Source organism: Pongo abelii, chromosome 20 (assembly GCF_028885655.2).
Source record: "Pongo abelii isolate AG06213 chromosome 20, NHGRI_mPonAbe1-v2.0_pri, whole genome shotgun sequence".
Lineage (NCBI taxonomy): Eukaryota > Metazoa > Chordata > Mammalia > Primates > Hominidae > Pongo > Pongo abelii.
Genome location: NC_072005.2, coordinates 40,197,702 through 40,340,689, shown reverse-complemented (window position 1 = coordinate 40,340,689; position 142,988 = coordinate 40,197,702). Strand labels below are relative to the sequence as shown.

At 42.8% G+C, this 142,988-nt stretch overlaps 2 protein-coding genes and 3 long non-coding RNA genes across 7 annotated transcripts; 2 read left to right on the top strand and 3 right to left on the bottom strand.

The window, feature by feature from the left end:
• Nucleotides 1-16,690: 16,690 nt before the first annotated feature.
• Nucleotides 16,691-19,646, bottom strand: LOC103888582 (uncharacterized). The gene is made up of 2 exons (XR_653022.4): nt 18,654-19,646; nt 16,691-17,440 (listed from the first exon to the last, which is right to left on the bottom strand). It is a non-coding gene; the product is annotated as an uncharacterized LOC103888582 (long non-coding RNA).
• Nucleotides 19,647-19,690: 44 nt separating this feature from the next.
• On the top strand, nt 19,691-44,081 carry LOC103888581 (uncharacterized). Of its 3 annotated transcripts, none has more exons than XR_010138485.1 (6): nt 19,691-19,916; nt 20,128-20,221; nt 21,783-21,901; nt 25,857-26,025; nt 31,385-31,461; nt 32,481-44,081. It is a non-coding gene; the product is annotated as an uncharacterized LOC103888581 (long non-coding RNA). The 3 variants fall into 3 exon arrangements; XR_008516237.2 differs by having other exon boundaries at nt 20,128-20,729; nt 31,349-31,461; XR_008516236.2 differs by having other exon boundaries at nt 19,707-19,916; nt 31,349-31,461.
• A 35,805-nt stretch (nt 44,082-79,886) lies between these two features.
• On the bottom strand, nt 79,887-96,112 carry LOC129051769 (putative uncharacterized protein encoded by LINC00269). The gene is made up of 4 exons (XM_063719445.1): nt 95,728-96,112; nt 93,365-93,487; nt 86,080-86,246; nt 79,887-84,517 (listed from the first exon to the last, which is right to left on the bottom strand). The coding sequence occupies exon 4, from the start codon at nt 83,055-83,057 to the stop codon at nt 82,569-82,571; it is 489 nt and encodes a 162-aa protein (XP_063575515.1). The 5' UTR covers nt 83,058-84,517; nt 86,080-86,246; nt 93,365-93,487; nt 95,728-96,112; the 3' UTR covers nt 79,887-82,568.
• A 13,306-nt stretch (nt 96,113-109,418) lies between these two features.
• LOC129051820 (zinc finger protein 396-like) lies at nt 109,419-111,122 on the bottom strand. Its single transcript, XM_054539243.2, has 2 exons — nt 111,094-111,122; nt 109,419-109,977 (listed from the first exon to the last, which is right to left on the bottom strand). The coding sequence occupies exons 1-2, from the start codon at nt 111,120-111,122 to the stop codon at nt 109,419-109,421; spliced, it is 588 nt and encodes a 195-aa protein (XP_054395218.2).
• Nucleotides 111,123-128,175: 17,053 nt separating this feature from the next.
• On the top strand, nt 128,176-138,461 carry LOC129051768 (uncharacterized). The gene is made up of 3 exons (XR_008516235.2): nt 128,176-128,263; nt 129,435-129,473; nt 138,164-138,461. It is a non-coding gene; the product is annotated as an uncharacterized LOC129051768 (long non-coding RNA).
• The last annotated feature ends 4,527 nt before the right edge of the window (nt 138,462-142,988 follow it).

The window sequence follows — 142,988 nt, the reverse complement described above, 5'->3', positions numbered from 1 at the left end:
TGAAAACTAGGTGTTTGAAATTATCTTTCCGTACCGTTTGCTTTTCGCTACAGAAATGCTATTATTTAACAGAACATTAATAGGATTAATAGTGGCAATTAGACTAATAAATCACGTGTGAGAAAAATATATTTCTGTCCTCTCACACGGGAATTTTAAGTTTCTATTAAATATTTAAATTTTGTGAGTTCTATCTAAGATGCTAAATGTAAGACTTTTTAAAAGGAGAATGTAAATAAGACTAATCAAACAGATATTAACTATATGTAAAAGGCATTTATCTTTCTGTCCCATCATACGTTTAGGAGATATTTACTCTTTCTGGTTCCTTTTCCAGTAATACTTCTCTGTATTATCTGCCTGTAGCCTTTATGGCATTCTTCTTTTGGTTTATGTAATGCTAAAACTGAATACAGGCAAACGTGAAATTCACCTTGACTGTCAGCTTCGCTTTTTGTTTGTTTTGTTTTGAGACAGGGTCTCCCTCTGTCGCTCAGACCGGAATGCAGTGGCGTGATCTCGGCTCACTGTAACCTCTGCCTCCCAGGTTCAAGTGATTCTCCCACCTCGGCCTCCAGAGTAGCTGGGACTACAGGCGCGCGCCACTACACCTAGTTAATTTTTGTACATTTTTTGTAGAGATGGGGTTTTGCCATCTTGCCCAGGCTAGTCTCGAACTCCTGGGCTCAAGCGATCCACCCGCCTCAGCCTCCCAAAGTGCTGGGATGACAGGGTGAGTCACCGCGGCCAGCCGAGCTCTGTTCTTATTAAGCCCACATTACAGTGATTCCTGGAGTCAGTTCAGGGTGATGACATCGATAAGGAGGTGGGGAAGGGGAGTGCTGGGGAGGGAAGGGCGGGGTCCCTTTAAATGATATGGAAGCGCGGAAGGGAAGTGCTGGGTACAGGAGGGTGTGGTCACTGACCTAGGTGAGGGCAGGCATTTCTGTTTTCCTGCCCAAATATTGCATTTCCCAAGACCACCCTGGCCTGCCACGCCCCCATCCTGTTCCCGACCGCATCCTGTCCCTGTAAATACTCTGAGACCCTAGCAAGCAGGCACGCAAGCCGCTGGACATCCAGAGGAACATGTTGGCGGAAGAAGACATGACAGACGCTGGCACGCGGGGAGGCCACCCACTAGAAGGACGCGGAGTTTGGCTGGGGCAGTCCAAGGAGAGCCGGTGCTGCGGAGCAGCCGGACTCCAGGGTAAAACCATCTTCCTTCTGGCTCCCCCAACTGTTGAGAGCTACTTCCACTCAAAACCCTGCAGTCATCCTCCAAGCCCATGTGTGATCTGATTCTTCTGGTACACCAAGACAGGAACCCCGGGATACAGAAAGCCCTCTGTCCTTGCGATAAGGCAGGGATCTAATTGAATTGACTAACATAAGCCGCCCGAGGACGGCTAAACTAAAAGAGCACCCTGTAACACGCCCACTGGGGCTTCAACTGTAAAGATTCACCCCTAGACACTGCCATGGGGTCGGAGCCCCACAGCCCGCCTGTCTGTATACTCCCTTGGAGGTATGAGCAGCGGGACACTGAAGAAGCGAGCCACACCCCCATGGCACGCCCTGCCTGGGGAACAAGGGAACTTTTCCCTTATCAACATCAACCTAAATAGCCTCGCATCAAAAGCATTCGACTGTCAATTGTTAGGATTTTCCCTACCAGCAGTAGCAAGTTCTTAGCCTTATTATTAGTTTCCAGCTCTGCAAAAATGTTCATCCGCTTTGTAACTCCAGGCTTTTTTGGTAGAGCAGCTGTTTGTTGACCAGTCGCTTCGCCTCCTCTGTAAGTTCACCATATAGGCTATTCATGTCTAAAATGTTCATTTTCAAGCCCTCTGAAACTCATTGGATATCTATCATAATGTCTGAAGACAAATATTTCATTAACAAATAAGAAGGTGATAGACCTGGAGTGAGAATCCACCCAATTCATGTCAATCGGAGACAAATTTGCAAGATCCTGTGATTCCTGAACCAGCTGTGGTCACTGATCACTTCCGTCCTGGAGGAACTAGAGACATTCAAGACAAATAAGGACTCATCTATTCCCCTGATTAAAGGACTTTTCATAGAGGCTCCATTAGGGGCCAAATTATGTACAATGTGCTCTCTGAGACGGGAATGTGTAAATAGCTGTCAAAATGTCATCTGGGCAGAAATTTGTTTGTGAGGATAAATTTATGTTTGGGGTGAGAGGTGAATACAATAGAAATTTGTATTTTGCAGAGGGAAATGTAGGTGGAAATACAATAGATTAGTAGAATACTTAGAATCTCAAAGAAATTTTTAAATCACTGGGGTTTTTTTTGAGAAAATTTTTGAAATGATTTTGAAATGATTTATTCAAAAAGTGCCCCTCAAACACCAAGTGATCACTCCATAGATGACAGCTAAGGATCACAATCTTACTACTATGCCCTTGTGTTTTGAGTGAAGACTTGTGTGACTATAGTGAGGTTCTAGGTGTTTAATTGTCGGGGGTAAATTGGAGATTTCAGATGAGGCTGTCTCATGGAAGAGGGAGGAAGGATACTCACAAACCCTACAGCTGGAATCTGAGCATCCAGTGGAAAATGACAGTCCCTGATCTCTCAGGAAACTAGGAAACTTTCTCTGGCCTCTGTCAGTGATGTTCTAATCCAGGAGAGCAGAACTTCCCCCCCCCCCATAATGTTTCTGACTGCATTTCCAGAAATATATTTCATCTAAGTTCCATACGTTTATCTGAAAAGAATAGCCACTTACCAAATTGTGTTTCCAACTAGGATAGTGGCCGCAGTTGTATTATCTTGTGCGTTTGTCAAGAGAGGTCATCCGAACGCTGAGATAAAGGCTTCGGATTCCATTGTCTCATCTCTTTCTGGGAGTGATTTTCCTCTCATCTGGAAGTGCAGAGACAGAGTCTTACCTCCAAAAAACATTTGTGAAGTGAGTGATTCCCAGAAGGCTGTTAATGTTGATTAATGAAATTATACAAAAAGAATCATAAGATAGCTGGAGAAGAAAATTATCTGTGATGTCTGGAAAAGATAAGTCCCAGTGGGAGGTAAGTACGGAATACTGAGTTCTGAGATGTGAGGAAATTTAGTTGAGGTAATGGTTCTACTAGAATTGTGGCTACCATTACATTTTTATTTCTTCAAATTACGATTTATTTCTCTTCCTGATAACATTGAACAATCATAAATGTGGAGAGAAAGGAATCGTTGAGGGTAGATTTAGAGAGAGTAAACAGGTGCAAAGCCATGGTTCCCGTGTGTTTTAACAAATACTAACTGAGCACCTGCCCTGTTGCAGATGCATTTCTAGATGTGTGAACAAAGAAATTTATCTACCTTAATTTGAATTGAGAGAAGCAGACAATAAATAATAAAGGAAATGTTATGTTACATAGTGACTTATAAGGTGTTATAAGCTATGTAACCTATGTTACATATATGTAACTTATGCTATATGTTATAAGTTATGTTATATACAAGTATATATTATATACAATATAACATATTATATACAATATAACATAACAACTTATGTTATGTTATATATGTTATGTTATAACTTATGTTATAAGTTACATAGTGACTTATAAGGTGAAAAGTGCAATAGGAAAGGAAACATGAGGAGCAGAACCCAGTGATGAGAAGCCTGTGGAGTAGGAGGGACTCCAGTAGGGAATGGAGGGGGTAGGGTTGCTCTCACAGGGAAAATGATACTTGAGCAAATATTTAAAGGAGGAGAGGGAATAAGTGATTTGTATCGGGGGAAATTCAGCCCCCGATATTTCATGTAGGTTCTTTCTATTTTCCCTAAGTGTCGGCCGGTCTGAGAAATAAAGGGAAAGAGTACAAAAGAGAGAAATTTTAAAGCTGGTTGTGGGTGTTTCTCATCGGGTGGGACAAGAGACTGAGAAAAGAAAGAGACACAGAGACAAAGTATAGAGAAAGAAAAGTGGGCCCAGGGTACTGGCGCTCAGCATATGGAGGACCCCTGCCGGCACCAGTCTCTGAGTTCCTTCAGTATTTATTGATCATTATCTCTACCATCTCGAAGAGGGGGATGTGGCAGGACAATAGGGTAATAGTAGGGAGAGGGTCAGCAGGAAAACTGAACAAATGTCTCTGTGTCATAAACAAGGTTAGAAAAGGTGCTGTGCTTTAATGTGCACATGCATAAACATATCTGGTGCATTAAAGAGCAGTATTGCTGCCAGCATGTCTCATCTCCAGCCTTAAGGCGGTTTTCTCCTATCTCAGTAGATGGAACATACAATTGGGTTTTACACTGAGACATTCCATTGCCCAGGGACGAGCAGGAGACAGGTGCCTTCCTCTTAACTGCAAAGAGGCCTTCCTCTTTTACTAATCCTCCTCAGCACAGACCCTTTAAGGGTGTCGGGCTGGGGAATGGTCAGGTCTTTCCCTTCCCACAGGGCCATATCTCAGACTATCACATGGGGAGAAACCTTGGACAATACCTGGCTTTCCTAGGCAGAGGTTCCTGTGGCCTTCGGCAGTGTATTGTGTCCCTGGGTGCTTGAGATTAGAGAGTGGTGATGACTTTTAACAAGCGTACTGCCTTCAGGCACTTGTTTAACAAAGCACATCCTGCATAGCCCTAAATCCGTTAAACCTTGAGTCAACACAGCACATGTCTCTGCAAGCACAGGGTTGGGGCTAGGGTTACAGATTAACAGAATCTCAAGGCAGAAGGATTTTTCTTAGTACAGAACAAAATGGAGTCTCTTATGTCCACTTCTTTCTACGTAGACACAGTAACAGTCTGATCTCCCTTTCTTTTCCCCACAATTTGGAGACACAGGAAGATGTTCCATGAAGAAGTGGTCAGAACAATGCCCTTTTGGCAGGAGGATGCCCACATTCATTGACTAGTTAATGTGAGAGCATAAAACCTAGGTTCCCTCCCAACTTGGGACCACATTGAAGGTCTTTTACAGATCCAGAGCTTCCTGTGGGATTGGTTGAGGCCATTGTTGTGAATGCATAACATGTCTACTCCTGCTGCCCAATCCTGTTTACTTCCTACACCTTCCCCAGGTACTGAGGCCAAGAGCCATTCCAAATAATTGTCCTGTATGATAACCTCCATCTCAATGTCTGCTTGCCTGCAAACCCAACCTGTGATAGAGTTAAATTAATTTGATGTTATCAAATATTCAGTTGAATTGTTAAAGCAAGCAATCTATATATGCTAGTAAAGAAAGTATCAGTATAGGAAGAGGCTGTCAGAAATAGAGATAGCAGAACATCTTTTGTACTGCAGATTCAGAGGAAGACCAAGAAGCTATGTTTTGAAGCATTGATCTAACAGCCTGGGTGACAGAGTGAGACCCTATCTCAAGAAAAAATAATTATAATAAAAGGGTCAATTTAGACTAGGAGAATTCTGAGATCTCTTGGGCTTTTTCAGATGGTGGACTGAGGGCTGCAACTGGAGTCAGGTGGCCCATCTAACTGCATATTTCCACGTGCAACTTCTATTTGGTGGAAATCAGAAGAGTTTAAAAAGCTAATAGGGGAATACAAGGACACAGGGGGTTTATCCATGAAAACATTTTAGATCTGGAGAGCCAATTTCTAAAACCACTAGCCTGGCATTGGTGCCATTCACAGTTTCCAAGTGGAAGTGGACAAGCATTTTAAAGGTATAGGGAGGGAGTTTTCTCCAGCTCATATTGTGACAGCAAATTATGTGTAAGCATGACAACTAGAAATCATATTTTGTCCCAAACCAACATATACATTTTCTGTCAGTGCAGGTGTCCCCTGAAGAGAAGATACAACAATAGGATTAGACTTACAAGGGAATTGTTGGGGCAAAGCACCTTCAAAGGATAAAGGGAAGCTATAAGTGCAGAGAGAGCTTTGAGAACCCTGGCTGGGTGTGGTGGCTCATGCCTGTAATCCCAGCATTTTGGGAGTCCGAGACAGGCAGATCACCTGAGGTCAGGAGTTCAAGACCAGCCTGGCCAACATGGTGAAACCCCATCCCTACTAAAAATACAAAATTATCCAGGCATGGTGGCACATGCCTGTAATCCCAGCTACTTGGGAGGCTGAGGCAGGAGAATTGCTTGAACCTGGGAGGCGGAGGTTGCAGTGAGCCGAGATCACACCACTGTACTCCAGCCTGGACGACAAGAGTGAAACTCTGTCCCCCCAAAAAAATAAAGAACTCAGTACCTGTGGGATTCCTGTTGTGTTATTTTATATATATATATATATTCACCTGATCGGTTCTTCCTGCCCACTGCACAGAAAAAAATCAATCCACTGAGGCCATGGCTTTGCAGTAAAGAAAAAGTTTGATGAGAGGCTGGCCATGCCACGAGGGAGATGGAGTTATTACTCATCAATCTCCCTGAAATTTGGAGGCTGGGGTTTTTCAAAGATATTTTGGTGGGCAGGGGACTAGGGAATGGGTGCTGCTGATTGGTTGGGGAATGCAATCATAGGGATGAGGAAAATGGTCCTCATGCACTGAGTCTGCTTCTGGGTGGGGGCAACAGGACTGCTTGGGTCACAGGTTGGGTGGGGCCATCTGATTGTCAGAAATGCAAAAGCCTGAAAAAATATCTCAAAAGGCCTGTCTTAGATTCCACAATAGTGATGTTAATTACCATTAACATAGTAATTAACATAGGAGGAGCTGGAGAAGTTGCAGATCTTGGGACCTCTGGAATAATGGCTGGTAATTGTTTAACTGCACCTACATTTTAGTAGAATTCAGGCCCCTCTGATTTTCCTAACCTGGTAGCCTTTCATTAGTTTTACAAGGGTGGTTTCGTTTTTGGGAAGAGCTATTGTCTCCCAAAGTTAGTCTGACTTATGCCCAGGAATGACCAAGGGCAGTTTGGAGGTTAAAAGCAAGATGGAGTTGGTCAGAATTTTCTCTTACAATTTTTGCAAAGGCAGTTTTATATATATTGGTTTTCATCCACGGCTCCCAGCTCATAACTCTCGTAGCTCTTGTTACAGTCTTTTGTTATAATGTTGGGTGTGTTGGGCCCCAAGGGCAGGCCTCAGGAAACAGAATCTCTCTCCCTCCCTCATTTCACCTGCCCCAGGGCATGACTGTAATCTTTCTGTGAAAAGTAAAGTAGAGGTTTCTCTTCAAAGACTTTCTTCCCCATCTAATTAGGAATAAATAGTAACTTCTCTTAAAAGCAAAATTTATTCAAAGACCTGTGCTAACATTCTTAAATATCTGCTAACCATAATAAAGAAATCAATGTACTTTATGTTCTTAGCTCCCACAATTTAGCGTAAATATTTGCCCTGGCATGCTTATGCTGGTCCAAGCAAGCATTAGGTCATAGCCTGTTCCTCTTCCTTATTTGAAGGTGTTTTTACCTTTCTCCGCATTCCACAAGTTACATCCTCCTTCCTTTGTTCTCATCTGCCTTTGCCTCTTTTAAAAAGTTCTAAGTTGCTAGCCAATCAGGACAAATACAGAATGTGAGGTCCCATTCCAGCCAATGGAAACCGGACACAGCAGTAGGGTGGACGCATCAGGTTATAAATGACCCTGTCTCCTTTGTTTGGTGTACTCTCATGGCAGAACTTCTGGCAAGTGTACCCTTTCTGCAGAAAGCATAAAAATGGCCTTGCTGAGAAAATTAAATTTACATTCAAGTACTATTTCTTTATGGCACCAGGAAACAAGCATTTCAAACATTCCCCTGCCTTTCTGATTGTGGGTCTTAAGACCCTCCCTTGAGAAGGTCCTGCCTCATACACTGGGGGAAGGAATGCTTCAATAAGAACCCAAGAGGATTGGCTTTGGTGAGCTTTCAGATAGCTGAACACATGGGGGTTCCTGGAGGATGGTGTGCATGGGGAGGGCATGGCAGCTCTGTGCTCCGTCCCCCATACCATCTCTTCATCTGTGTCCTTTGTAATGCCCTTTATAATAAAGTATAATAGTAAATGTAAATAAGTGCTTCCCTGAGTTCTGTGAGCTGCTCCAGCAAATTAATCAAACCCAGAGAGGGGGCTGTGGGAACTGTAACTTGAAGTCTGTTGGTCAGAAGTTTTGGAGGACTGGACTTGTGATTGGTGTCTAAGGGTATGGAGGGGGCAGTCTTGGGGACTGAGCCCACCACCTGTGGGATATGGAGCTATCTCCAGGTAAGTAGTGTTGGAATTGAATTGGAAGACACCCAACTGATGTCCACTTCCTGGTGTGTGGGGAAAGCTCCCACATTTGGTCACAGAAGTCTTATTCTGTGTTGATGATTGTGGTAGTGGTGTGAGTGCAGAGGAAAAACATGGTTGGAGAGAGTTTTTCCTCCACCTGTGAAAGCAGTGAAAGAAGGAAGAACTAGGTAGCATATGAGTCACATCTCAGCACACTTCTGATAAGTTTTTGACCAGACCAGTGGGGAGTCCTGGAGCCACACAAACCCTGTAGAGGATTATCCCATTGGGCAGGAAAGGCCAGATTCTTGTACCTTTGTTGTACATGGTCATTAGATGGGAGGAGCCTAGGGGAAGGGAGGCCTGGAATAAACACTGTGATGGATCTAAAGCACAGCTCCTGGAAGCTGTCCATCAGCTGTGCCTGCGCCCCAACAGGTCTCATGAAGGGAGTTCCAAGGGAGCACTTCCATGGCCACCACAGTCCACCCCTGATGCTGCACAGAGCCACTTGCCTGGGCACGTTCATGGAGCAGCTCTTCCAAAGTCCCCAGGGGGAGCAGCCATGACTGCTAACTAGTTCAAAAGGATCCTGCTGTGTCCCAGTCAACAGTGGCCTCTTTTGGAATTAGGACCACTAACCCAGCAGATCCTAAAGGTATGGGTACTCCAAGCAAATGTCTCATTTCTAGCATCTGGGCTTCTATGACATGATATATAGAAGTAGTCTATTTGTAGTTTGCTTATGAAAGTGAAAATATTTCTCAATATTTTAGAGGAAGTTTCTGATCATGGCAGGGTGTCGGTAAATATTCTTCTTACCTCCAAGGACATTCCTTGTGGTGAGTCCTGCTAAAATGGCAGGGCACATGGCCAGTCCTTGAAGTGCTCCTAGAAGTAGACTTTGGGAACAACCAATGGAGCTCACATAGCACCTTTCAGCTGCGAAGATACAAACTTGGAGTCAGCCTGTTCTATTCCCTGAAGACCCTTGCAGGCACCCGTGCTCACTAGGCTTCTTAGAGACTGCTCTGGCCAGCTCTTCCCCACACAACTAGTCAGGCTGGAGGTTCTGCTGCTTTCTATGAAGGTCAGCCGCTTGTTCTTTCCCTTCTGGAACATGTTAGCACCAACTTCACAATGCTCTCTTTCCCTGTTCTGAAGAACACACTTCAAAGGGTCCCCAGAGAGCATGGTGGGATACGTCTCCATATCTGAGGACAGGATCCTCAGAATCACCCCAAGAGGTGCTAAAGTAGCCCAGAACACAGTGTGGAGGGGCGCTTCCCCTGCACGCCTCTGCAGAGTGGCCAGTTCTCTACAGGGATGCCATTTCCTTTTTTTCTCCATCCATTTCCTTTTCTCAAAATAACACATTTCCCCTCCCTCCCTCCCTCTCTCTCTTTTTCTTTCTTTCCCTTTCTTCCTTCTTTCCTTTCTTCCTTCCTTTCCCTTCCTTCCTTCTTTTCTTTTTTCTTTTCTTCTCTTTTCTTTTGTCTTGCTTTGTTGCCCAGGCTGCAGTGCAGTGGTGCGATCTCAGCTGACTGCAACCTCAGCCTCCCAGGTTCAAATGATTCTCCTGCCTCAGCCTCCTGAGTAGCTGGGACTGCAAGTGCCCACCACCACATGTAGCTATTTTTTTGTATTTTTAGTAGATATGGGGTTTCGCCATGTTGTCAGGCTGGTCTTGAGCTCCTGACCTCAAGTAACCTGCCCACCTCAGCCTTCCAAAGTGCTGGGATTACAGGGGTAAGCCACCACACCCAGCTTCATCTTTTTGTCTTGGCCTTCTGTCTCTTCATTTTTCTGTCTACATTATCTGTGATTTCAGTTTTATTTTTATTTTTAGAAGTTGGTCAGTAGATATGAATAAGGAGAGGGATTGTTTGCAAGTTGACATATACTCTCTGAAATGTAGGATGAATGTATTTTCCCAAACTGAGTGTTGATATACATATAAGAAAAATCTCACAAAACAGGATGCAAATGAAATCAAATGATGGATCAAAAAACAGTACCACAGAGGCCATGCAGGATTTCTGTGTCCTTAAATGATGCCCAGCTTATTAACTGATAAATCTTTTATTTTAATTTTATTATTATTATCATTATTATTTTTTTTTTTGAGATAGAGTTTCAGTCTTGTTGTCCAGGCTGGAGTCCAGTGGTGTGATTACAGTTCACTGGGCTCAAATGACCCTCCCACCTCTGCCTTCCAAGTAGCTGGGACTATAGGCATGTGCCACCATGCGTGGCTAGACCTTTTAATATTTTTATACTTATAAGATTGTTTATTTATTTAGAGATGGGGTCTCACTCTGTTGCCTAGGCTGGAGTGCAGTAGTGCGATCACAGCTCACTGCAGCCTCTATCTGTTGGGCTCAAGCGATCCTCCCGCCTCAGCCTCCTGAGTAGCTAATACCACAGGTATGTGCCACCACACCTGGCTAATTTTTAATTTTTTTTTGTAGAGACAGAGTCTCACTGTATTGCCCAGGCTGGTTTCGAACTCCTGGGGCTCAAGCAGTCTGCCTACCTCAGCCTCTCAAAGTGCTGGGATTACAGGCATGAATGCCTGGCCCTATAAGATTATTTAAACAATCAATCTAAATTTTATATTTTCTTTAATAATAAAACATTGCTTTATTATTAAATGTTTAAAAATATTAACAATAAAATGCTTAATGTTTTTTCTACTTTAAAAATATTATGCAACCCCTTGTTCTGTCAAGGCTAATTCATTATTCTTCAAGGTTGTTGTGACCTTCCTGCTCCTGATTATCGTGTGCAACCCAGGGAGCAGATTCATTCCTCCTATTCTTGGTGTCTTTCATCCATATCTGAAACTCTTTAGTGTACTCAAATTCTTAGTATATCTTTTGTTTGTTACTGACACAGAAAGGGAAGGATACACATTTCTATGTAAAAAATGGTCATATAAAAAACCCAGGATATATATACATATATGTTGTGTGTGTGTGTGTGTGTGTGTATGTTTTTCTCCTAGATGAAATGGACAAGTCTTGGAAACACACGAGCTACCAAAACTGACTCAAGAAGAAATAGAAAATCTGAATAAACTTTAAGAGACTGAGTCAGTTTTCAAAAACCCCACACAAAGAAAAGCCCAGACTGGATGGCTTCTCTGATGAACTCTAAGCACAGCAACATGAACCTAGTGGGAGCAGCAGATGGAAAGGAAATAGAGACAGGCCAGAGGTAATGTTCCATCACTATTGCCAAATCTGAGCCATCACTGTCCCTTGCCCTGACCACAGTGTTAGCCTCTTGGTGTTCTCCTGGCTTCCATGCTCCTGCCCAGCTACAGAACAATGCTGTCAGAATGGCTATTATTAAAAAGTCAACAGATGCTAGTGGGGTTGCAGAGAAACAGGAATATTTTACACGGTTTGTGGGCATCTAAATTAGTTCAACCATTGTGGAAGATGGTGTGGCGATTCTTCAAAGATCTAGAACCAGAAATACCATTTGACCCAGCAATTATATATGCAAAGGAATATAAATCATCCTGTTACAAAGATACACACATGTGTATGTTCACTGAAGCACTATTCACATTAGCAAAGACATGGAATCAACCCAAATGCCCATCAGTGGTAGACTGGATAAAGAAAATGTGGTATATATATACCATGGAATACTATGCAGCCATAAAAAGGAATGAGAACATGTCCTTTTCAGGGACATGGATGGAGCTGGAAGCCATTATCCCCTGCAAACTAACTCAGGAACACCACATGTTCTCACTTATAAGTGGGAGCTGAACAATGAGAACATATGAATATATGGAGGGGAACAACACACACTGGGGCTTGTTGGGGATCGGGGTGGGGGAGGGAGAGCATTAGGAAAAATAGGTAATGCGTGCTGGGCTTAACACCTAGGTGATGGGTTGACAGGTGCAGCAAACCACCATGGCACATGTTTACCTATGTAACAAACCTGCACATGTACCCGGAACTTAGAATAAAAATTAAAAATAAAAAAAAAAACCTAAGTCGGCCAGGCCATCCTCCAATCATTCCCATCTCTAAGTTAAAGGCCCCTTTCTTATGACCTCTAACAAGGCCTTCATAGACTGTGCCCTGTCCTCTGCTCTCTCATCTTGCTCTCATGCTTGACTCCATGCTGTCTCCATTGGCTTTAATATCTACTCCCTGGGACCCCGGGCAGCCCTCCTCTGGACGTTTGCAGTGGCTATTCCCACTCTCTGGGTTGTTCTTCCCTCAGATACCTGCATGGTTCCCTCAACTGCCAGCTTCTTGATTTTGCTTAAATTTCACCTTCCTAGTGGGGCCCATCCTGTCCATCCTGTGTAAAAACAGAAACCCATGATTCTCCCTACTCCCAAATTTAGTTTCCCACAGACTGCTTTATCCTCTATAGCACTCATTAACTAGCTAATCTACAAAATAATGCACATTTTTTTATGTGTGTTGTTCATGTTCTCCCCCCACCCCCCATTAAGATAGAGGCACCAATAAGGCAGGAATTTACCTTTTTTGCAATTGATGCTACTTGAAATTGTCCCAAGTACATCCTTGATACTCAATAAGTATGGTAAATTGATAAAAGAACGAATGGCCTTCTGAGTAGTACCTGGACTTCACAACTAAAAACTGAACTCACTATATGTTTGTCCAAATGAATCATGTCCATTTGTCCAAGCCAGATGGCTAGAATAGCCCTGGCCTTGCTGTCGCCTACTCCACTTTCTCTTCTGTTGCCTCCTCACCATCCCCACTGTCAGGTCCTCACCTTTGCTTTAGTCACAGCTTTAGCCATTGTCTCACTTTGCTTTAGTCATGGCAAGGAGTCCCTTAGCCCCCTCACCCCTGGAGTGACACCCATCTAATCTCCCTCTCAGGTAGCCACAGTGTATTTCTCAAGTGTACATAGAATTGTGTCACTTTTTTTTTGTTCCCAATCCTTTGGTAACTCCCTATATGCTCAGGATAATGAAAAAATGTCCCATCATTGTATATATATTTGTCAAAATGTGTCCTTGCCAAATGCCGCAGCCACATCTCCCACTTTGGTTTCAGTTTCTATGCATACCTGACTATCTTCCTGGTGTCCCACTGGCTCTCTTTCTTCCCTGCCTCTTCACATGCTATTTTCTTGACCTTGGAAATAGCCCTTCTCCACCTACTTAGCTGTTCTTCCTTCTTTAAGGCACAATTCATGTTTTATCTCCCCCAGACTTAGTTTTATGTCCTCCTTCCTTTCCTGCTCCCTTATCCCTATCACCATTCCTTCCAGTTGCAATTTCTGGTTATTCATTTATCTCCCACACTGCATTGTGGATTCTGCCGGGCTGAAAGATGTCTTCTTCTTCTTTTTTTTTTTTTTTTTTATTTGAGACAGGGTTTGACTCTGTCACCCAAATTGGAGTGCATTGGTGCAATCACAGCTCACTGCAGCCTTGACTTCCTGGTCTCAAGTGATCCTCCTGCTCTAGCCTCTCGAGTGTCTGGGACTACAGGTGCATGCCACCAAGCCCAGTTAATTTTTTTAATTTTGTAGAGATGGGGTCTTACTATGTTTCCCAGGCTAGTCTCCAGCTCCTGGCATCAAGTGATCCTCCTGCCTCAGCCTCCCAAACTGCTGGGGTTATAGGTATGAGTCACTGTGCCCGGCTAAGAGATGTCTTTCAACTCAATATGAGTAAGGCCTGAGAAACACTCTCATGTAGAATCATAACTTTTATAAACTAATATGTAAGGAGCTGAGGAAATGCTTGTATGTGTCACGTTCACTAGCTTCTGATGGTTCTCCTGGCATATGAAAATATTTTACTTCAGCACATAAGTCTAGCAGAGATGAGAACTGCTCTACCATCAGCCAGATCTGGATGAAATTGTAGCACTTGTGGGGTAATATTTTAGGAGTTTAGAGTACAGCCAGACTAGTTAGTTTTCCAAATAGGTCTCATCCGGGCATTTCCCTGAATATATATATATATATATATTTTTTTTTTTTTTTGAGTTGGGAGTCTTGCTTTGTCGCCAGGCTGGAGTGCAGTGACATGATCTCGGCTCACTGCAACCTCCGCCTCCTGGGTTCAAGGGATTCTCCTGCCTCAGCCTCCCAAGTAGCAAGGACTACAGGCATGTGCCACCATGCCAGGCTAATTTTTGTATATTTAGTAGAGACAGGGTTTCACCATGTTGGCCAGTATGGTCTCAATCTCCTGACCTCATGATCTGACCACCTCAGCCTCCCAAAGTGCTGGGATTGCAGGTGTGAGCCACCACGCCCAGCCAAATAACTTTATTTTTTTTTTTAAGCAGCATGCTAACAGCTTCTAAAAACAGGATATTTGTGCATATCTGTCATATATGTGTGTATATACATATTCTCCTAGATGAAATGGAAAAATATGCTCACCTAGGCTTAACATTTTCAGTAATTACAGAGTAGGTATGAGCTTTTAGTTCCTTTGTTTCTACAGGCCCAAGAGCCTGGATACCAAATCCACTCTCTCTGGTTGAAGTTTGAATGTTTGGGATGATTGACCTAGGTCAAAGTGAAAGAGACACTTCAGATGTTTAAGCATTTTTAGTTTTTTCGAGACAGAATCTCATTCTCTCACCCAGTCTGGAGTGCAGTGGTGCAATCTCGGCTCACTGCAACCTCCATCTCTTGGGTTCAAGTGATTCTCCTACCTCAGCCTCCTGAATAGCTGGGACTACAGGCATGCAACACCTCTCCTGGCTGATTTTTAAATTTTTAGTAGAGATGGGGTTTTACCATGTTGGCCGTGCTTGTCTTGAACTCCTGACCTCAGGTGATCCACCCACCTTGGCCTCTGAAAGTGCTGGGATTACAGGTTTGAGCCACCACCCCCCGGCCAGTTAAGCATTTTGAAAGGACAAAATTGTCAAGTGTCATCTAACACATGTCCAGGATATCTGGCCTACATTGAGGTCAGATGGTTGGGGGAGAAGCACAGAGGGAGGAGGAAAGGATAAGTCATCCCATCTTATATATAATCTAAGAAAGAAAGGTGAGGGCCCACCAAGGCAAATGGGTGATGGGAAATGAGACAGCTGCAGGTAGCACTGAGCATCCTTCTAGTTTCAAGACAGGAAAATTGGGCCAGAGGTTAGGTCTGGCAGGCTGACAGTCAAAGCCAGGGATGCATGACGATACCAGAAAACTATTTAGTTTTCTCTACTCCTCACAGTGGAACTGCTTGATACCACTGTGTTGACTTCTGACTGGTCTCATCTGTCTCACAATGTGTGGGCTTCCACCTTGTTTAGCAGGACAGAGAACAGGTTTGGTTTGTTTGACATCTCTAGGTGGGACTGAGCCTCTATCCCAAAGTGTAAGGTCTATTCATGACTGATAGTGGCCTCTCTTTGCTTCTAGAGGAAGCTTTTGCTCCTTAGTTGATGAGATCCTCATTCTTTCACCAAATAAAATAAATCAATTGGTCACCCCAAATCTCTGTCTCCAGTGAGCCCTGAGCATGCAAAAAAAGTGCCCCAAAAGCAAGACTGTTGCTTGCCATGTCCACACCAGAGAGGAAATTGCTCTGACCAAAGCTAGGAACACAAATTCTTCCAAGCACATGTATTTTCTTGATGGTTCTGAAAGGGGGCTGAGCACGGTGGCTCATGTCTGTAATCCCAGCACTTTGGGAGGCTGAGGTGGGCGGATCACCTGAGGTCAGGAGTTCAAGACCAGCCTGGCCAACATGGTGAAACCTTGTTTGTACTAAAAATACAAAAATTAGCCAGGTGTGGTGGTGGGCACCTGTAATACCAGCTACTCGGGAAGCTGAGGCAGGGAGAATTGCTTGAACCTGGGAGGTGGAGGTTGCAGTGAGCCAAGATCATGCCACTGCACTCCAGCCTGGAAAACAGAGCAAGACTCCATCTCAAAAATAAAAAAAGTCAAAGGTGTTACTCTGAATGGATGGACTCTGGGTGTTCTGACTGAAGGCAACAATAGGAGTGGCTCCCTAACATTATATGCTGTTATACCCTCTGATTACAACAAATATGGTCTGGTCAGAACTATCTCAATCATTGTAGAAAGAGACATATATACAAACACAGGTATGGTGTGGTCTGCACCCATTATAGCCCTGTGCTTTGTCCAGGTGAGCCCTTACTGCTCTGATTGGGAGACAGGAATACAGGGACTTTTAAACACACATTTGCACCTGCAACAGATGTGCTACACCCAGTTGAACCCCAGGTACTCTGACTGAGGTCATAAGCTTTGTATTGAAGTCATCTGTCTCCAACCAGAGGTATGGCACTATCCTCTCTGATAGCAATTCAAGAGCACAGTGCTGGCATCTGGTGAAGGCCTTCTTGGTGTGTCATTACATGATGGAGCACATCACATGGCAAGAGCAAGAGCCTGTCAGCTCAGGTGTCTCTTCCTCTTACCAGTCCCATCATAGGGGTCCACCCTGATGACTTTATCTAATCCTCATTACCTCCTAAAGGCCCCCACCTTCAAACGTATTTACATATGAATTTGGGGATTGAGTTTTTAATACACGAAATTTGGTTGACACATTCAAACCATAGCAGATGCCAAAGGTGGACATGGGGGAGTCAAATTTTCAAAAGCTGACTGAGTGGTGCTATCATTGGGTTCCAGGGCTGCAGTGGAGGTTAAGTAGGAAGGATTTTTGGGGGCTGCCAGGTTCTTCAAAGGGAAACAGCTGTTAACATTGCAGGGAGAGACAGGAAGATAACAGACGGGGAAATGGGCATAGTATCCATGTTGATTTCATCAGAGTCAAAGGCAGGCTTGGATGCCAAGTCTGAAGAGGGTCTGCTTACTATAGTGGAGGTGACTGCAGAAGCAGTGGTAGGTGGGCCAGAAAAGGCAGGGCATTGAAGAGAGTGGTTTCCTGTTGAGGCCTGTCAGGAACACTAGATTTCAGCTGACAGGTGTTTCCTGGGTCAAAAGGCAATGTTGGAAATTCAGGTAGGGCTGTTGACCATAAAAGCAGGTGGGCTGGTGGAGACTGTGTTCTTTACAAGGGATATCTGCACCATACTGGGATGGAACTGGTCAAATGGGAGGATACTCATCCTGGATCCTAGGGGAGACCAGGAGATGAAAACCTGTGAAAATGGATTGGTATCCATGTAGTTTATACCAAAGTACAAAGTAGGCTTGAGGTTGAGTCTGCAGATTACTGGCTGTGATAGTGAAAATGCTTGAGGCAACAGTGATGGGCCGGTCTATGAAGATGGGCATGCAGGTGGAAGAGTCTGTAAGAAAAAGGGAGAAAAATCCACAATGACTCAATTCTGATTAGATGACTAGACAGATTCTGATTAGATTACTAAACTGATAGATGACTCAGTTCTGCAGGAGGTAGACTTGAAGCAAAGGCCAAGGGGTTAGGAGATGTGGTGAGGTCAAAAGTAGAGGTCTCGGCCAGGCGTGGTGGCTCACACCTGTAATCTCAGCACTTTGGGAGGCCGAGGCAGGCAGATCACGAGGTCAGGAGATAGAGACTATCCTGGCCAACATGATGAAGCCTCGTCTCTACTAAAAATACAAAAATTAGCTGGGCATGGTGGCACACACCTGCAGTCCCAGCTGCTCTGGAGGCTGAGGCAGGAGAATCACTTGAACCTTGGAGGCGGAGGTTGCAGTGAGCCAAGTTCGCACCACTGCACTCCAGCCTGGTGACAGTGGGATACTCCGTCTCAAAAAAAAAAAAAGTAGAGATCTGGGCTGGGTATGGTGGCTCACATCTGTAATCCCAGCACTTTTGAGAGGCTGATGCAGAAAGATCACCCAAAAGCAGGAGTTCCAGACCAGCCTGGGCAACATAGCAAGACTCCATCTCTAGAAGAAAAAAATGCCTGTGGTCCTAGCTGCTCTGGAAGCCGAAGCGGGAGGATTGCTTGAGCCCAGGAGTTTTAGGCTGCAGTGAACCATGATTGCACCACTACATTCCAACCTGGGCGACAGAGCAGGACCCTGCCCCACCCCCCCCCCCAAAAAAAATCTGCAGATGAGGGACTGAAATGGAAATGGCTTTTATTCCCATAAAGGGGAACTCCCAAAATGATATTGAACCTAAGGGGAGAAACAACAAGAACAGAAAAAAAAAAAAAGGAGAGTTAGGATATGGGCATTTCATTTAATGATCTGTATATGGGGTGAGGACTGATACAGGGGCAGAAGGGACTGGGGGCCTGGAAGACAGAACAGCCAAGTCTTCAGTGGCTGATAACATGGTAGTATCAGCAACCTACAAGGTGAAAATGGTCAAGGGTGGGGTGCCTGCCATCCCTGCAACAAGCCGGAAGAAAGAAGGGGCAGGCTGAGGGGCACTGCACTGCTATCTGAAGGGGCCTTGGCTTTATCTTCTAAGAACATGTGGTTAGACTGGGGCTCTGCTTTCTTCTTCAAGCCTAGATCTTCTCCAATGACTATACAAAAAAGCTTAGGAGAGTTTGGGCAGCTCACCTTGACCTCAAAAAATAGCAGCGGCGGTGACAGCAGCAGGCGCATTGGAACTTTGTTTACAGAGTCTACAACTGGCAGACGTGGGTTGAGAGTTCCTGTTTGAAACGCTTCCTGCATCTTCTCTGTCTTCAGAGAGAACTGAACCTCCAGAGAGGTAGGAATCCCCTAGCAGCACTGCCTGAGCTGGTGATGGCATGGCCTTTGATGAATGAGCTCATACAATACCTCTTCACTTTCTCATCTAAGGCGTCTTCTGGGGGTTGGAGTGGAGGTTTCCCTTCAATGGCCCGGGTAGGATTTCGTTGTCTTGGGGGTAGATCTGATGACTCACTCCCACTGCGATGGGTGGGGGTAAGGGAGCTTCTCTGATCGCGCTGGGGTCACTATTTATACTCATCCTCCACCTTAACTATCCCTGGCTGCTGTCTCCTAGGGTCCTCATCTCAGTCTTCCTGGGCAGGGATCTAGGCAGTATGGATGGGACCGACCTCACAGAGGAGACTGCCTACTCAGATAGCAATAGAGGAGAGTCGGTTTGGGCCCTGGATGATAGATCGTAACTGTCCTGAGTGGCTGGACATCTTAGAGTGAACAGCAGACAGCACTGGCTTCATGTGAGAGTCTCCTGCCTGGACATTGAGGATGGATCCGAGAGAGAAGCTCAGAGCCTGATGGATCAGACACCACCACCCCTTAGCGGCGACGAAACCGAGGGGTAAACGCGCGCTGGATCTTGAGAAGCACTTGTCTAGCTAGGCCAAGGAGAGAGGCGCAGGGAGAGCGAGGTGATCCAGACCAGACAGGGAACCCTGCGGGGCGTGGCGGGTCCGGGGGTGAAGCTTGCAGAGGTAGTTGCCCGTGAAGAGCAGCTTGTGCGCTGTTGGATCCTTCGAGTGGAGTGGGAACTCCGAGGCGAAGCGCACCCTGTTCAGCCCGATGCCGGTGAGCGGCCGTTGGAACGCGTGGCAGAGAAAGCTTGCGCGAGCCCAGGGCGCGAAGAAATACAACAAAGGGCCAACGGGGAGGTCCAACGGTCCGACCCCAGCCGGACTCGAGCTCACTCGGTTGCAGGCGTTAGGCTCCCAGCGGCTCCCCGCCGTTAAGTGGAGATTGTTCGGGACTGTGGAGGCTCGCTCGGCACCTGGCCTGAAGGCGGGAGATTTGGCAACCAGTGCGCGTGGGTGCGCCGGCCCTTGCCGCTAGTGACTCTGGAGGCAGACCTTGCCCAAAGCCAGAGGCGGGAACTCCCCAGATCCTCCCAGGGTAGGGAGCTGGCTCACAGGGAAGGTGCCTGGGGAGGGGCCAGGCGGTGCTGTCTCCTGACTCCGCCCAGGCAGCACCGCCGCTGCAGCCGGCCTGGGCTAAGGTGGGGAGAAGACACCAGCACAGGCAGGGAGCAAGAGCCCCCAGCTGCTTCCTTTCAGGCAGCCGCCACAGAGGACCCAGTTTCCCTTCTTCTCTCTTCTCTATGCAGGTAGCATGGGAGGATGCCGCCTCCTCCAGGAAGCTCTCTAGCGCTTTTCCGTGTCCTGGAGCCAGGCGGGACTTCTCTGTGGTCGCCTAGAAGGGTATGAACTTAGGGCATCCCCATCTGGGCTGTGAAGGTTTCTGACTTGGGGACCAGGTGCTCAGACCTTCCTGGATGCTGCTTTCCACAATATCTCTACCTGGCAGGCAGGTTCTCTTCATTTTGCAAATTTGGTGAAACAGCATTTGTAAAACTTTAGAACCTTCCTTGGCTCACACAGGTGGTAGTGGCCCTGTCAGGATTTGACCCAGGCTCTCGGATTCCAGAGTTCCTGAATTTAACCACCTGTACTGTGATGCCTCCTTATCATGTGTGCATCGTGCATTACTATTTTTTATAGCCCGTAGGGTACTTAGCACCATGCACACCTACAGTGATCACAGGCACTGCCTACTGGAAGGTCTTCTTTGGCTGGGTTCCAGTTTCCTCAGACGATGTAGGGCAGGGAGTTCCACTTGTCAGCATATCCCACAGGGCCTTTCTCTTCAAATGGACCCCAGCAGCCAACCACACAGCTGTCTCAGCAAGCGTAGGAGATGGCACATCAGGTGGGTGCAAGATTCACCCTGGCTTAAAATCCTTGTGCCCCAAGAGACCAGGATCTCCTGTAATAATTCCACAGAACAGATTTCAGAGTTTGGCCAAAATGGAAAACTTAGCAATATTAACTTTTCTAATCCATCTCATGGGATATATCTCCATATATTTTAATCTTTTACATTTTTTTCTCAGCAATGTTTTATACCAAGGGTCAGCAAATTTCAACCCATGGGCTAAATGTGGCCTATAGTCTGTTTTATTTTTATTTTTGAGAGGGAGTCTCACTCTGTCACCCAGGCTGGAGTGCAGTGGCATGATCTTGGCTCACTGCAACCTCCACCCACCCCTGGGTTCAAGCGATTCTCCTGCTTCAGCTTCCTGAGTAGCTGAGATTACAGGCGCCCACCACCACACCCAGCTAATTTTTGTATAAAGCAGAGACGGGTTTCACCATGTTGGTCAGGCTGGTCTCGAACTCCTGACCTCAAATGATCCGCCTGCTTTGGCCTCCCAAAGTGCTGGAATTACGAGTGTGAGCCACCATGCCCCACTCATAGCTTGTTTTCGTAAGGCTGGTTAGCTAAGAATGATGTTAAGGTCTTTAAAAACAACAGAAAATTCCAGAGAATATGTGACAGCGATCATACGTGACCTATAAAACCTATATTATTTACTCCCTGGCCCTTTACAGAGAAAGTTTGCAGCTACTCTTTTGTAGTTTTCTGTGTATAGGTCTTACTCGGCTTTTGCTGATTTATCCCTAAGTATGTTATGGGATTTGCAAATGTTATTTTCAAATAGTTCATTGGTAGAATACAGAAAATGCATTAAATATATATGTATATGTATAGTACTTGTATACACACATACATATATACATACACACCTTATATTATTGGGATCTTGCTAAATTCATTGTTTTTGGTAGTTTTTTTTTTTTTGCAGATTCCTTTGGGTTTTCTACATATATTTTCCATGCATCACGTATGAATAAAGTCAGTTTTACTTCTGTTTCCACCTGCATGACTTTTATTTCTCTTTGTTACCTTCTACGTTTGCAGAGACCAACAATTGTTAGCACAGCAAAACTGGGCGTTTCTTTTCTTACTGAGCTTTGCAGCTACCTACACAGTTGTGTGTGGCATCTCCTCCTGGGGGCAAGGACATGAGATGACATCAGGTGGGTGCAGGATCTATCCTGGCTTAAAAGCCTTATGCCCCATGGACACCAATATCTCTGGTAATAATTTCATAGACAACTTTCCGGGTCCTGGTTGAAATGGATGACTTACCTTTCTTAAATGTCATCTTAAGTGGATGACTTAACTTTTTCCAGTCCACTATCATGGTATGCATTTTGTGTATATGTGTGTGTGTACATATAGATAGACATTTATATATATATATATATGCATGTACTCACATATATGTGTATGTATACATGCACATATATATCTATGTCTATCTATCTATCTATTGGTATGTAGTAGGATACAGCAAAAATAATAGCTTTTTTATATGGCACCTCAGTAAGTTCCTTTCTTATCTCTTGTAGTTTCTTTGTATATCGGGTAGTGTTTTCTACATATACAATTATGTTTTCTATGCATATTCTTTTTAACCTGTATGATTTTATTTTTCTTACCTTTTACAGTTACTGTGATCTCCAGTAAAATGTTTAATACAAGTGGAGACAATAGATAACCTTTTCCAACTCCTGATCGGGGGGGGAAAAGTGCTCAGTGTGCTATTAACTTAAGGCTTTTATAGATGTGCTTTATCATGTAAAGGCTGTTCCCTCCAATTCTTTCTATACTGAAAAATTTTTTCAAAGAGGTGTTAAATTTTTTCAACCCATGTCACAAATCTGCATATGTACTCCCCTAAACCTAAAATAAAAGTTGGAAAGAAAAATAAAACTATTACTTGAAACCCATGTTGTCATAGAAAAGATGTTTTTATAAATTAAGTAATGATTGCTTGTGAACTATTTTGTCTGGAGTCAAAGGTGTATTAAAATTAATCTCAGAACTCTTGCCATAACTACAAAAACAAATGTGCCAGGCCACAAAAAAATACATGTTAAAAAATTTTGTGCATCAAAAGACACTATCTAACAGAGTGAAAAGACAACCCAGGCAATTGGAAAAAATACTTGTAAATCATATATTTGAGAAGGGATTGATATCCAGAATTAAAATTTTTTTCAATTACTTTGTCCAAAGCTATTGAGATAATCATATGACTTTTTGTTTGTTCTCTTAATATGGTGAATTACATTTTAAATTTTGAATGTTAGACCAACCTTACATATCTGGGACAAACTCTACTTGGTCATGCTAGGTCATTCTTTTCTATTTGGTTGAATTTAATTCCCAAAGATGTTGTGAAAGAATTTTATGTCAGCCGGGCGCAGTGGCTCATGCCTGTAATCCCAGCACTTTGGGAGGCTGAGGCGGGCGGATCACCTGAGGTCAGGAGTTTGAGACCAGCCTGACCAACGTGGTGAAACCCTGTCTCTACTAAAAATACAAAAATTAACCGGGCATGGTGGTGCATGCCTGTAGTTCCAGCTACTCGGGAGGCTGAGACAGGAGAATCGCTTGAACCTCCCAGGCAGAGGTTGCAGTAAGCCAAGATTGTGCTACTGCGCTCCAGCCTGGGTGACAGAATGAGAAGAAAAAAAAAAAAAGAATTTTATGTCTATGTTCATGAGGTTTATTAATCTATTGCATCCCTTTCTTGCTAGGTTTTTATATTAGGCTAATGTCAGTTACACAGAATGAGTTAGGAAAAATTGCTTTCTTTATTCTCTGAAAGAGTATGTTTAATGCTGGTAAAACATCTTTCTTAAGTGTTTGATAGAATTCACCATTAAAATCATTTGGACCTGCAGTTTTCTTTTTGGAAAGATATTTTTAGTTCCTTTTTGTACTTTTAATAATCTTTCAGATCTGCATTCATGCCCCATTTTTATTCATGCTATTGGTAATTTTTGTTTTGTTTTTACACTTTATTGAGATATAGTTCACATAGTCATATAATTTACTCATTCAAAGTGTATAATTCGGTGTTTTGTAGTATATTTATAGATATGTACAACCATTACCAGAGTCCGTTTTAGAACCTTTTATCATCTCAAGAAAATCCTCTACTTTTCAGCTACGAGCCTATATCCTTCAATCCTTCGAAGCCACTGATCTGCTTTCTGTTTCTATGGATCCCCTGTTCTGGACATTTCATATAAATGGAACTGTATGATATATGGTCTTTTGTGTCTGGCTTTTTTTGCTTGGCATAATGTTTTCAAGATTCATCCATGTTGTAGCATGGGTGTTTTTATGGCTAAATAATATGTATTTTTATGACCAAATAACATTCTATTATATGGATGTACCACTTTTGTTTACCCATTAATCACCTGGGCATTTGGATTGTTTCTACCTTTTAGCCATTGTGAATAATGCTGCAAACACTCATATACAAGTTTTTGTGTGGGCATGGGTTGCTTTCATTTATCTTGGGTACATGCTTTGAAGTAGAATTACTAGGTAATACAGTAACTCTTTTTGATAGTTTGAGAAACTGACAGATTGTTTTCCAAAGTGGCTACACCATTCAACATTCCCACCAACAGTGTTTGAGGTTCCAGTTTCCAATTTCCCCAGGTTTTTGCCAACACTTTTTGTTATCTGACTTTTTGATTCTAGCCATCCTAGTGGGTATGAAATGGGACATCATTGTGGTTTTGATTTGCATTTCTCTAATGACTAATGTTGCTAACCATCTTTTTGTTTACAAATTGACCATTTGTATGTCTTCTTTGGAGAAATGTCTATTCGTATGCTTTGCTTATTTTTAAATAGGTTTTTATCTTTCATTATTGAGTTGTAAGAGTTATACATTATAAGTACAAGCCTCTTATCACGTATATGATTTGCAAATATTTTTTCCCATTCTGTGGGTTTTACTTTCAATTTCTTGATGCTATCTTTTGAAGCACAAAAGTTATTCATTTTGATGTAACAAAAAATTTATGTAGTTTATCTTTTGCTTGTTATTTGCTGCCACATCTAAGAAACCATTCCCAAAATCAATGTCATGAAGCTTTTTCTATATGTTTTCTTCTAAAAGTTTTATAGTTTTAACTCTTAATTTATGTAGTCAATTCACCTTGAGTTAATTTTTGTATATGGTGCAAGGCAATGGTCCAACTTCATTCTTTTGCATGTGACTATCCAGTTGCCCCAGCACTATTTGTTGAAAGATTACTTTTCCCCCATTGAATGGTCTTAACACCTTTATTAAAAAATCAGTTGACCAAAGATATATGGGTTTTATACTGGTACTAGGTCCAAAATGGTAGAGTAGAAGCAAGCTGGCTTCACTCTCACCACAGAAAACAGAAACAAATATCCAGCACAAAGGTAATCACCAGCAATATCCCAGAACTCAAATGAGAGGGTCTCCTGGGCAGAAACCCCTAGTCAGCCTTCCCACCCTGCCAGGGTAGCCCCTTTGGGACCTCCCTCATTCAGGATGGGCAAAGCTCAAAATGTTCACTAGAGCAAAGACACACCTGGGCTTAAGGTGCCACTTAGCACCATAAAGGAGAGCGTGACCTAGTGAAGAAGATACTCAACAGATAAACTGCAAAGAATCTCTAAGCAAACATATCTAAGAAAAACAAAAACAAACCAGACAGAGAAAGCTGGAATAACTAACTCATCCTTCAATGCAAAGACATAGATGTAGATCCATAAGAAACAACAGCAGACAGGGAATCACAACCTCCCCAAACGGACAAAGTAAGGAGCCAGTGACCAACCCTAGCAAGATGACGATAGGCAAGCTCTATGATCAGGAATTCGAAACAGCAGTTTTAAGGCAACACAGTGATTTCCAAGATAATACCGAAAAGCAATTCAGAAATTTATCAGAGAAATGTAACAAAATGATTGAAATAATTAAAAAATCGAACAGAAGATTTATGGGTTTATTTCATGCAATTGTAGACAATTCTATTTTATTGATCTATATGTCTGTCCTTGTGCCAATACCACACAGTCTTGATTACTATTGCATTGCAATAACTCTTGTTTTCTTTTGTTTTGTTTTTGTTGTTTTTGAGACAGGCTGTGTCATCCAGGCTGGAGTGCAGTGATATGAGCATGGCTCACTGCAGCCTCGACCTCCCAGCTTCAAGCAATGCTCCCACCTTGGCCTCCCAAAGTGCTGGGATTACAGGCATGAGCCACCATGCCTGGCCCATTGCCATTGCAGTAATATTTGAAATCAATAAGTGTGAGTTCTCCTACTTTGTTTTTCTTTTTCTTTCTTTCCTCTTCTTTTTTTGTTTTTTGAGATGGAGTCTCACTCTGTCACCAGGCTGGAGTGCAGTGGCATGATCTCGGCTCACTGCAACCTCTGACTCCCTGGTTCAGCCAATTCTCCTGCCTCAGCCTCTCGAGTAGCTGGGATTATAGGCACGTGCCACCACACCTGCCTAATTTTTATATTTTTAATAGAGACGGGGTTTCACCACGTTGGCCAGGATGGTCTCGATCTCTTGATCTTGTGATCCGCCCGCCTTGGCCTCCCAAAGTGCTGGGATTACAGGCGTGAGCCACCATACCTGGCCTAGTTTTTGTATTTTTAGTAGAGACGGGATTTCACCATGTTGGTCAGGCTGGTCTCGAACTCCTTACCTCAGGTGATCTGCCCGCCTTGGCCTCCCAAAGTGCTAGAATCACAGGAGTGAGCCACCACGCCCGGCTGTTTTTCTTTTTCAAAATGTTTGGCTACTTAGGATTCCTTGCAATTCCATATGAATTTTACAATCACCTTATCACTTTCTACAAAGTGGTCAGCTGGGATTCTGCTAGAGACTGCATTGAATCTGTAGATCAGTTTGGGGAATATTGTCATCTTAAGCAATATCAAGCCTTCTTATTCGTGAATGTGTGTTCTTTTTCCTATTCTGTAGATATTTTTGACTCTCTTTAAACAATGTTTTGTAGTTTTCAGAGTATATGTTGAAAATGTTTTTGTTAAATTTATTCCTAAATGTTTTACTCTTTATGATGTTACTGTAAATGAAATTGTTTACTTAATTTTAGTTTTGGATGATTCATTGCAAGTGTATAGAAATACAATTGATTTTTGTATATCAATTTATATCTTATAATACTGCTGAACTAGTTTATTATTTCTAATAGATTTTTCATTGGATTCTTTTGGACATTCCCCACAAAATAACTCTAATCTGCAAATTTCCCTAGCTAGAGACTCAAGTACAATAATAAATAAAAGTGATGAGAGTAGACATTATAATCTTGTTTTTTGGTTTTGTTTTGTTTGTTTGTTTTTTTGAGACAGAGTTTCACTTTGTCACCCAGGCTGGAATGCAGTGGCATGATTACAGCTTACCACAGCCTTGACCTCCTGGGCTCAGGTGATCCTCCCACCTCAGCCTCCCAAGTAGTTGGGACTACAGGTGCCCACCACCATGTCTGGCTAATTTTTTTGTAATTTTTGTAGAGACAGGGTTTCGCCATGTTACCTAGGCTGGTCTTGAACTCCTGGGCTCAAGCGATCTGCCTGCCTCAACCTCCCAAAGTGGTAGGATTACAAACATGAGCCACTATGCCCAGCCTATAATCTTGTTTGTAAACTTAGAGGGAAAGCATCCAACTTTAATCATTATGATGTTTGCCGTGGGTTTTTTGTACTTGCTCTTATCAGGTTGAGGAAGTTCATTTTTATACTACTTTGTTGAGTTTTTAAAAAATTATCATTATGTTGTTTGCCGTGGGTTTTTTGTACTTGCTCTTATCAGGTTGAGGAAGTTCATTTTTATACTACTTTGTTGAGTTTTTAAAAAATTATTATTATGGCCAGGCATGGTGGCTCACACCTGCAATCCCAGCACTTTGGAAGGCCAAGGCCAGCAGATTGCTTGAGCTCAGCAGTTTGAGAACAGCCTGGGCAACATGGCAAAATTCCATCTCTATATTAAAAAATAAAAATAATTAAAAAAATTATTATTATGAAAAGATGTTGAATTTTGTCATATGTTTCTTCTGCATGTGTTGAAATGACCATATGGTTTGTTTTTTGTTCTACTGATATTATGTATTACAATAGTTTATTTTTGGATGTTAAACCAACCTTGCATTGCTGGCATACATTCTTTTTACGTATTACTGGGCTTTGTTTACTAGTATTCTGTTGAGAGTTTTGCATCCATATTCATAAGAATCATATTGGCCTGTACTTTACTCTTCTTATGATGTCTTTGTCTTGTTTTGGTATCAAGGCAATACTTGCTTCATAAAATAAGTTAACTGTCCATAAAATGAACAGTTCACAAAGAATTGGTATTAATTCTTTGTTAAATGTTTAGCAAAATTCAGCAGTAGAGCCATCTGGACCTGGAATTTTTTTTTTTTTTTTTTAGATGGAGTCTTGCTCTGTTGCCCAGGCCGGAGTGCAGTGCAGTGGAGTGATCTTGGATCACTGCAGCCTCCGCATCCTGGGTTCAAGCGATTCTCCTGCCTCAGACTCCTGAGTAGCTGGGACTACAGGCATGCACCACCAGACCCGGCTAATTTTTTTTTTTTTTTTTTGTATTTTTAGTAGAGATGGGTTTCACCATGCTGGCCAGGTTGGTCTTGAACTCCTGACCTCAAGTGATCTGCGTGGCTTGGCCTCCCACAGTGCTGGGATTACAGGGGTGAGCCACTCTTCCTGGTCTGGACCTGGAATTTTTTGTGGGTGGTTTTTTGATTATGAATTAATTACTCTTCACTTGTTGTATGCCTATTTAGATTATCCTATTTCTTCTCAAGTTAGCTTTCATAGTTTCTATGATTCTAGGGATTTGTTCATTTCACTTAAATTATATAATTTCTAGGTATAAAATTGTTCATAGTATTCCTTTATAGTTCTTTTAATTTCTATAATGTTGGTAGTAATGTTTCCGCTTTCATTTCTGATTTTGGTAATTTGAATCTTTTCTCCTTTTATCTTGGTCAGTATAGCTAAATGTTTGCCAAGTTTTTATTGAATGGACTGATATTTTATTATTGAGTTGTAGCAGTCCTTTGTTAGACACATATTTTGCAAATATTTTTTCTTGTTATGGTTTACCTTTTCATGTTTTGAATTCTGCCTTTTTTGAACAGTATTTTTTTTTTTTTTTTGAGATGGAGTCTCACTCTGTCGCCCAGGCTGGAGTGCAGTGGCACGATCTCCACTCACTGCAACCTCCCCCTCTTAGGTTCAAGCGATTCTCCTGCCTCAGCCTCCCGAGTAGCTGGGACTACAGGCACACACACCACCATGCCCAGCTAATTTTTTTGTACTTTTAGTAGAGACAGGGTTTCACCATGTTGGCCAGGATGGTCTCAATCTTTTGACCTCGTGATCTGCCCGCCTCGGCCTCCCAAAGTGCTGGGATTACAGGCGTGAGCCGTGCCCAGCCTGTTTTGTTTTGAGACAGAGTCTCGCCCTGTCTCCCAGGCTGGAGTGCAATGGCACGATCTCGGCTCACTGCAACCTCTGCCTCCTCCCGGGTTCAAACGATTCTCCTGCCTCAGCCTCCCGAGTAGCTGGGATTACAGGCACCTGCCACCACACCCAGCTAATTTTTGTATTTTTAGTAGAGATGGAGTTTCACCATGTTGGCCAGGATGGTCTCAAACTCCTGACCCCATGGTCTGCCCACCTCGGCCTTCCAAAGTGCTGGAATTACAGGCGTGAGCTACCACGCCCAGGCTGAGTTCTCAGGTTTCTTATGGGTTCTTTAGAATTCTCTATATGTACGATCATGTCATCTGCAAACATGGACAATTTTACATCTTTCTTTCTAATTTGGATGCCTTTTATTTATTTTACTTGCTTAATTGCTCTGGCCAGGACTTCCAGTAGTAAGTTAAATAGAAGTAGTAAGAGCAGGAATCCTTGCCTTGTTCTTAATTTTGAGGAAAAGCTTTCAGTTTTTCACTGTTGACTGTATGTTAGCTATGGCCTTTTCCTATTATCCTTTACTGTGTTGAGATACATTCCATGTAACCTAATTTGTTGAGATATTTTTCCTTATGAAAGGGTGTCAAATTTCATCAAATGCCTTTTCTGCATATTCCAATTTCCAAAAGCTGAGTTGTGGTGCCATTGGGTTTCAGAGCCACATAAAATGATTTTTATGCTTTATTATGTTAATGCAATAAATCACATTAATTGATTTTCATGTATTGATCCATCCTTGCATCTCAGGGATAAATCCCACTTGATTATGGTGTCTGATTATTTTAATGTGCTGTTAAATTCAATTTGCTAATATTTTGCTAAGGATTTTCACACCTATGTTCATCAGGGATATTGGCCAATAGTTTTTTCTTGTGCTGTCTTTGGCATTGGTGTCAGGGTAATGCTGGCCTCATAAAATGAGTTTGGAAGTGTACTCTCCTCTTCAATGTTCAATTTCCACGTATTTGTGAATTTTCCAGTTTTCCTTCTGGTGTTGATTTCTAGTTTCATTCCACTTGGCTCAGAAAAGATACTTGATATGATCTTCTTAAATTTGTTATTTGATCTTTTTCCTTAGCTTCAGCTGGCTCTCCTAAACTGTGAATTTTCTTAGAAAAGACTGTATTTTCAGGAATTAAGTCTAGTGGAGACGTAGCAGGACTGTATAGCCAGCCAGATCTAGATAAAATTATAATTGATCTACATCCGAGAATATTTTATGTGGGCTTGAGAATAATGTGTATTCTGTTGCTATTGGGTGAGATGTTCTGTATATGCCTGTTAGGCCTGTTTGGTCTTCAGTGTTGTTTAAGTCTTGATCTTACTAATTGATCTTCTGTCTGCATGTTCTATTCATATAGAAAGTTAGGAATTGAAGTCTCCTATTACAATTATAAAGTGTCTATTTCTCCCTTTATTCCTGCCAATGTTTGCTTTATATATGTGGGTGTTCTTATGTTTGGTTCATATATATTTATAATTGTTATATTTTCCTGATGAATTAACCCATGTATCATTATATAATGTCCTTCTCTGTCTCTTACGGTAGTTTTTGACTTAAAGTCTATTTTGTCTAATATAAGTGTAGCCACCTGACTCACTTCTGGTTACTATTTGCATGGAATATGTTTTTCCATTCATTCACTTTCAAACAATGTATGTCTTTAAATCTAAAGTGAGTTTCCTGTAAACAGAATATAGTTGGGTAATTCTTTTTATCCATTCAGCTACTCTGTGTCTTTTGATTGAGAAATTTAATCTATTTATATTTAAAGTAATTATCGATAAGGAAGGATTTACTATTTTTTTTATTCATTGTTGTTAGTCTAGTTCTGTTAGTTTCTGAAGAAATGATATTCTTAGTTTTGTGTTCCTACTGCTCCCATATCCCTACTAGTAACCCCTCCAGTTTTACTTTCGATATATTCACCCATCACTCCTACTATATTGTAAATTCCTTTGAGGCAATAGATGCCTTTCAGCTATATGTCACTAGGCTCAAGCACAATGTCTAGTGTAGAATAAACTCTGAATAAGTATTTAGTAAAATAAAATGTCTAAGCTAAGGGAAATGCTTACATTTTTCTTTTTCCCCCAGCTTCAGCTGGTTCTCCTAAACCGTGAATTATCTTAGGAAAGATTGTATTTTCAGGAATTAAGTCTTTTGGAGACACAGCAGGACTCCACAGCCAGCTAGATTTGGATAAAATGGTAAGGACTGTAATATGCTATTTTAGGGTTGTATACTAGAGCCAGACCAATTACTTTTCCAAATAGACCTTATCTAGGTATTTTCTTGAAAAAATGATCTTTTCTGAATTTTCATGGAGCATGAAAACACTTCTATATAATATGTGACATCCTAGTCTTAAAATTTCCAATAATCCCAAAGGAGCCATGAGCTTTTTCTTCCTTTTTTTCTTCTAGACACAAGGGCCTCTATGCCATACCCATCCTCTCTGGTCGAGGTGTGAATATGTGGGGATGATTTTCTTAAGTCTAAACGAAAGAGAAAGACACAAATGAGACATTTAATTATTTTCAACCAAATTTGTTAATTTCGTTTCCCTAACACACTTCGGGGGTGGTCTGGCCTACGACCAAATCAGAGTGATGGAACAGGAGCACAGAGGGAAAAGGCAAGGGAGGGTCACCCATCCCTTCCTCCTTTGAGCTTCCCTTCCTCATGGCTGCTATCCCTTACATCAAAACACAGAGATGTCAGATGTCAGCCTGTGCAGTTTTAAAGTGCGGCTATGCCATATCCTATTTGCTGAGCCATAGAACTTTGAAAAGTTACATTGCCTCAACACAGCACCACTTATAGAAAGAAGTCAATTCTTCTTCCACGGTTGAGTAAAAGAGAAAAGACATGTGAGCAGAGAGGATCATTGAACAAAAGCAAGACATTCTCTCTCTCTCTCTATATATATATACACACACGCGTGATGTATATATGTATATATACACACACATATACATATTACATATATGTGTGTGTGTATATATATGTGTGTGTGTGTGTGTGTGTGTTTATCAATCTAGGAAAGAAAGAAAAGGGCCCATTGAGGCAAGTGGGCTGGACAAAAGGAAGCAGCTACAGGTAGCAGGGGGTCCTGCCGGTGTAGGATGGGAGGAAAAGTGGCCCATAGCTTGGTTTTACCAGACTGAGAAGTTGAAACTGGGTACGGTGTGGTGGATACTTACTGATCTTTTTCTTCTTTCCACAGTAGACCGCCTCAAGGCCAGTGTGTTGACTTCTGACCAGTCTCATCTGAACCCACACGCTTTAACATATATACAAAACACCCTGAAGGGTTGGGCTGCCAGCTTTCTTTAAGATGATAGAGGACAGGTTAAGTTTGCTTGACATAACTAGAAGAGGCGGAGCCTCTTCCTAATGGAGCAAGGTCCATTTTTGGCAAATTGTGGTCCCCCACACCACTATCAGCTACTTCTGGATAGCTTTTGCTTAGAGTTGATGAGGTATTGTTTCTTTCACTAGAAGGAAATGAATGAGTTGGTGATCCCGAACTTCGGTCTCCAAAGGAAGCCTGGGCAGGTGACAAAGGTGTCCTAAGTGAGACTGCTGCTTCCATGCTCATGCTGGAGGTACATTTGCTCTGAAAGATGGAGCAAAAGTGCTGAAGCTTAGCACAGAGGATTAATGAACAAGAACAAGGTTATATTATATTATATTATATTTGTATAGCAATCTGGAAAAGAAAGAACGGGGCTTGTTAAGGCAAATGGGCAAGATAAAACGGGATATGTATAGGCAGCAAGAGGTCCTGCCAGTCTAAGACTAATGGAAAACTGGCCCATAGCCAGGTATTTTCTCAGTGGTGTTCACTACACCAAGTCAAAGGGCTACTTTGTCTAGATAGAGCCCAGGTATTCTGAGTGAGTGCAGGAATAGAAGTGTCTCCCTAAAAGTGTATGTATGATGTTCTCCTATGAGACTGTAACAGATGTGCCCTGAGCAAGACCACGCCAGCAGCTGTGAATGATGGTGGGCATACAAATACCCTGGAGCTCAGAAATGGGGCTGCCTCCGCCCAGTGTATCACCTGTGCTCCAGACTGTGTACCCCAGGTCCTCTGCCAGTAGCATTTCCAGTCACAGGTGAAATGCCAGCCCTTCAAACAGCACAGGTGGGCCCTAGGTGTCTGATGGAAAGAATGAACAGATATATCACGCGGCATGCATTTCTTCTCAGTGGTGCAGGTATCTCTAGCAGGTTTGCTCTGGCCAGGTGGGCCCCAGTACTTAGACCATATGCAGGAAGAGAAGACTCTCCAAAAATAGTTATGATGTTGGCCCCTTCCATTGCAACACATGTGCCCTGGTCAGGTGGGATTCAGGTGTTCTGGCTATAGGTAGGAACATAAAGGCATCTAAGCATAGATGCAGTGCTGGTCCCTTAGACTGCAACAGGTGTACTTTAGTTAGGTGTGCCCCAGGTGGCTTGACTGGGGCAGGAAGAGAAGGATCTCAGCGCAGGTATGGTGCTGGTCCCTTCCACTGGAACACAAGTGCTCTGGCCAAACAGGTCCCAGGTGATCTGAACAAAAGGGGGAACAGCCATGTCTTCTGAAACACTCCTTCTCAGTGATCACAAATCTTCCAGTGGTGGTAGGCGTGTTTTGGCTGGGCTGGCACCAGGTGCTCTAACTACAGGTGGGAAGGAAAGTGTTTCCCAGGACAGATTTGATTTGCTCTCAGCAGTGCCGGCTTCTCCAATTGCAGCAGAGGTGCATCAGGGCTGACAGGACCCTGGTGCTCAGGCCTAAGCCTCCCCCATCATGAGCTATGGCACTGGCTGTCCCCCAGCCATTTTGCTCCAAAGCTAAGCGATCTAGATGCAGTGGTAGACTCTGTGTGGTAGACCCAATGACCCCAAAGCTTTTGCTATCCATAAGGGCTTCAGATCCCACAAATACAAATTGGTCTGGATTGGCATCAGCAAGAAATGAGCAACAGTCCTCAGTGTTGTGCTTTCTGGTAGCATTTAATGGCAAGAGTAAGAGTGGCCACACCAATGGGTAAAACACCCAAGGCACCACCATGGGCTGGCTGAATGCTGACATTGATGCCAAAGTGGACACGGGAGTGTCTAGTTCCCGAAAGCCAACTGAGTTGTGCTGCCATTGGGTTCTAGGGCTGCAGTAGAGGTTAAGTATGAAGGGTTTTCAGGGGCTGGCAGGTTTCTCAAAGGGAAACAGCTGTTAGCATTGCAGGGAGAGATAGGATGATAACAGATGGGGAAATGGGCATGGTACCCATGTTGATTTCCTTAGAGGCAAAGTCAGGCGGAGACACCGAGTCTGAAGACGGGTTGTATACTGGAGTGAAGGTGACTGCAGAATCAGTGGTAGGTGGGCCAGAAAAGACAGGGCATTGGGGAGAGTGGTTCCCTGGCAAGGCCCTGAATCAGGACCCCCAGATTTCAGCTGATAAGTGTTTCCTGAATCAAAAGCAAGCTTAGAAGTTCAAGTAGGGCTGCTGACCATAAAAGCAGGTGGGCTGGTGGGGATGGTGGCCTTTGCATCTGCTCCACACTGGGATGGGCCTGGTCCAATGGGAGGAAGCTCACCCCGGATCTTGAGGGAGACCTGAAGAAGAAAGCTTGGAAGGAAGAGTACTATCCACATCAATTATAACACAGTCCAAGCAGGCTGGGAAGTCCAGTCTGCAGACAGGCTGCCTGGCATGCTAGAAGTGACTGCAGAAGCAGTGATGGGTTGGCTGGTAAAGACAGGGGTACTGGTGCAAGCAACTTGAGGAGGGGTCTGTAAGAAAAGGGGAGGAGAATCCACATGCACAGGTGTATATGACTCCATTCTGCAGAAGGTAAGCTTTAAGGAGAGGGAGAAAGTTCTAGGACGTGTGGGTTAGGCAGAAGTAGAGGATCCTGCAACTGTGACTGAGGAACTGGAATGCAGAGGGCTCCTGTTCTCATTATTAAGTGGAATAGCAAATATAGGTTGGAATCCAAAGTGAGAAATAGCAGGAAGAGCAAAAGGAGAGTCAGGAACTGTGCATCTCATTTCATGATCAGTATCTGATGTGTGTGTAGGTACAGGGGCAGAGAGTATGGGTGGCCTAACAGACCAGCCAAGTCAGCGACTGCTAATTTGGTAGTTTCTGGAATCTGCAAGGAAAAGGTGACCAATGGCAAAGGATCTGTGGCCTCCACAGCAGATAGGGAGAACAGGCAGGCTGAGCTGCTATGCTGTCTGAAGGGGCCTCAGAATTATTCTCCTACCTTGAGGTTCCTTTCGTGTTCAGGGTTCTCCAAGCTTAGGTCTTCTGCAGTAACTATGCAGGGAAGGTAGGAGATGGGGGCAGCTCTCCTCACTCTCACAACAGTGGCAATGGGGGCAGCAATGGCAGCAGCAGGGGCATTGACAATTTCTGTTTACAGAGCCTACAACTGGCAGATGTGAGTGGAGAATTTCTTATTGACAGAGTATCTGAAAGCTTTCCTCTGTGAGTTGTTGTCTTTGACTTCAATGTGGCTGGAGAGCTGAGTTGATAATGGCCTTCATCAAGCTCTTCCTTTCTCTGGCAGCAGGAAGGAGAATGTGGCTGGCCATACAGTGCTGCTGCACCTCCTTCACTGCCATGAAGAGGCAGGAAGCCTCCAGCAGGCAGGACTATCTGGGCTGGTGATGGCATGATCTTTTGTGAATGAACTCATAGAAAACATCTGTAAAATCTAACCTCAGCTGTCTTCTGAGTGATTGGAATAGAGGCTTATCTTCAGGGGTCCAGGACTGCTCCCAAATATGTGATGCTTCTGTTGGTTGCTAGGGACCTAGATGCTGATGGTACTCTCCCACTGCTATAGGGGCCCTTTTTCTCTAACTCTGTCGTCTCCCACACTGAGGATCTTCCTCCTTCAGTATCCATTTCCTTCATGCCCCTGGTATCTTCATCTCGGTCTCCTTTAAGCAAGGATCTGGGGGGAGGTGTGAGTGGCTGTCCCAGGCCTTAGAGATGACTGCCTGATCAGGTGATGAGGGAGGAGAGTCCATTTGTGCCTTGGAGGAGGGATCTTTGTCATTCTGGAGTGGCCACTTTGTGGTACAAGCAGACAGCAATGTCATTTTCAGAGTCCCCTTAGGATCTCCAGAAAGGAACACTGAGGTTTCCTGATGGGACACTGTCCTGTAGGGGTATATGACACCAGGATCCTGGTAGAACTACCAGGGAAAAAGCCAAAGTGGAGTGATCCCAGCCAGAAGCGGGAGCACGCTGGGTCAGGTTGAACGAGTGCATGATAGCATGGCCAGGCATGCGAGCAGGATGGGGGCAAACTTGCTAAGCAAGTTGCCTATGAAGGGCAGTTTGTGCGCTGCCGGGTCCTTGGAGGATATGACATTTGGAGAGGTCTCCTAACTACCTGCTACCTCCATGGCAAACCAGGTACTGTTCAGCTTGATGCATGTGACACATGGGACATGCGACAGAGAAAAAGTGCCCCAGCTAAGGGCATATTGCCAGCAAAATGCATGAGGAAAAGCACCGAAGGGCAAGAGGTCCAGAGGCTGAACCCCAGCAGGACTCTCTAGTACTTCTTGGCATTCCTACCATGGGTTGCAGGTGTTTGGCACCAGACAGTCTCGGTGGCAAGGTGGGACTGTCCAAGACTGAACTCCAGGAGCCTACATAACTGTCACTTCCATGTCTGCAGGCACCACAGTGCCACAGGGCGAATTTACCTCAGCCTGTTCCTTTCAGACAACTGCTGCAGATGACACCAGTTCACCCTCACCACCTATCCCCACTCCTCCAGGCTGGTAGGTCAAGTCTCCAACACCAGCTCCTCCAGGGGCCTCCCTAGCTCTTCTTCAGTTCCAGGAGCTGGGTGCACCTTTTCTGTGGCCACCCAGGACAGGCGAATATCCCAAGCATCTCTGGGGGGCTGCTAGGCTTTCTGAGGTGGCAACGAGGATACCACAACACATTCTTTCCTGGCAGGCAGTTTATCTTCACTTATTTTTACAAATCTAGTAAGACAGCATTTAAGCCATAAAACCTTCCTCATGTCACATGTGTACTAGTGCCCTATATTCCACACTGGGTGGAATTTGAACGCTGGTTGTCTGATTCCAGAGCTCATACATTTAACCACCAGACTATGGTGACTTCCCATCATGTAGACATCACATATTACCAGTTTTGACAGTCTGTAGGGTACTTAGTACAATTACACCTCCATAATGAACACAGGCACTGCCTATGGCTTTTCTCCTTTATTTTCTTAATATGGTGAATTACATTTATTTTTTAAATGTTAAACCAACCTTGCGTTCTGGGAAAAACCCCACCCCAAAGTGGTCATGTTAGATCATACATATTTATAATTGTTATATCTTCTTGATAAGCTGACCCTTTTATCAGTATGTAATGTCTCTCCTTTTAATAGTCTTTTTTTTGAGACAGAGTCTCACTCTGTCGCCAGGCTGGAGTGCAACGGCATGATCTCAGTTCACTGCAACCTCTGACTCCCTAGTTCAAGTGATTCTCGGGCCTCAGCCTCCCGAGTAGCTGGGATTACAGGCACACGCCACCACGCCCAGCTAATTTTTGTATTTTTGGTAGAAACAGGGTTTCACCGTGTTGGCCAAGATGGTCTCTAACTCCTGACCTCATGATCCACCCACCTCAGCCTCCCAAAGTGCTGGGATTACAGGCGTGAGCCACCACGCCTGGTCCTTTTAATAGTTTTTAACTTTAAGTCCAATATTAGTATAGCCACTTCAGCTCTTGTTTGGTCATTATTTTTATTGGATAACCTTTCACTTTCAACCTATATGTGTCTTTGGATCTAAACAAGTCTTGTTTAGACAGCATATCATTGGGTCTTGGTTTTCATCTATTATGCCAATATCCACATGTTTATTGGAGAGTTCATTTACATTTTAAGTAATTACTGATAAGGTAGAACTTCCACCATTTTATTTGTTTTCTGTATATCTTATGCCTTTTTTATTCTTTTCCTTCATTACTGCCTTTTTTGTGTTTAACTGATACTTCATAATAAATGTTTTTGATCCCCTCTTTATGACCTTATATATATTTTAAAAGATACTTCCTTGTGGTTTCCATGGGAATTATATTTAACATCCTATAACAATGTAGTTTGAAATTATTGCAAGTTAACTTAAGTGGCATATAAAGTATCTACTCCTATACAGCTCCTCCCCCTTTATCTTGTCAAAGATTACCTCCTTATGTATTGTGTGTCCAGTAATATACACTTATAATTTTTCTGTACTCATCTCTTAAATTATGTAAGAAAAAGTGGATTTACAAGCCAAAAGCACAGCAACACTGTCTCCTATATTTACTTGTGTAGTTATCATTACCAGACATCTTTGTTTCTTCCTGTGGCCTGTGTTACTGTCTAATGCTCTTTCTCTTCAATTTGAAAGGCCCATTTTAGAGTCTCCTGTAGGGAACAAACTCCTTCAGATTTTGTTTACCTGGGAATATCTTAATTTCTGCCTCATTTTTGAAGGACTGTTTTGCCAGATATAGAATTCTTGGTTGACAGTTCATCTTTTTCTTTTAGCAACCTAATACCTCTGGCTTTTATGGTTTCCAATATGGAACTGGTTGTTGGGTGGGCATGGTGGCCCATGCCTGTAATCCCAGCACTTTGAGAGGCAAAGGCAGGACGACAGCTTGAGTCCAGGAGTTCAAGACCAGCCTGGGCAGCATAGTGAAACTCATCTCTGCAGAAATAATAATAATAATAATTATTATTATTATTATTATTTAAAAATTAGCCAGGCATGGCACCTGTAGTCCCAACTACTCAGGAGGCTGAGGTTGGAGCCCAGGAGGTCGAGGATACAGTGAGTCATGATCATGCCACTGCACTCCAGCCTGGGCAAAAGTGAGATCGAGTATCCTTTGTACATGATAAGTTGCTTCCCTCTTGTTGCTTTTAAGAGAATTTGTGCTTGTCTTTCAACAGTTTGATTGTAATGTATTTCAATGTGTATCTCTTTCAGTTTATTCTATGTGGAGTTTGTTGATTGGTATGTCCCCACCCAAATCTCATCTTGAATTGTAATTCCTGTAATCCCCATGTGTCATGGGAGGAACCCAGTGAGAGGTAATTGAATTATGGGGGCGGTTACCCCTGTGCTGCTGTTCTTAAAACAGTGAGCGAGTTTTCACCAGATCCGATGGTTTTATAAGGGACTTTTTCCCCTTTGCTTGACATTTCTCTCTCCTGCTGCCTTGTGAAGAAGTATGTGTTTGCTTCCCCTTCCGCCATGATTGTAAGTTTCCTGAGGCCTTCCCAGGCAAGAAGAACTGTGAGTCAATTAAACCTCCATCCTTTATAAATTACTCAGTGTTGGGTATTTCTTCATAGCAGCATTGGAATGGACTAATACATTGATCATAGATTCATGTATTTCATCAAATTTGTGAAGCTTTCAGGCATTCTTTCTTCAAATGTTATTTCTTCCTCTTTTTCTCTCTTGCTTCTGGGAATCCCTTACTGCATATGTTAACATGCCTAATGGTGTCCTGCAGGTCTTATGGTTTTTTTTCACTTCATTTTTTTTCCTGCTCCTCAGACTAGATACTTTTCATTGTTTTGTGTTCATGTTCACTGAATCTGTCTTCTGCCTGCTCAAATCTACTGTTGAACCCCAATAGTGAGTTTTTCACTGTAATTATTGTACTTTTCAGCTTCAGAATTTTTTGGTTCCTTTTTGTAATTTCTATCTCTTTATTGATATTCACAACTTATTCAAACATCATTTTTCTGATTTCCTTAATTCTTTGTCCATGTTTTACTTTCACTCTTTGACCATATTTAAAATGGTTGTTTCAAAGTCTTTGTCTCATAAGTCCAATATCTGAGCTTCCTGAGGAATAGTTTCTGTCAATTTATTTTTTCCCTTTGAATGGGCCATTTGAAAGTGACAGTATGATAATTCTGGAAATCATATTTTCACCTTACCCAGGGTTTGTTGATTTATTTTAATTATTGGAAGCTATAGTAGTTCGATTGTTTACTGACTTTTCCCAACTACTTTTGCATAGACTGTTTTGCTTGTTATGTGTCACAACTGAAGTCTCTCTTCCTTAGCTTGTGTTCAGCTACTGTTTTGACCAAGTATTCCTTGAATGCCAGGGGCAAAAAAGAGAGAAAGATAAAGTGTATTAGGTTCTCCAGGGAGACAGAATAAATAGGATATATTGATAGAGATACAGACATATGACAGGGGATTTATTAGGGGGATTGGCTTATGTAATTATAGAAGCTGAGAAGTCCTGAGACAGGGCATCTGCAAGATGGAGACCCGAGGATACTTGTAGCATGGCCCAGTCCAAGTCTAAAGGTCTCAGAACCAGGGAAGCTGATGGTGTAACTCTCAGTTTGAGGCCAAAGGCCTGAGAACCCAGGAATCACTGGTTTAAGTCCTGGAGTCCAAAGGCTGGGGAGGCTAGAGTTGTTGTCCAGGGACAGCAGAGGAAGAGTGTATCCCAGTTCCCACAGATAGATTGACACATTCACCTTTTCTCTGGTTTTGTTCTCTCCAGACCCCAAGCAGATTGGATGGTGCCCACCCACACTGAGGATGAATCTTCCCCACCTAGTCCATTCAGACTCACACGGTAATCTCCTGTGGAAACACCCTCACAGACACACACAAAAAAATGCTTTACCCAATTTCTAGGTATTCCTCAATCCAGCCAGACTGATAGCTGAAATTAACTATCAGAGAGAAAGGCATTGGGGCAGAGCAATAAACAAACAAAGAAACAAAAAACAGATGAGGGAAAAAGAAGCTATCTCTTCCAGTATTTTCAGATTGGCTCTGTGCTATGGCCCTCATCAACACTTAGCAAGGCTTTTATTGAGCCTAGGGACGAGCCCAAGGTGAAAGCTAAGGGTCTGTCTTTTCAGGTCTTTCTGAACATGTGTCTTGCCTTGAACATGCATGGAATTTTCTAAATTTAGCCATATTTAAGGGTGCTTTTAATGCCCTAATTTCCCAGAGCAACTATCTTCCTACTCTTCCTTTCTGGCTTAGGTGGTCTATTATTTCTTTCAACCATAACTTTTGCCCTACACAACTTCAGGTTGTTTTCATTACAATATTTTCAAGCAATGTCTGTCACTTTTCCAGCCTGTGTGACTTGAAGTTAGATTAATTGGAAATGAACACTTTGCATTGGTCCTTCATATGTCCCCTAAGCAGGCTAGCACAGTAATACACAATAGTTTGTGAGTAAGGTCTGCTCTGCTCCTTCTGGAACCAGGGAACAGGATCCTATGGTGGGAATGCGAACTGAAGTCTTCAGAACTGCCACTGAGCTGAAAAGTGTGTGGGGCAAAGGCCAGTAAGAATGCACAAAGATTTCCTACCACTTTAACTTAGCTTTTTCTTGATTCAGCATCTTGGTTGGTGTAAACCTTTGACGGTTTTCCAGAGTTCTAGCAAAGTTGTTCCTAACAATTTCTGCTGGTTTTTGTTTGTCTGTTTGTAGAGATGGGGTCCTGCTATGTTGCCCAGGCTGATCTCAAACACTTGGCCTCAAGCCATCCTCCCAGCTCAGCCTCCCAAAGTGCTGGGATTACAAGCATAAGCCACCATGCCTGGCCCTGCTTTTTATTTATATTTCCATGGGAGGATGAAAGTTTGTAGCTGCCTACTCCACTATTTTGCTGATGTCACTGTTAATTACATTTTATTTTCCTATTTTAGCCTGTCATTTTTAATAGAACAGATGACGTGCAAGACCGTGATTATAACATATTTACTGATTTTGTTAAAATGAAGGCAAGAAAAATAAATTTTGTAGAGTAAATATAGACTAATAAAATAAATTTTTTGTAATGTCAACCCAAATGAGGGACTGAGACAGGGATCACAGTCTAATGAGATTTACTAATTTGGAGCTTGAGAGTGCACATCGGGGAAGCCAGGATTACAGCAGTCCGTAACTGAGTTCCAAAGTCAATGACATAAAGCACAGTATTAACATATATATTTTTTTAATGGGGGATACTGTGGTACAGAGAGTGGGCAGTGAAGTAACCATTACATTCCTGTGATTTTGATCCGTGTTTAGAGAGGTTATACATAAAGTAAAGCAAATGTGTGGTTGAGTGGGTAGGAGATGGAGGCATCTTAGGACCTGGTAGAAGGATAATTGATTTTATCTTGCCTTGTTTTACATCCGATAAACAAGTTTACAACCAGTACCCATCAGTGAAATATTTAACAGACTCTAGGTACACAGGAAGTGGTCAACTTTAGTTTATAGGCCTTGGGATTGAAGCTGACACATGTCTATCTATGGGAGGTTGCAACACATATCTTTGACTAGCATAGCTGCTCTTGCACATACACACATTCCTGAGCTAGTGTTAGTTTACAATAGGCCTGTGTTAGTTTCCCTTTTACTTATTTTCACAATAATGAACCCAAACTTCACCAGCCTATCAAGAGAACACATAGGCATACATAATAACAATAATGAAATTTCCTCATCTTTGATTTTTTTTGGACAACTTCTAGTCCTATAAAATCCATGGATTTTCAAATTTGTTTCTATTTTGTCATTACGAAAAAATATTTATCAAGGTAGGAGGATAAGACATATTTCATTGAATTGTGTTTTTGTTCAATTTATTACTTTTATAATTTAGACCCAGGAATACAGTTCTCCAGTGTACTTTTACCCTCCAGTGTACTTTTACACACAGGAACAGGCATGGTTAGGTCCCTGGCAAATGGAAAACCAGTTATTTTCTGAAAGATTAAGGATCATGGTCTCACAGTTTAAAAAATTACAAAACACATGAGGAAATAAATTATCATGATGGAAATACAACAGAAAACACACATGCCCAGACACACAAAATATACAATCTGACCAGTTTATGAGATCAGAGGGTAGGTCAAGAAGTTCAGTATACATCTGTAAGACTTCCAGCGGAGCTAACCTAAAGATGAGCTAACCTAAAGAACATAATATATTCATGTATGGGAATCTGATACATGACTGAGGAGGCAACACAGATTAGCTGAGAAAAGATGGCCCAATCAATAAAGCATGCTTGAATAATTGATTGGCTATGATACTGAAAAAAATGAAAACAAATCCCTAACTTCAGGTTATATTGAAAATTCAATTAGAATCACTTGAGGCCAGGAGTTCAAGACCAGCCTGGTCAACATGGCAAAACCTGCCTCTACTAAAAATACAAAAATTAGCTGGGCGTGGTGACGCACGCCTGTAATCCCAGCTATTCAGGAGGCTGAGGCAGAATTGCTTGAACTCGGGAAGCAGAGGTTGCAGTGAGCTAAGATCGCATCGCTGCACTCCAGCCTGGGTGACACAGTGAGACTTTGTCTCAAAAAAAGGAAAAGAAAAATTCAATTAAAAGAAAATATAGGAAAATAGTTTATGATTTCAAGGTAAAGAAGAATGTTTAAAGACAATGCAATAAGCATAAGCCCCAAAGGAAAACACAACTAAATTCAAGGACTTTGTTAATCAAAGATGTCACAAAGAGCATGAAAACATACACCCCCAACTGGAAGAAGATATCTGCATCATATGTAACTGAAAAGGACTCATGTAAAGAACACTAGTGATTCAATAAGTAAATTAAACATAGGCCAATAGAAATATGGGGAAATATATGCTATTAGGCATTTCACAGAAAGGAAAACTCAAGTAGCCATTGTATTAGTCCATTTTCATACTGCTATGAAGAAGTACTAGAGACTAGGTAATTTATAAAGAAAGAGAGGTTTAATGGACTCACAGTTCCAACATGGCTGGGGAGGCCTCACAATCATGGCAGAAGTTGAAGGAGGAGCAAAGGCACTTCTTTACGTTGCAGCAGGCAAGAGAGCGAGTGCAGGGGAACTGCCCTTTATAAAACCATGAGATCTCATGAGATTTATTCACTATCACAAGAGAAACATGGGAAAAACCCACCTTCATGATTCAATTACCTCCCACCAGGTCCCTCCCATGATATGTGGGGATTATGGGAGCTACAATTCAAGATGAGATTTGGGTTGGGCACAGCCAAACAACACCAGCCATTAAATATAAAAAGATATCTAACTTTATTATTTAATGCAAGTCAAGCAAATTAAAACCAGAATGAGCTGTTAGTTCATATCCACCAGGCAGCAGAAATTTAAAAGCTGGATAATTCAATCATTTAGCATTGCCTAATAAAGTTGAATATACACATATTGTACAATGAGAAAATTTAACTTATACAATTCTAAACCCTGGAGAAACTGGGTGTCTCCACAATGAGATGCCATCTCACACCAGTCAAAATGGCTGTTATTAAAAAGTCAAAAACTAACAGATGCTAGTGAGGTTGTAGAGAAAAAGGAACGCTTATACACCGTTGGTGAGAGTGTAAATTAGTTCAACCATTTTGGAAGACGGTGTGGAGGTTCCTCAAATACCTAAAGACAGAAATACCATTTGACCCAGCAGTCCCATTACTGGGTATATACCCAAAGGAATGTAAGTTGTCCTACTATAAAGAAAGACACATGCATGTGTATGTTCATTGCATTACTATTCACAATAGCAAAGACATGGAATCAATCCAAATGCCCATCAATGATAGACTGGATAAAGAAAATGTGGTACATATATACCATGGAATACTATGCAGCTGTAAAAAGGAACAAGATCAAGTCTTTGAAGGGACATAGATGGAGCTGGAGGCCATATCTTTAGCAAACTAATGCAGAAACAGAAAACAAAATACTGCATGTTCTCACCTGTAAGTGGGAGCTAAATGATGAGAACACATGGACACATAGAGTAGAACAACACACACTGGGGCCTATTGGAGCTTGGAGGGTGGGTGGAGGGAAAGGACCAGGAAAAATAACTATTGGGTATCACTTAATACCTGGGTGATAAAATAATCTTTACAACAAACCCCAAACCTGTACATCCTGTACATGCATCCCTGAACTTAAAAGTTAAAACATTTTTTAAACAAAATATATTAAAAGTTTTTAAAACTTGGGTGTGTCCAGCAAACAGATCTGTTTATAATGTCAAGAACTTGGGAACAGTACAATGAATAAATAAATTGTAAATACAAAAAAATACTACACAGACATTAAAATGAATAAACTCCAAGTTGACAAATTGATGCATAATGTTGAGCAAAAGAAAAGGTTCCAGGTGAATATATACAGTATGATTCTGCTTATCTTTTTTTTTGAGACGGAGTCTCGCTCTGTTGCCCAGGCTGGAGTGCAGTGGCATGATCTCAGCTCACTGTAACCTCCACCTCCCAGGTTCAAGCGGTTCTCATGCTTCAGACTCCTGAGTAGCTGGAATTACAGGCGTATGCCACCACGCCCAGCTAATTTTTGTATTTTTAGTAGAGACATGGTTTCACCATGTTGCCCAGGCTGGTCTTGAACTCCTGGACTCAAGTGATCCACCCACCTCAGCCTCCCAAAGTGCTGGGAATACCGGTGTGAGCCACCATGCCCTGCCTGATTCTGCTTTTCTAATGGTGAAAAGCAAATAAAAGTAAATTATAGGTGGAGCCATGCAATCATTATTAAACTATTTTGAAAAGCAAGGATGCCTAATAAAAAGTGAAGAATAGAGGCAGGAGGGTGGACCAGGACTGCATGCAGATGAGGAGGGATCCAGGGGGCTCTGCACCGTGAGCTCACCTGCATGGTGGATTCACAGGTGTTCATTGTCTATTATTCCTTAAAGTGTTCATATACGTGAACACCTTCTCTTCTTTGTGTATGTGCCTTATTTAGCAATAAAAACGTTTTTAAAATAGAGAGATATACTTCAGATATGAATAGATCTTTGTGGAAACCCAACCATAACACTGTTTTCATGTGAAAGGAGCTTGTGAATTAAAAAAAAAACCAGCAGCAGCTCCAGTGCAACAGTAAATTGAGACAGACACACAGCCATACACATTCATATAAAAAGGGTCTATTGATAAGTCTTTAATGTATGAAGCCCTTTATTTTATTTTTGCCTGGTGGTAGGCATAAATAACCCAGTAAGGATATCTACCCAAAGGGATATAAATCATTCTACCATAAAGACACATGCACACATGTATTCATTGTAGCACTCCACAGTAGTAAAGAAATGGAATCAACCTAAATGTCCATCAATGGCAGACTGGTTAAATAAAAAGTGATACATATGATGGAAAATACGGGATATCATGCAGTCATCAAAAAAGAATAAGATCATGTCCTTTATGGGAACATGGATGGAGCTGGAGGCCATTATCCTTAGCAAACTAATGCAGGAACAGAAAACCAAATACCGCATGCTCTTACTTATAAGTGGTAGCTAAATGATGAGAACACATGGACACAAAGAGGGGAATAACACACACTGGGGCCTATTGGAAGGTGGAGGGTGGGAGGAGGGAGAGGATTAGAAAAAGTAACAATTGGGTACGAGGCTTGGTACCTGGGTGACAAAATAATCTGTACAACAGACCCCCGTGACACGAGTTTACGTATGTAACAAACCTGCATATGTACCCATGAACCTAAAATAAAAGTAAAAAAAACATTACCTAGGAATTTTCATCTCATTTTTGTTTTGACATATGCTGTGTATTCCCTGAGAACCCTAAAGATGAAAGTATTAACTAGTAAAAAAAGGAAAACTTGCTGATCTGATAAAGAAGTGTCCACAAATACAAATGAATTCTATCTATAATCACTTTCAGGAGGAAACATAATTAGAAAATGAGGAAAAGAAATTGTAAAAATTCTGGCAAGCTGGCATGGAGCCCAGGGGAAAGAGACACATGCTCTCTCCAGAAGCCGTCAGAGTTGTGCATCTTCTCAAAGCTCTTAATTGTTCAGGACCTGTGAGGTTTAGTGTAAGGCAAAGAGTTTCCACAGCACGCTGTGTCACAGTTCTGTGGAGACCAGGGGAAGCACGAAGCACAAAATCCTATTGAATTAATTTGGTTTTTAAATCTTTTTATTTTTTTTTTGAGATGGAGTCTTGCTCTGTCGCCCAGGCTGGAGTGCAGTGGCGCGATCTCGGCTCACTGCAAGCTCCGCCTCCCGGGTTCAAGCCATTCTCCTGCCTCAGCCTCCCGAGTAACTGGGACTACAGGCAGGTGCTCGCCACCACACCCGGCCATTTTTTTGTATTTTTAGTAGAGACGGGGTTTCACCGTGTCAGCCAGGATGGTCTCGATCTCCTGACCTTGTGATCCTCCCGCCTCGGCCTCCCAAAGTGCTGAGATTACAGGCATGAGTCACCGCGCCGGGCCTATTTGGTTTAAATTGTTAACTGTCATTTGTTCTTGTGCGCCAAACCCAAGGACTGCCTTTTTCTCTTTCTTGTTCAATATCTTACATATATTGTTATGATATGTCACTAGCAGAAGATTAAAACAGAAGAAAATATACTAGGACATTCTCACAGATGAACATTTGATTAGAATGGAATTCTAGTTAAATAAACCTGGTAATTAACGTCAAACAGAAAATGCCTGGTGTCTGCATAAAAATGGATTACTGATTTTTTTCCCTCCCACTGTCTTGCCAGTGGTCTTTTTTTCTCCCCACCCCCTTTTTCTTTTCAAACTGTAAGAGTAACACAAGCTCAATTAAAAACTGAGAAAATACAAAAAGGTTAAAAAAAAAAGGAAAACAACAATTTTCCAGAATCCCACTACCATAGATGATCTCACAGTTTCCTTTCATCTGTTTTATTTACCTTTGTCAATACATATGTATTCTAATTTTTAAATTAAAATAAATTTTAAATTTCATACGTTGTCTTTTACATTTTATGTTTATTTTACATTAGCATGTTTCACATCTTTAAATGGTCTTCAAAAGCATTATTTTCAATGACTACAAATACGTCCCACCATTCTTATTATTTCACTTTTAAGTAGGTTTCTTTTAATTTTGCTATGTTTATTTTCTTAGGATTTATTTATGAGATAATTTTTAAAATGATGTATTTATCAAATAACTATTTAATCATAAGGTAAAAACTTTCTTTTCTTTTTTCTTTCTTTTTTTTTTTTTTTGAGACGGAGTCTCGCTCTGTCCCCCAGGCGGGAGTGCAGTGGCGCGATCTCAGCTCACTGCAAGCTCCGCCTCCCGGGTTCACGCCAGTCTCCTGCTTCAGCCTCCTGAGTAGCTGGGACTACAGGCACCCGCCACCATGCCCGGCTATTTTTTTTTTTTTTTTTTGTATTTTTAGTAGAGATGGGGTTTCGCCATATTAGCCAGGATAGTCTCAATCTCCTGACCTCGTGATCCGCCCGTCTTGGCCTCCCAAAGTGCTGGGATTACAGGCGTGAGCCACCGCGTCCAGCCAAAACTTTCTTAAAGTTTAATATTCCTTTAAATGATGACATCTATTTTCATCCCCACAACAGTATGTGAGTGTGGAGATATACGTACTCTTCTTTATGAAATTATGTGCTCAGAATATATTTTTATTTTTCAAATTTCACAGGTAAAAACTGTGTTGCTTGTTTCTTTAATATTTATTATACCTTATTAGGGTTGCCAAATAATAGATATTTTCATCTACTCCTGATTTCCTCATCATTCTGGATGTGTCCCTTTCTAATCCACACAACCTTTGAATTCTTCCTCATGTAAATCCCAGCACTAAATTTTCTTGACTGATTTCAAGCATTTATTCTTTTGGATAAACTTGATTAATTTCTGTTGAAACAAAGATGAGCTGGGAAGAGTTAACATCCCTACAAGGTGGACTCCTGCCATACAAGAGCACAATTTAGTTCTTCATCTGTTCAAATTTCATGTTGTACTTCTCAGTAAAATGCTGTACCTTTCAGTATGATACGTACATCTAATGTTAAGTCTAGAAGAGTGCCCAGCACTTGGTAGATGTAAAATCAAGGTTTAAAATGAGCAAACAAATGAAGCACAATGCCCGGGTTTGTCCAGCAGGTCAGACGAGGGCCAGAACTGAAGCCTCAGGCCTCTTAGCCCCAAGTCCCAAGTTTAACTCTCTGCATGTGACCTAATTATGCCAGCCAGACTCAGACAAATAGAGACATTACTTATTTTCCCACTTTTTTGTGGGCCGTACTCACAGGAGCCTGGCACTGCTCTACTCTCTGTAAAAGTGCAGGTGAAACCTGGTTTCTGTCTTTCAGTTACACACAACTCACCTAACCTATTCTCTACACCTTAGCCCCATGACTGGCCTGCTGGGAGATAAAGTGGCCCTGTTCGATGCATTCGGAAGTAGGCTCAGTGGCATCTTGTAACTTGCCCCAGGTGGCAGATCCTGCAAGTACCTGACACCAACATTCCCTCTGCGTTAGCTTCTCCCTCCACTCTCTTTCTCCCTTCCTCCTGGGCCAAGACTAGGTGGGAGTCCTGGTTCCAGTAGCAGAATGCAGAAGCAACCGAAGCCTCTAGGCTCAGCATCTATGGAGAGCGTCTTTGCAGAAATTTCAGCCTCCTCAGGAAAATAGCAGAAAATCACAGACGCTACGAAGAGATTAAATTAAAAGGGCTTGTGATGAGTTCATGCAGGTCATCTCTAGAGTCACTTCTCAACCACTGGAGTGGCCTTCCAGGGCCTACAGACTCCACAGCTCCAATAAAGGCAGAGCCAGAGAAAGGCTGTCTATGGCTGTTGACGTCATTGTAACCTCCCAAGGCTGATGAATCCTGGGGTGACATTTATGTTATTTAACTGGATCCTCATTTTACAAATGAGGACAGAGCTTCAGAAAGATAAAACGGCTTACTCGTGATCCTATAGCTAGTCAGCGGCAGGGCCTAGACCTATCCTGGCTCTGCCTGATTCCAGTCCACATGTTCTCAATGGCCTCATGTGTCACAACCCCTCACCATGTCCCAAGATCTCCTGCTGGGCCTCCCATGCACCACACACAGGACACCGTCCCTGGGCTCTGAGAGTTGCGCTGCAGTTGTTTTATTAGAATCAGCCTGGTAAAAACTAAATCAGAAAGTCTGACTAGGAGGACCAAAGGCGCTCCTGCGACAGTCCTGGGCCCACAGCAGTCTTCCCGTACCCCAGGATCACCCACTCCTCATCTGCAGGGATAAAATCTCCTCGGTCATTCCGTGCAGACCTCGGTGAGAACCAGCCCACAGTGTGGAGATGGGACTAATGTCAGACAGATTAGGATGAGGATGGCTCCCTCATGACCCAGTAACAGGAGAATGAGCGCCTGCCTGGGCTGGGGCAGGAAGGAGATGCGAGGTGCTTGAGGGCATGCTGGGGCTGAACCCAGAGAGGGGCAGCATCTGAGTTTGGGTTTCTGTGAAGAAACCTCCTCGTCCTGTGAATTGTCGGTCAGCTCCATTCTAGAAACATTAAAATTGTTATGTTTTCCCAGCCCCAACTGCCACTTTTGCATCCTGGTCACATCCTTCTCCCACCTGTACTAACTTCCAATGCAAGACTCACCCAAAATGTGGAGCTAAAAGTCAGTGGGGAGGCAAGGACAGGTGTACACCACAACAGGCCGGTCAGAGAAAACTGGCTTTGGCCTTAGTTTGAGTCCTGGAGGAAAGTATGGGGGATGTGGGCCTGACCAGGGCCCCCTGAACATCTTACCACCTGCATCCTCCGCATCAGGCCTCAAGGCCAGGTGGAGGCTATCTTTTGGCCTCTGAGCCCATGACTGCCAGGGAAGTTCCAGGACTTGCAGCCATACTGGTTGACTCCAAGGCTGGTCATGCTCCATTCTACCTACTACAATTCAGTTATCAAATTCTGCCAGCAACTTTCTGCTCACTCTTAAGGGGACACATTCTTGGGAGTTCTTGATTCCTAAGGGAGCCAGTCTCATCCCTTCTGGCAGTCTCGCCTTTTTCCATTGGTGAACGTGACCCTAAGTGGGCTTGAGCTTTAGAGGCTGTCCAGAAATGCCAGTGAACGGAGTGTCTGTGACTCACGACCTGCACCGGAGGCTCTGAGGGACCCCCTGTGATCAGCTGCCCTCCCCCGCCTCACTTCCCAGAGGTCACTACGGGACCTGAGGGCCTACAGACCAGAAACTTGGCTCTGTTGAAACTCTCTCAAGAGTGGAACTTTACCTTCTACCCTAGGAGAGGAGTGTGATGGCACAGACAAGATAGAATAACAGCTTCCAGCTTCATCCATGTCCCTGAAAACTCTGACAGGTGCACTTGTAATCCCAGCACTTTGGGAGGCCGAGGCAGGTGGATTGCTTGAGCCCAGGAGTTTGAGACCAGCCTGGGCAACACGGCGAAACTCCGTCTCTACAAAATAATACAAAAATTAACTTGGTGTAGTGATGTGCACCTGTAGTCCCAGCTACTTGGGAGGCTATGCGAGAGAATCGCTTGAACCCAGGAGGCGGAGGTTGCAGCGAGCAAGATCATGCCACTGCACTCCAGCCTGGGCAACAAAGTGAGACCCTGTCTCAAACAAAGCAAAACAAAAACCTTCTGACAGAAAGAAATCTTCTTTGAAGAGCTCCTAATGGCCAAAACTGGAATGATATGCACACTAAAATAACCCAAAGTTATTGGATTAATATCCAAAGTTTAAAATAAGACACATAAGTTCATAACAATATAAATAAATAAATGAATAAGTAAACAAGAAAGAAGGGACACATTTTTTTCTTTTTTTTGAGACAGTCTCTGCCACCCAGGCTGGAGTGCAATGGCGCGATCTCAGCTCACTGCAAACTCCACCTCCTGGGTTCAAACGATTCTCATGCCTCAGCTTCCTGAGTAGCTGGGATTACAGGTGCAAGCCACCACACCTGGCTAATTTTTGTATTTTTAGTAGAAACGGGATTTCACCATGTTGGCCAGGCTGGTCTTAAACTCCTGGACTCAAGTGATCCACCTGCCTTGGCCTCCCAAAGTGCTGGATTTACAGGCCTGAGCCACCACACTCAGCCAAGAAGAGACAAATATATCTTTTTAAAAATAATTATTTTATTTATTTTTTAAGTTCTGGGGTACATGTGCAGGATGTGGAGGTTTGTTACATAAGTAAACATGTGCCAGGGTGGTTTGTTGCACCTATCAACCCATCATCCAGGTATTAAGCCCAGCATGCATTAGCTCTTTTCCCTAATGCTCTCCCCTCACACCCTCCCCTGACAGGCCCCAGTGTGTGTTAATCCCCTCCCCGTGTCCGTATGTTCTCATTGTTCAGCTCCTACTTATAAGTGAGAATATGCAGTGTTTGGTTTTCTGTTCCTGCCTTAGTTTGCTGAGAATAATGGCTTCCAGCTTCATCCATGTCCCTGCAAAGGACACGATCTCATTCCTTTCTATGGCTGCATAGTATTCCATGGTATATATGTACCACATTTTCTTTATCCAGTCTATTATCGATGAGCATTTAGATTGATTCTATGTCTTTGCTATTGTGAATAGTGCTGCAATGAACATACACATACATGTATCTTTACAATAGAATGATTTATATTCCTTTGGGTATATAGGCAGTAATGGGATTGCTGGGTCAAATGGTATTTCTGGTCCTAAATCTTAGAGGGATTGCCACACTGTCTTCCACAATGGTTGAACTAATTTACATTCCCACCAATGGGGTAAAAGCATTCCTATTTCTCTGCAACCTCTCCAGCATTTGTTGTTTCTTGACTTTAATAATCGCTATTCTGACTAGCGTGAGATGGTATCTCATTGTGGTTTTGATTTGCAATTCTCTAACGATAGTGATGTTGATCTCTTTTTCATATGTTTGTAGGCCATATGTATGTCTTTTTTTGAGAAGTGTCTGTTCATATCCTTTGCCCACTTTTTAATGGGGTAGACAAGCCTATCTTATAGACAAATTGCAAATAATACATATGGATGCTCCTTATTCCAGGAGGTGGAGACTAAATATTCTCCGTCTTTAAGGGTGGGCTGACTTGGTGACTCCTTTCCAAAGACTACAGTAGAGGGAGGAACGCATAGCAACTTTACAGTGGATAAAAAACCGTGAGACTACATTATTCAAATGATCAAGTTTTACATCACCAGAGATAAGAGATATTGATACCATGTACCCCGATGCAATGTGACAAGAAAGATACTTAACTTCTGAGGTGTCTTTCCAAAAACCTCAAAACTCCAAAACCCCAGTCTCATGGTAAGGAAGCACCAGACAAACTCAGACTAGGGGGCATTCCACCTGGCCAGGCCTCTTGAAGACTACCAAGACCATGAAAAACAAGGAAAGCATCAGTCCAAACTGCATTATTTTGTAAGTCCCTGCCATTTCACAGACCTTGGTCAAAGTGAAACATTCCACAGGGGTTCAGGCTGTGAGAAACATTCTGCCCAACCACCTGACTTTCTTTCTTTCTTTTTTTTTTTTGAGACAGAGTCTCGCTCTGTCGCCCTGCTGTGGGATAATTAAGGAATTAGGCCGAGGGGTTGAGGAGGAATTATTTAATTATTTAGGTGCACCGACCTAGTTGGATTAACATCCAAAGGACTGAGCCCTGAACAAAGAGTTAAGCTACCTTTTAAGCATTTCATGGGGTGGGGGGAGATCTGTGCAGGGGGAAGCATATTACAGAAGCCAGAAACAAAGACAGTTATTTAATTGAGACATGCATTACATTATTTCCTACTGTTCAAGGAACAACATGTTTTAAGACTTGAGATTATCTGTCTAGTGACCTTGCAGCTGCAAGCTAGAGAAACATGGTCTTCACAATACCTGGGAAAGGGAGAGATAAGGCTCACTAGCCACAGAAGGAAAAACAGGCAGTTAATTTTGAAGGACTCCGGCTCTTTCTCTTCCTCAGGGGGAACTGGGTTTTTTCTTTTAACATACAACTGAGTTTTTGCTTACACATTCTTTAATTTCTTTTAATTCCTGTTCCAGCAATGGCTGGAGGGCAGTGGTGCAATCTCAGCTCACTGCAAGCTCCGCCTCCCGGGTTCACGCCATTCTCCTGCCTCAGCCTCCCGAGTAGCTGAGACTACAGGCACCTGCCACCACGCCTGGCTGACTTTTTGTATTTTTAGTAGAGACGGGGTCTCACCATGTTAGCCAGGATGATCTCGATCTCCTGACCTCGTGATCCAGCCGCCTTGGCCTCCCAAAGTGCTGGGATTACAGGCCTGACCCACTGCACCCAGCCCCAACAACCTGACTTTCTTATCACATCTTGCTGGGAAAAAAGTCCGAGGGACCTCATTATCACATCCTGCCAGGAAAAGGGCCAAACCGCTTCATCATGGGAACATCTTATCAACATCTATCTGGGTAGTAAACTGTACCTCCCCAGACCCCTACCCAGGTGTATAATTGCACCAGCTATAAGCAGCAGCGGGCCCTGGCATTAAGCTGGCCCCCATCTCCAAATAAAACCTGCATTGCAGTAGAGCTGCCATCTCTCTCTCTCTCTGTCTTTCTTTCTTTTCTTTCTTTTTTTTTTTTTTTTTTTTTTTTGAGATGGAGTCTCGCTGTGTTGCCCAGGCTGGAGTGCAGTGGCACAATCTTGGCTCACTGCAGCCTCCATCTCTCAGGTTCAAGCGATTCTCCTGCCTCAGCCTCCCAAGTAGCTGGAACTACAGGCACGTGCCACCACGTCCTGATAATTTTTGTATTTTTAGTAGAGACGGGGTTTCACCATATTGGTCAGACTGGTCTTGAACTCCTCACCTCGTGATCGGCTCGCCTCGGCCTCCCAAAGTGCTGGCATTACAGACGTGAGCCAGTGCACCCGGCCTCTCTGTCTTTCTTTAACTCTTTCCTTCCCTTCAAAACCTAACAGAAAGATGGACAAACTGTTTGTCCTGTTTTGTTCAAAAGAAAACAAGATAAGAAAATGCTGGATTTCAGATACCTGCCATGTAGGGTTTCAGGCCCTTGCTGAAGGACAGTGAACAAATTTTTTAAGAGGCAAGTTTTTGTAACAATTTGAATCAATTCTTATTTGCATCTAGAAATATATATATATATTTTTTAAAGAGCTGGCAAGTCCTTATAAATTAATAAATTGATCAATGGAGGTGGCATGGAGTCCATCAGTGGTGCGGGGGAGAGTGAGGGAGACCTGCTTTGCTCCTGGTGGACAGCTGGCAATGTTTTGGGATAAACAAGAACTTCAGTGCCAGGAAAGAGGGTTTTATTTGGCATCACGTCCTTCTGCACACTAAAGGGCCTTTCAGCTTTTACAAGGACTCTAAAAAGAGGAAGTAATATGATTTAGAGCTGAAGACCTTTGTGCATCAGTTTGGCCAAGGGCAGAGGCAGGCCCTTGTGTGACTGTCACAGGACGCAGGAGACTGTGTCTGGGAGGCTCTTCCTTGTTCTGGAATAGATCTCATCTCTGATTCCTTATATGCCAGGATGGGCTGAGACCACATGCTGCATCCACCCTGAAGGAAGTTGGGAATGCACATGAAGAAGCTCAAGGTGGTGGCAACTCAGGAACTTAAGCCTGAGTACAGAAGTCAGGCCTGCCTAAATGTGTTTCTTCATTTTGGGAGGCCGAGGCGGGCAAATCATGAGGTCAAGAAATAGAGACCATCCTGGCCAACATGGTGAAACCCCATCTCTACTCAAAATACAAAATTAGATGGGAGTGGTGGTGTGTGCCTATAGTCCCAGCTACTTGGGAGGGAGGCTGAGGCAGGAGAATTGCTTGAACCCGGGAGGCAGAGGTTGCAGTAAGCCGAGATCGCACCACTGCACTCCAGCCTGGCAACAGAGCGAGACTCCACCTCAAAAAAAAAAAAAAAAAAAAAATGTGTTTCTTTTTTGTATGAATGTGTGTGTTTGGTGCTGGTGGGAGACTACAGGAGGGGATGGTATTAGGCCTGCCTAAATGTGGGGGTGGCGTGAGGCCTCAGAATTTTTTTCTCAATCAGATAGGAAAAGGAGGCAGAGTTATTTGCTTTCTGTGAAAACTGCTTTTATGATATGGTTTGGATGTGTGTTCCCTCCAAATTTCATGTTGCAATGTGGCCCCCAATGTTGGAACTGGGCCTGGTGGGAGGGTTTGTGTCATGAGGGCAGATCTTTTATGAATGGCTTGGTGCCTAGTGCCCTCTGCATCACAATGAATGAGTTCTCACTTTGGTAGTTCACATGGGAGCTGGTTGTTTATAAGAGCCTGGGTCTTCCCCCTTCACTCTCTTGCTCCTTCTCTTGCCATGTGACACACCTGCTCCCCTTCTGCCTTCCACCATGATTGGAACTTCCTGAAGCCTCACCAGAAGCACAGCAGATTCTTGTGCCATGCTTGCACAGCCTGCAGAATCATGAGCCAAGTAAATCTCTTTTCTTTATAAAGTACCCAGCCTCAGGTATTTCTTTTCTTTTCTTTTCTTTTTTTTTTTTTGAGACGGAGTCTTGCTCTGTCGCCCAGGCTGGAGTGCAGTGGCGCGATCTCGGCTCACTGCAAGCTCTGCCTCCTGGGTTCACGCCATTCTCCTGCCTCAGCCTCCCCAGTAGCTGGGACTACAGGCACCCACCACCACACCAGACTAATTTTTTTGTATTATTTTTAGTAGAGAAGGGGTTTCACTGTGTTAGCAAGGATGGTCTCAATCTCCTGACCTCGTGATCCACCCGCCTCGGCCTCCCAAAGTGCTGAGATTACAGGCGTGAGCCACTGTGCCCGGCCAGGTATTTCTTTATAGCAACACAAATGGACTAACCCAATTTAGGACACCACACTAGTGGGAGGGGTCAGGCTGTTGGGACATTGCTCCTCTCCAAGCCATTTCTGGATGCCTCATTGATTGGATTTGCATTAAGCAGTCATTCTGCGGCAAGATCGCAAATCTACTTTTCTTTATTTTTTATTTTTTACATTGGAGTCTCATTCTGTTGCCTAGGCTGGAGTGCAGTGGCATAATCTCAGCTCACTGCAACCTCCATCTCCCGGACTCAAGAAATTATCCGGCCTCAGCCTCCTGAGTAGCTGGGATTACAGGTGCCCACAACCACGCCCAGCTAATTTTTGTATTTTTAGTAAAGACAGGGTTTTGCCATGTTGGCCAGGCTGGTCTTGAACTCCTGACCTCAGGTGATCCACCCACCTTGACCTCCATAAGTGCTGGGATTACAGGTGTGAGTCACTGGGCCCAGCCTACTCTTCTTTATTAAGGGGCCTGATTCCTTGCTCTGGAAAAGATCTCATCACTTATCCCTTATCTGTCAGGACAGGCAGAGACCACTCACCTCCTCCACCCTGAAGAGTGTTTTAGGCGAACACAGTGAGAAGCTCAAGGGGGTGAAACTCAAAAACGTGTGCATGAGCTGTGGAATAAGGCCTGCCTAAATGTGTGTATAGGGTGGTGGTTGTGGTATGGGGGTGGTGCTAGGGCTTCCTAAATTTGGGGAGATGATGAGAGGCATTAGCAATTTTTCTTAACCAGATGAAAATAGGTGGAATAATACTCTTTAATGTAAAGCTCATTTTAAATCAGGGTAGCATGACAGGAGGAAGATTAGAGCTGACTGGCAATCACCCCCTCTCTGGTCTCTTTCTGGAAGCTTCCCTCATCAGTCCGCATTTCCTCATTCTTTACCAAGACCACAAACCTCTTGTGCTTTATCATGGTGCACAAACCCAGCAGGTGTTCATCCAACATATACTCCATCAACTTTTTATCCCACATGTACTCAGGGGAGAGGACCTTGGTGGGTTTGTGATTAAGCAGGTACTTGTTAAGTGGCTTGGTCGATCATCATCGCCTGGTGACAGACTGTGGTGAGCCTGTAAACCTCCAGCACTGACCCACCAAATAAGGCCCCTATGTAATAAAAGTCCCCTTTACCCTCAGGAATATGAGCTTGGGACTGAAGCTGGCATTCATAGGCAAAGGTGTCCTGATGGAACCCATAGAAGCCAGGATGGATGGTGGCAAACAGGGAATACAGGATCTCCACACCCACGTGGTCACTGAACTTCATGTCCACATCTGTGCACACAAGGTAATCCACCTCCTAAAGGAAGTACTGCTGGGGAAAGTTGCTGACCACCTCCATGCGGTGCCTGGTGATGTCCTACCAGTGGGCATAGATCCGGACCCGGAGGATGACCATGTGCCATCCCTGTTGGAGCTTGATGTGTGGAACATGACCTGGCTGGTTGGTGAAGATGTAGTAGTTCACCCTATGTCCCCCCATGAAGTGTGTTGTGGGAAGTCAGGGACCCCGAACGGAGGGACCGGCTGAAACCGCGGCAGAGGAACATAAATTGTGAAGATTTCATGGACATTTATCAGTTCTCAAAATTAATACTTTTATAATTTCTTATGCCTGTCTTTACTGCAATCTCTGAACATAAATTGTGAAGATTTCATGGACATTTATCAGTTCCCAAATAATACTCATAATTTCTTATGCCTGTCTTTACTTTAGTCTCTTAATCTTCTTATCTTCGTAAGCTGAGAATGTACATCACCTCAGGACCACTATTGTACAAATTGATTGTAAAACGTGTGTGCTTGAACAATATGAAATCAGTGCACCTTGAAAACGAACAGAATAACAGCGATTTTAGGGAACAAAGGAAGACAACCATAAGGTCTGAGTGCCTGCGGGGTTGGGCAGAATAGAGCCATGTTTTTCTTCTCTCAGAGAACCTATAAATGGATGTGCAAGTAGGAAAGATATCGCTAAATTCTTTTCCTAGCAAGGAATATAATATTAAGACCCTAGGAAAATAATTGCATTCCTGGGGGGAGGTCTATAAACGGCCGCTCTGGGAGTGTCTGTCTTATGCGGTTGAGATAAGGACTGAAATACACCCTGGTCTCCTGCAGTACCCTCAGGCTTATTAGGGTGGGGAAAAAATCCTGCCCTGGTAAATTTGAGGTCAGACCGGTTCTCTACTCTCAAACCCTGTTTTCTGTTGTTTAAGATGGTTATAAAGACAACACGTGCACAGCTGAACATAGACCCTCATCAGTAATTCTAATTTTGCCCTTGGCCTTGTGATCTTTATTGGCCTCAGAAGCATGTGATCTTTGTAACCTACTTCCTGTTCATACACCCCCTCCCCTTTTGAAGTCCTTAATAAAAACCTGCTGGTTTTGTGGCTCAGATGGGCATCACGGACCTACCGATATGTAATGTCACCCCTGGCGGCCCAGCTGTAAAATTCCTCTCTTTGTACTCTTTCTATTTATTTCTCAGACCAGCTGACGCTTAGGGAAAATAGAAAGAACCTACGTTGAAATATTTGGGGTGGGTTTCCCCAATAGTGTGTCTCTGCACTCTCCAGGAACAGCTTCAGGAATAATATGTATTTTTTTTTTATGGCAAACACAGTTTATTCAATGGTGGCATTCTAGCACTGGAACTGCTCATTTAGCAGGTCAGTGTTGAAGGTCCCCTCCCACACAATGGGAGCCAGCCAAGGGGTCACAACAAGGGCATCGTTTCTGGAGGGTGTTAGGGCATCTGGCTGGGTATACACCATCCTTGATAATTTTACAACTTGCTGGCCATGGTGTTCTCTAAGAGCCACGCTTGCCCCAGCTAGTAAGCTTTTCAGGATCTGGCTCTGTGGGTTCAGGTAACAATAGCTAAAAAACGTCAAGAAGAGAGTTATTAGGAGAAGAAAGGTCACACAAAGCAAGCTGCATTTTTGTTTCCCAGCCAGTGTCTGCAGGAGCTGGGTCATGGCTCCACAACCGAAGGATGCTGCCTTTTCTCTCTTCCGCACTGCAAAGTTTTCATATGCAGTGGTCTTCCTGGTCTTCCCAGAGCAAAGTGATGCTGAACCCCTGAACCATGAGGGGTCCACACCCCCTAATCCCTACCCACTACTTCAGAAGCCCAGCCACCCCCCAGGGTCAACTTCTGCCCAAGGGAGCACCTGGGTTTGGGGGAACTCCAGGGCACTCTGCAGTGAAGATGCAGGTCCCAGTGGACCTCAATGAATCCAGTTTGTTTGAGGTTTGTTAATGTAACCAGGTGGCCGCATTGAGTCAACAGACAACTAGACCTCAAGGACCAGCATGTGGGAGAGAAGTCAGGGCTCCTAAAACAGGCTCAGGACGCTGGCTCAAGGGAGGCCACTGAGCAGGTCCAGGACAGGGATTGTGATGAAAACAGAGCTGGGCAGGAGCCACCAGAGGCAGTTGGGGGGCTGGCCTGGTGGGCAGAGGGCTTGTGCTCTGGCCTGCCCTTGACACATAGCTGTAAGAACTGTAGCTAAGTACTGAGTTTCCTGGAAAAAAATCCATAAACTGGAGACCAGAATATCTTCAAGGCAGGCAGACTTTATCCAGAGAGGCTGACAGGGCCGTCCTTCAGGCTTGATGTGAGTGTCATGGTAGAGGGAACAGAAGATCTACAGATCAGATAACTTTATTCTCCTAAAAATCACTTACCATCCACTAACCATTGACTTCTGAGGTATTGGGGCTTACGTTGTGGTTAAGATTAGGCTGCTAAAATTAATGTGCATTACCTTGTTGACTGCTCAGAACCAGGCTAGGTATGGATGACACATAACTCTCATTGTACAGAGGGGGAACAGGCTTAGAGGGGTGTATGACTGGCCCATGGCCACATGGCCAGTGGCAAGTGCTGACACCAACTAAGCTGCCTGACTTCAGGACTGGAATCATGGTGACCCTGTATTCTGACCCTCTGTCTCACCTGTGTATTCCTTGAGGTTCCTTTATCCAGGTTCTTTTCCCAACAAGATTCCCTCTCTTCTCTTCCTTAGACTCCTATGTCAGCTGACCCTCAGATAGAACCCTCAAGACAGTGATGAGAGACTCAGCTGGTGCCCTTTGTTGACACAGGGCTAATCATACTGCCATCGCACACACCTCCTCCTCCTGCTATCCTTGGCAATTCCAAGCATGTACCTCCTGGAAAATGAAGCCTATTACACACACCTGCCCCCCGCCTCACTGTGGGACTAACAGCAGGTGAAAAAGTGTCCCGTGGCAGATAAGGAGCACTGCCACCTGCAACACGAAGCTGGCTGGTGCTCTTGTGCCACCTTGCCCCTGCCTTCACACAGAAGCAGGTAGCTGGAGACACGGGTTGTCCAGGGGTTCTGAAAACATCTCCTGGCAAGCGGGAAGGGAAGAGTGTGCTCTGATGAGTGTCTTCTTTTTTTTTTTTTTTTGAGATGGAGTCTCTCTCTGTTGCCCAAGCTGGAGTGCAGTTGTGCAGTAGTGCAATCTCTGCTCACTGCAACCTCCGCCTCCCAGGTTCAAGTAATCCTCCTGCCTCAGCCTCCCAAGTAGCTGGGATTACAGGCACCTGCCACCACGCACAGCTAATTTTTGTATTTTTAGTAGAGATGGAGTTTTGCCATGTTGGCCAGGCTGGTCTCAAACTCCTAGCCTCAAGTGATCCACTCACCTTGCCCTCCCAAAGTGCTGGGATTACAGGCATGAGCCACCGTGCCCGGCCTGATGAGTGTCTCTTAAGGGATTGTCGTCTCTTTGTGGTCTGGATTTGACATTTCCAGTTATGCATTAGAATGTTGGCGTATTCCTAACGTGCACCCCTGATCAAATGCTAACATAGTGGTAGAACACCGAGATAACTCTGTGATGTTGCAAATGCCAGAAAACTGAAGAACTGCTTTGATGAGAAAAAATGGCAAAGGCTAAAACACATGCAGTCAATGTGCTTTTGGGTCTGGCTGTGTGTCTCTGTGCCTCTGGTGCTTGTCTGGCAATTCTGTTCATCCTAGGGCATTGGATGGAGGACCTCGTTGCCCTGCTTACCCTTCCTTGGGAATTGGAATCTTGGAGCTAAAGAAGCTCACAGAATGAAGAAAGAGGTGGAGAGTCCAAGGCCCATGGTGCAGGGAAGGACCAGGAAGGGAGACTCAGGGCAGTTTGGGACCCCCTGGGCAGGCCCCAACTCCTTAGCTCTGCCAGGCCACTAGCCTGAGAACCTCCATGCTCTGTGGTGTCCATGGAACCTCCTGGGCTCTGGCCTCCCTGACTCCAGCGTCTCCCACACAGGTGCCCGTATCCTCCTCATACCGTTACTACCAGCCACTTCCATTGTCCAGCACCACAAACCCATTACCCCATGGCTTCCTAAAACCCTCAAACCTCCCCAAAATCCTCATTTCCCCTCTTTCCCTGGAAGCCATGGACCATGCTGTGACTCATATGCCAGGGGACAAGGCAGCTTCCATAAGGCACTCCCCTACCCCACTCCCTAGATCTGGGCCACCCCAAAACGAGAATCAGAGTGAATCTTCTCTCAGCTGCTCCCATAGCCAGTGGGGACAAGGCCCTGCTGCACTTACAAGTGCCAGAGAGGGCAGTAGTAGGAAACCAACTCTGATCAATTCATTCCTGGAGGCCTCATCACAGTTCCCACCCTTTCTCAGGTGCCCACAGACCCATTCAGAGCACTGGCAAGGCCTCTGCCACTCTGCCACAGCCTCATTCTATTCTCTCACAGACTGTTCCTCCAAACCCACTGGACCTCTCATATGCCTTACTTTTTGGCAAGTTATTTGATGCACTTAAAACATGGAGAATTTCACATAATGGTTTTCAATGAGAGCAATATTCAAGGTAGCCAGACCATCAATAATACTGAAATCTGAATTCAGAATTCAACACTCCTATGCTTTCTTAAGCACACCTTTGTGAATAATAGCTTTCTCTTCAAAGTCATGTTATTTTCTGGTCTCATCTAGTTGTTAATAATCTAGTAAAAGGTTAATTAGAAGCAGTGATGCCATCACCTTACTTTGTTTTCTAATTTTAAAAGAATTGCTCAGCCAGATGTAGTCACTCATGCCTGCAATCCCAGCACTTCGGGGCGCCAAAGTGGGCAGATCACTTGAGCCCAGGAGTTCGAGACCAGCCTGGGCAACATAGTGAAACCCCATCTCTACAAAAAATACAAAAATTAGCCAGGCATGGTTATTGCACCTGTAGTCCCTGCTTCTGGGAGGCGGAGGTGGGAGGATCACTTGAACCCAGGAGGTTAAGGCTGCAGTGAGCTGTGGTTATGCCACTGCACTCCAGCCTGGGTGACAGAGCAAGACCTTGTATCAAAAAATTAAAACAACGACAAAAAATAACTGATGTAACTTTTACCATCAAGTGTAATATGTGATGCCGCTTTTTAATTTTTAAAGTTTGTTTTCCTGCTTTATTGAGGTATAATTGACAAATAAAGATTGTATATATTTACTGTGTACAACATATTTTGATATATGTGTACACTGCGAAACAATGATCACAATCAAGTTAATATATTCATCACTTCATATACTTACCATTTTTTGTGTGGTGAGAACATTTAAGATCTACCCTTTTAGCAAGTTGTAAGTATACAATATAGCATCATTAACTATAGTCGCTGTGCTGTACATTAGACCTCCACATCCTGCTGCATAACTGAAACATTGTACCTTTTGTTCAGTATCTCCCATTTACCCCAACTGCCCTCAACCCCTCGTAACCACCATTCCACTTTCTGCAACTCTCTACTCTCTGAGTTCAACTTTTTTCAGTTTTCACATACAAGTGAGATTATGCAATATTTGTGTTTCTATGCCTGGCTTATTTCACTTAGCCAATGTCGTCCATGTTCATCTGTGTTGTCACAAGTCACAGGATTTCCTTCTGCTTAAAGATCGACTAATATTCCATTGTATAGGTACACCATATTTTATTTTCCCAATTATTCCTCAATGGACACTTAGATTGTTTGCATATCATGGCTATTGTGTATAATGTTGCAGTGAACACGGAGTGTAACTGTATCCTTGACAAAGGATTTCATTTCCTTTGAATTTATATCTAGTGGGGTTGTTGGATCATATGGCAGTTCTACTTTTAATTTTTTGAGAAACCTCAATACTATTTTCCATAATGTATGCATCAAGTTACATTCCCACCAACAGTGTATAAGGGTTCTCTTTCCCCACGTGCTCACCAACACTTGTTATCACTTGGCTTTTTAATAACAGCCATTCTAAAAAGTGTGAAGTGATACTTCATTGTGGTTTTGATTTGCACTTCACTGATGGCCAGTGATGTTCAGCACCTTTCCATACACCTTTTGGCCATTTTTTGGAGAAGTGTCTCTTCAAGTCCTTTGCCCATATTAAAATCAGGTTATTTGTTTGTTTGTTTGTTTTTGCTATTGAATTGTATGAATGCCTCATATATTTTGGATCTTGACCCCTTATGAGATATAAAGTTTGCAAATATTTTCTCCCATTCCATAGACTACCTTTTCATTTTGTTGATTGTATCCTTTGCTTTGCAGAAACTTTTCAGTTTGCTGTTTAGTTTAGCTCAGTTCAGTTTAGTTTATTGTTTTTGCTCTTGTTGCCTGAGCTTCTGGTATGATGTCCGAAAAATCATTGCCAAGGCCAATGTCAAGAAGTTGTTCCTATGTTTTCTTCTAGGAGTTTTACAATTTTAGGTCTTACACTTAGGTCTTTAATCCATTTTGAAGTGATTTTTATGTATAGTATAAAGGCCCAATTTAATTATTTTGCATGTGGATATCCAGTTTTCCCAGCACCATTTATTGAAGAGACTATCCTTTCTCCATTGTTTCCTCTTGGCACCCTTGTAAAAAATTAGTTGGCTATATATGCTTCAATTTATTTCTGGGCTCTTTATTATGTTCCATTGGTCTTTGTGTTTGTTTTATATGAGTACTATACTCTTGATTACTATGGCTTTGTAATACAATTTGAAATCAGGAAGTCTGATGTCTCCAATTTTTTCCTTCTCATGATTGTATAATCAGAAGAGCTTTGCCTATGAACACCAGCTTCAGTTACAAGCCCATATTCTCACAAATGAGGAGGACTTTTATTACATATGGGCCTTATTAGGTGGGTCAGTGCCAGAGGTTTACAGGCGCACCATGGCCTGTCACCAAGCGGTGATGATCAACCAAGACAACCACATCAAGGACCTGTGGCATGACAAAAGCCAATTAAACAAGTACCTGTTTCACCACAGATACACCAAGGTCCTCTTCCCTGAGTACATGTGTACTCAATGGCTACTGATGGATATGTCCTATCAGGAGCAGACAGGCTTGCCCACCATCATAAAGCACAGGAAATTCATGGTCATGGTAAAGTACAAGGAGGAAATAGACTGATACGGAATGCTTCCATAAAGGGATCAGATTGGGGTTGATGGCCAGGCAGACCTGTCTTCCTCCTGGTATGGTACCCTGATTTAAAATCAGTTTTAATGAAAAGATATAATTCCACCTCTTTTTTCTGTCTGGTTAAGAAAAATTGCTGGTACTTCCCACCATCTCACCAAGTAGCTGGGATTACAGATGGGTACCATCACACCTGGCTAATTTTTGTATTTTTAGTAGAGATGGGATTTCACCACATCGGCTAGGCTGGTCTCGAACTCCTGGCCTCATGTGATCCTTCTGCCTTGGCCTCCCAAAATGATGGGATTAAAGGCATCAGCCACCACACCTAGCCAAGATTTCCCTTTATAAAGGGAAGTTAGTGTTTTACAGAAAAGCGTGTGGAAGCTACAAAGAGTTCCCATAACTATTCTCTTTACCTCACCTGTGACCCCATGCACATCATTTCCCCTTGCATACATGTGGTATGTTTTTTCACAACTGTTGAGCCAACATTGATACATTAACCAAAATCCATAGTTTACAGTAGGCTTTATTCTTTGTGCTGCACATTCTATAGGTTTTGACAAATGAATAATGACATGTATTCACAGTATCATACAGAATAGTTTCACTGACGTAAAAATCCTCTGTGCTCCACCTACATTCATCCCTCCCTCCCTCTTTCAGAAGCCATGGCAACCACTGATATTTTAGTACTTCCATATATTTGCCTTTCTAGCATGTCATATTGTTGGAGTCACACAGTATGTAGCCTTTTCAGTTTGTCTTTTTTAACTTAGTGATATACGTTTAGGCCTCCTTTGTGTGTTTCAGTGGCTTAGTAGCTTATTTCTTTGTGTCACTGAATAACATTCCATTGCATGGATGATGTACCACAGTTTGTTCATACATTCACCTGTTGAAGGACATGTTTATTGCATCCAGAGTTTGGCAATTATGAATATAGCTTCTATAAACATTTGTGTGCAGGACTGCATGTGGACATAAGTTTTCTTTATTTTTTTTATTATACTTTAAGTTCTAGGGTACATGTGCACAATGTGCAGGTTTGTTACATATGTATACATGTGCCATGTTGGTGTGCTGCACCAATTAATTCATCATTTACATTAGGTATATCTCCTAATGCTATCCCTCCCCCCTCCCCTACCCCACGACAGGCCCCGGTGTGTGATGTTCCCCTTCCTGTGTCCAAGTGTTCTCATTGTTCAATTCCCACCTATGAGTGAGAACATGCGGTGTTTGGTTTTTTGTCTTTGCGATAGTTTGCTGAGAATGATGGTTTCTAGCTTCATCCATGTCCCTAAAAAGGACATGAACTCATCAATTTTTATGGCTTCATAGTATTCCATGGTGTATATGTGCCACATTTTCTTAATCCAGTCTATCATTGTTGGACATTTGGGTTGGTTCCAAGTCTTTGCTATTGTGAGTAGTGCCACAATAAACATAAGTGTGCATGTGTCTTTATAGCAGCATGATTTATATTCCTTTGGGTATGTACCCAGTAATGGGATGGCTGGGCCAAACGGTATTTCTAGTTCTCGATCCCTGAGGAATCACCACACTGTCTTCCACAATAGTTGAACTAGTTTACAGTCCCACCAACAGTGTAAAAGTGTTCCTATTTCTCCACATCCTCTCCAGCACCTGTTGTTTCCTGACTTTTTGATGATTGCCATTCTAACTGGTGTGAGATGATATCTCATTGTGGTTTTGATTTGCATTTCTCTGATGGCCAGTGAGGATGAGCATTTTTTCATGTGTCTGTTGGCTGCATGTCTTTTGAGAAGTGTCTGTTCATATCCTTCACCCACTTTTTGATGGGGTTGTTTGTTTTTTTCTTGTAAATTTGTTGGAGTTCATTGTAGATTCTGGATATTAGCCCTTTGTCAGATGAGTAGATTGCAAAATTTTTCTCCCATTCTGTAGGTTGCCTGTTCACTCTGATGGTAGTTTCTTTTGCTGTGCAGAAGAAGCTCTTTAGTTTAATTAGATCCCATTTGTCAATTTTGGCTTTTGTTGCCATTGCTTTTGGTGTTTTAGACATGAAGTCCTTGCCCATGCCTATGTCCTGAATGCTATTGCCTAGGTTTTCTTCTAGGGTTTTTATGGTTTTAGGTCTAACATGTAAGTCTTTAATCCATCTTGAATTAATTTTTGTATAAGGTGTAAGGAAGGGATCCAGTTTCAGCTTTCTACATATGGCTAGCCAGTTTTCCCAGCACCATTTATTAAATAGGGAATCCTTTCCCCATTTCTTGTTTTTCTCAGGTTTGTCAAAGATCAGATAGTTGTAGATGTGTGGTATTATTTCTGAGGGCTCTGTTCTGTTCCATTGATCTATATCTCTGTTTTGGTACCAGTACCATGACGTTTTGGTTACTGTAGCCTTGTAGTATAGTTTGAAATCAGGTAGCGTGATGCCTCCAGCTTTGTTCTTTTGGCTTAGGATTGACTTGGCAATGCGGGCTCTTTTTTGGTTACATATGAACTTCAAAGTAGTTTTTTCCAATTCTGTGAGGAAAGTCATTGATAGCTTCATGGGGATGGCACTGAATCTATAAATTACCTTGGGCAGTATGGCCATTTTCATGATATTGATTCTTCCTATCCATGAGCATGGAATATTCTTCCATTTGTTTGTGTCCTCTTTTATTTCCTTGAGCAGTGGTTTGTAGTTCTCCTTGAAGAGGTCCTTCACATCCCTTGTAAGTTGGATTCCTAGGTGTTTTATTCTCCTTGAAGCAATTGTGAATGGGAGTTCACTCATTATTTGATTCTCTGTTTGTCTGTTATTGGTGTATAAGAATGATTGTGATTTTTGCACATTGACTTTGTATCCTGAGACTGCTGAAGTTGCTTATCAGCTAATGGAGATTTTGGGCTGAGACTATTGGGTTTTCTAGATATACAATCATGTCATCTGCAAACAGGGACAATTTGACTTCCTCTTTTCCTAATTGAATACCCTTTATTTCTTTCTCCTGCCTAATTACCCTGGCCAGAACTTCCAACACTATGTTGAATAGGAGTGGTGAGAGAGGGCATCCCTGTCTTATGCCAGTTTTCAAAGGGAATGCTTCCAGTTTTTGCCCATTCAGTATGATATTGGCTGTGGATTTCTCATAAATAGCTCTTATTATTTTGAGATACGTCCCATCAATACCTAATTTATTGAGAGTTTTTAGCATGAAGGGCTGTTGGATTTTGTCAAAGACCTTTTCTGCATCTATTGAGTTATCATGTGGTTTTTGTCTTCGGTTCTGTTTATATGCTGGATTACATTTACTGATTTGCGCATGTTGAACCAGCCTTGCATCCTAGGGATGAAGCCCACTTGATCACGGTGGATAAGCTTTTTGATGTGCTGCTGGATTCGGTTTACCAGTATTTTATTGAGGATTTTTGCATCAATGTTCATCAGGGATATTGGCCTCAAATTCTTTTTTGTTGTGTCTCTGCCGGGCTTTGGTATCAGGATGATGCTGGCCTCATAAAATGAGTTAGGGAGGATTCCCTCTTTTTCTATTGATTGGAATAGTTTCAGGAGGAACAGTACGAGCTCCTCCTTGTACCTCTGGTAGAATTTGGCTGTGAACCCGTCTGGTCCTGGACTTTTTTTGGTTGGTAAGCTATTAACTATTGCCTCAATTTCAGAGCCTGTTATTGGTCTATTCAGAGATTCAACTTCTTCCTGGTTTAGTCTTGGGAGGGTGTATGTGTCGAGGAATTTATCCATGTCTTCTAGATTTTCAGTTTATTTGCATAGAGGTGTTTATAGTATTCTCTGATGGTAGTTTGTATTTCTGTGGGATCGGTGGTGATATCCCCTTTATCATTTTTTATTGCATCTGTTTGATTCTTCTCTCTTTTCTTCTTTATTAGTCTTGCTAGCAGTCTACCAATTTTGTTGATCTTTTCAAAAAACCAGCTCCTGGATTCATTGATTTTTTGAAGGGCTTTTTGTGTCTCTATCTCCCTCAGTTCTGCTCTGATCTTAGTTATTTCTTGCCTTCTGCTAGCTTTTGAATGTGTTTGCTCTTGCTTCTCTAGTTCTTTTAATTGTGATGTTAGGGTGCCAATTTTAGATCTTTCCTGCTTTCTCTTGTGGGCATTTAGTGCTATAAATTTCCCTCTACACACTGCTTTAAATGTGTCCTAGAGATTCTGGTATGTTGTGTCTTTTTTCTCATTGGTTTCAAAGAACATCTTTATTTCTGCTTTCATTTCGTTATGTACCCATTAGTCATTCAGGAGCAGGTTGTTCAGTTTCCATGTAGTTGAGCGGTTTTGAGTGAGTTTCTTAATCCTGAGTTCTAGTGTGATTGCACTGTGTTCTGAGAGACAGTTTGTTATAATTTCTGTTCTTTTACATTTGCTGAGGAGTGCTTTACCTCCAACAATGTGGTCAATTTTGGAATAGGTGTGGTGTGGTGCTGAGAAGAATGTATATCGTAGATTTGGGGTGGAGAGTTCTGTAGATGTCTATTAGGTCTGCTTGGTGCAGGGCTGAGTTCAATTCCTGGATAGCCTTTTAACTTTCTGTCTCATTGATCTGTCTAACATTGACAGTGGGGTGTTAAAGTCTCCCATTATTATTGTGTGGGAATCTAAGTCTCTTTGTAGGTCTCTATGGACTTGCTTTATGAATCTGGGTGCTCCTGTATTGGGTGCATATATATATTTAGGATAGTTAGCTCTTCTTGTTGAATTGATCCCTTTACCATTATGTAATGGCCTTCTTTGTCTCTTTTGATTTTTGTTGGTTTTAAGTTTGTTTTATCAGAGACTAGAATTGCAACCCTTGCTTTTTTTTTTATTTTCCTTTTGCTTGGTAGATCTTCCTCCATCCCTTTATTTAGAGCCTATATGTGTCTCTGCACCTGAGATGGGTCTCCTGAATACAGCACACTGATGGGTCTTGACTCTTTATCCAATTTGCCAGTCTGTGTCTGTAGCCATTTACATTTAAGGTTAGTATTGTTATGTGTGAATTTGATCCTGTCATTATGATGTTAGCTGGTTATTTTGCTCGTTAGTTGATGCAGTTTCTTCCTAGCATCAATGGTCTTACAATTTGGCATGTTTTTGCAGTGGCTGATACCAGTTGTTCCTTTCCATGTTTAGTGCTTCCTTCAGGAGCTCTTGTAGGGCAGGCCTGCTGGTGAAAAAAATCTCTCAGCATTTGCTTGTGTGTAAACGATTTTATTTCTCCTTCACTTATGAAGCTTAGTTTGGCTGGGTATGAAATTCTGGGTTGAAAATTCTTTTCTTTAAGAATGTCGGAATAGGAACAGCTCTGGTCTACAGCTCCCAGCGTGAGCAACACAGAAGATGGGTGACTTCTGCATTTCCATCTGAGGTACTGTGTTCATCTCACTAGGGAGTGCTAGACAGTGGGTGCAGGTCAGTGGGTGAGCGCACCGTGCGCCAGCCAAAGCAGGGGCAAAGCATTGCCTCACTCGGGAAGCACAAGGGGTCAGGGAGTTCCCTTTCCAGGGGTGACAGATGGCACCTGGAAAATCGGGCCACTCCCACCCAAATACTGTGCTTTTCCGACGGGCTTAGGAAACGGTGCACCAGGAGATTATAGCCCACACTTGGCTAAGAGGGTCCTACACCCACGGAGTCTCGCTGATTGCTAGCACAGCAGTCTGAGATCAAACAGCAAGGTGGCAGCGAGGCTGGGGGAGGGGTGCCCGCCATTGCCCAGGCTCGCTTAGGTAAACAAAGCAGCCGGGAAGCTCAAACTGGGTGGAGCCCACCACAGCTCAAGGAGGCCTGCCTGCCTCTGTAGGCTCCACCTCTGGGGGCAGGGTGCAGACAAACAAAAAGACAGCAGTAACCTCTGCAGACTTAAATGTCCCTGTCTGACAGCTTTGAGGAGAGCAGAGCTTCTCCCAGCACGCAGCTGGAGATCTGAGAACGGGCAGACTGCCTCCTCAAGTGGGTCCCTGACCCCTGACCCCCGAGCAGCCTAACTGGGAGGCACCTCCCAGCAGGGGAAGACTGACACCTCACACGGCCGGCCAGGTACTCCAACAGACCTGCAGCTGAGGGTCCTGTCTGTTAGAAGGAAAACTAACAAACAGAAAGGACATCCACACCAAAAACCCATCTGTACGTCACCATCATCAAAGACCAAAAGTAGATAAAACCACAAAGATGGGGAAAAAACAGAGCAGAAAAACTGGAAACTCTAAAAAGCAGAGTGGCTCTCCTCCTCCAAGGGAACGCACTTCCTCACCAGCAACGGAACAAAGCTGGACGGAGAATGACTTTGACGAGCTGAGAGAAGAAGGCTTCAGACGATCAAATTACTCCGAGCTAGGGGAGGATATTCAAACCAAAGGCAAAGAAGTTGAAAACTTTGAAAAAAATTTAGAAGAATGTATAACTAGAATAACCAATACAGAGAAGTGCTTAAAGGAGCTGATGGAGCTGAAAACCAAGGCTCGAGAACTACGTGAAGAATGCAGAAGCCTCAGGAGCCGATGCGATCAAATGGAAGAAAGGGTATCAGCAATGGAAGATGAAATGAATGAAATGAAGCGAGAAGGGAAGTTTAGAGAAAAAAGAATAAAAAGAAACGAGCAAAGCCTCCAAGAAATGTGGGACTATGTGAGAAGACCAAATCTACGTCTGATTGGTGTACCTGAAAGTGAAGGGGAGAATGGAACCAAGTTGGAAAACACTCTGCAGGATATTATCAAGGAGAACTTCCCCAATCTAGCAAGGCAGGCCAACATTCAGATTCAGGAAATACAGAGAACGCCACAAAGATACTCCTCAAGAAGAGCAACTCCAAGACACATAATTGTCAGATTCACCAAAGTTGAAATGAAGGAAAAAATGTTAAGGGCAGCCAGAGAGAAAGGTCGGGTTACCCTCAAAGGGAAGCCCATCAGACTAACAGCAGATCTCTTGGCAGAAACCCTACAAGCCAGAAGAGAGTGGGGACCAATATTCAACATTCTTAAAGAAAAGAATTTTCAACCCAGAATTTCATATCCAGCCAAACTAAGCTTCATAAGTGAAGGAGAAATAAAATCCTTTACAGACAAGCAAATGCTGAGAGATTTTGTCACCACCAGGCCTGCCCTAAAAGAGGTCCTGAAGGAAGTGCTAAACATGGAAAGGCACAACCGGTACCAGTCGCTGCAAAATCATGCCAAAATGTAAAGACCATTGAGACTAGGAAGAGACTGCATCAACTAACGAGCAAAATAACCAGCTAACATCATAATGACAGGATCAAATCCACACATAACAATATTAACTTTAAATGTAAATGGACTAAATGCTCCAATTAAAAGACACAGACTGGCAAATTGGATAAAGACTCAAGACCCATCAGTGAGCTGTATTCAGGAAACCCATCTCACGTGCAGAGACACACATAGGCTCAAAATAAAAGGATGGAGGAAGATCTACCAAGCAAATGGAAAACAAAAAAACGCAGGGGTTGCAATCCTAGTCTCTGATAAAACAGACTTTAAACCAACAAAGATCAAAAGAGGCAAAGAAGGCCATTACATAATGGTAAAGGGATCAATTCAACAAGAAGAGCTAACTATCCTAAATATATATATGCACCCAATACAGGAGCACCCAGATTCATAAAGCAAGTCCTTAGAGACCTACAAAAGGACTTAGACTCCCACACATTAATAATGGGAGACTTTAACACCCCACTGTCAACATTAGACAGATCAATGAGACAGAAAGTCAACAAGGATACCCAGGAATTGAACTCAGCCCTGCACCAAGCGGACGTAATAGACATCTACAGAACTCTCCACCCCAAATCAACAGAATATACATTTTTTTCAGCACCACACCACACCTATTCCAAAATTGACCAGATACTTGGAAGTAAAGCACTCCTCAGCAAATGTAAAAGAACAGAAATTATAACAAACTATCTCTCAGATCACAGTGCAATCAAGCTAGAACTCAGGATTAAGAATCTCACTCAAAACCACTCATATATGCACCAAATACAGGAGCACCCAGATTCACAAAGCACGTCTTTACAATTTCGCATGTTTTTGCAGTGGCTGGTACCAATTGTTCCTTTCCATTTTTAGTGCTTCCAAAAAAGAGAATTTTAGACCAATATCCTTGATGAACATTGATGCCAAAATCCTCAATAAAATACTGGCAAACTGAATCCAGCAGCACATCACAAAGCTTATCCACCATGATCAAGTGGGCTTCATCCCTGGGATGCAAGGCTGGTTCAATATATGCAAATCAATAAATGTAATCCAGCATATAAACAGAACCGAAGACAAAAACCACATGATTATCTCAATAGATGCAGAAAAGGCCTTTGACAAAATTCAACAACCCTTCATGCTAAAAACTCTCAATAAATTAGGTATTGATGGGACGTATCTCAAAATAATAAGAGCTATCTATGACAAACCCACAGCCAATATCATACTGAATGGGCAAAAACTGGAAGCATTCCCTTTGAAAACTGGCATAAGACAGAGATGCCCTCTCTCACCACTTCTATTCAACATAGTGTTGGAAGTTCTGGCCAGGGCAATTAGGCAGGAGAAGGAAATAAAGGGTATTCAATTAGGAAAAGAGGAAGTCAAATTGTCCCTGTTTACAGACGACATGATTATATATCTAGAAAACCCCATTGTCTCAGCCCAAAATCTCCTTCAGCTGATAAGCAACTTCAGCAAAGTCTCAGGATACAAAATCAATGTACAAAAATCACAAGCATTCTTATACACCAATAACAGACAAACAGAGAGCCAAATCATGAGTGAACTCCCATTCACAATTGCTTCAAAGAGAATAAAATACCTAGGAATCCAACTTACAAGGGATGTGAAGGACCTCTTCAAGGAGAACTACAAACCACTGCTCAAGGAAATAAAAGAGGATACAAACAAATGGAAGAACAGTCCATGCTCATGGGTAGGAAGAATCAATATCGTGAAAATGGCTATACTACCCAAGGTAATTTACAGATTCAATGCCATCCCCATCAAGCTACCAAAGACTTTCTGCACAGAATTGGAAAAAACTACTTTAAAGTTCATATGGAAGCAAAAAAGAGCCCGCATCGCCAAGTCAATCCTAAGCCAAAAGAACAAAGCTGGAGGCATCACACTACCTGACTTCAAACTATACTACAAGGCTACAGTAACCAAAACGTCATGGTACTGGTACCAAAACAGAGATATAGATCAATGGAACAGAGCAGAGCCGTCAGAAATAATGCCACATATCTACAACTATCTGATCTTTGACAAACCTGAGAAAAACAAGAAATGGGGAAAGGATTCCCTATTTAATAAGTGGTGCTGGGAAAACTGGCTAGCCATATGTAGAAAGCTGAAACTGGATCCCTTCCTTACACCTTATACAAAAATCAATTCAAGATGGATTAAAGACTTCAACGTTAGACCTAAACCCATAAAAACCCTAGAAGAAAACCTAGGCATTACCATTCAGGACATAGGCATGGGGAAGGACTTCATGTCTAAAACACCAAAAGCAATGGCAACAAAAGCCAAAATTGACAAATGGGATCTAATTAAACTCAAGAGCTTCTGCACAGCAAAAGAAACTACCATCAGAGTGAACAGGCAACCTACAAAATGGGAGAAAATTTTCACAACCTACTCATCTGACAAAGGGCTAATATCCAGAATCTACAATGAACTCCAACAAATTTACAAGAAGAAAACAAACAACAAAAAGTGGGCAAAGGACATGAACAGATACTTCTCAAAAGAAGACATTTATGCAGCCAAAAAACACATGAAAAAATGCTCACCATCACTGGCCATCAGAGAAATGCAAATCAAAACCACAATGAGATATCATCTCACACCAGTTAGAATGACAATCATTAAAAAGTCAGGAAACAACAGGTGCTGGAGAGGATGTGGAGAAATGGGAACACTTTTACACTGTTTGTGGGACTGTAAACTAGTTCAACCATTGTGGAAGTCAGTGTGGCGATTCCTCAGGGATCTAGAACTAGAAATTCCATTTGACCCAGCCATCCCATTACTGGGTATATACCCAAAGGACTATAAATCATGCTGCTATAAAGACACATGCACACGTATGTTTATTGCGGCATTATTCACAATAGCAAAGACTTGGAACCAACCCAAATGCCCAACAATGATAGACTGGATTAAGAAAATGTGGCACATATACACCATGGAATACTATGCAGCCATAAAAAATGATGAGTTCGTGTCCTTTTTAGGGACGTGGATGAAATTGGAAATCATCATTCTCAGCAAACTATCACAAGAACAAAAAACCAAACACCACATATTCTCACTTATACGTGGGAATTGAACAATGAGAACACATGGACACAGGAAGGGGAACATCACACTTTGGGGACTGTTGTGGGGTGGGGGGACGGGGGAGGGATAGCATTGGGAGATATACCTAATGCTAGATGACGAGTTAGTGGGTGTAGCACACCAGCATGGCACATGTATACATATGTAACTAACTTGCACATTGCGCACATGTACCATAAAACCTAAAGTATAATAATAATAAATAAATAAATTAATAAATTTTAAAAAAAAAAGAATGTCAAATATTTGTCCCCACTCTCTTCTGGCTTGTAGAGTTTCTGCCAAGAGATCTGCTGTTAGTCTTATGGGCTTTCCTTTGTGAGTAACCTGACCTTTCTCTCTGGCTGCCCTTAATATTTTTTCCTTCATTTCAACTTTGGTGAATCTGACAATTACGTGACTTGGAGTTGCTCTTCTTGAGGAGTATCTTTGTGGCATTCTCTGTATTTCCTGAATTTGAATGTTGGCCTGCCTTGCTAGGTTGGGGAAGTTCTCCTTGATAATATCCTGAAGAGTGTTTTCCAACTTGGTTCCATTCTCCCCGTCACTTTCAGGTACACCAATCAGACGTAGATTTGGTCTTTTCACATAGTCCCATATTTCTTGGAGGCTTTGTTCATTTCTTTTTACTCTTTTTTCTCTAAACTTCTCTTCTCGCTGCATTTCATTCATTTGACCTTCAATCACTGACACCCTTTCTTCCAGTTGATCGAATCGGCTACTGAAGCTTGTGCATCCTATCACGTAGTTCTTGTGCCATGGTTTTCAGCTCCATCAGGTCATTTAAGGTCTTCTCTATGCTGTTTATTCTATTTAGCCATTCATCTAATCTTTTTTCAAGGTTTTTAGCTCCTTTGCGATGGGTTCGAACTTCCTCCTTTAGCTCGGAGGAGTTTGTTATTACCGATTGTCTGAAGCCCTCTTCTCTCAACTCATCAAAGTCATTCTCCGTCCAGCTTCATTCCATTGCTGGCAAGGAGCTGCATTACTTTGAAGGAGAAGAAGTGCTCTGATTTTTAGAATTTTCAGCTTTTCTGCTCTGTTTTCTCCCCATCTTTGTGGTTTTATCTACCTTTGGTCTTTGATGATGGTGACATTCAGATGGGCTTTTGGTGTGGATGTCCTTTCTGTTTGTTAGTTTTCCTTCTAACAGTCAGGACCCTCAGCTGCCGGTCTGTTGGAGTTTGCTGGAGGTCCACTCCAGACCCCGTTTGCCTGGGTATCACCAGTGGAGGCTGCAGAACAGCAAATATTGCAGAACGGCAAATGTTGCTGTCTGATCGTTCCTCTGGAAGCTTTGTCTCAGAGGGGCACCGGGCCATATGAGGTGTCAGTCAACCCCTACTGGGAGGTGTCTCCCAGTTAGGGTACTCAGGGGTCAGGGACCCATTTGAGGAGGCAGTCTGTCCATTCTGAGATCTCAAATTCCATGCTGGGAGAACCACTACTGTCTTCAAAGCTCAGTTGGAAATGCAGAAATCACCCGTCTTCTGCATTGCTCACCCTGGGAGCTGTAGACTGGAGCTGTTCCTATTCGGCCATCTTGGAACCCTTCCCAGGTATCCCTTTTATACAGTGATTTCCATTTCTTTAGACAAATATCTAGTAGTGGGATACCTGGCTCATACAGTAATTCTATTTTTATTTTTTTTAGAAACCTCCATACTGTATTCCATAATGGCTGTACTAATTTACATTCCACCAACAGTGTATAAGAGTTTCCTTTTCTCTGGCTGGGCATGGTGGCTCACTCCTGCAATCCCAGCACTTTGGGAGGCCGACTAGGGTAGGTCACTTGAGTTCAGGAGTTCAAGACCAGCCTGGCCAACATGGTGAAACCCCATCTGTATTAAAATACACGCACACAAAAATAGCTGGGTGTGGTGGCAGACACCTGTAATCCCAGCTACTCAGGAGGCTGAGGCAAGATAATCACTTGAACCCAGGAGGCAGGGGTTGCTGTGAGCTGAGTTCACATCACTGTACTCCAGCCTGGGTAATAGAGTGAGACCCCGTCTCAAAAAAAAAAAAGATTTCCCTTTTCTCTGCAGCATCACCAGCATTTATTTTTTCTTTCTTTCAGCCATTCTAACCAGGGTGAGATGACATTTCATTGTGCTTTTGATTTTCATTTCTCTGATGATTAGTGATATTGAGCGTTTTTCATATACCTGTTGTTCATTTGTATATCTTCTTTTCAGAAATATCTATTCAATTTATAGACCACCTTTTAGTTGGATAATTTGAGTTTTTGCTGTTGAGTTGTTTGTGTTCCTTGTATATTCTGGATATGTCTCTTTTCAGATGAATAGTTTGCAAAGATTTTCTCCTATTCTACAGGCTGTCTCCTCACTCTGTTGATTGTTTACTTTTCTGGGCAGGAAGTTTTCAGTTTAATATATTGCCACTTGTCTATATTTTTGTTGCCTGTGCTTTTAAAGTCTTAGCCATGAAATCTTTGCCTAAACTAATGTCCTAAAACGTTTCTCCTATATTTTCTTTTACTAGTTTTCTAGTTTGGGTCTTACAGCCTTTAATCCATTTTTAGTTGATTTTTTGTGTGGTGAGAAATAGGCGTCTGGTTTTATTCTTCTGCATATGGATATTCAGTTTTCCCAGCACCATTTATTGAAGACATTGTCCTTTCCCCAGTGTATGTTCTTGGCACCTTTGTCAAAAATCAGTTGGTTGTAAATATATGGATTTATGTCTGGGTTCTCTATTATATTCCATTAGTCTACGTTTCCCCTTTCATACCAATGCCACTCTGTTTTGGTTTCTATAGCTTTGTTGTATATTTTGAAGTTAGGAAATGTGATGCCTCTACATTTGTCATTTTTGCTCAGCATTGCTTTGGCTATTTGGGATATTTTGGTTCTATATGAATTTTAGAATTCTTTTTCTGTTTCTGTGAAAAATGTCATTGATATTTTGATAGGGATTGCATTGATTCTATAGATTGCTTTGGGTAGTATGCTAATTTTAACATTACTATTCCAATACATGAGCATGGAATGTCTTGACATTTGTTTGTTTCCTTTTCAATTTCTTTCATTGCCTTTTTTTTTTTTTAAAGAGATAGGGTCTTGCTATGTTGCCCAGGCTGGATTTGAACTCCTGGGCTCAAGTGATCCTTTCACCTCTGTATCTGGGACTACAGGTGCACCACCACACCAGGCTCATTGCAAGAGATATAGAGAAATATTTCCCTAGGACCTGAGTATTGTTAGATAAGACTGTAGGTTTTTTAGATTACAAGTTTCTCCATGTCAACACTGAGAACCAGATGACAAGTGACAGAGGTACCCATGTGTCCTTAAAAAATTCTTTTGTGGGTATAGATGTAATATATGGGGCCACTACCAATGCAGTACTACTTTATACAAAATGATTGATAGGGAATTGTTTGGATAATATGATGTCTAACTCCAGAAGGTAGAGACTTTGGTTAAGAATTTCAAGGGAGACATTTCTTTCCTTTTAATCTTTTCCACCAACATCCAAAGCCTCCACAGATATGCCTCTTCATCATTCTTACCAGGCAGGTTTTAGTTTTCCTAATTTACTCAATGAATGTGGTGTCTTTTGGAAATCTCCACTTTGTGTAAGAATTGTCAAGCTAATTAAGCCTTGTGTGCTTGGTTAGCACCCCTATCTTTATTGAAGCACTTATCACAATAGCTAAGATATGGAATCAATCTAAATGTCCACTAACAGATAATGGATAAAGAAAATGGGTTATATATACACAATGGAATACTATTCAGTCGTTAAAAAAATAAAACCATGTCATTTGTGGCAAAGAGCCTGGAGAACATTGTGTTAAGTGAAATAAGTCAGGCACAGAAAGATAAATACCACATGTTCTCCCTCAGATGTGGGAACTAAAAGAAATTAACAAAATGGGCAAAGAAATTAACACAATCTTACATCTTTTAGCAAACTGGGAATTAGAGGATATGTCTTCTGAGTGATTAAGTGCATGTGCCACAAACTTTCACTCAATACCGTGTTGAATACTTTTCCCCTAAGATCAGGGACTGGCAAACTATGTCTACATCTCTACTTTTTCTCAACATTTTACTGGAGGTTATAGCAAATATAAGGGTAAGAAATAAAAATAAAAGGCATACAGGATAAAAAGGAAGAAGCAAAATTCTCTTTATTCATAGAAAACATGACTGTGTACATAGAATATCCTAAGAAATTTACAAAGAAACTACTAAAAGTAAAGAGTGAATTTAGCAAAGTTCCAGCATACAAGGTGAATATATAAAAATCAACTGTATTTTCCAGTAGTGAATACTGAAAACTAAAATGTAAAAGATACCATTTATGATAGCATACAAAAAACTTATAAAACACATAAGGATAAATTAGTAAATACTGTACAACACTTATACACTGAAAATCACAAAAGAGGCAAATTTTTCTGTAAAGGACCAGATAGTAAATATTATAGGCTCTGCAGATTGTATATGGTCTCTGTTGCATATTTTCCTCTGTTTTTCTTCCTTTCTTCCTTTCCTCTTTTCTACAAACTTTGAAAACTCTTATCACCATTCTAAGGTTATTGGCATTACAGAAACAGACTGGAAAGAATTCAGCTCATGAACTGTAATTCATCAACCCCAACCACAAAATAGTCTCTGAGAGAAAATTAAAGCGTTCTAAAGGCCGGGCGCAGTGGCTTACACCTTTGGGAAACCGAGGTAGGTGGATCACCTGAGGTCAGGAGTTCGAGACCAGCCTGACCAACATGGTGAAACCCCGTGACTACTAAAAATACAAAATTAGCTGGGCATAGTGGTGCATGCCTGTAGTGCCAGCTGCTCGAGAGGCTGAGGCAGGATAATCACTTGAACCCGGGAGGTGGATGCTATAGGGAGCTGAGATTGCACTATTGCACTCCAGCCTGGGCAACAAGAGTGAAACTCTGTCAAAAAAAAAAAGAGTTCTAAATATAAGGAACTATTTACCATCCTGATAGAGTGCACTATTTGATATCAGTAAATTGCCAATTTCAGCCAGGATCCTGAAAAGTAGGTCTATGGAATTGTCACAAGAGATGTTGGTGTCCTTGGAGCATAAGGCTCTTAAGACAGAGTGTATCTTGCACCTAAGTGGTCTCCTGTCCTGTACCTGGGAGAAGCTAGTTCACAGACAGCTGTGTGGTTTGTGCAAGACTCATTTAGCAGAGAAATGCCCAATATGGTTGTGCTGACAATTGGTGCTCTCTACCCTGCATCTTCTGATGCAGGCAGTGAACGCTCTCATGACTGGTGTACCATGGTGCTAAGTACCCTAAGGACTATTTAAAAATGTAAATACGTGACACACATGATGAGGCATCACCACTGTCAGGTGATCAATGGATAAACTCTGGAATCAGACAGTCTGAGTCAAATCCTGACTCTCCCTTACGCCCACATGGGTGACCTGAGGAAGGTGCAAAGTCCTAAATGCTGTTTGCAATTTGAAAAATTTGTTAAAGGAGGGAAAATCTGCTTGCCTGGAAGGGATGGTATGGGGTGCAGGACCTGGGAAGATTGGGGTGCCAAGTACCCATCTCAGAAACCATCACAGCCCAGCTGGACTCACACCTCATGCCTATGGACCCACACCTTCCTGGGTGGCCACAGAGAAGATATGCCTGTTCCAGGACTTGAGAGGCCCTAGAGGGATCCCTGGAGGAAACAGTGTGTGGTAACCCTGAGCTACCATATGGGAAGGGGACATTGTGGGGGTAAACTAGTGTCCTCTGCAGAGGTTGTCTGAAAGGAAGAGGTCAGGGCAAATCACACCCCACACTGCTTGGTCTCTCCTCCCCATCAGAGCACGCGTCTTGCAGCTGCAGCCCTGCTGGGCCACCTGGGTGCACCAGTAATGACATAAGACAGAGTTGATCCCTGCTGGCCACACCCCACCTCTCCTACCCTGACTTCCTGCGAGCCAGGGCCCCATCCTGGCAGGATCTAGGGCGCTCTGACCTCTGACCTCCAATAACCCCAGAGAAAAGGGCTAGGAGACTCACAGGCACTAGTTGCTGCCCCTAGGTTAGATGCTGAGGAGCCTGCAGACCTGGCGATCTGGGGGTGACAGTTATGTGGGGTCCTATAATACACAGTCCTGAATGCTTTTCCATGTCATCGGGCACGCCTGGTGCCAAGAACCTGCAAAGAGCATGAGCTGTCTCAAGCTCTCAAAAGTCCTGCTGGGATTCCCCTTTGCCCTTTGGTGCCTTGTCTTCCCTCTCTGCTCTAGCACACCCTTTCTCTGGTGTGTGTTCCAATGACATGTCACAAACATCCAGCATGGTTTGCCTTGGAGGAACATGCAGCTAGGAGACCTCTCCAAATTTCTTACTAGACTCTCAGTGTCAGACAGCACACAAACTGCTCTTCACGGACAACTTCCTCAGTAAGCCTCACCCTGCCTGGCCCCTGGGCCACCATCCTCCTTTTTCTCCCTGCCCTCTCCATTCCTGCTTCTGGCAGGAATCCTCCTGCTGCACCTGTGCATCTTCTGAACACAGTTCCTGGGAGCAATACGGTCACCTTTACCCCCTAGGTTTAGATCACCCCTGAGAGGCCTTATGCAACCCAGCAAGCTCAGTGTTTACATCAGAAGGGGGCCTCCCCTTGGTGTCATGCCAGGGCTCTCAGAAAGACAGCACTGTACGCTTGCACCTCAAAGAAGTGCAGCCACTTAGGAAAAGTACGGCTCCAACCTGCAGGAGGAAACTGACTTCTCTTCCTGTCACTCTCTGAGTGACATCTGCGCTCTTTCAATAGCAGGAGCGCCATATGGGCCATCTGATCACTCCCCCGATCCTTGCTTAAAAGAGACTGAGGGCCGGGCATGGTGTCTCACGCCTGTAATCCCAGCACTTTGGGAGGCTGAGGCGGGCAGATAACCTGAGGTCAGGAGTTCGAGACCAGCCTGGCCAACATGTTGAAACCCCATCTCTACTAAAAATACAAAAATTAGCTGGGCGTGGTTGCGCACACCTGTAGTCCCAGCTACTAGGGAGGCTGAGGCAGGAGAATCACTTGAATCCAGGAGACAGAGGTTTGCTTGAACCCAGGAGACAGAGGTGGAGGCAGGAGAATTGCTTGAACCTGAGAGGTGGAGGCCTGAGGCAGGAGAATGGCATGAACCCTGGAGGCGGAGCTTGCAGTGAGCCAAGATCGCGCCACTGCACTCCAGCCTGGGCGACAGAGCAAGACTCCGTCTCAAAAAAAAAAAAAAAAAAAAAAAAAAGGGGGAATCAAGAGAAAGGGCCACCGCAGCAGTGCCATGCACCATCAATATCTAAGCCCCTTTGGGTAGTGGCAGCTTTGCAGTCATTGTGTCTGTCCCAAACCCTGGCTCCTTGTCAGGGGGCATTGAAATGTGCAGAAGGGCTGAGAACACTCAGAACCACAACTTATTCTAGGAGGGGCTTAGACCTGAGCACCAGGTCCTGCCAGCCTATAGTATCCCTGTTGCAATGAGGGAAGATCAGCTCTACGGAGCAGAAATCTGTTCTGGGAGCCCTTTCCTTCCTGGCTACAGAGTGACTGAGGCCCACCCAGCCAAAGCATACCTATTACTATTGAAGGAGATAGCATCGCTAAGAAGGAGCATGTATCAGAATAAACTTCTGTTCCTCCTTGTGTTCGGATCACCCGGGTCCCATCCTGCTAGAGCACATCAGTTGGATGGGCGTCTCTATAACGGTGCTGGGGATAATTCTGTTGCTGTCTATAGTCAGACCACCTGGGACACACCTGGCCAGAATGCATCGGTAGCCTTGAGGGTTCCGACACCACACTTGTGCTTAGAGGCCCTCTTGTGTCCGCCTACATGCAAAGCACCTGGGCTCCACTTGTTCAGAGCACATGTGTTGCAATGGGAGGGCACATCACAACTGTGACAAAGAGTCCTCTTTCTGCACCTCGTCAGAGCATTTGGGGCCCACCTGGCTAATAAACACATGTTCCTACTTTCTATCAGGCACCCATGGGAGCACATGTGCTACTGTTGGAGGGGCTGACACCACACTTGTGGTTGGAGATGCTACTGTTTATGAATCCAGTTCAGAGCACCACAGACCTTCCAGCCCCGGGCATACATTGGTACAGTGGGAGGGGACACCACCATACCTGTGTTTGGGAACATTTCCATACCCACCATCATTCAGAGAACCTGGGACGCTTATGGCCAGAGCACATCTGTTGTAGTCAGAGGAGGGCAACATCATAAACTTAGAGGAAGACACTTTTAGTCTCCCTTTCAGTCCAAACTCCTGGAGCGTAAGCCAGGGAGTCTACCCCTTTTGACTTTGTAGGAGCCAACATCACTGAGAAAATACTTGTGCTTCAGGTAGAGTAAATGTCCCTCTGTGGTGGGCACAGCAAATGGCAGCCTTGTTTTTGACCCTGCCCCCGCCCCCAAGCCCCCATCACCTGCCCAGGTCTTCACAGAAGATGGAAGTACTGGATTGCCAACCTATTCATTTTTCTCTAGTGAAAGAACCAGGAACTCAGTGCCTAAGAAGCAAAATCTTCTTGTAGAAATGGCAGTGGGTGGCCACTGTCCACCATGAAAGAACCTTACTCTGCTGGAAAGGCTCAACCCATTCTAATTATGTCAGACTCAACCTGCTCTTCCTCCTCCTCTAGCAAGCTTAAGCTGAGCACCTCGAAGGGCTTCTTTTTATGTTGAAAGGCACGGGTTTGGATGGCGGTTCATCAGAGGTCAATACCCCAGTTTGAGAAAGTCCACTGTGGGGAGGAAAGAGAGACTTGTAAGTACCAACTGTGCTCCACTCTGGTTTTGTCTGTAAGCCTGGAAGACCCAAGCTCTGGGACAGTTTCCTTCTAGTCTTGGGACTGGTAGCACCTCTGGCAACTCCCACCCCTCTGCGGGCAAGCTGTTCCTTTTCTTTTAACCTATTTGTCTCCATGGTCCTTTCACTTGCTTTTCCGGATTAAATATCTAAAGCCTCCTTCATGTTAATGAGTCTCTGCTCTGAGGTCTTCACTTTTAGGCCAGTCTAGAAGGAAGGATGCCTTCTATGAATGGTGACAGGTTGAGCCAGACTTGACATTTCAAAATTTTCTGTGGCTCAGCTAATGTGATATGGAAGTAGCACACTCTAGGACTGTTTGTGCTGACTTCTGACGTCTCTGATGAGAGTGTGAGGATATCAGCCCAGGAGGAGGCGAGGTCCAGAGAAAGAGAGACCAGGACATGCCCTTGCCACCTCCCTCTGTGCTTCCCCTACACCATCTGACCTCCCTGAAGGTCAGATCCTCCCTGCTGTGTGACAGGAAACCACACTTTACTGTTTTCATCTTTTAAAAATGTTTGAATATCTTTTCTGTGTCTTTTTTAAAAAATTAGATTGGGGCCAGGCATTCCACCATGAAATACAAATAAAGCCCTGAGGCCGGTTGAGGTGGCTCACGCTTGTAATCCCAGCACTTTGGGAGGCCGAGGTGGGGTGGATCACCTGAGGTCAGGAGTTCAAGACCAGTCTGGCCAACATGGTGAAACCCCATCTCTACAAAAATACAAAAATTAGCCAGGCGTGGTACCATGTGCCTATAATCCCAGCTGCTTGGGAGGCTGAGGCAGAATTGCTTGAACCCTGGAGGCGGAGGTTGCAGTGAGCCAAGATCGTGCCACTGCACTCCAGCCTGGGTGACAGAGCAAGACTCCATCTCAGAAAAATAAACAAACAAATAAATAATACAACCCTGAGCCCTCTGACCGACTGAACAGACCTCTCTTGGCCAAGGTGACCCCCCAAAAACTAAAAACTAAGTTTCCCGGCCATAAGGAGATGGGAAATTGCGCCTCCGTATACCCCTTCCTCACTAACTGTTACCAGGTTTTTTGTTTGTCTGTTTCCTAAATTAAACAGAAGCAAGCCCTGGAAAAACAAAGAATGGAACACCCCTCCTCTGACTTCAACCAACTGCCTGCTGCTGCAGCCTGACTCCCAGTCCTTTTTGTGGTTTTAAGGTGACAAACTGACCAGGCTACAAAGTATCCAACCATGGGCTGGTTCTGGCTGGTTCACCGAGGCTGTATACAAAGTGCCTTCGTGTCCTGTGTTTCACCTTTTAACATACAGAGCCTAATTTTACTGCATTTTAATGTTAAATATCCATTCGAAGGTGAACATGAGATGTATGTAACACATATGTTTGCTTATCAAGCACACATATGACCCCCCTTCATGAACATTCATAGTTCCCCCTGTGACCTGCTGAATATGTCTGTTTAGCCAACCTGTTTGGCATAAAACTCCTATCCCACCCTATCTCCCTCAAAGTACCTGTTTGTGGTCTCAGCTGGAGGTGCCACTTCCCAGCCTGCAGTCTGCAACCCTTCTCAAGAAATAAAGTCCTCTTTTCCAAGTTTACGGGTCTCATATTTTTAGTTGACACCCCCAAGTTGGTGCTTCACATGGAGAGGATAGGTTTGGCATCCAGCCTCTTGGGCCTGCAAGAAGAATGAAAGAAAGAGTTCATGCCACGGGGTAATTACTGAAACATTTTAAGTCTAGGATAAAATATATGACTCAAAAGTTGTTATCATACTCCTTTAAAAAGTCTTACAAAAAATTATTTTCAGGCCGGGCACAGTAGCTCATGCCTGTAATCCCAGCCTTTGGGAGGCCAAGGCGGGTGGATCACCTGAGGTCAGGAGTTTGAGACCAGCCTGGCCAACGTGGTGAAACCCCATCTCTACTAAAAATACAAAAAATTAGCTGGGTGTGGTGGTGGGTGACTGTAATCCCACCTACTCAGGAGTCTGAGGCAGGAGAATTGCTTGAACCCGGGAGGCAGAGGTTGCAGAGAGCCGAGATCGCGCCACCGCACTACAGTCTGGGCAACAAGAGCGAAACTCCCTCTCAAAAAGGAAAAAAAAGAAAGAAAAATAAATATTATTTTCAAGTAAGTACCTGGATTGGGCCTATGTGGGAAAAGATACAGTTTGTCCCTATTTAAACCACTAAAATCTCAAGTTGCAAAAGTTGCCACTCCACCCAACCCATGGCTGATCATAGAGTCAGGCTGAGTCTAAACTAGACTTCATTGTTGAAAATTCTATAATTTCTAAGGCATTTTATAACCCAGGAAAACCACCTTCAGATGGAGGAAAGACGGAAAACCCAAGAATTTCTGCCAGCTTCTTATGTATTATTTTATTAAACATTTACTTAGTGATGAACCTGCTCTAGACACTGTGCTAGTCACTGGTGAGATAGGGTTCAAAGACATTTCTTGACCTACAAGAACTTACAGTCTAGTAGGAGAGACAGATGCATACCAAAAATTTAAACAGGACTTCGTGCTAGGGATCGGAGAGCAGGTAAGAAGGACATAGTATTACATACGGGAGAGAAGGAACTTTAATTGCACCTCAAGAAGCAGGAGGAAGCCTCTAGGTAGAGCGGGGCTATTTTCACATCAAGGAAATATTATGTGAAAAGTCAAGGAAGCCAGAGAGGCTGTGAGCCTGTGGGACACCAGGAAGGTAGTCAGGTGCAGCTGGAGAATGAAGTCAAGCCTGGAGTGTACGGCTGTAATGATCAGCAGGGGCCAGATAACGGACAAATTAATGTATCGTGATAGGCACTTGTCGGTCATCCTGAAAGTATGCAGAGTCACGAAAGGAGTGAAAGCAAAGAAGTGAAATGATGATATGTAGATTTTAGAAACATTCTTTTACTTCCTTGGAAGGAAGAATCCAATGGGTGCTAGAACAGAGGTAAAGGGGCTCCGGGGGTTCTTTGCATGGTCAAAGCAAAGATGAGACAATGAGCTCCCATTCTAGAGGAGCTGAGAGTGGCTGGAGAGGAAGTAGCAGAAGAGGGAAGTGAGATGAGTAACTGCCACACACAACCAGGGCGACTCTAGCCACTTGCCTTAGACAAATGGACATGCATTGTTTTGGTAGGGTGAGTTCAGCTTTCAATAGTGTTCGGTTTTTAATAGTGTGAAACCCTGTGAATGAATCAGTAGTATTCAGAAGGCAGTTGACTCATTTATTTGTCAATTTGCCATATTTATTGAGCGTCTGGGATGAGCTGGGACCTATTATAAGTAACAGCAAAAATGTAAGCAGAGCTTACATTCGAGTCGGGGGGTGGGGGAGAAAATAAACAACAATCGTAATCACATGTAAATGATGTGGCAATTTAGCTGGTAACACATGTTATGAAGAATAAAATTGCCTATGGAGGTTTGACACTTGGAGTAAGGAGAAGCAGAAGTCTCAGTGTGCACGTGGAAGACAGGACAACCTCACTAGGAAGGTGAGTTTTGAGCAAGGTCTAGAAGGGGGCCATCAAGTGACCCACACAGACACGTGAAGGAAGAACACTGGAAATAGCAGAAGTAGCCACTGCAAAGGATCGAAGCGAGGATGCCTGGCATCCTCGTGGGGCAGTCAGTAAGCTGATGGGGCTGTGGTCAGCACGAGAGAGAGTGGGGGCGAGGAGAGCAGAGAGGGATGGGGACACACAAAATGGGGAGGACCTTGTAGGTTGTCATTATAAAGTGATGACATCCTCAGAGATGTGAATGACTGGAGGGCTTAAAGCATAGGACAGCATGATCTGCCGTAGGTTTTAAGCGGGTGATTTTGGTTGCTTGGATGAGCATGGAGGCTGAGAGACCAGTTAGGAGGCTGAGCCCCTAAGGTGGAGGGTAATGATGGCTTGGACACACAATAGCAGTGGGGCGCATGAGAAGTGGATTGTGCACATTCACTTTGGATTGTGTACATGTATCAAAGTATTGTTGTGGAATTGAATGACGGGAGTGTGTGAGAGAGAAAGGGTCCAGGAATTTGCTGTTCTGGGAGGGGGAAATTTTTTCTCATTAATGAATACTTGATCACAGGGACTATGGAAACAAATCACACAGATGGCATCCAAAAATAAGAAGAGAAGTTTGGGCACAGTGGCTCATGCCTGTAATCCCAGCACTTTGGGAGGCCAAGGCGGGTGGATTGCTTGAGCCCAGGAGTTTAAGACCAGTCTGGGAAACATGGCAAAACTCCATCTCTACAAAAAAATACAAAAATTAGCCAGGTGTGGTGGCATGCACACCTATAGTTCCAGCTACTCAGGAGGCTGAGACAGGAGGATCAGTTGAGCCCAGGAGGTGGAAGTTGTAGTGAGCCATGACTGTGCCACTGCACTCCAGCTTGGGTGATAGCAAGACCCTGTCTCGAAAAAAATAAGAAGGGAGAAAACAGAGGAATGATGGACTCCTCCTCCTCTTTCTCCTCCTCAAACATGCGGTTGAGATCTAGGACCATTGGCTGTGTGTATGCGAGAAATGCGACATCTTCACCTCAGACAGTTATGAAAGCAAATTCCAGATGGATTCAAAAAACAAGATTTTCAAAAAATTATAAACGTCTTAGAACAAAATGTAAGAGACCCTGATTAATTCCTTGGGCTACAAAGGAGATTTTAAGAATAGAAAGATTATAAAATAAGATACTGAGAAACGAGATTGCATCAAAAGAAAATTTATTATCTGGAAACTATAAACGAGATTAACAGAAAAACCACAGACTTAAAACTTTTGCCCCAAAAGTATTTAATTCAGAAAATAAATAGGCAAGCCATAAGCTATAAACTGGGAAAATTATTGGCAAAACACATATCTAGCAAAGGACAAGTGTGCAAAATCTATAAAGAACTCCTATAGGTCAACTATAAAATACCCAGCCACATAATAAATGGGCAAAATATTTGAATAATTCTCCTATAAAGAAGCATCATAAAACAAGCACATGTAAAAGTATTCAACATAATTTGTCATTAGAGAAATGAAAATTTAAAACAACGATACACCACTACACAGCCACCGAAATGGATAACGTTTAAAAGGTATCCAACCCAGGTATCCAAATGTTGGCAGGCATATGGAGTACCTGGAACTCTTCTTCATTTCTGGAGAGAATATAAAATTGTAAAACCACTTTGGAAAAAAGTTCATACGGTTTCTCAGAAAACTACACATATATCTAGTCTGACTGAGCAATTTCATTCCTAAGTATTAACCTGAGAGAAATAAAAACACATGGACACAGAATCACTTGCACTAGAAAAGTTCACAGCAGCCTTATTCATAATATGTAAAACCTGGAAGTACCTCAGATGTCCATTTATATAGAAAGCAAAAACAAACCATGGTGCGTTCATACTCAGATATCAAAATGAATGAATTCCTGATAACAGGCAACAACATGGATGGATCACAGAAACATGATGCTGAATGAAAGACATCTTAAGGCCTGAGAACAGTACATAATGTATGCTCCCATTTATATGAAATTATAGAGCAGCCCAAACCTGTAATGAAAACAATTCCTGCAGCATTGAAGAGAGGGATGTCTTCGTTCATTTTTGTGTTGCTATAAAAGAATACCTGAGGCTGGGTAATTTATAAAGAAAAGAGGTTTCTTTGGCTCACAGTCCTGCAGGTTGTATAAGAAGGATGATGCCAGGATCTGCTTCTGGTGAGGGCTTTAGGCTGGCAAAGAGGAGCTGGCACATGCCAAGATCACTTGGCAAGAGAAGAAATGAGAGAGGAGGGGAGGAAGGTGCCAGGCTGTTTTTAACAATCAGCTCTCGCAGGGCTTAATAGAGTGCGAACTCACTCATCACTGTGAGGAAAGCTCCAAGACATCATGGGGGCTCCAACCCCATGACCCAAACACTTCCCATCAGGCTCCACCTCTAACACTGGGGATCACATTGCAACATGAGATTTGGAGGGGTCAAGCAAACCAAACTATAGCATGGGGGAGTCTGATGTGGGGGGTCAGGGCAGCCCCTCCCATAAGTGATCTTCTCACAGGGTGAAGATCTGAGCTGTTGTCTCCCTGTGCTGACCAATCTGCTCTGGAGAAAGGGGATCTGACTGATCTGACGGGGTCAGGGTCCCAGTGTCCCACACATGGGTCCCAGGAGTTGGAGTTTCATTGCACATGAACTTCTCATCAGGGTATATTGCAACAGATGCTCTGACAAGGTCTGCATGTTATCAAGACTTCTCTGCATCTAAGCTTACTGACTGCTTTTTCTTCCTGCCTTACCCCCTGCCCAGCACCCCCACTGCTTGCCTTCCTATTATCCACCATACCCCTTCCTTAGCATTAATCTTTTCTAAATGAATTGTCTAAAATACATTACAAACTACCATAGCAGTTATGAACAAAAGTTTTGGAAATGGAGAGTGGCAATAATTGTACATCAATATAAATGTACTTATTGCCAGTGAACTGTACATTTAAAAATTGTTAAAATGGTAAATTTTATGTTGTTTATACACAATATAAAACCATTATGTTACATAAGTGAGTCCAGCCACAAAGAACCACATAGTCTATCTCTGCCCTAATTATCATCAATTTCATCTACTGCAATAGCAGTTGCCTATAAAACAATCAACGACGTTAGCATGATGTTGTGACTGCCTTTGCATCAAATGTTTTTTTTTTTCAGATGAACCTTTTGGAGGTAAAATTTACATGAAAAAATGCATCTGTTTTATGTTCGCTAAGTTTTAACAAATATGTACACTCAAGGCCCCACCATAATTCAGGTACAGACCATTTCCATCATTCTAAAAAATCTCCTTATGCTTCTTTGTTGTTAGTTCCTCCACATATCTAACCACAAACAACAATTTATCCACTTGCTGACATTTCATATTAGTCTTGCTATTTCTAAAATTTGTTATACACGGAATCAGAGTATGCAGTTTTGGGTGTGGGTACTTGATAAGCATAATGGTTTTAAGATGTGTCTGTGTGGTTGGATAAATGTCAAGTTCATTCTATACTCTATTTCCCAGTAGTACCCCATGTTCATAGTGGCATCATCCACAACAGCCAAAAGCTGGAAACAACCCAGGTATCCAGCAATGTAGAAATGGGGAAACAAAACATATAATGGCATATTATTCAGCCTTAAAAGAAAGGAAATTCTAATACATGCTACAATATGGATAAAACCTGAAAAAAACTATGCCAGGTAAAATAATCTGGACATAGAAGGACAAATGTATCATTCTACTTATATGATATACCTGGAATAGGCAAATTCATAGAAACAGAATAGTGGTTACCAGAGATGTGGGGAATGTGTGCTGGGGAGTTATTGTTTAATAGGTACAGAGTTTCAATTTAGGATGATGAAAAAGTTCTGGAGGTGAATAGTGGCGATGGTTATACAACAATATAAATGTACTAAATGCCAGTGAATTGTACATAAATTGTTAAAATGGTAAATTTTGTGTTATGTATATGCCATATAAAACCATTATAATACATGAACGAATCCAGCCAGAAAGAACCACATAGTCTATGGTTTCATACAGGAAATGTCCAGAGTAGGTAAACTCAAAGAGAGAAAGTCGATTAATGCTTGCCTAGAACTGGGAGGTGTGGGGGTATTAGAAGGTGATGGCTAAGGTGTACAAAGATTCTTTTTGGGGTGATGAATATTTTACAAAATTGTGTTGATGGTTGCACATTTCTGTGAATACACTAATAGCCATTGAATTCTATACTTCAAATACATGGATTGTATTGTACATGAATTATCTCTCAAAAAAGCTATTAGAAAAGAATCAGCCGATACAATTCATCTAAATAGTTGTGAACAAACTAATTGAAAAAAGCTAACATTCCGTTCAAAAAAATCTTTCAGCAAAGTAGGAAGTGGACAGAATTTCCTTATTTCTTTTATGTGATAATGCATTCATTGAAGGAAAAAGAACTTCAGTTAACAGCATACTGAATATTTTCCCCCCAAGATCAGGAAGTAGAAAATGAAGTCCGTTGACTTCTCTTGGATTCAATATTGTATCGGAGGTTGTAGCAAATGTAGAGGATAAGAAAAATTAAAATCATACAGATTTAAAAGGAAAGGGTAAATTACTCAATGCACAGAAATCCTGATTGTGTATGCAGAAAATCCTATAATCCATGTATAAAAAATTATAAAAAGTAAGGTGTGAATTTAGCAAGGTGCCAGTATACAAGATCAATATATATAAAACAATTATTTTTCTGTAAACTACCGTATACCAATACACGTACAAATGTGTATGTGTGTGTGTATCAGCTGGTGGAGTGAAGAATTAATATTGGTAAGTTGTCCATTTCAGCCAGAATCCAGAAATCTGGTCCATGGCAGCAGTCCCCAACCTTTTTGGCACCAGAAACTGGTTTCGTGGAAGAAAATTTTTCCATGGGTAGCGGGGAGATGGTTTTGGAATTAAACTATTCTCAGGCATTAGATTCTCATAAGGAATGCCAAACCTAGATCCCTCGCATGTGCAGTTCACAATAGGGTTTGCACTCCTATGAGCATCTAATGCCGCCGCTGATCTGACAGGAGGCGGAGCTTAGGCGGTAATACCTGCTCACCTGCCACTCACCTCCTGCTGTGCGATCCAGTTCCTAACAGGCCACAGCCAGTACTGGTCTGTGGCCTGGGGGTTGGGGACCTCTGGTGTATGGAATTGCTACAAGACATATTGGCCTTATAAGACTTTTTTTTAAGACAGCATGGATCGTGCACCTACCTGATCCGCATCTCACGTCCTTGCGCTTGGGGAGAGATCACGCACAGCTAGCCGTGTGGTCGGCTGCAAGGCTAAATTAGAAGAGAAATGCCTGATGGTGTTAATGCTGACAGTTGTTGGTTTCTGCAAATGTAAAAGTAAGAAAGAGAAAGAAAAAGGCATGCAGATTAAAACAGAAGTTAAAGTAGCTTTATTCACATAAACATGATTCATAGAAAACAAAGAAGCTACCAGAAGTCACAAGTGAATTTACCAAGGTCTCAGTATACAAGTCAATATGTATTTTTAAAATGTATTTTCTGTATACCATTGATGAATGATTGAAAACTAAAATTGGAACGATACCATTTACAGTAGTGTTTACAACTCACATAAAATACATAGGAATAAATTAGCAAAAGCTGTGCAAGTTTGACTCACAGAAAACTACAAAACAGTGGTTACAAATTTTCTCTTAAAAACCCAGATAGTAAATATGGTGTTATAGGTTGCTTATGGTCTTTTCCACTTAGTCTCATTTTTATATTTTTAGACCCTTAATTTTTTCTTTTTCTTTGAGACAGAGTTTCGCTCTTGTTGCCCAGGCTGGAGTGCAGTGGCATGATCTCAGCTCACTATAACCTCTGCCTCCCAGTTCAAGCAATTCTCCTGCCTCAGCCTCTCGAGTAGCTGGAATTACAGGCACCTGCCCCACCACACCCAGCTAATATTTTTTATTTCTAGTAGAGATGGGCTTTCATCACGTTGGCCAGGCTGGTCTTGAACACCTGACCTCAGGTGATCCACCCGCCTCAGCCTCCCAAAGTGCTGGGATTACAGGCGTGAGGCACCGCACCCGGCCAAAAATGTTAACACTGTACTTAGTCACTGGCCTTACAAAAATAGTTCAGGGGCCAATTAGCTTGTTGACCTTGCTACAAAATATTGTTGAGAGAACATCTTAAATCTTAAAAAACCTAAATATATGGAGACATATATCATGCTCCTGTACTGGAAAAGTCAATATTGATAAATTGTCAATATTGCCAGGATCCTGAAAAGTCTTTCTAAAAAAAGAGACAGGCCCAGGTGCAGTGGCTCACGCCTGTAATCCCAGCATTTTGGGAGGCAGGGGTGGGTGGATCACCTGAGGTCAGGAGCTCAAGACCAGCCTGGACAACATGGTGAAACCCCGTCTCTACTAAAAATACAAAAATTAGCCGGGTGTGCTGGTGTGTGCCTGTAATCCCAGCTACTTGGGAGGCTGAGGCAGGACGATTGCTTGAACCCAGGAGGCAGAGGTTGCAATGATCGTAGCACTGCACTCCAGCCTGTGCGACAGAGTAAGACTCCATCTCAAAAATAAAACAAAACAAACAAGACAGGGTCTCGCTCTGTTGCCCAGGCTGTAGTGCAGTTGTGTGATCATAGATCACTATAACCTCATACTCCTGGGCTCAAGTGATCCTCCCACCTCAGCCTCCTGAGTAGCTGGGACTATAGGCATATGTCACCATGCCCAGCTAATTTTATTTTAAAATTTTTTTGTAGAGGCAGGGTCTCACTGTGTTGCTCAGGCTGGTTGCATACTCCTGGTCTCAAGCATTTCTCCTGCCTCAGCCTCCCAAAGTGTTGAGATTATAGGCAGGAGCCACTGTGCCCTGCCATAAAGCTTTTAAATCAGCATGAATCCTGTACCCACCTGATGTACCATCTCCCATCCTTGGCTTTGGGAGAAGATAGGCCACAGGGACCTTCATGGTTTGCTGCAAGCTCAATGAGAATAGAAATGCCCAATGGGGATTTGCTTGTGAGCAGCAGTCCCAGGTCATCTTCAGAGGCGACCAAGGCCCCATTGTGGCCAATGGCCAAGATCTGAGTTGAACCAAAAAGGAGAGACTTCCTAGTGGGCCACGTAAGTGCTCATTATATGTGTGCCATGGACTAAGGACAATAAAAAATGGTAATACGTGATGTGTCCATAAATACAGTCAGGCAGCCTGGGTCAAATCCTGGAGGGTCACTACCAGGGACTAGGACTTAAATGCTGTTTTACCAAATTTGTAAAAACAAGCGAAGAGAGCCTGCCTCCCAGGAAGAGATGAGGTTGGGTGCAGCATCCAGGCAGGTCAGGCCACAGGTTTCTCTTCTCGGAAACCTTCACAGCCCAGCAGGTCACGCCCCAGGCTCAAGTCTCTCCAGGGGGGCCACAGAGAAGGCTCCTGACACCAGGACTTGGAGAGGTGATCAGAGAGGAGCACGAAGGAGGTGGTGGCCTGAGGAGGGGAGAGGGGAAACTGATGTCTTCAGAAGCTGCCTAAAAGGAAGAGGGTCCAGCCTTCTGTACTCCATATTTGCACCCCATGATGGCGTCTCCTCCTCACCTTAGCACCTGCTGCAGCTACTTGGCCTCTTGGGTACATCATTCAGCTCGGGAACCAGCATAGCCCTCTTCCCTCCCCAGCTCCCTCTCCCACATCTGGCACTTCCAGTGAACCTGGTGCTGGGAACACCTGGGCTGCTTCTGTACTCTGGCTCTGAGCAGGCTCTGCCCTCCAGTGACCCCAGGATACACCTGGACTGCTTGCAGAAGCTACGGTCCGGGCCAGGCTTCGCGAAGCCTGCAGACCTGGCTGCTGGTGCCCAACAGCTGCAGTCCTAGCAATGCTCATATCGCGCAGGGGCCGGTCTGGGTCCAAACAGCCGCTACCCGGTGAGCGGAATCCCGAAGCTCGAGAGTCCCCTGCTGGGGCTGGGCCGTTGGACTTCGCCCTTTGCCCTCTGCTGCATTTCTTCGAGCCCTGGCCTCGCGCACCCTTTCTCTCCACTCGTTCTAACGGCGGCTCAACTGCATCGGGCTGAACAGGGTGTGCAGCGCAAAGGCTGCTCTTCACGGGCAACCTCTCCTACCAGCTTCATACGCGCCCCTCGCCCCCCGCCACTGCCCCCAGTGTTCCCCATCTGGTCTGGATCGCCTCGCGGTCCCGGCACAGAGCTCTCCTCGACCTTGCTTGCCCAGGTTTACTGCAGTCCCGCGCCTTTTCGGTTGGACATCACTGCTAGGAGGCGGTGTCTGATTCAGCAGGCTCTGGGCTCCTCTCTGCGGTTCTTACCTTGAATGTGTGCGGAACTCTGGTGTGGAGGTCTCAGGAGCCACTGCTGTCTCCTAGCGCTGCTGGGGTGTTCAGCTGAGTATCTTGGAATGGTAGAGTCCTCCTCCAGGCTGCAAATGACTCCTTTCTGTTTGGGGTTTGAGCAGGTAGTGACCTCTACGAGGCTGGGCCATCCTGTCCTCCCCTCCATCCTTGCCTCAGAAAGACTGAGTTGAAGTCCCCAGGAAAGTGCAGGAAAGGAAAAGCTAAGGCAGAGGGAAAAAGTAGCAAAGGAAGGATGATTAGAGAAGGGCTCCCCCTTCACCCTCATAACAGCGGGAGTGTCTGGAAGATCAACGGTGTCATCTTGTGGTCACTTCCTTCCAGTGCAGTCCTGGACCCCTGAAAGGAAGCCTCTGTTCCAAACACCCAGAAGACACCTTGAGTAAGAAAGCCCAAGCATCTTCTCGGAGCCCATTTGCCGAAGGCAGTGACATCGCCAGCTTATACAGACCTCTTTGGAGGTTGCTGTGGGTTCAGCATGGCTGTCCCGTCCAGTCTTATCTGCGCTCTGCTACTGGAGAGGTAGGTGAAGGAAGATGTTGATGGAGGCCGTTCACCCAGGTCGCCAGCCTCACTAAAGTCAGATAAGACACAGGGAGAAAAAGCTTCCAGACACTCTCTGTCAATAAGGAACTTTCCAAACACATCTGACAGCTGTAAGCTCTGTAACCCCAAATCCCAGTAGTCCTGCTGCTGCCACTGCCACTATTGTTGGGTGGAGGAGAGCTACCTCTGCCCCCTACGTTTCCTGTATAGTCACTGCTGAAGACCTAGGCTTGGAGAAGAGAGGTGAGCACCAGTGGAGCCCCAAGGTGTTGGAGGATAAAACTGAGGCCGCTTCAGACAGCAAGGCCACTCAGCCTGCCTGTTCTTTCTCCCTTTCTGCTGAGAAAATTTCAGACTTCATGACTGTGGCCACTTTCATCATGTGGATCCTGGCTCCTGCCTCCTTAGCAGACACTGATTTAGCTGACCTGTCTGCCAGACCCTCCAATCCTGACTGCCCCTGTACTTAACCCCTCCATGAGATATTGATCATGAAATGAGATGCCCAAATTATAATTCTCCTTTCACCATTCTTGCTGAATCTCCTTCTCCCTTTAAGATTAATAATAATTGTTAGTCCAAGCTGCACCATTTGCAAGCCCCTGCCATTTTACAGACCCTGGTCAAAGTGAAACATTCCATGGGGCCCTGCGCTGTGAGAAACATCCTGCCTAGCCACCTGACTTCCTTATCACATCCTGCTGGGCAAAGGCCCAAGGAACATCTTTATCAACATCCTCCTGGGCAGCAAGCCATACGGCCCAGACCCCTCCTGCCCAGACCTGTAATTACCCCAGCCTGTAAGCAGCAGTGAGCTCTGGCACCAAGCTGGTCCCCTCTCTGCAAATTGTACTGGTAATAAACCTGTGTTGCTGTAGAGCCACCAACTCTCTCTCTCTCCCCTTCCCTTCAAAACCTAACAATCATAATGATAGAATAACAAGGCAAACCACCCAATTAAAAGAACTGGACAAAACATTTGAACAATAATCCCTTTCCAAAAGTTGATTCAGAAATGTTCAATAAGCCCACCAAAAATGTTCAATATTATTAATCATCAGGGAAGTTGCCATCGCACATCCACCAGAATGTCTGTAGGGATGTAAAGCACTTGGAACACTTCTCACTTGCAGTAATAATACAAAATGGTAAAATCACATTGAGAAAATGTCATAAAACTTATTATAAAAGTAAACATACACTTCTTCTTACTCAGCACTTCCATTCTGAATTATTTCCTCGAGAGAAATGAAAAATGTGGAACACTTCTCATTGTAATGATAATATGAAATGGTACAATCACATTGAAAAAATGTCATAAAACTTATTATAAAACTAAACATATACTCATTCTTACTCAGTGCTTCCATTCTGAATTATTTCCTTGAGAGAAATGAAAACATGGAACATTTCTCATTGCAATGATAATATGAACTGGTACAACCACATTGAAAAAATGTAATAAAACTTATTATAAAACTAAACATACACTTATTCTTACTGAGTGCTTCCATTCTGAATTATTTCCTCGAGAGAAATGAAAACATATGTACACAAAAAGGCTTGCATGACACAAAAGGCCTTGCATAGTAGGCAAAATTCATAAAAGCCTTATTCATAATAAGCATAATATGGAAATATCCCTGATAACAATCCACATGAGAATAGAAAATTATGAAGTATTCATATTACTCAGCTATCAAAGAAAATAATCCCGATGACAGACAACAAAAGTAAAAAACTACAACATTCTGCTAAGTGAAAAGAATCCTTGCACAAGAATGCATACTGCATGTCCCTATTTATATGAAAAGCTAGGACAGTCAAAACTAACCTATCCTGGGACAATCCCTGAAGAATTGGAGAGGATTGACTGAACCTAGAGGTGAAACTGGATCACAGCAGTGACCAAATCAGGGCCTTGGGTCGAAATCAAAATACAAAGATAAATCTTTAAATATAAACTGTTTTATTCAGGAAGTGAAAATTGCAATTCAGGGCATACAACTGGGCAGCCTTTTAGAAGAACAAATAGAAGATTAGAGGTTTCATTAAAAGAGCAAAGACAATTTGTTTTGCAAAGACAACTCACTGGCACTAGTAAAGTTTTGGGGAGCTGGCAAGCTCTGATTGGTAAGTGATAGCAGTGGGTAAAAGTAATCATAGAGTCCAGCAGGTTGTTTCAGAAGCTACTACATAAAACCGTTTTTGGGTTACAGCAGGCAATTTCAGCAGCTAGGCTTGCAAAGAATTACATTCTTGGCATGCCCTGAGTGTGTTTTCTCCCCCTGGCCTTCTAATTCTGTTTTAGTTGGGTATAACAAGAATGGCTCAATTTATATAATCAACTTTCACATTTGCCAGCCATAGGAAGCCAGGGCATCCTACCCATAAATGACGCTCTCTCCAAGGGCTGAACTGTTCTCTTCCTGTGCTGACAAACTGCTTCAGGGAGAGGGGATCTGGCTGATCCAACATGGGTCAAAGTCCCACAGTCCAGATATATGTGTCCCAGAAGGTGGGGGGTTCTCATGGTCCGTGGACTTTCCTTCAGAGAATGTTGGAATTGCTCTGAGAAGAGCTAGCGATTTTTACCCCTACATTCACCATGCCTTTTCTGCACACAAGAGTGCTTGTGTCTTTGCTCTCTTCTTGCACTGCTCCTCCCAGCTGATCATCTTCCCATTCTCTGCCATGCCCCTACCTTAACATTGTTTTCTAAATGAAACTTTTTCATGTTTAAAAACTGTTATAACAGTTATAAAGAAAATCTGGCCTTCTCTGCCATTATTATGGCCGGCCAATTTCATCTATGTAGCAAAATCTGTTCATAAAACAATGATTTTAGAATGATATTCTTTCTACCTTTGCTTCGTTTTTTTCAAATCAAGTTTTGGAGGTAAAATTCAGCAATTTCAGGGGCTGGTGAGAAAAAAATTCAGAGTCAGGACCTGCCAATGAAGAGGGCCCCCAAAAAATACTCAGGTTTTCATGTAAAACGTCTGAAAGCCAATATCCCAAAAATAAGGATAACAGGAGAGAGCCAGCCTTCAAAAAGAGTGAAGCATGGCTCTGACTTACATTAATCTCAGAATAAAGTGTGCTTTCCCATCCTAGCTGCCTTCTATATCCAAAGGTAAATCCCTTCGGAGGATTTATAGTAGCATCAGTAGAAACGAAATAAATCTACAAAAGACATACAAATCAACAGGAGAATTACAGAGCTAAATGTGAAAAGTTAAGCAATAAACCTCATAGTAGGCATCAGTGAAAATTTCCATGATATTGGAAGTGATGCTGGGCAGGCAAGCCCCAAATTGGGGCTTAGTTTGGGAGGGTTCTTTGCTTCACCCAGCAAAGAATTCAAGGGTGAGCTGGTGGTGGAAGAAGACAGCTCTATTGAAGAGGCAGTGTTACAGCTCTGTGACTGCTCCTGCAGAGCAGGGTTACTCTATCAGCAGGGCGCACAGGGCAGCAGCTCAGGGCAGTTCTGCAGTCATATTTATATCTACTTTTAATTGCATGCAGATTAAGGGGTGGTTTATGCTGAAATTTCTAGGAAAAGGGTAGTAACTTCTGTGTCATTGGGTCATTGCCATGGAAAGGAGCAGTAATTCCTGCATGTTGCCATGACAAATGTAAACTGACATAGCACACTGGTGGGTGTGTCTGATGGAAAGCTGCTTCCACCCTGACACTGTTTTAGCTAGTCCTCAATTTGCTCCAGTGTCCAAGTCCCGCTTCTGGAGTCGAGTCCTGCATCCTACCTCAGAAGTAGTTGAAAACATATACATGAATGTTCACAGAAGCATTATTTCTTTTTTTTTTTTTTGAAAAAAATAGAGATGGGGGTCTCACTATGTTGGCCAGGTTGGTCTTGAACTCTTGGTCTCAAGCAATCCTCCCTCCTCAGTCTTCCAAACTGCTAGGATTACAGGCATGAGCCACTACACCCAGCCACAGCAGCATTATTATTTCTAATAGCCAAAAACTAAGTCCATTCAAACATCCATCAATAATAGAATGGATAAATTATATTTGTTCAATGGAACATCACACAGCAATATAAAAGAACTAAGTGCTGCTAAAAGCAACAACATGGATGAATTTTACAAAGTGTTGAATGAAAAGACACAGCCACAAACAGGACACATGGTAGGGTTCCATTTATATAAAGTTTTTAAATAGGCAAAATTAATCTATAATGTTAAAAATTTGGGAGGGGGCATAGTGACTAGGAGTGAGCATGAGATTGATTCTGAGGTGCCTGTGTTTTGCTTCTTGATCTAAATTACATAGGTTTGTTCATTCTGCAAAAATATATTGAGGAATAGACAGATGATTTGTACACTTCTGTGTATGAATGTTATATTGTAAATTTTCTTGAAGAATATCTGTTTACAAGAGATAGAGAACATGGAAGCTCTTTCTCTGAGATGAAACATCTAAAAAGACAAAAATTAGCCAGGCGTGGTGGTGAGTGCCTGTAATCCCAGCTACTTGGGAGGCTGAGGCAGGAGAATGGCTTGAACCCGGGAGATGGAGGTTCTAGGAAACCGAGATCACGTCGCTGCACTCCAGCCTGGATGACAGAGCGAGACTCTGAGACTCCGTCTCAAAAAAACAAACAAAACAAAACAAAACAAAACAAAAAAACCCTAAGTCATATCATGCCGGTCTCAGTAGTTTGAAACCCTCCATGGTTCCCATCTCTCAGTAAAAGGCAACGTTCTTATGACATCCTTCAAGGCCCCATGTAGTCTTTTGGTCCCTCTCCATCTCTGTCCTCCTCTCCTCCACGTCTCCCACGTGCTGATTGGGTCTGGTAGGGTGACTGGGTGGCAAAGACCTCATAGAGGTGCCTTTCTGCTCAGGTGGCAAACAGGAGAGTCTATTTGCGCCCTGCAGGATGGATCCTTCCTGAGTCACTGAATATATTGGAGGTGCAGACAGCGCCAGAGAAAGGCATTGAACCTGCCAGATCAGACACCGCCTCTTAGGGTCGACGGAACACCCAGGAGCAAAGACCGGAAACTGTGGGAGAAGGGCCAGGAAGGGGGCCGGGGAGAGGCACAGAGACAGCGAGGTGACGTAGGCTTGGTGGGAGCGGGTATGGTAGCCAATGGGGGACAGAGGGGTAGGGCACAGACAAAGCTTGCTGAAGATATGAAGAGCAGTTTGTGAGCCGGCGAATCCTTGGAGTAGAGTAGAAAATTCAGGTCTCCTGTTCAGCCCGATGCAGGTGAGATGCTGTTGGAACACGTGACGGAGAAAGGGTGTGTGAGCCCAGGGCTTGTGCACGAAGCGCACAGGAGCGAAGGGGGCGAGAAGAAAAAACGACACCCAGCAAAGAGCGTGAAGACCCAGCAAAGAGCGTGAAGGCCCAACCGCCTGCCCTCAACCGGCCTCTAGCGCCTCGTGACCTTCCGCACTCCGTTGCAGGCGTTTGGCACCAGATGGCCCCACGCGCTCTGTTCGACGGTTGGGGGCCGCGGACGCTGGTTGTCAGCAGCACTGGGACAGCGGGGGAACGGGTGTGCAGTGTCCTCAGCGCCGTGGCAGACAGCACCTGTGGGTGCTCTAGCTCTTTCCCTCGGAGTCACCGGAGGCAGAGCCTCCCCTACGCGGAGTAGAGGAGCAGCTCACATGGTGCCGGGGTGGGGATCGGGCTTCCTGGAAGGCTGGAAATGGGAGTTGGGATAAGGGGTTGGCGAGGGCGGGGCGGCACTGTCTACCGGGGTGACCGGTGTGCCCTGGCAGCCAGGGAGTCTGCTGCAGGGCAGGTACTAAGATTCGGAGAGACACAGGACAAAGAACCCTCGGCCTCTTCTTTTCAGGCAGCTGCCACAGAGGACACCAGGTCATGCCAACACCCCCACAACTCCTGCCCGCCTGCAGGCAGCTCTGGGCTCAGGACACCGCCTCCAAGAACCTTTATAGCGCAGCTCTCCAAATCTTGGAGGCAAGGATATTCTATGTGGCCGCCCTGGAAAGGCCTGAACCTATAATATCTGGGCTGCGATGGTTTCTGAGGTGGACACCAGGTATTCTAAACTTCCCACAAGCTTCACCCCAAAACTTCCCTTTCTAACAGGCAGTGTATTTTCACTTCTTTTAAAAGATTTGGTAAAACAGCATTTAAGCCTTAGAAAGTTCCCCATCTCACCCCAGCCAGGGTTTGAACCCATGCCGTCTGATTCCACAGATCATGCATTTAACCACCAGACTTTGGTGTAGCCTCACCGTGTGTGCATGATGGCTTACATTTTTTTATAATACTTGGGGTGCTTAGCATCATGTCAGAGCTGTAATGAGTACTTGCACTGTTAGGAGGTCTAACATGGTTCAATTTATAAGTGGACCATTGGCCACACCAGGCCTGGCTCAGTCTCCTGGGAGGATGTAGGCAGGGACCACCAATTATCAGCATATCCCCATGATGAATTTCTCCAGACAGGGTATCACTCTGTCACACAGGCTGGAGTCACAGCTCACTGCAACCTCGAACTCCTGGGCTCAAGAGATCCTCCCACCTCAGCTTCCCAAGTAGCTGAGACTGCAGGCATGCGCCACCATGCCTGATAATTTCTCTTCTAATTGAGCTTTGCAGAAAACCACACAGCTGTCTGAGAGCTACTTTCTCCCAGGTATAATATGGGATGGGAAATGGCACCTCAGACTTCTGCAGATTCCACCCTGGCTTAAAAGCCCATGCCCTCAAGGACACCAGTCTTTCTTACAATAACGTAGACCATCTTCAGGGTCCTGGCCAAGATGGACAACTTGCCAATATTAACTTTTCCAGGCCACAAGGATGGTATATATCTCCATAGATTTAGGTCTTGAGTATTTTCTCCTAGAAATATTTCATAGCAAGCATCAGCACTGCAGCTTATGGGCCAACAAATTTAGACTGTAGCCTATTTATGTAAGGCCAGTGAGTGAAGGACCATATTAATAATTTTAAAGAGTTGCAGAATACACAGAAACACAAAGAGTCTGTGTCACAGACAATGTGACCCACAGAGCCTATGCTATTTATTAGATTCGTGCAAAAGTATTTGTGGTTTTTGCCATTACATTCAAACCGCAATTACTTTTGCACCAACCTCATAATATCTGGCTTTTTAAGAGAAAATTTGCAACAACTGTTTTGTAGTTGTCTGTGCATAGATCTTCCACAGCTTTTGCTAATTTATTTCTAAGTATTCTATGGGGTTTGTAAATGCTATTGTAAATGGAATCTTTTAAATTTTAATTTTTGATAGTTCATTGGTAGAATACAGGCAATACATATAATACAGTCCGGTGTCGCTTTAACAATGGGAATACCTTCTGAGAAATGCATCATTAGGTGATTTTTGTCATTGTGCAAACATCATAGACCATACCTACACAAACCTAGATGGTATAATTGACTATATTCCTAGGCCATATGGTATAGCCTGTAGCTACAAACCTGTACAGCATATACTGAATTTGAGGCAATTGTAACACAATGGTAAGTATTTGTGTATCTAAATATATCTAAACACAGAAAAGAAACAGTAACAATGTCATATTATCTTATGGGAACGCTGTCCTATATGCAGTTCATTATTGACCAAAACATTGTTATGAGGTGCATGACTGTGTATGTACATAAATGTATATATGCGTACATATTGAGTTTGTATATTGAACCTCACTGAAATCGCTTTTGATTTCAGGTAGTTTCTTTGCAGATTCCATAGGATTTTCTACATACACAATAATGTTTCTAGGAATCAAGTTTCTGTGAATAAAGCTAGTTTTCCTTCTGTTGTAATCTACATGCCTTTTATTTCTCTTTATTTCCTTCTGTATTTGCCAGGACCAACACTTGTCAGCATGGCACAATCAGGCATTTCTCCTCTAAGAGGATGTGCAGCCAAAAACTCAGCTGTCTGTGAGCTGTCTTCTCCCAGGAACGAGGACATAAGATGTACATCAGGTAGATACAAGATCCATGCTAGCTTAAAAGCTTTATGCCCCAAGGGCACCAATATCACTTGCAATAATTCCATAGGCCAGCTGTCAGGGCCCTGGGTGAGATTGATAATTGACCAATACCAACTTCCCTAGCCCTTGAAAATGATGATGATGATGTGTGTGTGTGTGTGTGTGTGTGTGTGTACTCACGTACTATATACATATATTGACATATAGTAGTATATGGACAAAACAACTGCTTTTTATATATTTACTTTTATATTGAAACCTTGGTCAATTTCTATTTACATTTTATAGTTTCTTTAGGATTTTTTTCTTTTTTTTTTAGAGAGTCTTGCTATATCCCCCTAGGCTGGAGTACAGTGGCACGATCTCAGCTCACTGCATCCTCTGCTTCCTGGTTCAAGCGATCCTCTTGCCTCAGCCTCCTGAGTAGCTGGGATTATAGGCATGTGCCACCAAGCCCAGCTAATTTTTGTATTTTTAGTAGAGACCGGGTTTCACCATGTTGGCCAGGCTGGTCTTGAACTCCTGACCTCAGGTGATCTGCCCACCTCGGCCTCCCAAAGTGCTGTGATTACAAGTGTGAGCCACTGTGATTACAGTGGCCCTCTTTTGGATGTTCTACATAGACAAAAGTTTTCTGTGCTTAAAGTCACTTTTCCTTCTTCGCTTTTAATCTCTATGCCTTTTATTAATTTTTCTTATCTTCTACATTTGCTGCAACATCCAGGAAACTATCAGATACAAGTAGAGACAATGGATATTCTTTCCCAGTTCCTAATCATACATAGGTTAAGAGTATTCAGTATGGTATTAACTGAAGATTTTTTGTAGATGTGCTTTATCACAGAAATGAATTCTCTCCAATTCTTGCTTTACTTAGAATGTTTTTGGAAAGTGGTGTGAGACTCACAGCTATTGAGATCACCATAGGACATTTCTCCTTTATTCTCTTAATATGATGAATTACATTGATTGATTTTTAGATGCTAAATGAATCTTTGCCTTCCTGGGGAAAAACTTACTTAGTCACAAAAGATCATCTTTTTATATTTGGTTGGATCTGATTTCCTAAAGTGTTCCTAAAGACTTTGGTGTCTATGTTATGAGCGATATTTATCTGTAATTTTCTCTTCTTGTTAGGTTTTGATATTAGGGTAATACTGGCCTTATAGAATGAGTTAGGAAAAGTTGCCTCTTTCTCCACTTTCTGAAAGAGTTTGTGTAACACAGGTAAAATATTGTTTTTACACATTTGATAGAATTCACCTGAAAAACCATCTGGACCTGCATGTTTTTTCTTAGAGGATGTTTATGATTCCCCATTATCCTTTTAACGTCTTTCAGATCTGACTCATGCCTTTCCCTTTTTATTCCTAATATTGGGAATTTGAGTTTTCTCTTTGTTATTTCTTCTTCAATCTTGATAGAGATTTCTCCATTTTATTACACTTTATAATTTCTATATTATATATAGAAATGTCTATAAATAGAAATTAACAGAATTAATATAATGTCTCTTTATCATTTCTATTTCCGTGTCTATTTTTATTATTTCTTCTTTTCTATTCATTTTGTATTTAATTTATTCTTTGATTCTTCTACTGAGGGTAGAAACCTAAATCATTGTTTCTTAAAATGTTTCTGTTTTAAACATAAACACTTAAAGCTGCCACACTTTAGCTGTTTGTCACAAATTTTGATTTGCTGTGTTTTGCTTATTCAGTCCAAAATATTTTGTATTTTTCCTTGTTTTTTTTAATATATTGGTTATATAAAAGTGTGTCTTGCTTTCATTCTAAATATGAATGTAAGTATTTTTAAATATTTAACTATTTAAATTTAATATTTATTATAGTACTTATTTAATATTTAGTCTGTAAATTTGAGGATTTTGTAGATATCATATTGTTATTGTTTCTACTTTAATTCTATTGTGATCAGAGAAAACACATTAATCTCAATTATTAAGACTTATTTTTTGGCCCAATCTTAATGAACATTCCACGTGCTCTTGAAGAGAAACATGTGTTCAGCTGGTGTTGGGTTATATGTTTTACAAATACCAATAAAGTCAAGTTACAACTTCTGTAATCTTACTTTTTATTAAATTAACAAACTTTATTTTAGAACAGTATCAGTTTCACAGAGAAATTGAGGAGAAAGTACAGTGTGTTCTCGTGTATCTTCTCCACCCGTACATACACAGTTTATCCTGTTACTAACAACTTGGATTCATGTGGTACATTTGTTACAACTAATGATCCAATATTAATATATTAACTAAAGTCTATAGTACACATTATGGTTAACTCCCCCTGTTATACAGTTCTGTGGGTTTTGACAATTGCATAATGTCATGTACCCATATTGTAGCATCATACAGAATAGTTTCACTACCCCAAAAATCTCCTGTGCTCCATGTAATCCCTTCCTCCCCCAAACTCCTAGCAACCACGGATCTTTTTACTGTCTCTAGTTTTGCCTTTCCAAATGTCATATAGTTGGAATCATACAGTATTTAACCTATTCAGACAGGCTTCTTTCACTTTGCAGCATGAATTTAATGTTCTTCCATCTCTTTTCATAGCTCAACAGCTCATTTCTTCATATTGCTGAATAATATTCCATTGCATAGATATACCACAGTTGGTTTATCTATTCACTTTTTGAAGGACATTTTGGTTGCTTCTAATTTGGGGCAATTATGATTAAAACCGCTACAAACATTCATGTGCAAGGTGTTTTTTGTTGTTGTTGTTGTTGTTGTTATTTTTGTTTGTTTGTTTTCATTTTGGAATATTTACTATCCCTGAAAATTAATATAATGGGGGTGCTAATAAAATGCTAATTTTTAAAAATCAAGGTTAGCCCAAGTAATTCTCCTTATATATAAACTAGTACCATTCACTCATTAGGATACCTACATAACTGCGAAATAATTCAAATCACACAGCAACACCCCTTAAAGATTCATCATATACTTAGATGATATGATTCGCACCACTTTCTGGTGGAGACATTCAAATTATTCACAATAAAGAGAATGCAATCTTACAAAGTTGATGGCATAGAAACTAAGAAACTTTTTCCATAATTAATCAGTAATTCACAATACACATATCTCTGAGGCATTTGTTGTTTCAATAGATGGGCTTGTTCCTCTCTTTAATTACAAAGAGAATGAGGCCCAAATAAAAAGTATCCTACATTTTTAATGACTGAAAATACAACTCAATACATATTCATATTCACTAGAGCTATAAAGCATAATCACTATCAGAAAATTCTATAATAAAATTCACATTCATTTCTCCTCCTACTGATCTTACATTTATTAGCATACTAACTAAGCAGAGTGTGGTCACTCCACATTTCTGGAGCTCCTCTAAGCCAGTTTCTGGGGCTACTCTAAGATATGGTTGGATTTTTTGAGAATGAAATGTTTTACACTCTATGAGGAACCCAACCAGACAAAGAAGTTGACCAAGATCCTCTTCCCTTTTTCCAAGGGCTTTGATTTCTGATGTTTGCCTCCATATTGGTTAACTGTAGCACCATGGAAAACACAATACATGTATTCTTGTAATAACATTACAGAATTTTATCAAGAATCTCTGGAAAAGAGATAATTATGTTGTGTGTATACTGTCAAAATAACTTTAATAACGTACAAGTCAGTGATTTTATTCTTAAACAGGAAATCTGACTGGATTAAATACAGGTAAAACTTTTAGCTGCTCATATCTAATAGATAAGCCAAATAAGATATCCCAAAAATTTGTCTTAAAATTTACTAACTATAAAGGTTGGGTTCAACAATTGTTTATAAGGGACTGCAGTGGACCCTTTAAATTGAACTTCAGTGGTTTGTTCGTATGTACAAGAACATCAAAATCCAGGGTCTCATTTCATGAGAGCATGTCTAGAAACTCATCTTACTAAGAATGCAGGAGACTCTGAAAAGGTTGTCTTGTGATGCTTGAAACATATTCATAGCTGAAATATGCTGGAAAAGGGGACACTGAGGCATTGTGATCAGCAGTTAAGGGCTTCCTCTTCCAGTTAAACTGTGGTGCATTTCTCCATCACACACTGCACTTGCCAACACTTGTGGTACATCAATCTTGTTTGACAATTTTGTTCATCTCCCTTTTTCCTTTATATTAAGATGATCATCCACCTTACAGAAGCACCCATAGAATAATATTGCTTATTATGAAAACATTCCTTATGTTTAGGCGACTCCTTGTAGATATGCAGTCATTTTAATGTTTCCATTGAGTTATTTCCAAATTACATTGCAAAGGAGATTTTTTTTCCAACGCAGGAAATTAACTTGATATCATCAATAGTATGGAGGGTCTTGTGAGCTTTCATAAGAGATTAAGGCCCTTTATTTATCTGCCTCCTGACAGTGACCTGGGACACTTCAGCCTAGTCTTGAAGTACATATTCTTTTGGGACTCTGCAATCCTATGTTCATATTTTGAATAATCTTGTTCATAGATTCCTCTATATGTGGAACTCTGGGAGGCATTTATACCAAGGATGTTGGAAACATCGCAATGCAGTTCTATGCCTGAAGAAGTCTTTTGCCTTGAAGCGGATTTCACATTTATAGTTTTGATGTTTTCATCATGTGGTCTTAAGGACTGCAGCTCCCATGATGCTCGCTGGAGCTGCTTCTTCACGGGCGTGCGCTGGCTAGTTGGCAATTGCTCAGTGATTTCTGAAGGTGCTAGCTTCTCTGCAACCATGTCCCTTCTTCGTCCAAAAAAGAAGACCTGCTCTGGTCCATCAAGCTCTCTCTGCACATCCTCTAGCACAGTCACAGCTTCCTCTCCATTTTCTGGATGATGCCTCTGCACCCAGGGCTGCAGCTTTTCTGGGAGGATGGCTAGGAACTGTTCCAGCACCAGCAGCTCCAGGATCTGCTCCTTTGTGTGCACCTCCGGCCTCAGTCAGAGAAGGTGGAGCTCTCCTTATGGACACTCTTCCTGGTGGGGAAGGGCGAACCCAGCGCTGTCGGGGAGAAACTGGGGAAGGCTGGCTTCGCAGCTGCTTCTGGTCCTGGCGGCCGGTGGGGGCCATAGAGAAACCGTGTTGCCATTTTTTTCTTAAGACCGGGTCTTGCTCTGTCACCCAGGCTGGAGTGCAGTAGCACAATCACAGCTCACTGCACCCTTGAACTCCTGGGCTCAAGCGATCCTTCTGCCTCAGCCTGCCAAGTAGCTGGGACTACAGGCACATGCCACCATGCCCAGCCAATTTTTTAATTTTTGTAGAGATGAAGGCCTCGCTATGTTGCCGCAGGCTGGTCTTGAGCGTCTGGGCTCAAGCCATCACAGGTGTGAGCCACTGCACCCAGCCCTCTTGTACAAGTTTTTATGTGGACATAGATTTCAACTCATTTGGGTAAATACTTATGAGCACAATAGCTGAATCATATGGTAAGAGTATGATTAGTTTTGTAAGAAACCACCAAAGTGTCTTCCAAGTGGATATATCATTTCTCTACATCCTTACCAGCATTTGGTGGTGTCAGTGTTTTGGATTTTAGACATTCTAATAGGTAAGTAGTAGTATCTCATTATTTTAATTTGCTCTTACCTAAGCACAGGATGTTAAGCATATTTTCATATCTTATTTGTCATCGGTATATTTTTGTTGTTGAGGTGTCTGTTCAGATTTTTGGCCACTTTTTAATTGATTGTTCGTTTTCTTACTGTTGAATTTTAAGAGGTCTTTTTATATTTCAATTACCAGTCCTTTATCAGAGATGTGTTTTACAAATAATTTTCTCCTAGTCAGTGGCTCATTTTTTCATTCTCTTAATAGTCTTTACTGAGCAGTAGTTTTTAACATTAATGAGGTCCAGTTTATCTTTTTTTTTTTTTTATGGATCAAGCTTTTTGTGTTGTATCTAAAAAGTTATTGCCAAACCCTAGATCACTTAGATTTTTCTCCTATGTTATCTTCTAAAAGTTTTATAATTTTTACATCTGGGTCTATGGTAGATTTTGAGTTAATTTTTGTGAAAGGTGTAAGGTCAGTGTCCAAGTTGTTTTTTACATGTGTAAGTCCAGTTGTTCCAGCACCATTTGTCGAAAAGGCTATCATTTCTCCATTGAATTGCCTGTGCTCCTTGGTCAAATATCAGTTAACTATATTTGTATGGGTCTATTTCTGGGCTCTTTATTCTGTTCCATTAATCAATTTATCTGCTTTTTCTTCAATACCACACTGTCTTGACTACTGTAGCCTTATAGTAAGTCTTGAAGTCGGGTAGTGTTAATATGCTTTATTCTTTAATACTGCACTGGATATTCTGGTCCTTTGGACTCTCCATATGAACTTTAGAATCAGTTTGTTAATATCCACAAAGTAACTTGCTGGTATTTCTATTGGGATTCTGTTGAAATACAGTCAATTTGAGAATAAATCAAATCTCAACAATATTGAGTCTTTCTGTCAGTGAACACAGAATATCTTTCCATTTGATTAGATTTTTGATCTCTTTCATCAGAGTGTTACAATTCTCCTCATATAAATCTTGTACATATTTTGTTAGATTTATACCTACACATTTCATATTTGGAGGAGCTAATGTAAATGGTATTATTGGTATTATGTGTTTTTAACTTGAAATTCCAATTATTAATTTCTACTACATAGGAAAACACTTGTCTTTTGTGTATTAATCTTGTATCCTGCAACCTTACTGTAATCTCTTATTGGTTGTTAGAGGTCATTTGTTGTTGTTATTGATTCTTAGGGGTTTTCTATATAGACAATTATGTATCTGCCAAAAATGACAGTTCTATTTCTTCCTTCCCAGTCTGTATATATTTTCTGTCCTTTGCTTATCTTACTTCATTACCATGTTGAGCAGAAGTCCTTACCTTGTTCCCAGTATTACAAGAAAAGCATCTAGTTTATCACCATTAAATATGATGTCGGTTTTTTGGTAGATGTTTTATCAAGTTGAGAATGTTCTACTCTTAATTCTTAGTTTGCTGAAAGCTTTTTATCACAAATAGGTGTTGGATTTTTCTCCAATGCTTTTTCTGCATCTATTGATATGATTATATACTTTTTTTCTTTAGCCTGTTGATATGATAGATTGCATTAATTGATTTTCAAATGTTGAATCAGACTTGCATACCTGGAATAAATTCCACTTGGCCATAATGTATAATTCTTTTTATACATTTTTGGTTTTGATTTGCTAATATTTTATTGAGGCTTTTTCCATTTATATTCATGAACGATATTGGTCTGTAGTTTTCTTTTCTGCAGTGGATTTGTCTGATTTTGGTAATAGGATAATGCTGTTCTCATAGAATGTGTTAGGAAGTCTTTCCTCTGCCTCAGTTTTCTAGAGCTGCTTGTAAAGGACTTAATCTCTTTCTCAAATATTTAGAATTCACCAGTAAAAGCACCAGGGCCTAGTGCTTTCTGTTTTGGAAGGTTATTGATTGTTGATTCAATTACTTTGATAGATATAGGCTTATTTATAGTCTCTATTTATCCTTTTGGCAGACTGTGTCTTTCAAGGAATTGGCCATTTAATCTACATTATCAAATTTGTGGCATTCTAATATTTTTATTATGCTTTTAATATCTGTGACTCAATAGTGATGCTCCTTTTTGTGTCTTGTCTACCTTTTCTTGGTTATTTTATTTAGACATTTATCAGTTTTATTGATATTTTCAAAGAGTCAATTTTGGTTTTATTGATTTTCTCTATTGTTTTCCTGTTTTCAGTTTCACCGATTTCTGCTGTAATTATTTTTCATTTCACTTTGGACTTAAATTGCTCTTCTTTTTGTAGTTTCCTAAGGTAAGGGTTAAGATTGATTTTAGATTTCATCTGTTCTAATATATGCATCCATTTCTATAAATTTCCTTCTAAGAACTACATGCTCTGTGTGCCACAAATTTTGGTAAGTTGAGTTTTCACTTTAATTTTGTTCAAAATATTTTTTAAATTTTTCTTGAGATTTCTTTGACTCATATGCTATTTCTCTTTTGAGTTTTATCAGCCTTGTTTCATATAATGTGAAACTCTAGTATTGGGTGCAAAAACATTTAGCACTGTTATGACCTATTGTTGAATTAATCCTTTTATCATTATCAAATAACTCTTTTTATTCCTTATCATATTCTTTGTCTGAAATCTACTCCATTTGATATAACTATTCCAGATTCTTTACATGGTGTTATTCCATCCTTATCCTTTCAGTTATATTCGTTTTTATGTTTCAAGTCTTTTTGTTTGTTTGTTTTGTTTTGTTGTGTTTTTGTTTTTGTTTTGAGACGGAGTCTCACTCTCTCGCCCAGATTGGAGTGCAGTGGTGCGATCTCGGCTCTCTGCAAGCTCCGCCTCCCGGGTTCACGCCATTCTCCTGCCTCAGCCTCCCAAGTAGCTGGGACTAGAGGCACCCACCACCATGCCCGGTTAACTTTTTGTATTTTTAGTAGAGATAGGGTTTCACCGTATTAGCCAGGATGGTCTCGATCTCCTGGCCTCATGATCCACCCGCCTCGGCCTCCCAAAGTGCTGGGATTACAGGCATGAGCCACAGCTCCCAGCCTCAAGTGGTTTTTTTTATACATAGCATATAGTTTTGTATTTTTAATCCAATCTAACAATCTCTGCCTTTAAAATCGTACATTTAGACCATTAAATTTAATATGGTTAGATGTCATTGTGTTTACACTGACAATTTTGCTGTTGCTTCCTGTTTGTTCCATCTGGTCTTTGTTTCCTTTTCCTCTTTGTATACCTTCTTTTGGATTATTTTCGTGATTCCATTTTATCTCTTTTGTTTACCTACTAAATATAATTCTTAAGTGTTTTTAAAGTGATTATATTATATAGGATATACTACATACTATAGTATAAACTACATAGAGTAACATATATAGTCTACCTCCAAGTAATATTATATTGTTTCACATATAGTATAAGAACTATACAATAAGAACAGTACACTTCCATTTCTCTCCTCTTATCATTTGTGCCATTGTGCCATACATTTTACTTTTACAGAAAGTGTTTGACATGCACACACACACACCCATACACACACATATGCATATATTTTTGTATTTACTTTTTCCATTGCTACTCATTTGCTTGTGTAGATCCAGATATCTAAGTTGCACTATTTTTCTCTTGCTCAGAGGACTTCCTTTAACTTTTTTTTTTCTGAAAGGTATGCTAGTGATAAATAAGCATTTACGTGTATAAAAAGGTTGAGTTGTGTGTGTGTGTGTGTGTGTACCTTCATTTTTAAAAGAGTTTCACTGGGTGTAGTGTTAGCACCTGTGTCTCCACATTCTGGCAGGTTCACGGGGTATAGGTTCACAGTATTTTTTCTTTCGAGTTTTAAAAAATGCTAACTCATTGAGTTCTAGCTTGTATATTTCCAATGAGAAATGTGCCATATTCTGTTTCGGGGGAAGTTTTGATAATAATATACTCAAATTTTGTTCATTCGTCCGTAGCTACATCTTACTCCTTCTTTTCTTTGTTGCTCGTTAGAACAATGCATGTGTTTCGCTGGAACACATAATGTGTGCTTTTTCTTGGGATGTCTTTTGATTTTCTTCTAGAGACTAAGCAGTTTGATTATGATGTACCTGGATTTAGTTTTTTTTCATGTTTTTTGTTATCTGATATCTTAAATTCATCATTTGTGTGATGGTTTGAGGTAGGGGTAATTTCCATATGCACAACCAATGAACTCAATCACATGTATTTAGGAGTTTGTTATCCTCCCATGTCCTCACTCCCTATTTTCCCCTTCTAGGAATTCTCCCTCAGCCATCTTTTTTCACATGCCCAGTGACCGAATATACCTTGATGAGGCCAAAACCTTTTCTAAACTCAAATAGCAAGTCTATGGAGTCCTTCTTCCTTTTCCACACATACTCCTGCCATTCAAGCCAAGAGAAAATGCTTCAAAATATATACAAATTTTACTTCTCATCACCTGCACCACCACCACTGTGTCCAAGCCTTCATGACTATGGCCATAGCCACCTAAATGGTCTCTCATCCCCAGAAACCAGAATGATCCTATTAAGCCTCAGTCAGATCATATCATCCTTTGCTCCAAACCCTCCATGATTTCTATCTGTGAGTAAAAGGCAATGTTCTTATCACATCCTCCAAGGCCCCACTTAGTCTCTTCATCCCTCTCCATCTCTGTTCCCCCTTCTTCCCACTCTGCAAAGTGCCAACTTCATCCTGGCCCCCTGTTGAGTTGCTCACTGCTCCCTGCGGGCAAGAGACATCCTTCCTCTGAGCCTTTACAGTGGCTAGTCCCACTAATTGGAATGCCTTTCCCTCAGATAACTGTGTGGTTTGTTTAATTGTTGCCTTCTAGACTTTGCTCAGATTCCACCTTCCCAATGAGGTTTACCATTTCCAGTCTATTTAAATAGAAACTCACACTTCTCCCTAGCCCCAAACTCAATCCTACATTGGCTGCCCTTCATCTCCCTGCAGTTGTTACTGGAACCTATCAAATAATTTACTAATTTATTACATTTGTTGTTTATTTTATTTTCTCCAACTAGAATTAGGTTTCATAAGATTTTTAGCCTTGTTTTTTAAAAAATTGATGCTGTTACCTAAAGTACCCCTTAGACTACTCATTTTGTCTCATATAATAATATATATGCCCAACTGATGACTAAATGGGTCAATGAGTGGCTTTATGAATATCACCTAGGTCTTCCATGCCATGTCAAACTATTAGAAAGTTAACTTAATGTATGTTTTCCAAAACAACTCATATCCGTTTATCTAAACCAGATGGCTAAAATAGCCCTGGTCTTGTTGGCATCGCCTGCTTCCCTTGCCTCTTCCCTTACCTCTTCAACCATCCCACTGTCAATTCCTCTAGACTGGGAGCTCAGTGGCTCATTTTTGCATTGGATCACTGCAAAAAAAATTTCCTAAGCCTATCTGCTTCTATTCTGACATCTATTTAATTCTTCCTTTCAGGGAGGCATAGAGTGTTTCTAAAATCTACATATATCATGTAACTTCTTTGCTTATCCTTTCATGATTCCTCATACTTTGTGGATAATGGACAAATGCCCCCTCATGGTATGTCTGTTTGTCCATGATCTGCACTTGAACACAGCAGCCACATCTCCCAGCTTGGGTTTCACTCTCCAACCACATTTGACTACTTGCCTGGTGTCCCACAGGGTCATGATCTCTTTCTTCCCTGACTTTTAATTTAATTTAATTTAATTTAAAGTTCTAGGATACAGGTGCAGGTTTGTTACACAGATTAGTGTTCCCTGACTTTTAGCATGCTATTTCTTTGACCCCCAAACAGCCTTTCTCTTCCTGGACACTTCCTCCTTTTTTTTATTATTTATTTTATTTTATTTTTTTCCATCTCTCTCACACCTAGTTTTATGTCCTTCTTACCTACTCCCGTATCGTCACCACTATCTTTCCAGGTGTAATATTTGGTTTATTTATCTGTCTCTCTCTGCTATACTGTAAATTGCTGGGATGCAAGAGATAAATCTTTGAATTCTATATCACCAAGACCTAGCACTGATTAATATAATACATTGACTCTTAAACAACACGGGTCTGAACTGCACAGATCCACTTACATGTGGATTTTCTTCCACTGCGGCCCCTCCTGAGACAGCAAGACCAACCCCTCCTTTTCATCCTCCTCCTCCTCCTCAGCCTGCTCAACATGAAAATGACAAGGATGAAACCTTTATGATGATCCACTCATCCATTTACTTTTCTCTAGCTTATTATATTGTAAGTATGCTGTATATAATACATATAACAAACAGAATGTGTTAACCGTTCATGTTATCAGTGAGGCCTCCAGTCAACAGTAGGCTATTAGTGGTTAAGTTTTGGGGAAGTCACAAGTCATGCAGACATTTTGGACTGCATGGGGGAAGCAGCCCCCTTACCCCCATGCATCGTTCAAGGGACAACTGTAATCTGTAAGCAGCTGAAGGAAATGCTTGTACTTTATTTTTCTTTCCACCATCTTAAGATGTCTTCATGGGTTGTAAAATACCTTTAAAAAGATTGTATTTTCAGCACAGTACAACTCCAAGGTCAGCCAAGTCTGTGTGAAATTATAAATCTTGTGACAATATTTTTGTGGTTAGGACTCGAGATAGACCAGTTATTTTTCCAAACAGAACCTATCCTGCTATTTACCTTAAAAGATAATCATTTGTAATTTGTCAAAGCAACATGATACCAATATCTATGTAATCTATTACATCCTAACAGACTTAAATTTTTTTTAAATTACGGAGCAGTCATGCATGAGTTCTTTCTTCCTTTTTTCCTTCAGGCCCAAAAGCCTGATTGCCAAGCCAATCATCCATAGGTGAAAGTGTGAATGTTGCTGGACGTGGTGGCTCACACCTGTTATCCCAACTCTTTGGGAGGCCAAGGCGGGAGGATCAGTTGAGCCAAGTTTGAGACCAGGCTGGGCAACATGATGAGACCCCCATCTCTCCCCCACAACCCCCTGCAGCCAAAAAAAAATTGTGAATGTGTGTGAATTACTGGCATACAACTAAATTAAACAAAAAAGACATTTATACTCCATGTTCTAGATCCTGGGCCCTGGGCCACAGAAACTTTGCACAGTTAAGCCTGGCTCAACAATCATGGCTTATACAAGTCAGTATTTTCTCCATCATTGAGTTAGAGCAAAAACACGCGAGCGGAGGAAACGTGGCAGACATAGACAGCAATGGGTGTCCTGACAGTTCCAAGACTGGAGGAAACCTGCCCAGAGCTTAGTTCTTCCAGGATAACACTAAAACAGAGTGTAGTGTTGCCCGGCTGATACTCACCGATCTCTCTCTTCTCTCCACAGGGGAACATCTTAGGCTAGTGTGTCGACTTCTGACTTGGCTCCTCTGAACCCAAGACCTTGGACACGTTCACAAACACTCCAGGGTGTTGGGCTTCCAGTTTGCTCTGGCAGGACAAAGGGCAGGTGAAGCTTGTTTGCCGTAACTAGAAGGAGCAGAACCTGCTCCCAGCAGAACAAGATCAAATCATGGGGAATAGTGGTCACCTGCCATTTCTAGAGGAAGGTTTTGCTTTTGGTCACTGAGGACCCTAAGTCTACATGAGAAGAAAACAAATAGGGTGATGCTGCATGCTTCTGACCCCAAAGAATCCCTGTGCAGGTGCCGAGGGTGCCCCAAAGATGAGGCTGTGCTTGCCGTGCCAACCACAGAAGCACATTTGACCTGATCAAAAGCAGGCGGAAAAGGTCCTGAAGCACAGATATTTTCTCAGTGATGCTGTTTTCTCCAAAATGAAAGGGGGAAGGTACCCTGGCTTAGGCCCCTGGTGTTCTGATTGAAGGTGAGAATAGAAGTATCTTCTTCAATGTGTTCTCCCATCTGACTGCAACAAGTGTGCTCCAGCCACCAATGTCCCAGTTGCTCTGAATGATGGTGAGAAGGGTACCCAAACACTTGAATGGTACTGTACCCTCCACTTGCCACCTGAATCCTCACTTGTGGACCCCAGGCACTCTGGCTGCATTTGTGAGTAAGCATAGGTGTGGGGCTGTGTCCTGCCATTGCACCATCTTTAATCTGGACTTGTGGACCTCAGGCTGTCTATTCATGGACAGAAGTTTCTGCAGGCACAGGTGGGGTGCTGTTTCCTCCCATTGTACACCTGAATTCTGGACTTGTGGACCCCAGGTGTTCTGGCTGTGTTCATAAACAGAAGTGTCCCCCCCCAAACAAACCCATATATGGTGCCATCTCCTCCCATTGCAGGCATTGCACTGCCTATACTCTGGTTTTATGGCCCTCACATGCTCTGACTGTATTCATAAACAGTAGTTTCTTCAGTCACAGATATGGCACTAGCCCCTCCAACAGAAACAGATGTGCTCAAGCTGAGTGGTCCGCAGGTGTTTGACAGAAGTCATGAACAGAAGTATCTTGGGGCACATGTTTCTTCTCTGTTGTGCAGGCTTCTCCAGTAGTAACAGATTTGCTCTGGCCATATGGGCCCCAAGTGCTTTGACCAGACACAAGAAGAGAAGACTTTCAGTCACAGGTAGTGTGTTGTCCCCCGCTACTGCAACATAGGTGCTTGGAAAGGTGCAACAGGGTGCTCTGCTTGTGGTGGAAACATAAAGGCCTCCAAGCATAGATGTGCTGCTTTCTCCTTCCCTTTGAGGGATGCAGATGCGCTCTGGCCAGCTGTGTTCCAGGTGGTCTGTCGGCAAGACAGAAGTGTCCCAAGCACTGGTATGTGCGGGCTCCTCCAACCACAACAGACGTGCTTTGGCCAGATGGTTTCCAGGTGTTATGAACACAAGAAGGAACAGAGGTGCCTTCTGGAACATGTTTCTTCTCAGTGATGTTCTAAGAGGTGTGCTTTGGCAGGACAGGCCCCAGCTGCTCTGACTGTAGGCAGGGAGGAAAGTGTTTCCCAGGAGTTTTTGCTTTCAGTAGTACTGCCCTCTCCAACTGTACCAGAGGTGCTGTAGGCTTGCAGGAACCCTGGTGCTCATGTGTAAGCCTCCCCAACATAAACTAAGGTGCTGCATGCCCCTCTAGGCCCTGTTCTAAAGCTGAGTGCTTCAGATGTGGAGCTGGGTCTGGGGCAGACACACTGGTCCTAGAGCTGTCATTACCCAGAAAAGCCCCAGAGTCCATGAATGGAAATGGGTCGGGAGAGGGGTTAGCAAAAGGTGAACTGTGCCTGATGCTGAGCATCCAGTGATGGCTCCAGAGCTAGAAGTAGTGGCTGTGCAAATGGGAAAAGGACCCGAGGTGCCACCCAATGTTGAGTGGGTGCTAGCAGAGATATCAAAGATGGATATGGAGATACCATGTATGCAAAATCTGATGGCATTATGCTCCCATTGGGTGTCTGGGCTGCAGTAAAGGCTCAGTTTAGAGCTTGTACTGAGATTTTACGTTTCTCAAAGGGTAAATGCCATCAAATACATCAGGGGATCCTGCCAGGGAGAGGCTAGAAAGAGGACATGGTAGCCATATTGATTTCATCAGAGTTAAAGGCAGGCTTGGCTGCCCAGTTGGTCAAGGTCCTAGCTACTAGAAAACAGACAATTGCTGAAGTAGTGATAAGTATGCTGGTGCAGACAGGGATCCTAGGAAGACTGACTCTCTGCTGCTGCCCTTTAGGAGCTCCAAATGTGACTGAGAGGTGGCTTCTGGGCTAAAGGAAAGGTTCAAAGTGGGGTAGGGCTGTTTACCATAAACATAGGTGGGTTAGTGGAGACTGCCTTTTGCAGGGGGCTGTCCACTCCACACTGCAATGAGCCAGTCAAATGGGAGTTCCAAGACCAGAGGAAACCTAGCCCAGAGCTTGAGTCTTCCAGGCTAACCCTGGCTCCTGGGGGAACCAGGAGATGAGACCCAGGGAATAGTAGTGTCCATGTCGGTCATCTCAAAGTTCAAAGCACGCTGGAAGGTCAAGTCTGCAGATGGGCTGACTGGGCGGTGGAAGTGATAAGGTTGGCCAGTTAATGATGGGTTGATATATTGATCTGTTTTCACACTGCTATAAAGAACTATGTGGGGCTGGGTAATTTATAAACAAAAGAGGTTTAATTAACTCACAGTTCCGCATGGCTGGGAGGCCAGAGGATACTTACAATCATGGCAGAAGGCAAAGGGGAAGCAAGGCACGTCTTACTTGGTGGCGAGAGAGAGTGCAGGGGAAACTGCCACTTATACACCGTCAGATCTCATGAGAATTCCCTCACTATCATGAGAACAGCATGGGGGAAACCACACCTACAATCCAATCACCTCCTACCAAGTCCCTCCCTCCACACATGGGAATTACAATTCAGATTACAATTCAAAATGAGATTTGGGTGGGGACATAGAGCCAAACCATATCAGTTAGTCAGTGAAGACTGAGGTATCTGTAGAAGTGACGGAGGAGCACAGTGGTCTGGATGAACCAGTGGGGTGATAGTCAGAGGACTGGCATTCAGTGAGGCTGGGGGAGAAGCTTGCTAAAAGCATTGCCCTTGAAAAGCAGGGCATACCTATCTGATACTGAGGACATAGAATGCAGTTTGGAGATGCTTCCTAGCTACCTAATCTTCCAAGGCAAACCATGCACTCTTCAGCCTGATATTTGTGATGCCTCCCTGGGCTGCATGATAGAGGGTGCACTGCAAAGGAAGTGAAGGAAAGTCACCACAGGACAAAGGTGGAAGCCCAGGGGCCTTTCCCTAGTGAAACTTTCTGGCTGTTCCTTTGGAACTTCCACCTGCTAGTTGCAGATGTTTGCCACTGGATGGGGCCCCATGCTATGTGGGAACTGTTCAGGACTGTGGGTACTTAGTTCCAGCAGAGTTGGCTCCACCAGGGCACCAGGTCTGCAGGCTTCTCAACTCCTGGCCTGGAGAGGCAGCTTCAGCAACCAGTGCCTGGGAGTCCACTAGCCCTTTCTCTCTGAGTCATGTGAGGGCAGAATCTGCTCAAAGCAGAGGGCTGGAGCAACCTGGATTGTGCCAGAGTGAGGGCCCAGCTCACTGGAGGTCAGAGTAAGAGAGTCAAGGATGGAAAGAAGCAGGGTTTTGCTCAGTCTCTTGCAGATACTGAGGCACTCAGGAGGCCCAGGATGGCAGCAGCAGGGCATGTGCTAAGGTGGGGAAGGAGTGACCAAGTGGCATGGGTGCAACTTACCCCAGCCTCTTCCTTTTAGGCAGCCACCACAGAGGACATCTGTTTACCTCTGTACCCTACCCCACCTCCATGCTGGTAGATATAGTCTGGGGATACCTTTAAAACAAACAAACAAACAAACAGACAAAACAGGATCTGTCTATCACCTGTCCAAATCCTGAAGCAAATGAGCCTTCTTTATGGCCACCTTGGAAAGGCCTGAGTCCCCAGCATCACCTGGGATACAAAGTGTTCTGAGGTGGGGGCAGAGTGCCCTCCTGCCCAGATGCCACACTCCACAATATCTCTTCCTGGCAGACAGGTTTCTCTTAACTTCCTTTGGCAAATTTGGTTTCACTTCCTTTTGCAACTTTAGAACCTTTCTCAGGTCTGTCATAAGGTAGTTGAGAAGCCAAGATTTGAACTCATTCTGTCTGATTCCAGAGCTCATGCATTAACCACCTGACTGTGGTGCCTCCTCATCATATGTGCATCAAGTATTATCATTTTTGTAGTTCTCAGAGTACTTAGCACCATGCACATCTGTAATAAGTACAGCCACTGCCTACTGGGAGGTCTAAAGGTTCAACTCATAAGGGACCCACAGGCCACACTGGGCTCCAGTCTCCTTAAAAGATGTGGGACAGAGATCAACAATTGTCAGCAGAACCCCATCAGGCATTTGTCTTCTCATTGAGCCTTGCAGCAAACCACACAGCTGTCTATAACCTATCTGCTCCCAGATGCAAGAACACAAGCTGCTCATCAGTTGGGTGCAGGATCCACTCTAGTACAAAAGCTGTGTGTCTCAAGGCATAATTCCTTATGATTACTTCATAGCTCTGCTTTTGCCCTGAGACAAAAGGAATTTCCTTCAATTCCTACTTTGCTGAGATATTGTTTTTTGAAAAGCAATTAAATCTTGTCAATCACTTTTCCCACCTCTTTGAGATACTTACATGGCTTTTCTCCTTTATTCTCTTAGTATGGTAAATTACATTGATTGATTTTAAATATTAAACCAGCCTTGAATTCCAGGAACAAACTCCATTTGGGCATGCTAGAACAACCTTTTATATTTGGTTAGATTTGATTTCCTGAAGTGGTGTTAAAGATTTTCATATCTATGTCTGTGAGGGATATTAATCTGTACTTTTTTTATTACTATTTTCTGGTGTTATGGTAATGCTAGTCTCATAGAATGAATTAGGAAAAGTTGCCTCCTTCTGTATTTTCTGAGAGTTTGTGTGGCACTGGTGAAATATTTTCTGTATATGTTTGACATAATTCACCAGGAAAATTATTTGTACCTACAAGTTCCCTCCTGGAAAGATGTTGATAATTACTTATTATCCTTTTATTGTCTGCCAGATCTGTAGCAGTGCTTTTTTCTCTGGTATTAGTAATTTCAAATTTCCCTTATTTCTTGATCAATTTTGGCAGACATTTATCAATTTTATTAATCTCTTTTAAAAATCTGTATTTAGCTTTGTTAATTTTCTCTATTACATACTTTTTTTTTAACTTTTTTTTATTATTATACTTTAGGTTTTATGATACATGTGCACAATGTGCAGGTTAGTTACATATGTATACATGCCATGGAATACTATGCAGCCATAAAAAATGATGAGTTCATGTCCTTTGTAGGGACATGGATGAAATTGGAAATCATCATTCTCAGTAAACTATTACATACTTTTTATTTCTACTCTTAGGATTGCTATTTCTTTATTTCTCCTTTGGATTTAGCCCATTTTTCTATTTGTCTAATTTTAGGATTTAAAATTCAATCATTATTTTTAGATATTTTTATTTTTAAATATAAACACTTAAAGTTGCAATATTACCTTGGGCACTGTTTTGACTGCATTCCACAAGTTTTTATTTGTCATGTTTTAATCACCATTCAGTTCAAAATACTTTCTAATGCTCCTTGTTATTTCTTCTTTGACCCATTGGTTATATAAAAGTACGTTTTGCTTTATTTCTAAATATGTGAAGACTTTCTAGATATCTCAGTTATTTATTACTATATTACTAATTTAATTTTATTGTAGCCAGAGAAAATACACTGTACGTGTTCAATCTTTTGAAATTTCTTGAGACTTATTTTTTGACCCAGTATGTTTGCCCTCATGAACATTCCATATTCACTAGAAAAAGAATGTGTGTTCAAATAATGTTGGATATAGTGTTATACAAATGCCACTAAATCAAGATAAATCTTTTGCATTCTTGTTTTTTGCCTGCTTGTTCTAACAATAAGTGAGAAAGAAGTGTTAATATCTCCAATTGTGATTGTAATTTGACTGTTATCTTTTAGTTTGGTCAGTTTTTGCCTGTTGAAATTCTGCTATTAAAACATAAACATTTAAGATATGTATATCTTCCCAAGAGAGATGCTAAAGAAAAGTGTAAAAAAACCAAAGCCATTCTTATGTACATCAGGATATATGGACAAAAACTTTCACAGCAGCATCATTATTGCAAATAACTGAAAGCAATACAAAGGCACATCAGCAAAAGATTGGACAGATAAGTTGTTCCTTCAATGGCAATGAAAATGGATGTTACAGAGATACATGGATACATGGAATATCCTGAGTGAATCTTACATTTATTTTGCAGAAGATATCAAACCAAACAGAGCACATATTATTCCATTCCTGTAAAGGTCAGTAACGGCCACATATAAACTATATTTTGGAGATTCATACGCAATAGAAAAAACTATTTACAAAGTCAGATAATACTGATTTTAAAAATCGGGATGTTGAATTCATCTGGGTGTTGAGGGAGGAGCACATTGTGACCCAGACAGAGCACTCAGGACTCTGAGCACACTAATAGTCTGTATTGCCTTCAGTGGTAGTTACATCAGTATCAACTTAAGAAAAATTTATTAAAATCTACATAAATAATAATTTTCTATATGTATGCTGTATTTCCCAATGCTATGAAATGAATTGTGTCTCCCCAAAATGTATATGTTGAAGTCCTAGCCCCCAGCACCTCAGAATGTGACCACATTTGGAGATAGAATCCTTTTTTTTTTTTGAGACACAGTTGCCCAGACTAGAGTGTAGTGGCGTGATCTCGGCTCACTGACCTCTGCATCCTGGCTCAAACAATTCTCATGCCTCAGCCTCCTGAGGAACTGGGATTACAGGTGTGTGCCACCGTATATGGCTAATTTTTGTATTTTTAGTAGAGATAGTAGACACCATGCATAAATACCAATTCTCTCCAAATTGATCTATTTCTCAATCTACAAATATTCTACTGGTGATCTCATCCAAGGTTGTGGCTGCAAATACCACTACAAGCCAAAAAATTATGTGTATATCTCCATCCCAGGCTGTCTTCCAAACTCCATGGTCATATATCTAATATTGTATTTCTTCTTGTCTTCTTTGTATTTGTGTAGAATAAAAGAAAAAAAATTTAAAGTAAAAGAATATTGTATTTGTGACCTATTTTTAGATGTCTAGTAGACATCACAGACCCAACATCTTTACCTCTGTTATGATTTTTGTTATGGTTTATTTCTATTTGGTCTTGAGATCCCTCTGTTGGAATGGCTATTGGCCAAGATAGCCACTCTCTAGGAGAGCTCTGACCAGGTGGAAGTTACATTCAGATGTGTGTCAGGTGAGACACAATGAGGAAGTGAAACCAAGACGCAAGAAACAGAATACATTTATTATGCACAAGTCCCAGAAACATTAGGCTTGCCAATGGCAGGAGAGGGGGAGGCAACAGGATGTCTGGAGGCAAAAGGAGCTCAACTACCAGGTGCAGGGGGTGGGGGGTGGTGGAGGGGAGAAGGACCTGTGGGATTAGACCTTTGCCAAGGTCCATGGGCCTTAAGGTCCTGTATTAGTCCATTCTCACATTGTTTTAAAGAACTACCTGAGATTGGGTAATTTATAAAGAAAAGAGGTTTCATTGACTCACAGTTCTGTAGCTGTACAGGAAGCATGGCTAGGAGGCCTCATGAAACTTACAATCATGGCAGAAGGTGAAGGGGAAGCAGGCATGCCTTACATTGCTGGAAAAGGAGGAAGAGAGCAAAGGGGAAGGTGCCACACACTTTGAAACAACCAGGTCTCATGAGCACTCACTATCACAACAGCAAGGGGGAAGTCCCCCCAACACATGATCCAATCACCTCCCACCAGGCCCCTCCTCCAACATGGGGATTATAATTTGACATGAGATTTGGTCAGGGAGGGACACAAATCCAAAACCTATCAGGTCCATTATCCCTTACATTTTCATGTGGGGGCTGTGAATTGGCTAGTTTAAAGAAAGCACATGCAAAACAGGGAGTTATATGACTCTGGTGTTGACCATTAGGTTCTATCCACATCTGATCTGTGGTCACACCTCATAGGGAATCATGAGAGAGAAAGAAAGAGAGGAAGCGTGAGTCTGGCTGGGAATGGTGGCAAGGAGAGATACAACACTCTTGATGACTACACATGCCCAGCAACTGATGGCAGCCCACAGTGAGGGCAGGGTAGCCCAGGTAGAACCAAGGGGCCCCTATGCCCTCACCAGTGCACATCTACCCACAACACTGCAGGGATCTGGTGCTGACCCAGGCTGGACTTGAGCCTCCCACTTCCTGCCCAAAAGTCTAGTTAGTGCCTACCTTTCACTCAGGAAGTCATTCAGGATCTCAGCCCAGAGGACTAAGTCTTGATCTTTCACTCCAGAGTTTGGGTTTCCACTATTCCCTTCACAGGCTGTGTACTCTCTTGGCCAAAGAGAACCTTTGCAAGCAGCTGCCCATGAACTTGCAGGCTCACTAGTGTTATAGGACCAAGAGATTTTCATGTGCTTGCTGTGCAGTAACAGACCCATTACCCTGAGACAGCAGCGTTTGCAGCAGAGAAAGAGTTTATCAATTACAGGGCACCAGGAAAGGAGATGGAAGGGGACTCTCAAATCCATCTCCCTAGAAGTTCTTGGCTGGGATTTTTAAGATCATGGAGGGCAAGGGGCTGGAGAATCGAGGCCATTGATTGGTTGGGGTTAGGGAGACAAAATCATCAGGATGTGGAAATTGCATTCTTTGGTGTGTCAGCTCCTGTGGCATCCTTCAGACCAGGTGAGTCAGTAGTTTCATTGGTATGCCAGACCTCAAGGAATATCTCAAAGGGAAAACCTAATGTTTCTTAATGTTCAAGTTGTTATATATGGGGTAGTTAAGGGGAATTATAGTCTTGTAACAGGGTTCACAGGTGTTCGAGTCTTTGAATGCAAGGAATTGTTAGCTTATCTGCGGTGGCAGATATCACAAAAATCATGCAAGGACCTTTTTACTTTTCTTTTTTTTTGCTTATCAGCTATCATTAGTGTTAGTGTATTTTACCTATTGCCCAAGACAATTCTTCTTCCAATGTGGCCCAGGGAGCCAAAAAGTTGAACCCCCATCATTTGAAGGCAATCAGCACAAAACAACTATAAAAAAGCAGGTCAGAGAGCAAGCTGATGGAATGGTTAATGTTGAATGTGCTGCAACCTTGGCTTATTTTCGTTTCTCCCTTCTTCCCTGATACATTTTTAAAGGTTTATAGGAGTGGTTTCACTAGCCTTGGAAGTTTCCACCCATGGCTTCTCCAGCAGGTTCTCACCCTAAAGGTTGGAGAGCAGAAGATCTCGCTGGGCAACTCCAGAGAAAACCAGAAAATTTTAGTGCCACCCTTGTCCACTTGATTCTGGGCAGCCCAACATCACTCTTCTGTCTTTCCTATCGTGGCCCTATCTGGAGGCTTTTTTCTCTTCTCCCTGAAGGAGCATACAGAAATTCACAGAACTGACTCTAACTGTTCAGGCCACAGTCAGTTGAAGATCAATAAGGTAGTTAGTTTCCAGCTATGCGTGGCCATACTTTGGGTGTCAGTAACACGACGGAATGATCATTCCATTTGGATTTGTAATCTCTGAGAACATCAGAAATATGGCCCATGGGAACATGCTGAGCTTCATAGAGTCTGAAATAATGTCTCAAAACACGTCCAGAGATGTAGCTACTTCCCCACCTCAGAGCCTGAGAATGAGGGTTATTCAAGACAGCGTGGCTGCAAGGGAAAGCTCTTCACCACGTGGAGGTGTGAGAGCTATGTCACCCTTACCCAGAATTCTCTGCTGAGTGGCAGCAGTGCTTATCCAATGAAAGCACAGAAAGATGGGAGATTCCAGGTTTAGGAGTGAAGATGGTCAGGACTTCCTGTCTCGCTTTGTGGCGGTCATTTTGGCTGCCTTGCAGCTGTTTTACCTGTTCAGAAACTACGGAGGGCTGGGTTAGGTCTGAGGAAAAAGGAGGCGAAGGCAACAGGAAGCCTTGTCCCTACTGCACAGAGGTAAGACTGAGGCTCTGAAGCTAGGCTAGGGTGCCACCCATTGTGATCTCGTGTCAGTGCTGGGCTGGAGGCTGCCATGTGGCTGTCCCCATCCTGGTCACCGCAGTTTCTGGAGCCATTCACTCACAGGCTTGCATCACGGTGTCTTCAAGTTGGTGGTGCATCCCTTGGGCCCTCACCCATCGGACTCCCACTTTCAAATCTTAAGCCCCACATTGTGGAAACCTGTTCAGGTCACTTCAGTCTAGGCCCTGGTGTTTAGGCTGGGGGAAGCGGGAGAGCTCATGGGTAGTGAAGCCATTTCTGAAAGCCAGTGTGGTGAGTCACAGAAGATTGTTACAGACTGAGGGATCAGCATGTGCAAAGGCTTGGAGGGGCAACTGGGCTGGCCTGGGGGCTGTATGTACACAGAGTAGAGTGTGAAGAGAAGTCCCACCTGCAGTGACAAGGTGTTGTACCTTCATTTGTCACAGAACCAAACTGGGCCCATTTGCCCATATACAAAGGAAAGTCAAACACCAGAAACCCAAACACCAAAGCATTGGGTTTTTGCGGCTATAAAGGTTTACTAAGAGTCAAGGAGACAGGAGGCCAGTCTGTCTCCTTGTACTAGCTTGGCCGCCATAGATTTGAGGGAGAGATTTTGAGGGTGGGGTTTTGGGCTGGACAGTGATTGGCTGGAAGAAAAAGCAGTTTGGAGAGTCCCTTGGGCAAGGACTGTTGCCCCTACATGCTGCTTTATGGGTCATATGTTCAGGAAATGGTGTTAGCATGATCTGGAGGTATTTTCAGCCCTCTAACATCAAAAGGTCACTCATCTAATGAGTAAGTCTATTCTGTGCAGACTCCAGTCAGCCATATTGGTCCCAAGCATGCTCAGCTCATCAGCCAACTTTGTTGCAAACAGAGGGGACTGTAACAAACTATTTACTTCTCTACTGTTCTGCAAAACAAGCTCAGGAAATTTTGCTAGTTAACAAATTCTCTACCCCTGGGGCACGGTTTCACTTTCTGATGGTGCTTGGAGCCATGCAGGGTTGTGAACAGAGGAGGAACACAGTCTGAGTTAAGGGTTTTAAAGTTTCCCAAAAGCTGCTTGGAGGAAGAAGACTGGATGAGGCACAAGTTGGACAGTGAGGTACAGGGAGATTGAGTACTTGTTCAAAGTTACAAAGCAGATAAAAGGCATTATTGAGGACTGAAATATAGAGATTGTACAGTCAGTCCAAGGTCACCTGTTTCCACCACTGGGCAGATGTTCAAGAGAGGCCTAAGCCCATGGAGTCCTCCCATAGTTGCCTGCTTCTCAAGGTCTACCTCTTCCCACAGGTTCCTGTGGCCACAAAAGTGCTTATGGATCATACACAGGTGAGTGAGCCCTCAATGGTCCCAACCTTCCATCCACGCGTCTATAGGATTGTGGTGCCTTGGGACTCAGCCTGTGTGCGACTCTTCTAGCCCTTGAGACTGGGGATGCTTGAGAAACCCCAAGCCCAGGGTCCTGGGCCAGAGGGAGTATATATAATAGTTCCTATGTATATCTAGCAAACAACAGAATGAGGTGTGGAAGGTTATCCTAAGCACAGGTACCACCATCTCCAAATGCTTGAAGGTAAGGCTTAGAAGGGAGTGTTCAGAGAATCACAGATCTCCTCTCTTTCTTGCTAGCAGGAGAGTAGGGGTCAGATCCGGAATGGCAGTCTGAGAAGTTGGGTGGTTTCTGGAGATGATGGGAGCAATGGCATGGGAGCAATGACGTGACATGACTCAGGTCTTAATAGGCTCCCTCTGGCTGCAGACTGAACAAATTTTGAGAGTGAGGGAGGAGGCAGGAAGATCATGGATGGGGTTACTGCAATAGTCTAGGTAAGTGTTGGTGGTATCTGGAAATGGAAAAAGTGGCTGGATTCCAGACCTTTTTTAAAAATAGGGCTGAATGCTGGATTTTCTAATGTTGAGGGTGAGAGAAAAAAAGGTAGCAGCTGGGCGTGGTGGCTCATGTCTGTAGTCCTAGAACTTTGGGAGGCCGAGGCGGGTGGATCACAAGGTCAAGAGATTGAGACCATCCTGGCCAACATGGTGAAACTTCGTCTCTACTAAACATACAAAAATTAGCTGGGCGTGGTGGTACGTGCCTGTAATCCCAGCTACTCGGGAGGCTGAGGCAGGAGAATTGCTTGAACCCAGGAGGCAGAGGTTGCAGCAGGCCGAGATTGTGCCACTGCACTCCAGCCTGGCAACAGAGCGAGACTCCGTCTCAAAAAATAAAAAATAAAAAATAAAAAAAGGTAGCACTTAGGGATTACTCCAAAGTTTTGGAAGGAAGTGTCATAGGTGAGCAGTGACTGTCTGGGCCAATGGTGTGGGAGTGAAAGAACTTACCAAGACAATTGTAGGTAAATAAAGGCAGATTTATTAGAGAAAGTAGGAAGATATGTTGCCCATAGGCAGGATCGGCAGAAGAGAAGCTGACTGCCAAGAAACAAAGGCTTGTTTGAGATTTTATAGGATAGTGTTTATGCTGTGTGCCGAAGAGGGTTTTGTGCAATACTGATAACGCTATGGTTGCAGTGAGCTAGCATGCAGGTGTCTGGTGATAGTTGGGCACAGGAAGATTGTGAGTTATTTGTGCAGGAGGGCTGTGTGTCCTGGACCATGAAGAAAGGCAGACTTGGAGCTTATCTGCTTTTTCTTTTTGATTTCTCCTCGTCCTGCCAGCCTGACTCCTTTTGCCTAATTAGGACTCCACAGAAATAAAGGGGAAGATAGTAGTAAAAGTAATTTTCAGTGGGTATATGGGAGTTTTGTTTTGGCCATGTGAAGAGTGAGATATTTCAGAGAACACTGAGTGAAGACATCAAGTGGACTGGTAGACACAAAGGTCTGGAACTCTAAGGAGTCATTCAGAATAGAGACATCCAGAAGGTGGTGGCCACTTTGTAGACTTGAGGTGAAGCTGTGCATCACATTTAGAAAAAGAAATCTTCAGGTCATGATCTTCAGCTTTCAGCTGGCCAAGAAGGGGAGAGTGAGGGCCGAGGACTGGATCTCTTGCTTGGGTACCTGGTTGGGTGTGCTGGGCATCACAGGCACATCTGAAGGGAGAGAACTGAGCCTGAAGGGCGGCTTTGGGGAAAGGAGGGTCTGGCAGGAGGCCAGGGCTTCTAAGGGAAGAATAGACATTCATGTGGATACAGAAGCATAGGAGTAATTGACGAAAGATGATACTGAGGGCAGGGCCTTTACTTCACAGCTCTACGGACTCACCAGGCTAGTGGATCAGCACAGGGGCAAATGTGGTTGTCTGCTAGAGGCATTAGGAGGGCAGCGGTTTGTGGGGAGGTATCTAAAACCTGCATGTTGTTCTGGATGGCTGAGATTGACTAATGAAACAGAGCCAGAAGGTGAGGCTTTCTTAGCAGGATTAAGGGTTGCCCTTGGCAGTGAAAGCCATTGGAGGTCTTGGGGAAGTACTAGATTCTGTTTGAATTGCCAGGCATGTTCTTGATGCCATGTGGTGAGTAGCAAGTAAGGAGGCTAGGGAGGGATCTATAGTTTGGGATAGGAAGATAGCAATATCTATGACATCTGGAGATATGAGAGAGGTATAGCCTAAAGAATGATGTGCACGTGGAGAGGGAGTATGTCCTAGGGCTCTGGTATTTGGGACTTAAGGATGAAGAGTGAGCCCAAGTTTGGTTGTGTTTGGAAGTTACCATCTAGGGGACTTCCTGGTAATTTCTTGGCAAGAAGGGGTGGGGCCCTGCGTGGCAGGCCTGGAACTTAAATGGTGTCTGTCTTCCCACCTGCTTCTTATTGTTGAGCACAGACACAGCAATCAATGGGTGATAGGAGGGAGTAGGCACAAATGACGCCAAGGTCTGATACATCCTCTGGGTTGTGGATCTTGGGAAGAGTATGAATGTGGGGTGGATTTATAGAAAGATGTACTGGAGGTCCTCAAGAGAGAGGCTGTTCATGGTTTCATCTGTCCCTATCATAACAGCAGTGTGACTTTTGAGGAAGTGGCCATGCACTTCTCCTGGAGGGAATGGAGTCTCCTTGATGATGTTCAGAAACTCCTATACTGCAATGTGATGCTGGAGAACTTTTCACTGATGGTCTCAATAGGTGAGACCCTCACACCCACCCAGATGTTTTAGACTAGACTCTGCCTTTCCTTTTCCCCGAGAACAGATCCATCCTTCTCACATTAGGACAATGGACTCTACTTCCTTCCTCAGTTTCCTGGGTAGGTTCACCTGTTGGTGGGGCTGTGCCATTGCACTGTCCTATCCTCTTCCCAAGCAGCCTCAATACCTGCTGCCCCAAAGCCTTACTTGGAAGGGGATCAGGAGTCTGGCCGTCAGCCTTTATAAGCCCACTTTTCCCTTTCCCTGGCCAGGTGACCTCTCCGCCCCAGGTTCTGCCCCCTTCCTCTAGCTAATATATCCCCATGTCTTCCTATACCAGGAATTGCAGTTACCGACATGGTCACTATTTATGTCCTCCTCTGAGGTTGTTTTTGTGACATTTGGTTTTCTTACTTGTAGTCTGTTGCTCCAAGTTGCCCTGGGCCAGTGCTGGCTCCTCCCTTCTTCAGTCTTTCCTTTAGTTCTTGCATTATCCAGGTACTATTCTCACCTGGGAGCAGGGGGAAGCGCTATGGGTGCTCCTTAGTGTGGACATACGGCTCAGAGGGGTCCTGACCCCATTAAGTGGCAGGTGAGAGGGCATGACATCAGGGCTGTGTTCAAATCATACCATGAACCAGTCCTGTTCCCACTACTATTTTGGTGCCAATGCCAGTGGTCACACCTCATTTCTACCTTTCTTTTCCCGTTCTTGACACGAGCAGCTTGCCATTTCTAGTCAGACTTTTGTCCCAGGGCTAATCCCCAACTCTCTGTATTGCACATCTTACCCACTCCTGTCCACTGCTCCCTCTCACAGTGTTCTCCAGCACTGGCCCACACATACTGTGTTGTGAGATGCACACATATTCTTAAGTAGTCTTTGAATGTGAGCCACTCTTTTGCCATTGGATTTTCTTGGGCCTGGACATACCTTTCTGCACACCTCTCATGTCATCAGCAAAGACAAGTACCAAAAACCATTGGCAGAGGAGGGAGTTGTAGACCCCACCTCTCCTCTTTGTGCTGCACCTCATCCCTGTGTCCTTTGCTGGGTGAGTCTTCCCCCATGTTGTGACCTTTTGAAAACTATGAGTTCACAACAGCTGCTTCCTCAATCTGACCCAAACTCTCTCCTCCTGAAAACAGTCCTGTGAACTCACATAGACTCATGCATTGGTGTGCAGATACACATTTGTGACGTCGGTGCCCCTTTTCACCAAAGCCCACGTGCACTTCACTGGCACGTCTTTGCTTTCAGGGTACTGGCATGAAGTGAAAGATAAGGAAGCACCTTCTCAGCCTAGATTTTCTGTAAAAGAACTGTCACAGGTCAGAGCCCCCCGAGGCCCTTTCCTCAGAAAGCCCACCCCTGTGATATGTATGTCTTAATCTTGAAAGATATTTTGCCTTTTGCTGAGGACAGGGGAAAATATCCCAGGAAGAAACCGTATACTTAGGGGCATGTGGAAAATGATCCTTTCAGTAAAGAGAAACCCTTCAGAAGGGATGTAGATAGGAGCTTGTTCGTGAAGGGCTGCAGATTTCTTGTGCCAAATAAGTCCTTTACCTTTGAGAAGGTTGGAAGGTACTTCCTGGTTGACTCAGGACTTCTCCAGCACCAGGCCACTTACAACAGTAAAAGACACACAGCACCACTGAGTGTGGGGCAGCCATTCACACTGAAAAAGCAAAGAGAAGTGCAGTGAATTCAGGAAAGCCATAAACTGCAAACACACACTTGTTCAGCACCAAAGAGTCCACAGTGGAGAAGGGTTTTATGAGTGTATCACATATGTGAAAGCTATCAAATACAAACCCTTACTTGTCAAACACCAAACAGTCCACATTGGGGAAAGGACTTATGAGTTCTGCGAATGTGGGAAAACCTTCAACTGCAAATATGGACTTGTTCCTCACCAGTGAATTTACACTGGAGAAAGACCTTATTAGTGCAGGGAACATGGGAAATTCTTTAGCCAAAGTTCCAGTTTTACTGAACAACAAAGAATTCACACTGGAAAACGGTCTTATGAATGCAGCAAAAATGGAAAATTCTTTGTCCATGTACACAGAAATATCTTCAGGGATGGATTAAGTGAATTTAGGAGCAACAGATATTAGAAATGCTTCACATCCTTGTTACTGTGATAGTGGAAGAGTATGAGGTTTATCCATATAAACCATGGACCAGAGAGACCTGCATTCAAATCCTGCCCCTGCTTATTAGACTGAGATACTCTGGACAACTTCCTCAGATCACTGACTGTGATATAGAGAAGGTGCTCATGTTTACCACACAGATGGGGAAGGACTGATAAAAGTAGTAAAAACACATTGGGTCAAAATAACTGATTAATATACGACAAGGACTCTATTGGAAAAACGTAAACAACATTTAAGAACAGATGGGTAATATAAGTAGAACTGCTAAGAGAAGATCAAAAGGAAATGCTAGAAGTCGGGCGCATGGTGTCTCACGCCTGTAATCCCAGCACTTTGGGAGGCTCAGGCAGGGAGATCACTTGAGGTCAGGAGTGCAAGACCAGCCTGGCCAACATGGTGAAACCCCGTCTCTACTAAAAGCACAAAATTAGTAGGGCGTAGTGGTGCATGCCTGTAATCCCAGCCTCTCTGGAGGCTGAGGCAGGAGAGTTGCTTGGACCCAGGGGGCAGAGGTTGCAGTGAGCCGAGATCGTGCCACTGCACTGCAGCCTGGGTGACAGAGCGACACTCCGTCTCAAAAAAAGAAAAAAGAAAAAAAAAAAGGAAATGCTAGAGATGAAAAACATTGTTAACACAAATGAATGCCTTTGAAGGGCTCATCAGTAGACTGGACATAGTGGAAAAAAGAATCAATGAGCTTGAAGATATGTCAGTAGAAACTTAATACAAATTAAACATCTGAAATGTCAGACTGAATAAAAAATAAGACCCAAAAATCTTCAAGAAATTCACTTTAAATATAAAGATACTGGTAGGTTAAAAGTTAAGGGGTGGAGAAAGATATGCCATGCTAACATTCATCAAAATAAAGCAGGAGTAACTATATTAATATCCGACTTCAGAGCAAGGAAAGTTTCAGGGGTAAAGAGGGGCAGTACATAATGATAAAGAGGTCAATTCTCCAAGACGATATAATAATCCTTAATGTGTATGTACATAACAAAGCATCAAAACATGTAAGGTGAACAACTTAAAACTCAACAGTGAGAACACAAAATGACCCAACTGAAAAATGGTCGAAAGACCTGAACAATACCTTACCAGAGAAGATATACAGAGGGCAAATAAATATGTAAAGATGCACATCATATGTCATTCGGGAATATAATGAAGACATTAACAAGACATTAGCCTACACATCTATTAAAGTGGCTAAAATCTTAAAAACTGACAATACCAAATGCTGACAAGTATGTAGAGTGAAAGAACTCTATAAATGATGCTGGGAATGCAAAGTGGTATAGCCATTGTTACCAACTGAATTGTGTCTCCCCCAGCTCAGTAGATAACAGCAGCTCTGTTCTCTTGGCCCTCTATCCTCTTTTTCTGGCTTGCAGATATAGTTGCCTTCTTGCCGTGACTTCACATGGTTCTGTGGGGTAGACAGGGAAGAGAAAGGAAAAGGGGAGGCCTCAATCTCTGGTGTCTCTTCCTTTTTTTATATGGACATGAGTCCTAGCAGGTTAGAGCACCACACTTATTATTTAATTTAACCTTAATTAGGTCCTTACAGGCCCTTTCTCCAAATATAGTCACATTGGGGTTAGGGCTTCATATTTTGAACTTAAGTTCACACAAAAACTTTCATATGGATGATTATTGCAATTTTTTTCATAATTTCCCCAAACTGAAAGCAACCAGAATGTCATTCTGTATGTGAATGGATGAAAAGGAAACAAAAACCGGTTGTACATCCACACAAAGGAATATTATTCAGTGATAAAACAAAATGGGCTATCAAGGCACCAAAAGACAGAGAATTCTTACACACATATTGCTAAGTGAAAGAAGGCAGTCTGAAAATGCTATGTATAGTATGAGGCTGGGCATGGTGGTTCATGCCAGTAAACTCAGCACTTTGGGAGGCTGAAGCGAGAGGATCACTTGAGCTATGGAGTTCCAGACCAGCCTGGGCAACACGGCAAAACCCCGTCTCTACAAAAAATACAAAAATGAGGAGGATGGAGTGGTGCATGCCTGTGGTCCCTGCTACTCAGGAGGTTGAGGTCAGAGGATCACTTGAGCCCAGGAGGTGGAGGTTGCAGTGAGCTGAGATCATGCCACTGCAACTCCAGCCTGGGTGACAGAGACCCTGTCTCAAAAAAAAAATGGTATGTATAGTACGATTCCAATTATGTGACATTCTGGGAAAGACAAACTACAGATACAGTAAGAAGATCAATAGTTGCCAGGAGATTGGGGGAGGGTTGAATGGGTGAAATTCAAGGGATTTTTGTGGCCATGAGGCTACTCACTATGATACTGTTTGCATTTGTCAAAACTCATAGACCTGTCCAACACAGAGTGAACCTTAATGTATGCAAATTAATGTAATAAATTCAGAGGTTGAGGGATCCCAGAAAATAATTTAGGCTGTAACATGCAAATCTATCTGTATTACAAATGTATGAAGCAACTTCATAGAGGGAGTAGAGGGAAAGGTGCTGACCTAAGTAACTTTAGAAATGAATGGAGTCTGTAAGACTAAAGGCAAAATGAACTACAAATATGCAGTGTACACTAGTTGATAAAGTTTTCACATGAGGGTACAGATTAACAATTCTGATACTGCTATACATGTATACTGGAATTGAACTATTAAATGGATACTGGACAGTGGGAGCCAGGTTTTCACTGTTGGAGTAGGAATTTATAGATTAGCAAGGGGAGGATGCTAGAATGATCTATGTGGTACCAGATTTGAGTTGGAATCATCAGTAAGAATACATGTTTAAGTTAATATAGATACAGATGGCATATACATGGTTAGTATATACACATACATTTCCTTGCTCTGTTGCTGAGAAGACCTCAAAGAAATTGTACCCCAGTAACAATGAGCACATCTGATGCCTAAATCTTGATTGTAATGTATTTATCTAATAAAATTGTAGGGAGACCCCCTGAAACTATTGCTATGGAATAAAAGATGAAATGCTCCTGATTATTGTAAATACAAAATTGCATGCAGGATTGTGTAAAGACAATGCAAGGTTGGGCTGCCAGAATGAGCCAACAGCACGTGATGTGCTTCCCCCTGCAGAGAGCCTATAAATGGACGTGGAGTCAGGGAGGTTTCACATCACCAAGATTCCTATCCCAGAAAAGCAGATGTTCATAGCTCTGGGAATGAAATGTGACCCTTGTGGAGAGCCTATAAATGGATGCATGAGGGGTGCCTGTTCATATGGATAAGATAGGGCTATAAACGCCCTTATCTTGCCACGGCTCTTCTAGGTCTCTTTAGGATTAAGACATACTCCCTTCTGAGAATCTGTGGTCTAACAGGTTGTCTAGTTTCACGTCCTGCTTCTATTGATTGTTTGCAACCAGCTTTTGCTGCAATTATTACTACTGATTAGTATCTTACTAAACATAGGTTATGGATAGACTGTGTTTCTGTTTCAAGGCTCTGTTACAAATTGCTGATGCACACACTATATTGTAAATTCTTATCTCTGTATACTGTACTTCTGCATACCGATGTTATGTTAAAGAATAACTTCATCCCCATGTGACCATCTCACCTCATAATCAAACGACCCTAAATCCCTCACTAACCTACCCCCACCCTCACTAAACTTAATAATAAATGCTGGTATATCCAGTGCACTGGTGGCATCACAGGACCAGAAGGCAGTGACCCCCCGCACCTAACTTTCACTATCTTGTGTGTGTCTTTTATTTCTCAACCTGAAGATCTGCCTGGGAACAAAGAAAGAGCCCCGCTGCATTGCAAGCTGCTGGCCAGATCCCACAATATAAAATGAACCAGGGTCCCTTGGAGAAATGGCTGATTCTAGGACTGGGAAAGAAAATATACAACATGAGCTTGGAGCAACTTGTAATGCCAGAAAATAAGGAAGTGCTGCAAATAAATAAAGAAAGTCATAGTGATAGGGGCATGTCAAAGGGACACAGGAGCCAACTGAAAGGGCTCCCAATGGCCAAAAACAGAGTCATTTGAGAAAAATAAATGTGTGTTTGTGTGTATAGTATAATGTATACATACATAAGTATGTATATATACATTGTATTAGTCCTTTTTCACACTGCTATAAAGAACTACCTGAGATTGGTAATTTATAAAGACAAGAGGTTTAATTGACTCATAGTTCCACATGGTTGGGGAGGCCTCAGGTAACTTAAAATCATGGTGGAAAGGCAAAAGGGAAGCAAGGCATGGCTTACAAGTTGGCAGGAGAGAGAGCGCATAGAGGGAAGAGCCACACACTTTCAAACAACCAGATTTCATCAGAACTCACTCACTGTCACGAAAATAGCAAGAGGGAATTTTGTCCCATGATTCAATTACCTCCCACCAGGCCCCTCCCTGCAACACATGGGGATTACAATTTGAGATGAGATTTGGGTGGGGACACAGAGCCAAACCATATTAACATATGTATTGCATTATAATCCAAAGTATAAAATATAAAAGTATATGAGCACATAATGATAAAAATAAATGATCAAATAAGTTAATCAGTGCGGAAGAAGAGACAAGTCTTCTGTGCTGAAGAATTCCAAGTAAATTAGGTAGATAGGAGTATATCTCACACTCCTTAAGTGTGGACTGTGCATAGTAACTTCCTTTCCAAGAGCACAATATGAATAATTCGGGAAAAGACTAACTTTACGGTGGAGAAGTCTGACAAACACTGCTTCAACTAGGTGATCATTCAACATCAGTAGTCATTAATCATGTTGATGGTATGTACCCTTAATATCATGTAATGAAAATGGTACTCTATTCTTCTTCTTTCATCTACCTCTCCTGAATCCATAACCCCATGAGAAAAACCTATAATCATGAGGAAAAATAGTTAACAAGTTCCAGTAGAAGGGCATCCTACAATATGCCTTATCAATACTCTTCAAAACTGTCAAGATCATCAAAAACAAACAAACACCACATATCCCCATGTCCACCCTTCGCCCTTGGTAACCACTGTTTCATTCTCTATCTTTGTTTTATTCTCTATTTGACTTACCTCTTTTAGAGTCCACATTTAAGTGATATCATGGAGTACTTTTCTTTCTGTGTCTGGCTTATTTCACTTAGCATAATGTCCTTCAGGTTCATCCATGCTGTGGCAAATGGAAGGATTTCCTTTTTAAGGTTGAGTAATATTTCTCTCTCTCTCTCTCTCTCTCTCGTATGTGTGTGTGTGTGTGTGAGTGTAAACCACAGTTTATTTATTTGTCCATCAACAGACAATTTAGTTGTTTGCATATGAATATAGGAGTGCAGAGATCTTTACAAGGTGGTGGTTTCATTTCTTTGGATAGATACCTAGAAAGGAATTGCTGGGTCATATGGTAGTTCTATTTTTAATTTCTTCCAAACTGTTTTCCACAGTAGCTGCCCCAGTCTACACTGAATTCAGTAAAGGAGAAAATGGGGAGATGTAAGTCAAAGAATATAAAGTAGTAGATATGTAGGATGAAGAACTCTAGAGATCTAATGTACAACATGAGGACTGTAGTTAATACTGTATTGTATTAACTACATCCATATCTAAAATCCATATCTAAAAGTATGGATTTTAGGTACTCTTGCCACATACAATAAAAGGGCAACTATGTGAGATGATGGATATTTTAATTTGCTTAACCATAGTAAGCAAAAGAAAAAGTTGCAAAAGAATAGATAACATTTCACTTCCTGTATGTATCAATATATCAAAACATCATGTTGTACAACTTAAGTATATATAATAAATCTTTTAAAAAATAAGCTAAGTCTGGGAAATCATCACAGCTAAGAGCATCCTGTGGGGACATAATTAATTCACTGTGATATCCTGGATGGGATCATGAAATAGAAAAATTGCATAAGATAAATACAAAGAAAATCTGAATAAACTATGGACTTTAATTGTTAATAATGTATCAGTATTGGCTCATTAATTGTAACAAATGTACCATACTAATGTAAGCTACTAATAATGGGTGAAACTGTATGTGTGGGAGGGTGCTAATATGGTAACTCTGTATTTGCTGAATTTCTCTGTAAATCTGAAACTGTTCTAAAAAATGTCTTCTGATTACAAATAAGAGAAACACACACTGCACAACACCACACACCCCCAACACACACACATATACACACACAGTCCTTACATAAGCCAGTCACTCCAGTGTTTGCTTTTGAAACATTTTAATTCTCACAACAACCTGGTGAAGTAGGAACTATTATTGTATCAGTGGGGAAGCTGATGCTAAAAGAAATGAAGTGACCTACCCAAGATTATGCACCCTGCAGGTCTTAGTTTCTAGAAGCTGGACTGAAGCCTGGAGGTTTGGATCCAGAGCTAGGACTTTCAAACCCTTAACCACAAACTGTGAAGCCCTCAGCAAGGTGCCAACACATAATGAGGGCCAGTTAGGCTGAGATGCTACTGCTGCTATAATTGTTGGAATTTTAATCATTATTTCCCCATTCTCTGGCATACTAGAGCGCTGACTGTCTACACCTTGCAGTGCCTATGGGCTTGTTCTAACCGTATGTCATTCTCCAGTGTCTTCCCCATTGAAGGCTTTTCTCTTTGGATCAATTGTACTAGTTCTAAAGGCAACGTCTGCCTCTATAATGAGCACAGCACAGAACTCAACTTACTAGATGTGCTCAGTGATTCAGGCCTTGGGTATCTCTGCATCTTTACCAGTGACCAGGCAGCAGGCTCTAATCTCATCCAACAACCACAAGGCTAATATGTCCATCTCTGTTTGATTTTCCAGGTGGTGATGATCCTCAAGTACTTGGCCATGATTGCAACCTGGGAGGAAAGCGAGCAACTGGATGAGGCCCAGAAGACCCTGTATTGGGAGATATTTGTGGAGACCTGTGGGCTCCTGGTCTCACTGAGTAAGGCTCACCTCCTCTCATGTGGGGAGAGCCTTCTTTTACCCTCTCACTCCAGGTCTCACTGATAGAGAAGGCCTCTGGAGACCACCCCACCTTCTACCCGTAATTCCTACTGTGTTTCTGTCTCACTTCCTCTTTCCTGGTCTCCATGTGTCCAGCCAGGCACCATGAGGGTCCAAATACAGGAAATGAAATCAAGAACTAAGCCAAGAACTAAACCAAGCCCCACTCTCATTTTCATACCTAGCACGGGCTGGCTTCAATGTCAGTTCCTTATTCCCAGATCTCACCAGAGAGAACCTTAATGGTTAAGCTTTGATGAGTTAGGTGTCCCTACAACCCGGTTAGCAGGGGCTGTAAATTATAGGCCATTCTCTAAAAAATCCATGAGTCAGGCAGGCCCTCTGGCAACTTTCTATACTACCCAATCTCCATTAAAAGGCTTCTTTTTTCCATGATACCTACACATCATCCCTTGCTTCATAAAGCCAGGTCACAATCCCCTGTGGTACAGGAGATTATATTGAATGGATACCCTGAGAAAGCAATTCCTTTTTTCCTTCCCTTTCCTGCTTTCTGCTTGTTGTCAGGAGAAAGTCTTGGTTTGCTGAGTCTTTGATGCCTCTCTTAACTTTTTTTTTTTTTTTTTGAGACGGAGTCTCGCTCTGTTGCCCAGGCTGGAGTGCAGTGGCGTGATCTCGGCTCACTGTAAGCTCCGCCTCCCAGGTTCACACCATGCTCCTGCCTCAGCCTCCCGAGTAGCTGGGACTACAGGCGCCCGCCACCACGCCCAGCTAATTTTTTGTATTTTTAGTAGGGACGGGGTTTCACCGTGTTAGCCAGGATGGTCTCAATCTCCTGACCTCATGACCCGCCTGCCTCAGCCTCCCAAAGTGCTGGGATTACAGGCAACCTCTCCTAACTTTTTAAAATTTCCCTTTTAAGCAGAGCGAGTAGTCCCCAACTCATAGTAAGATAGGAGATCAGCAGGACTTGTTCTCCAAGCACTGGACCCTGCTGATCAAAACAGGATCTGATCAAAACAGAATGCAGAAAAAAAAAACAAAAAAAAACTAGAACCAAGACCGTGACGAAAATGACCTCTGGTTGCCTTCATTGCTCATTATACATTAATTATAATGCATTAGCATGCCAAAGGAAACTCCTGCCAGTGCCATGACACTTTACAAATGCCATGGCAACTCCTGGAAGTTACCTTATATGGTTTAAAATGGGGAGAAACCCTCATTTCCAGGAACTCCCCACCCCTTTTTCAGAAAACTCATTAATAACCTGCCCTTTATTTAGCATATAATCCAGAAACAGCCATAAATATAGCAAGCCAAAAATCTATGAGAGTTGCTGCTACTACGCTGCTACGAAGCAACCATTTTCCTGCCCTCTGTGGCGCTAATAAACTTGCTTTCGCTTTGCTCCATCAGCTTGCTCTTGAATTCTTTCCAGTGTGAAGCCAAGAACCTTACTGGACTGAGCCCCAGTTCTGGGGTTCACCTGCATCATCTTGCCTGGTGATCACGAAGGGACTAACAAGCTGAGGGGACCTGAGGGAGGCTTTCACCCAGATCCCAAATTAAAGACCAACGGGCACCATTTGGCCTCCTTAGATGGGTGAATGTCCCCTTTGTTTCCCCT

Bases quoted from the DNA above. Each gene is read 5' to 3' on its own strand.
- LOC129051769 (XM_063719445.1), bottom strand. From the start codon at position 83,057: ATGGTGCATGGCACTGCTGCGGTGGCCCTTTCTCTTGATTCCCCCTTT.
- LOC129051820 (XM_054539243.2), bottom strand. From the start codon at position 111,122: ATGGTGCTGGAACAACTGGACTTACACAT. The intron at 109,978-111,093 runs GTAAAAAACAAC...TCTCTGACTGAG, and splicing joins GAACAACTGGACTTACACAT to GCCGGAGGTGCACACAAAGG.